The sequence below is a fragment of the Acipenser ruthenus genome, chromosome 25 (assembly GCF_902713425.1).
Source record: "Acipenser ruthenus chromosome 25, fAciRut3.2 maternal haplotype, whole genome shotgun sequence".
Taxonomy (NCBI): domain Eukaryota; kingdom Metazoa; phylum Chordata; class Actinopteri; order Acipenseriformes; family Acipenseridae; genus Acipenser; species Acipenser ruthenus.
In genome coordinates this window covers 16,190,466-16,303,970 of record NC_081213.1, presented here as the reverse complement: position 1 = coordinate 16,303,970, position 113,505 = coordinate 16,190,466, and the positions used below count along the sequence as shown (strand labels likewise).

The 113,505-nt window shown below is 39.4% G+C and overlaps 5 protein-coding genes across 11 annotated transcripts; 3 read left to right on the top strand and 2 right to left on the bottom strand.

Annotated features, from left to right (window-relative positions):
• The first annotated feature begins 861 nt into the window (after positions 1-861).
• LOC117413710 (uncharacterized) lies at positions 862-12,557 on the top strand. The gene is made up of 3 exons (XM_058999417.1): positions 862-1,018; positions 9,451-9,567; positions 10,018-12,557. Exon 3 carries the CDS (start codon positions 10,025-10,027, stop codon positions 11,210-11,212), a length of 1,188 nt encoding a protein of 395 aa, XP_058855400.1. The 5' UTR covers positions 862-1,018; positions 9,451-9,567; positions 10,018-10,024; the 3' UTR covers positions 11,213-12,557.
• Positions 12,558-12,590: 33 nt separating this feature from the next.
• LOC117413707 (methyl-CpG-binding domain protein 4-like) lies at positions 12,591-19,263 on the bottom strand. Of its 3 annotated transcripts, none has more exons than XM_058999564.1 (8): positions 19,199-19,263; positions 18,107-18,340; positions 16,760-17,568; positions 15,935-16,012; positions 15,712-15,846; positions 15,208-15,357; positions 14,028-14,131; positions 12,591-12,697 (listed from the first exon to the last, which is right to left on the bottom strand). In XM_058999564.1, exons 2-8 carry the CDS (start codon positions 18,319-18,321, stop codon positions 12,623-12,625), a joined length of 1,566 nt encoding a protein of 521 aa, XP_058855547.1. In that variant the 5' UTR covers positions 18,322-18,340; positions 19,199-19,263; the 3' UTR covers positions 12,591-12,622. The 3 variants fall into 3 exon arrangements, with proteins under 3 accessions (XP_058855547.1, XP_058855548.1, XP_058855549.1); XM_058999565.1 differs by lacking the exon at positions 19,199-19,263 and adding an exon at positions 19,119-19,198; XM_058999566.1 differs by lacking the exon at positions 14,028-14,131 and having other exon boundaries at positions 12,604-12,697.
• LOC117413620 (intraflagellar transport protein 122 homolog) lies at positions 19,245-44,170 on the top strand. Of its 3 annotated transcripts, XM_058999562.1 has the most exons (30): positions 19,245-19,426; positions 20,037-20,103; positions 20,194-20,278; positions 20,366-20,444; positions 20,955-21,031; positions 21,186-21,252; positions 21,692-21,838; positions 21,984-22,151; positions 22,530-22,605; positions 23,271-23,462; positions 23,773-23,911; positions 24,255-24,457; positions 24,613-24,750; positions 25,294-25,458; positions 26,569-26,766; positions 27,341-27,481; positions 28,559-28,612; positions 29,476-29,637; positions 30,605-30,771; positions 32,012-32,183; positions 33,088-33,190; positions 33,559-33,699; positions 34,698-34,795; positions 35,186-35,286; positions 36,413-36,578; positions 38,370-38,481; positions 40,424-40,552; positions 41,504-41,580; positions 42,005-42,169; positions 42,842-44,170. In XM_058999562.1, exons 1-30 carry the CDS (start codon positions 19,368-19,370, stop codon positions 42,926-42,928), a joined length of 3,735 nt encoding a protein of 1,244 aa, XP_058855545.1. In that variant the 5' UTR covers positions 19,245-19,367; the 3' UTR covers positions 42,929-44,170. The 3 variants fall into 3 exon arrangements, 2 of the variants coding, with proteins under 2 accessions (XP_058855545.1, XP_058855544.1); XM_058999561.1 differs by lacking the exon at positions 21,984-22,151 and having other exon boundaries at positions 19,247-19,426; positions 42,842-44,168; XR_009308828.1 differs by lacking the exons at positions 21,984-22,151; positions 38,370-38,481; positions 42,842-44,170 and having other exon boundaries at positions 42,005-42,066.
• Positions 44,171-48,894: 4,724 nt separating this feature from the next.
• LOC117413742 (protein B4-like) lies at positions 48,895-54,201 on the top strand. Of its 2 annotated transcripts, none has more exons than XM_059000375.1 (5): positions 48,895-49,028; positions 49,245-49,513; positions 51,795-51,936; positions 52,441-52,499; positions 53,820-54,201. In XM_059000375.1, the coding sequence occupies exons 1-5, from the start codon at positions 48,953-48,955 to the stop codon at positions 54,114-54,116; spliced, it is 843 nt and encodes a 280-aa protein (XP_058856358.1). In that variant the 5' UTR covers positions 48,895-48,952; the 3' UTR covers positions 54,117-54,201. The 2 variants fall into 2 exon arrangements, with proteins under 2 accessions (XP_058856358.1, XP_033878934.3); XM_034023043.3 differs by having other exon boundaries at positions 48,896-49,028; positions 49,245-49,504.
• A 1,116-nt stretch (positions 54,202-55,317) lies between these two features.
• On the bottom strand, positions 55,318-105,762 carry LOC117414168 (plexin-D1). 2 transcript variants are annotated; one of them, XM_059000132.1, is made up of 36 exons: positions 104,421-105,762; positions 100,993-101,169; positions 99,542-99,673; positions 98,990-99,090; positions 98,141-98,276; positions 97,863-98,043; positions 96,678-96,786; positions 94,064-94,160; positions 93,483-93,587; positions 92,393-92,482; positions 90,899-90,992; positions 90,416-90,573; positions 87,953-88,098; positions 86,968-87,067; positions 84,731-84,870; positions 83,166-83,345; positions 82,123-82,213; positions 81,171-81,437; positions 78,441-78,590; positions 71,391-71,505; positions 70,989-71,096; positions 69,645-69,757; positions 69,390-69,494; positions 68,809-68,939; positions 66,971-67,169; positions 66,040-66,186; positions 64,363-64,519; positions 63,773-63,876; positions 62,799-62,862; positions 62,196-62,230; positions 61,487-61,591; positions 60,357-60,520; positions 60,018-60,165; positions 57,965-58,105; positions 57,548-57,622; positions 55,318-56,645 (listed from the first exon to the last, which is right to left on the bottom strand). In XM_059000132.1, exons 1-36 carry the CDS (start codon positions 105,636-105,638, stop codon positions 56,529-56,531), a joined length of 5,700 nt encoding a protein of 1,899 aa, XP_058856115.1. In that variant the 5' UTR covers positions 105,639-105,762; the 3' UTR covers positions 55,318-56,528. The 2 variants fall into 2 exon arrangements, with proteins under 2 accessions (XP_058856115.1, XP_058856116.1); XM_059000133.1 differs by having other exon boundaries at positions 69,390-69,491.
• Positions 105,763-113,505: the final 7,743 nt, after the last annotated feature.

Genomic DNA, 113,505 nt, shown 5'->3' with positions numbered 1-113,505 from the left:
CAGACTGTATGTAAACACAGGGAAATTGGGGAATAATAGAATGGGGAAAAAGTGGATCGCCGTCTAAAATTTAAAGGGGAGGTTCCATTGCTTCTAAGGTTTATGCCTACTAGTACTGCATCTGGGGAATTAGTAGATTGAGCCCAGGGGATAAATTGATCGGATGTATTAACTAAAAATAAATGAATTTGTCGTGGTGTGTTTGTTACATTAACATGTAAGCACTGGCAGTACTGTAAGGATAGGTATGCGAGCGATTATCAAAAAGTTAAAACAGGCAAGACTTTCAGTCATCAACAAAATTGAGCTCCAAGAAACGGAGATCCTCGCAACTACTATTAAGTAATTTTTAAATACATGTTGCTTAATAAAAATAAAAAAAAAAACACTAGAGTGTAGATTTAATCAATGGGGAGAAAACTGAAATCACTGAAATATTTTAACTAAGAGTATTTAGTTGGCCCCTACATTTTTATTTGGCGACCAAATTTTAAAATCTAGGAGCCAGATGCCCCTAAGGATTTTGGCCAACTTTGAGCCCTGGTTCTGTTTGGAAGGTCCCGTACCCGGGACCTATAGCGATTCACAGCCAGCTCACTTGTAAGGAGCGTATATCGGGCTTATGTCTGTGAGTTCCAGTAATTACCTTTAGCGCCTAAATGTGTGTATGATTATGAATGTGTCTATGTGCTACGCTTGTTTAAAGTGTCATTTGGACATAAGTAGCACACAAGTTACTTGGATAGTGGTTATGAAACCTGTATCCCTGATACAATATATAGATTGATAGAGTATGTCAAGCAAGCTTTACAAACAATTGCACGCACAATAACCATATATAATTTACTAGGATAGAAAAAAGCGTGCACCTTCAGAAAGAGGCATATGCAGTAGCTGGAAAGCCCCTGCCTTCAGCGCCAAATACTCCTTTGCCTTGCATCAATGCATGGAATCAGTTTCACTTTCAGTGCCACAGCAAACGCCCTGCAAACAGGATCTCTAGCTTTCTGTGCTTAAGGTGAGTGCCGTATTAGCTGTTTTGTATCTGTTTAAATAGATGAGTTTGTTTAAATAATGCCCGTGTACATCATTTCATATTAAAAGTCGCCCGTTACCACATCAGGCAACAATAACATGCATGAAGATTATCTGAAAGGATCCTTCTTTGGGCAGTGAGCAATCTACGATTCAAACGAGTTATAATGTTAGGCATGGAGTATAATAAGACTCAAAATTAAATAGTTCATTTGTTAATTAATTTGTCCATTCATAAGTTAATTTGTTAATTAATTGGTCAACTCATAAGTTAATTAGTAAATATTTTTTTAATTTATAAATTAATTCTTACATTTCTAAATTAATTTGTAAATTAATTTGTCAATTCTTAAGTTAAATCGTACTGAGCTGTTTGCCAATTGAACTTTCAATTTCCCACAGGCACACAAACAGTAGTTGGAACAAACGTAATGTGTAGCGCTCGAGAGGGACTTTCCAGGACTTCCCAGAAGTGTACTGCGGTCTGTTGAAACTGTTACCGCCCCTGCCTTTAGCGCCTAATAAAGAGACTCCGTTGCCTTGCATTTAATGCATGCAATCAGTTTCACTTTCAGGCTGTATGGACCTGCAAATTTCCAATCAACCAGACGAACTTCCCTGCAAACCTCCCAACAAACAGACACACTTCCAGCTGTGCAGGAATGAAGGTCAAAGTTTGCACATGTGCAGTACGCTATCTGAATAAGTTTTCTGAAAAGTGTGTTTACATGATACACATTTGGTTCGTTTTCAGAATTGAATCGGAAATTTCTAGGTGCTGTTTTCCGAAAACTGACCTAAGGAATATTCCGATACGTTTTCCGAAAACTGTGTTTACATGACTTTTGATATCGGAATTAGTTTTAGGAAAACTTAGTTTTCCGAAAAATATCGGAATTCTTATGCTCATGTAAACGCGCTGATTGTTATTCCGTATCAGTTTCTAAGTGAAATCGCAGATATTTGACAACGAGTGAAACTTTTATTAAGAATGCTTTCCAGTATTCATTTATAGACTATACATTACAATGTTACAACAGTACATAATAAATTACTGTAATAAATGTTCTGCAATTAACAACATATTTTAATACTGTTTCAGAGCTGTTGTTATTCAAACATTCAAAATTCTAAAAGGTATTGACAATGTCGACCCAAGGGACTTTTTTTTTTAAATTTTTTTTTTATTTAGTTGTTGCCAATTAGTTTTTATTATTTTCTCCCCAATTTGAAATGCCCAATTATTTTTAGGCTCAGCTCACGGCTACCACCCCTCCGCTGACTCGGCAGGGGCGAAGATGAACACACGCTGTCCTCCGAAGCGTGTGCCGTCAGCCGCCCGCTTCTTTACACTCTGCAGATTCACCGTGCAGCCGCCTCAGAGCTACAGTGTCGGAGGACAACGCAGCTCTGGGCAGCTTACAGGCAAGCCCGCAGGCGCCCGGCCAGACTACAGGGGTCGCTGGTGCGCGGTGAGCCGAGGACCCCCTGGCCGACCTAACCCTCCCTCCCCCCGGGCGACGCTCGGCCAATTGAGCGCCGCCCCCTGGGAGCTCCCTTCCACGGTCGACTGTGGAATAGCCTGGATTCAAACTTGCGACATCCAGGCTATAGAGCGCATCCTGCACTCTAGCGAGTGCTTTTACTGGATGCGCCACTCAGGAGCCCCCCAAGGGACTTTTTCAACCTGAAAAAAGAAACAAGGACCAGGTGTCACAAATGGAGATTAGATAAAGGGGCATTCAGAACAGAAAACAGGAGGCACTTTTTTACACAGAGAATTGTGAGGGTCTGGAACCAACTCCCCAGTAATGTTGTTGAAGCTGACACCCTGGGATCCTTCAAGAAGCTGCTTGATGAGATTCTGGGATCAATAAGCTACTAACAACCAAACGAGCAAGATGGGCCATATGGCCTCCTGTCGTTTGTAAACTTTCTTATGTTCTTATTTGTTTATAAATCATTTTTATCACTCAGGAAATCTGGTAACCCTAAAATGACTGAAATGTATTATATATTAGTTGTCTTATATAAAGTGTATATATATATATATATATATATATATATATATATATATATATATATATATATATATATATATATATATATTGTGAGACAGCAGGGAGGGGGTTAATTCCTCCCTCTAGGAAAACATGTGCGGAAGGCACATTTTTGGTTTGTTAATTGTTTTGTTTAATTGTTTAATTGTTTTATTGTTTAATCAGTACCTGCACCTGGCTATTATTGAAAATTAGAGCCAGGTGCAGGGTTTAAAAGGAGAGCAGTCAGTCTGCTCTGGGCGGCTGCTGAAGAGGGCAGAAGCCCGACTGTGCTGGTGTGGGCACAGCTGTAATTAAAAGAAAAAGGTAGTGTGAAGCCTTTTTTGTGTGTTTTGTTTTGTTTGTTTTGTTTGTACAGGTAAACAGCTTAGCTGTCCTGTTTTAGTTTAGGTTCCTGTTCTGTTTAGTTATTGCTCAAAGAGAGCTAGGTGTTTGTTTTGTTTATTTTGTTTTTGTGTTTTCATTAAAAATAGCGCAACCGCGCTTTCAAAAATCCATTTCTGTGTTGGGTCGTGTTTTTAAAGGGGCAACGAACGGTGGTGAGTGTGATTCTTTCACAATATATATATATATATATAGTAACACAATTGCACCTCTCTACGGTTCGTTGCCTCTTTAAAACAGACCCAGGACTCAGAAAATGGATTTTTAACTGTGCTGACGTGCTACTTTTAATAAACAAACAAAACAGAACACAAAATAAACACCTAGCTCTTTTCTGAGCAATAAGTAAACACACAGGTCTGTAACCTAACTATAAACAGGACAGCTGAGCTGTTTACCTGTGACAAAACAAAACACTCAAACAAAACCACACCGGTTTACACTACCTTTTTGCCTTGCTGAAACAGTATGTTTATAACTTGTTTATAGCATTGATAAGTGGCTAAAGTTTTTCCAGTGTGGCAAAACAATGTTACGTTACTTTAGCCACAGTGGCAAACTAAATGAAAGTCTTAGAGGGAACGTAGTTCTGGTATAATAATAAATATCTGCAGTGGTGTTGGTTGTTATAGAGCTGTGTATCAGGGGCGTACCCAGGATCAAGCCTCACCCTTCAACAGGGGGGGGATGTGCTAATAAAGTTCAGTGAAGTTTAATCTCATCTCTGTGTCGCATACATTACACACACCAAACTAAAGCACATGCTGTCACAACCAACCCATTGAAGAGTATTGAGAGCTTGAAACAAGTATTTTAAGCAAATCAATTTCTCACATAAAGGAATAAACTTTTTTCACAAGATTATTATTACTTTTTGTCCGTTACGCAAACTGAAAACACAGCGTAGCGGCCTGATTACAGCGTCATTTTTCCAGGTAACAACGCAACGGCCCGTAACTCTCAACAGCGCCGGCGAGAACCCTGCTTTAATGCTGCCGCGCCTTCCATTTGCTTTACTGCGCTTGCGTGATCCACTTTTTCCCCGGTCTACTAAATCCCTACGACAAATGTATTTTTAAAAACACCAGAAGCTTTCCAGTTTAATTCACATCCATGTCATACACTTATAAACAATGTAATAGCTACAAAAATGACCCACCAGCGCCAAAACATTATTGAAGAGGACCATACCAAAGAGAATACCTTGTCAGGTGAATGGATTGAGAGAAGCACTCCAGTCAGTTGTTGCTTAAACATATTTATGTCTCTGTGGCGGAGTGTCCCGCCCCTATATATTTATTTATTATAATTTGTATTTTTGTTTGCGGCACGGTTAAAAGCGCCGCGTATTTGTTATTGTTTTTATATTTAAAAACCTCGTGAGGATGCGTGGCTGATCAGCTACTGATTATTTAACTAGCTGACAGTCACGCATCCTTACTAAACTCGTGTAGACTGTGACCGAGGGGTAATAAGATAATTAACAGCTAGTTAACCCCTCGGCCAGAATATAAGAAACTGCAGCTGTCCGTGCTCGGGGTTGAGTGTACAGAGGAGAGTACGGGGAGTGGAGAGAGCGAGGCGAATAAGAGAAACAACTGCTAAGTATCGTGCTGGGGTAAAACCAGCACACTTATTTGTTTATTTCTATTTGTTTGGCCAACGCGCCTTTTTGTTTTGTGTTTTGTTGTTTGTTTGAGTTAATAAATACGCATTCAGCTTCACCCGCCCATCCACTGTTTTGGTTCTATTACTTCCTGGTCCGTGACATCACCACACCTCACCACTGCAAGCCATCCTGCCACATATGGTGTCCTGCGTGGGACAAACAACCCCTCCAGGAGCCGGACCAGGAAAAGGACGTTTTTTTTTGTTTTTTTCAAAAAGTGTTTTTTTGTGTGTGTTTTGGGAAAAAAAAAATGCAACCGCAGCAACAGCAGGAGGATGGCTGGGAGGTTTATATTGTGCCCAGAAGGGGGGAGCGCGAGCATCCAGCGCCCAGAAGGGGGGAGCGCGAGCATCCAGCGCCCAGAAGGGGGGAGCGCGAGCATCCAGCGCCCAGAAGGGGGAGCGTGAGCATCCAGCGCCCAGAAGGGGGGAGCGCGAGCATCCAGCGCCCAGAAGGGGGGAGCGCGTGCATCCAGCGCCCAGAAGTGGGGAGCGCGTGCATCCAGCGCCCAGAAGGGGGAGCGTGAGCATCCAGCGCCCAGAAGGGGGGAGCGCGAGCATCCAGCGCCCAGAAGGGGGGAGCGCGTGCATCCAGCACCCAGAAGGGGGGAGCGCGTGCATCCAGCGCCCAGAAGGGGGGAGCGTGAGCATCCAGCGCCCAGAAGGGGGGAGCGCGTGCATCCAGCACCCAGAAGGGGGGAGCGCGTGCATCCAGCGCCCAGAAGGGGGGAGCGCGTGCATCCAGCGCCCAGAGGGGGGGAGCCCGTGTATCCAGCACCCAGAGGGGGGGAGCCCGTGCATCCAGCGCCCAGAGGGGGGGAGCCCGTGCATCTAGCGCCCAGAAGGGGGGATCCCGTGCATCCAGCGCCCAGAGGGGGGAGCGCGAGCATCCAGCGCCCAGAAGGGGGGAGCGCGAGCATCCAGCGCCCAGAAGGGGGGAGCGCGAGCATCCAGCGCCCAGAAGGGGGGAGCGCGAGCATCCAGCGCCCAGAAGGGGGGAGCGCGTGCATCCAGCACCCAGAAGGGGGGAGCGCGTGCATCCAGCGCCCAGAAGGGGGGAGCGCGTGCATCCAGTTCTCAGAAGGGGGGAGCGCGTGCATCCAGCACCCAGAAGGGGGGAGCGCGTGCATCCAGCGCCCAGAAGGGGGGAGCGCGTGCATCCAGTTCTCAGAAGGGGGGAGCGCGTGTATCCAGTGCCCAGAGGGGGGGAGCGCGAGCATCCAGCGCCCAGAGGGGGGAGCGCGAGCATCCAGCGCCCAGAAGGGGGGAGCGCGAGCATCCAGCGCCCAGAAGGGGGGAGCGCGTGCATCCAACGCCCAGAGGGGGGGAGCCCGTGCATCCAGCGCCCAGAGGGGGGGAGCCCGTGCATCTAGCGCCCAGAGGGGGGGAGCCCGTGCATCTAGCGCCCAGAAGGGGGGATCCCGTGCATCCAGCGCCCAGAGGGGGGAGCCTGTGCATCCAGCGCCCAGAGGGGGGGAGCCTGTGCATCCAGCCCCCTAGAAGGGGGGAGCCCGTGCATCCAGCGCCCAGGCCTCCAGCAGCAGAGGAAGAATACCTGCTGCCTCTGTCTCCACCACCTCCACCGCTTCCACCAGCAGGAGCAGAGCAGCAGGAGCTGCCTCTGCCTCCGCCACCTCCACCGCCAAGAGCAGAGCAGCAGGAGCTGCCTCTGCCTCCGCCACCTCCACCAGCAGATGGTGAATGCCTGCTGGTTCCGCCTCAGCCACCGTGGCAGGACTGTTTGCCCCTCCCACCTCCACCAGCAGACGGTGAATACCTGCTGGTGGAAGCGGTGGAGGTGGCGGTGAATACCTGCTGGTTACGTCTCAAGCGCCATGGGAGCACTGCTTGCCTCTCCCACCTCCACCAGCAGAGGGTGAATACCTGCTGGTTCCGCCTCAACCGCCGTGGGAGGACTGCTTGCCCCTCCCACCACCACCAGCAGAGGGTGAATACCTGCTGGTTCCATCTCCACCTCCACCAGCAGAGGGTGAATACCTGCTGGTTCCACCTCTACCGTCATGGGAAAGATTGCTCCTGCCCTGCCTCGCTCTGCCCAAGGATGCCTGTCTCGCACTGCCCAAGGATGCCTGCCCTGCATCGCCTGGGGCTGCCTGTTGCTCCGCATCGCCTGGAGAGCCACCAGTTACAGGGTACGAGGGAGAAGTGGAGCTCCCGCTGCCGCCTCCATGGCCAAGGGCTCCCCTCCCGAGTTCGCCTCCCGAGGGTCCGCTGCTGCTGCAGTCGCCTCCTGAGGGTCCGCTGCTGCCACCGTCACCTGCCGAGGGTTCGCAGCTGCTGCCGTCGTCTCCCGAGGGTCCTGTTTTGCCTGTGGTCGCTACCAGTCCTGCCATGCGGCAGGAAATACTGTGGCTGGAGCCCCATGAAGGGGAGCTGCCGGCCACGAAGAAGGGGGGGAGGTCAGGAGACCAGCTCCCCCAGCCGCACTTTCGCGGCAGAAAATACTGTGGCTGGAGCCCCATGAAGGGGAGCTGCCGGCCATGAAGAAGGAGGGGGGAGGTCAGGAGACCAGCTCCCCCCGCAGCAATTTCGCTGCAGGAGAACGGGTGGCTGGAGCCCCACGGAGGGGAGCTGCCAGCCATGAAGAAGGGGGGGCACCAAAATTTCCTTGGCCAGAGGAGTCGGCCTGTGCGCATTCCAGGGGGTTACGGCTGTTTGGGTGGGAGGAGGACATCCCACCGTGGCCGCCACCTTTGGCCCGTTGCTGCCTCTGTTCCTGGGCCGGGACTGCTAGCCGGGACTTTGGGGACTAAGGGGGGAGGTGGCTGAAAAGGCCATGTGTGCTGCGCATAAGGGGGGGCATGTGTGGCAGAGTGTCCCGCCCCTATATATTTATTTATTATTATTTGTATTTTTGTTTGCGGCGCAGTTAAAAGTGCCGCGTATTTGTTATTGTTTTTATATTTAAAAACCTCGTGAGGGTGCGTGGCTGATCAGCTACTGATTATTTAACTAGCTGACAGTCATGCATCCTTACTAAACTCGTGCAGACTGTGGCCGAGGGGTAATAAGATAATTAACAGCTAGTCAACCCCTCGGCCAGAATATAAGCACCTGCAGCTGTCCGTGCTCGGGGTTGAGTGTACAGAGGAGAGTACGGGGAGTGGAGAGAGCGAGGAGAATAAGAGAAACAACTGCTAAGTATCGTGCTGGGGTATAACCAGCACGCTTATTAGTTTATTTCTATTTGTTTGGCCAACGTGCCTTTTTGTTTTGTGTTTTGTTGTTTGTTTGAGTTAATAAATACGCTGAGTGCAGTAGCATTCAGCTTCACCCGCCCATCCACTGTTTTGGTTCTATTACTTCCTGGTTCGTGACATCACCACACCTCACCACTGCAAGCCATCCTGTCACAGTCTCACTGAATTTGATTGCAGATGTTCTTTTGTGTCACAAGAGGCAATTTAGTTACTTGGACGTGTCCATTGTAGTTACTGGGACAAACCTACTTCAAATGAGGTTTGACAATAGTACAGCAGGAAAGGACTAATGCTCCCAGCACATCCTGTCCTGCCTTAGTGCCTTGCACATTATTATTATTATTATTATTATTATTATTATTATTATTATTATTATTATTATTTATTTCTTAGCAGACGCCCTTATCCAGGGTGACTTACAATCGTAAGCAAATACATTTCAAGTGTTACAGTACAAGTAATAATACAATAATAGCAAGATAAATACAATGACATGACATGCACACATGCAGTCTTATTTTCCCTGCAAGCCTCTAGTGGAGTCCCTATGAAGGTGAGTAGTTAAAAGTGGGCGGGGCAGGGGGCATTCTTATGGGACTTGTTGTTTTTGAAATATTTAGTAGCCCATGTTCAATGTTAATTGTAGCAGTTATTAAATGGATCCCTTATGGCTTGCATGAGTTTGAAATGTCGTTTGTGGGTAGGCACTCAAACTCCTAACTGAACATTGCAGCATGTTTCTGGAAACCTCAGTGGGTGCATTTCCACTACAGAAAACAGTTCACAAGGGATACATTACACGGATTATAGGCAATTAATTTTGACAGGTGTTCTACCTTTACAGTGTTGACTTATTTATCAGTCCGTGCCACAACATACACTCATGCAATGTGGTTCCGTAAGTAGTTTCCTCAGGTTTTAAGTTTACTGGTGGGAAAAAAGGAAGAAATATTTTATTTTGAACAATACAGTCACATTGTGGTACTGCACAGCATAAACCTGTTACCTTATATAACAGAAGCAGTGCTGCCATGAGATAGTTTGCCAAGGGTGAACTAAATGAAGACTATTTTCTGTTTTAGGAAACAAAGGAAGTGTTCCTGAGTGCCTCTGAATATCCATATAGGATTGACTCTGGAAAACCACTGGGGGACTGGTTAAATGCATTGTCTGTACAATTGTTTATTCAGTAACTAAAGGTGAGTATTTATATTCCTCTTGAGTACAAAGTCTGACCCTATGAAAAGAGTAAAACAAATGTAACATTATGAAACTAGCAACTCGGGAAATGGAGATGGTGTTATTTACATACTTGCTTCAAAATATGTCCCTTTAGGATTTCTAGATTCATGGCCTTATAGGGGCTGTCTTCCTAATAGTCTCCTTCCAGTTTAATGACTGGATGTGACACCCAGAAGTTGGGGTTGCAATAAGCCCAAATTGGTACAGCCCATGTTTTACCAAATGCTAATTACACACACGTCTTCAGTACAGTAAATTAGGTTTTGCAATCATTTGAAATCTGCTTTTAATAAGTATGTTTTAAAAAGATGAGAACTTGAATGGGTTTCAAAAGCTGATTTCATGTATATTAGTTTCACATTGAGGAGTTTGTATATGAAGCTGATTTCATGTACATTCTGTTTTAGCCAGAAGATGGATGCCATTCCAGTATTTTCTCAGCTTAAATCATTTGTGCAGTGGGCTTCGGGGGACAGTAAAGGGGCTGAAGAGACACAAACTAATTTTTTGAAGCTCTGCCCGGTGGTATCCCAGGGCACATCAGCAGTTCAGGCGATCATGGGCGATGAAAAAGGTGCCAGAGAAACACAGATTGAGTTCCTGAAAGGTGTAAATGGCATGGTGGATTCTGTGCCAGTTGTTGGACATGTAAAAGGTACAGTCCATTACATATGTGGTGACAAGGAAGGTGGTGATAATGCTATGAAAGCTGCATCCCATACTACAGGTGTCATTGGGGGAGGGGTAGGGGGTTTTCTGATCGGTGGTCCAGTGGGAGCAGCAGTATTAGGAGCAGCGGGGGGAGTATTAATGGACGAAGTTATTACTGTAGGTGAGATTGCTGTAAACGGCGAAAAAGCCAAGCCATATGGCTTTGTTGATAATGTAGTCCGCATTGTGAAGGACCCAAAGAATGGAGGCAACTATGTAGACCTGATTGGTGCTACAGTTCTTGATGGTGCGGCAGGATATGCAGCTGGGCAAGGGATAGGAAAAGGAATTGAGTACAAATTAGATAAAAGAAGGCTTGCAAAAACTGTTGGAAAAGATGCTGCTAAACAAATCATAGATGCTGGAGACACAATGCGTGATATTCATTCCAAGAATAATATAAAAAATAACAAGCCTCATGTGTTAACAAAAGTCAAAGACCTTGAAACGGGCAAGACTTTTGAAGGTCATAATAAACAAATACGCCAGGCTATTAAGAACAAGAACCACATGACAAATGGACCATCAGAATTACAAAAGAGAGTGCCTGATGCCAGTAAGGTAATGAACAGGAATCCTACTGCATGTGCAGAGCACCAGGCCTATAATGGTTTATACGCAGAACGTCCTGATGCTTCACCTCATGAAATAAGAGGTGTGAGTGTCAAAATGGACAGTAAATTAAAAAGGCCAGTTATCACTGAACGTTGTAGTAATTGCAAGGAATTTTCTCCTGCTATGGGGTCAGTTCCTACTGATCTCTTGCATGAAACAGCTGTTCCAATAAGAGTGAGCTTTGGCGAAGCATCCCTCATGACTGCTGCAGGAGTAGGTGTCCATGCTTTGACTAAGGAATTGCCTAATTTAAAATCACTTCATAAAACGTTCTAAATTCATAAAGTACAAGGTATAACAAGAAATTACTAATACCGAATGTGGTTGCTGTCCCCCATTTTCACATCGAAATGACAGCTCACCTGTGTTCCCCGCGTATGAGCTTGAGATATCCAGCCAGTCACCTGATTTCACCTGGTAAACTTCAGCAAACGAACCCAGGAGTATGTCACGTCCAGTTGTAACCTTGGGAGTCCTTGCCATCAGCCCCCAGCCAAGATCAGCAGCTTATAGTCCTTTTAGTTTAAAGTGTATTGTGTGATTATCCCAGGTTAGTAATGTAATCCCCCATGATGGGGATATAGTGGAGGCGGTCGCATCTACTGTATGTCAACTGTAAGTTACGCTTAACAGATCTCTCCATATATCTGGAAAACAGCTGATCCAGTTGTCATGCAACATCAAATGATCAGATTATGGGAATATAGGAGGCTGTCTGTCTGTCCGTATATCAGTCCATCTGTGTGTCACACTCATAATCACTTTCCTTCATTCCTTATACTACTTTGTACATACAGTTGATATATGTCTTGGTCATCAACTTTTTCATCATACCAATAGCTCTAATGTTGAGCGGGGGATGCATGTTAATGGCATACTTGTTTGTAAAGCGAACTAGAATACTTAAGGACAGCTGTCTGAAGCTGAAAAACATTATGCATGTGTGCTTACCTGCATGTTTATCAATATATCTTAATTAATTAATAGACTGGCCTGGTCTCCATGACAACATAGATAACATGAGGCCCTAAAGTGAATCACAAATTCTCAAGCAACTGGTCTTCTTGTTTGTTATTGGAAGTAACTGACATGAGTGCATGTTTGTAAAAAGGTCTCAAAGTCAGAGACAGGGGCCACTGTGTGTTTGGACAACATGTCTCAGACAAAAGAAAAGAAGAGCAGTGAATAACAACTGACAAGACCTGCTCTGGGAGAAATGCATAATTAAGAGTGCTGAATAAACTAATTAAATTAACCCATTACACGTTGACTTATTATCTTTATGTATCTAAACACCAGCTCTCCCTACAGAAGTAGCACTTTCATTTTATTTAAGTTAGTTAATAATAATACTAATAATGGTTATTATTGGGTATGAATAATTGATCCTATATCCCTCACCATGGTTAGAGACTTAACAGAACCACAACTTTTTATTGTCAGTTTACGTAAAAAACAAAACAAAAAAATAATATATACATCTCACACATATAAAATCGACATGTTTCTTTGCAAATGTAAAATATAATCCTGATTTATAAAAACATAAATAAAATCATCAAATATACAGATGTAACACTTCAATAACTGATAACTGATATATATATATATATATATATATATATATATATATATATATATATATATATATATATATATATATATATACAAAGAGAGTTTTCACAGTTAGATTCCCAGCTTGTCTTGATTTTCCCACAGCCAGGCATGGTATTTGTTTAATTTGTGGTCTTGAGGGTCAACCTAAAAAAACCAAACAAATGTCTTATAGGAGGCTGTGTGGTCCAGTGGTTAGAAACAGGCTTGTAACCAGGAGGTCCCCGGTTCAAATCCCAGCTCAGCCACTGACTCACTGTGTGACCCTGAGCAAGTCACTTAACCTCCTTGTGCTCCGTCTTTCGGGTGAGACGTAATTGTAAGTGACTCTGCAGCTGACGCATAGTTCACACACCCTAGTCTCTGTAAGTCTCCTTGGATAAAGGTGTCTGCCAATAAACAAATACTAATAATACTACACTGATTACTGTCTTCATGGGCAAGGAAAGAACCTGCAGATTTAAAGGGGATTTACAGTTTGTAGTTGAAAATAACATTTCTGAAATGTGTTCTTGTTTTGACTCATTAAAGCTATCCACATGTCCTCACTGCTGTGCTCCAGCTCCCTGCCGTGTTGCACTGAGCTCTCATGCAGAGACGTTGCAGTGTGACAGAAACAAAGGCTGCACTATAGAACAGCCAGCAACAAGATTTGTATTTCACTCTTAAAATCTGAACTGTGACCAAACCAACTTGTTTCATATAATCTAGTTGACATAGTTAACCTGAACCAATACTTCAAGTGCAGTAGAGAAACCAGGACCCAGAGGGAGACCCTTCTTCACACAGAGTGGTGAGGGTTTGGAATGGGCAGAATCACTGGGATCCTTTCAGACCCCACTTGACAAAGTTCTGAGATCAATCAGCTGCTAGGAACCGGACAAGCTAAATGGGTCAAAATGGCCTCCTCTCATTTGTAAATGTTCTTATGAAGTCAGCCAGTGCAAGCCCTGAATCAGATTTTTTTTTCTGCACATTTTCACTATGTGAGGATCCAGGGCTTTACTATTTTCACATCTCACAACTTCAGGGGCTCTGAGAAGAAGATGCAAGCCGCTCTTGGCAGCGAGCAAGGCCTCCTAAAGGGCTGCACACACACGGACTGAAAACATAAGGGGCGTGTCATCATAACAGGGACATCTCATTTACTCCACAACCCCTTCGCACTTTTTCAAAGCTTGGTAACATAATACAGTAAACGTCCATTGAGAAAAAAAAAAAAAAAAAAGCAAATCACATTATGTTAAAACATCGCTCGAATGACCAAAACAGCACACATTTAAAGCTAAAATACAAGAGTGAAGCAGAATATGACCCGATTCATTCCAAATCCTATTTCTAACATTGCTGATTTTTTTTGTTGTAAATGCCCCTTTATTTAGGTATCTGTCTTATCTTATCCTTTCATTCTAACGTTGCTGTTTTTGTACATATGAAATGTGTTGTATGATGAAACCCATTGGTTAACGTTACTAACCTGCCTCCATTCATTGACGCAGAATATCCTATAGGAATCATTTCCATATTTTCCAATGCCATGCAATTCAATGGGATACTTCCACTGCTTAGTCAGGTATTCATCTGTAATGCACAGCACATTTACAGATTTACCTGACAGCATCTTTCCACAAGCGCTCCGGGGGCCTCTGAAGAACGAGGCTTTCTTGAGAACATCAAGGTATCCGAACTTATCAAAATGTAAGGTAAATACTTTTACTGATGATGACACTGGCCAAAGCATGTGTCTTTCTGACTTAGTTTCTTAAAGGCTGGTTTCACAAAACCCCATTAGCCCTAATCTGGACTATCTTACCTTAAAAGAATATTAGATAATTCCAAGGTAAATAAATAATGATTACAGGGATGGAAATAAGACTCCTATTGCACAAGCGCAGATGTTTCTTATTAAATTCAAAGTAAAACCAGGAATGGATCAAACTGCTATGGAATGGGACTCTTCTTTCCATCCCTGAACTAGCATTGATTATTGTCAGCCAAAACAACTAATCAATCATTTTGGTTTATTTATTATTGCTTAAAAATTGATCATTAAGATTACTGGTGGAACATTACAGCTCTGTATTAAAGTACATGAATTGGAGATTATGAGTTTTGAGTTCCATTCAAAACAGGCGTTAGGCACTGTTCATTCCTCAAATTATCTGGATTCAGACAGTCCCTTAGGTCCAAGTTTTGTCTAAAGTGAGTGCTCAAAAAAATCTAAAAAAGAGTTAGTAATGTTCAGCCAATCAGAAGCATCCAGCAAAAAGGTTAGTTTCACAGGTACACAATAGAACTACAAGACACCGAGTACACAAACATCCCTCTTTACTGATACTGAAAGCATGTTAGACAGTTTGCAGTTCAAACATTTTAAGCACACCAAACTTGCGTCCTAGACGTTTGGCTTTATTAGCTTAAATGGGACTTAATGTTTTTTGTACTTTAAAGATTTAAAGCATGGATGCGAAACTTGTGTACAATGTGAAAGCAAGTTAAGACACAGATTACATTTACACTCAAGTTTCATCTTAACACCAAATAACAGAACCTGAAATGTGACTCCTAAGAGTTTGTCTGTGAAAATGCTATTGAAGATTACAAAGGGTAGGTAATCAAGCACGTCAGTGATGTAAGGATATCTATAAACGCACTACCTGAAAATTTCACCATCGCTTTAGCTCTCAGTTCATTCAGACCCAGAGGCTTCAGCAGCTCTGCTATCTCTGTCCAGTCGGTGCTACGAGTGACTTCAGGGGATGGGTAGCGATCAAGGAACTGCCACAGAACTGGGATTGCCATCTTACCTGAAATAACAAAGCAACAAATACAAATATGAACCCTTTGAAGTAATCTACAGCTGTGGTCAAACGTTTTGCATCACCTTATAGAATTAACACATTTTGCTTAATAAAGTCAAACCTGCTGAACAGTGTTACGTTAACATATTGAATTACACATATTTAATGAAAAACTGACAAAAATTTGAAACATGAAATACTGTATTACTATTATGCCTTCCGGCAGACTTTTGGGATATCATTTTGTAGTTTCTTTGATTACATGATGTTAAATAAAAGATTAAAATTATAGTTTATTTTTTTAAAACCACAGCTGTAGCCACACTGATGCCCAAAGAACTGATGCATTATATGTATTACCGCTGGTTTTATTGAGGAAAATGGTGGCAATCAGAAGTTTCCAAGGATCATGGAAAAGCGTTTCTTGTACCAGATTAAATGGAGAGCGAGGCGGGGTCCATTTCCTGAAAGCTTTACGCCTGGGTGGGCTTGGAGCTAAACAAAAAGAAAAAACACTTGACTCAGAAAAACCCCTTTATAAACTGAAGGTCCATTTCGAGGAATCTCTTTACGGTCATATTACCTTCTTTGGTGGATTTGCTGCAGAAGTAGAGGCTTGTCTTCCGTCTCTCTATTTGTGTTTTCAGACTAAACTCCCCTGCTGAAGAACAGAAAGTGACTCGATCTATTACATGCATATAAAGTGGAACGTACTGCTCCAAAGATTCTTTGGAAAACATGTCAATACAGCCTGGGCCCAAATGACATTTCTGGACTTAATAATTGGCATTCATAAAAATGTTCTTTTCTGTTGCATTGTACTTGAAATCTGACTACAGGAAACCTGGCTTTATTGTGGTTCTGTGGGTCAGCCTGTCCTGTTTTAACAGACACCTCCACACTAAAAGGGATCTGTGTTACTGAAGGAGGACATCTTTAGATCTCAAGTTATGTCATTCATCCCACAGAACCAATCTAAAAGCCAAGATGCCCTGATGCAACTGAAGGAGCTGTGAATTAGTAAATGGAAAATCTTCATCCAGTATTTCTATAACAACTAGTTTCACAGATCCCGATTAGCCCTAATTTTGAGCCCCTTGCGGAAGAGAAACCTTCACGCAGGCGTGGCTGTTTGTTATATTGTTGGCTTATGAACGGCTATCATGCATTTTGTCTTGCTCAACCCGGGTCAAAGCGTGTCGACCCACATCCTGAGATGGGTCGTTGCGACCAGGGTCAACCCCGGTACGACCCAGGTACGTGGTTTCACACTAAGCGGGATTGTGACCCGGCTATGAGTGCCAGTGTGCAAGGGGCAAGTATTACCTGAAATGGCTCACACTGCTGTATTTCCAGCTTATCAAAAATAGATGGATGGGCTTTAAACATGACTACATTTTCTATTTACCTTGTTGTGGTCTCACCAATGTAAACCTCTCCGATGAACCCCCCTTCTCCCCGTGTTGGGGCACGAAACCAGCTTGATCTGACCCTGGCTCAGTGGAGATCTCCTCAGGCTGAGTGATATCGGCAGGCTGAGTGATATCGCCAGGCTTCACTTTTAAAGGCTCTGCCTGACTCACTGGGGAGTCTGCATTGGACTGGATTTCATTCGAGTACAATGATTTTAACAATGTCCCGTTTAAAAGCCCTTCCCCCTTTTCTGATTCTTTCAGAAGTTTTTCTTTTTTGATGCCTCTGGAGTAGCTTGTTCTCCTCATCACCCCAGCTTCACCACCATGGACCACCTTCTTCTCCTGCTGCGTGGCTGAGATTTTCCTTGCCGTCTTTCTCAGCCCCCCACCTGAACCTGTCCTGCCCTGTCTTCCCCTTAGCTTCCTTGCAGGAGTTTCTTTTGCCGCAGAGTGTCCACGTTTAGTCTTTGTGCACAAGTTTACATCAGCTCCGCTTTCAGGAAAAACCTCATAGCCTTCCACGCAAGCCAGAGAGAACGCAGAAGCCAGTTCACTGAAAACACAACTTTCAGACCCTCCCTCCGTTACACACAGGGCGACTTCTTTGGTTTCCACAGCAATGTCACATTGAACTTTCAAGTCTTTATTAGAAGATTTGCTATCTTTTCTTGCAGGGTTTGGTAAGGCATTACTCCTCCCAGGTACGGTGAAATCAAAATCTGCTGCTGTTAGTTTAACCTCTTGAATGCTTTGAAGATAGACCTGAAGTGCAGCCCTGGATCTGAACTTCTTTCCTTGTGGACTAATGGAAATAAAACATTCATTTTACAAAATTTGAACTGACCACTGCAGTAAAGCAGTAACAGACGTCCTGGAAGCCATGGCTTGCTAACAGAGATTTCTTTAACCTAGAGCAGTATCAGATATGCTTGTATCACATGTGCTACTTTAAAAGCTGCACATTTGAGGCTAATGACAAAATGGGCAAGATTAATGGAATCATTTTGTTCTAGTTACTATAACTATGACTCCTGACTATAGCGTTATAAAGGGGGAGCACTTTAACTGGTACTAGCTTACTCCAATGAAAACAGCAGAGCAGTAAACTAATCAGAAATACTGATATGTATACCTAAACATGTTTCTACATATTCTTCAGTACAAGACAATAAAAGCATTTTAATTAGTTAGCCTGGAAATCTTTCTGTAAAACACCATGGGCTTAACGTATTTATAAAAATCCAATGCTTGCTCATCAGTGCTTGTCCATTTTCCAGTACCTGATTGATCCCATAACTTTATCAACACTGCTTGAGTCTCCCCATGACTTTGCAGCCTACCTGATCATGTAAGCATCATACTTTCCTGCAGTTTTGCCAGACTTCCTCTGCCTCACCACCTTAACCCATCCCAGAGGGACTTCAGGGCAGCGGTCAGCTTCTCCACTGGAGGACTTGCTGTGCCCCACTTCATGTCCAGGATCTGAATTCACAGTCTTCCCTTCCTGTGTTTCAGTTTTAAGGCAACCATCTGTTTTTTCTTTAACCTGGATCATTCTTTACTCTGCGCTAGAACTGCACAATACATGCAAAGCACAATGGTTAGTACTATACATACAAGGGGAGAGGGGGGGGGGGCAAAATCCTATCTCACCCATTAGGAACTTGGCATAGGTCCCTTATTTTGATCTCTGAGTTTCCAGCCGGACTAGGAACCCACCTGTACATTACACCACTACATCTGCAAATAATTCCACAGCGTATGTATAAAACAAGCTATATAACTCTATTAAATCATATCTGTCGTTTTGGTTTTAAACAAGCATGGGGGGCCGGTGTTTTTAATCAAATGAAAAAAAATGTTAATAACGCTTTCTGATTCCACAGTGCATACAAGCAAGAAACTAAATTGTAAATGCACGTGTATTTTACTTTCGTACATATTGTAATCTCTTCCTTAAGCAAAGTCACAAATAATTGCACTGCTAATGAGGTTGGTGTCTGCCCTAGCTGCTGTACACAAGTTTTTTTTTTCTTTCTGCTGCACAAAATGGATTCGCTAATTCTTACACACGTTACCGCACTAACTGATGTGCAAGTAGGTCGTCACAATAAAGACAGAGATAATCTAAAATATAATAATTCCAGCCAACTATGACATGTGATTCTGTATTTCACCATAGCAAGTACTGTACGGTTTGTTTTTTCATATAAGTATTGTGTGCACTGTTATCTGTTTTGCAATCATTTCTAATTTCTCACGTGGCTATGCCACTCTGCAGCCATTGTGCACCATCATTAACCGTTTTGGGAAACAAACCAGGAATCAGTACTTTGCCGAACTATTTCTTACAGTAGGTACGATATTATCGGTAACTTCGGTCTTGGTCCAGTCTGCTTGTATATAAACATTGCTGTTATACGCATGCTCACCGCAGTCCGTAAGTTTGACACAAGCAGTTCCCCGAATTGCGCATGACACTACCCGAAAAGCCTGTTGCGCATGCTCCCTGTGGTTTTAGACTGTGGTATGTAAATACGGTATCGAGACAGCTGGAGAGTGCCAACAGGGTATAGTTATTATATAATTTACTCATCCAAAATGAGGTCTGTGCCTACCTGGATAGATAAAGTCCACGACAGAGACAAAGTAGAGCAATGGTAAGGCGAATGCTCATGACTGTTGTTTGTAGTTTCATCGTAAACAGGCCTGGTGCTATTTTTGTTGCTATCGTCGATCGTTGATCGTGGCTAGCAACGGTGGTTACCATGTAAACTATCTGTGTATGGGCTGCACTATAGATAAACAGTGAAACACACATTACAAAAAACAACAAAAAATACGTTGTTTATTTGTTTATAAACTGTAAACTGTAAATCTGAGGTGAATGTTTAGAATAAACGCCACTTCTGTGGAATATTTGTATTAGAATAAGTGACAGATTTGTTTAAAACTTACGAAGTTCTTTGTCGCCATTCCAGTCTTGTTAAGAACATTTAGAATGTATTTGTGTATCTGCATTAAGAATATGCCATCAGCTTAACATAAAATTAACCCAGTCGCTTAAGTTTTCATTATGAACAACTCGATAATGCGTTCTATTTATAATTTGACTTATTTAGTTCTAAAAAGACGAATTTCTATACAAACGTTTTTAATAAAATCTGATTACATACACATGAACAATCAATAAAACAAAACATTATTTATACATGAGCTGGGGAAAGTGCAATCACACAAAGTGATCTGTAATTTCTTCATTTTTCACAGCGTGAATGACCTAGCGTTCAAGCCTGATGGAACACAGCTAATTGTTGCTGCTGGAAACCGAGTTTTGGTATGTTCTCTTCAAAACACTCACTTCAAATGAAGTGACACTGAATGTATTTAAACGCGGTGGAGTTGGCTTTAAATTTTTTTTTTCTAGGTTTACGACACATCAGACGGAACCCTTATTCAGCCACTAAAGGGGCATAAAGAAACAGTATATTGTGTGGATTATGCCAAAGATGGTGAGTTTTAGTTTATAGCTAGTCTGAACATACTGTAACCGTTGTAGACCTCGGTTTGGTGATGTCGCTGATTTCTGTTTTGTTTAGGGAAGCGTTTTGCCTCAGGATCAGCTGACAAGAGCATCATTATATGGACATCTAAACTGGAAGGCATTTTGAGATACACGTGTGTAGAAAATCTAAGCTTGTTCTTGCCTGTGTGATATGAAGAATAAATCAGTTTTCAATCACATTGATACTTTGTGAACCAAATCTTAGAATTAAACCCAATGTTTAATCCGTAAAACAAAATTACATTCCTTATAAAACTATCATAATTAGTAAATAGTTAATTAGGCGTGGTGTTAACAGAAAACAAGATGGTTCTTCATTGAAATGCAAATAACGTACTCATGAATAAACACATAAACAACTCAGGAATATTGTGTTTGTCTTCCCTCACTGATTCATTTTCACTGAGTTACAAACTTAGAACCATAGTGCACCCTGTCTTTATTCATTTAGCTAGTACTAGAGAGCAGTGCTTTATTAAATTATTTTAATGGTAGCTTTATTATTAAATGCTTTTTTCAACATGCATTCTAAAAAATCTTATTTTGATACAGAGGATTTATATTGTTTCGTTACCAGGTGATGTAATAAGTTAACATGGTTTTTGTTTTCATTTCCCTCATAGACATAATGATTCAATTCAGTGTATTGCATATAACCCTGTTACACACCTGCTGGCATCATGCTCCTCCAGTGACTTTGGTAGGTTTAGCTTTCTTCCAGTAAATTGTGCAGTGTGGCTGGATAGTGTGTGTGTTATGTAGGTTACCTGAGACCTTCTAGATAACACATTGTGTTATTCACATAGTGTGGGAATTCAGTACATAAATAAGAACCTAGTAAACTTATTTTCCAGGTTTATGGAAACCAGAAAAGAAATCAGTCGCCAAGCACAAAATCAACAGTAAAATCACCTGCTGTGGGTAAGGCAAAAATATCTCCCTTTATACTGTACCATCAGTGTTGCTAGATCTATTACAAGAACCTGAGCTTGGGATTTCATAATTCTGCTTACCACTGCATCTTCGTAGCTCATGTCATGTTGGTAATGTGGGGACCACGGTGTGGTCTTACCTGTGCATTGTACAGCCTCTTCATTTGTACTCCCCACTCTATACCCAAGTATTGGGTTTCATTTTTGATTGCTTCCCCACACTGTCTGGTTGCTGACAGCGATGAATCTATTACACCAGCAAAGTATTTCTCTCGGTGGCTGTGCTTTAACTCTATACCACCCATTGGGTATTTGGATTGTATGTTTTTGTGACCGACATGTTACTTCGCTTGTGATAGTCCTCTGGGCCATTAGCCTAGTTTTGTCACCAAAGTCATCTTTTAAAAAAATGTTCTTTGCTTTTCTAGGTGGACCAACGATGGGCAGTACCTTGCTATCGGCATGATGAATGGAGTTGTGAGCATCAGGAATAAGAACGGAGAGGAGAAGGTGAAAATCGAACGCCCTGGAGGTGCTCTGTCCCCCATCTGGTCTATTGCCTGGAACCCATCAAAGTATGTAGGAAAAACGCCCATCTACAACCGCTTTAACATATTCTCAAGTAATTTAGGACCTGGTTGGAAAAAAATATATCTGGATGAGAGCTTATGTGAAATAGTCCAGATTTGTAGATTTCCTAGCAGTAGTTGGTCCTTGCAGTAGGTGGAGGAACCTATGGATGAGTAGTGCAGATGATGAAGATATGCTGGCGGAGGGCAGTAGTCAGGAGATCCCTTGCTTGTGGGGCAGCACGTACTCCAGTCAGGGCAGTGAGGAGGACTGTGAGGAGCAGGAGGAGGAGGAAGAGAGCATTGACAAAAGCAATCTGTAATTGCAGGTTACTGAGGTAGGGAAGTCGACAGCCAGAGTTACAGTCGCTGGTGTTTTGTCATGTTGCTTTGGATTACTCTCCAGTTTGGCCTGAGAGCATATTTTTAATACTATGCAAAAGGAACTGTAGATGAGTCCAAGGGTTGTGATAATGTTAGGATTCTAACACGGAACCTGTTGCTTCTTCTAACTTCCCATGTTTTTTTCCTGTAGTGTTAACAAACCATCAAATTGAACTTCTGACCCGTATCAATGCTAGATTACACCTGAGCAATCTTAGAGTAGTGCTGGTTTAAATATGAATCTATTCTTTTAATCCAACTTCTGCAGATTGATGGCTATGTTAAAAGATTTAAACTGATTTAATTCATGCAGAGATGAACACAATGACATCCTGGCAGTGGCAGACTGGGGGCAGAAGCTGTCGTTCTACCAGCTTAGTGGAAAACAGGTACATGTTAAACTACTGAATAAATCAAGCAGGCATCCGTGATAGCGTGTATCTTTTTCATGTTATTTTCCAGTGGTTGGATATCGTTTTATTCCCATCTCATGTCTTTCTTATGTTGCCCCTCACCAGCGCTTCCTTAATTCAGAGGATTCGATTAATCAGGCTCTTTCTATGCCTTGTGACTATAAATCAATACTGAGTGAAGCTATCCCTGAGCTATTAATATTGACACCATTTCACACGATTAGTCCATTTAGAGGAATGGAAGTCAGATTATCAGTTAACTGATAAAGATAATGGACGTTTGATACCTTATGTCTTGTCTTCACAGAAACCACACAAATGTTTTACCATTAAAAAAATAAAAAAACCTAAAATCCTATAGAAAATACCACCCTATATTGGATGGGTCCAAATCTGTTTGCACTAGCTTGCACCATTTTCTCTGTTCTGCAAAGGTATTTCATAGGAACTGCATACACACACACACACCTAATTTCAAGGACTAAGTGTTTCACCATACTTTTTTCTTGCTAGTTCTGTTACATTAGCACTTTTTCATTTTACAAGGGTGCAAATTAAGCGTTTTAAGTGTTTTAAGGCTTTGTGAAAATGTCCCTTAGTGTTTTCTGTTGTGTGAAGCAAATTTGTTTTTTAAATTTCAGATCGGAAAAGACAGACCTCTGAATTATGACCCGTGCTGCGTCAGCTACTTCTCGAAAGGGGAATATGTTGTGATGGGCGGCTCAGATAATCAGGTTTCGCTTTACACCAAAGACGGGGTTCGTCTCGGTACCATTGGAGAACAGAATTCCTGGGTCTGGTCATGTAAGGTGAAACCAGACTCTAGCTACGTGGTAGGTGATACATGCTTCTAGAACATAGAGATTTTTTTATTGGTTATTTGAGACCTATGTAACAAGTGGAAGTGCACAGTGTATTTGTTTAGTTATAGTAAGAGTGATGGTAGTTAGAATTGAGCAGACCCCATACACTTACACATACAGAATCTAAGGTTATTTAACAGTTACAAGTTATAACAAATATTGTGAGTGAATACCGCTTCCTGCATCATGATGTAAATTGGAAGCATCTATGTTTATTAAAAATATGAAAATGAATATATTAAAAACTGAACTTAATGAAAATGTTACCTCTTTTTTACAGGTGGTAGGCTGCCAGGACGGGACCCTTGCTTTTTACCAGCTGGTCTTTAGTACTGTCCATGGGCTGTATAAAGACCGCTATGCCTATAGGGACAGCATGACAGATGTCATTGTCCAGCATCTCATCACTGAACAGAAGGGTGGGTGAATATGTTTTCTGCAGACTTTTATTTTACTCCTACAGGGTTTTTCAGAATCCATGCAAACTTACTAAAATGTTGCAAAAATAACATGATAACCAATGAATATGGTAAAGTTTCAAAGTCTAATAACTGTAAAATAGGGAAGCAAAATCCTAAATCTATTAAACGTAGATTGGCTGCCTTAGTTATGAGTCACAGAATGCATTCAAACATTTCCTTTTCAATTCCACTACTTTTGGCTAAGGGGAACATGACACTGCATCTGAATGAATATTGATGCAGGGGGTTAGAACATTTAACCGTTTGCTCACGAGAAGTTTATTTGTTGAATCTTTTTCAGTGAGAATCAAATGCAGAGAACTGGTAAAGAAAATTGCTATCTACAAAAACAGACTGGCAATCCAGCTACCAGAGAAAATCCTGATTTATGAACTGTATTCCGATGACTCTGCAGACATGCATTACCGCGTGAAAGAGAAAATCTGCAAGAAATTTGAGTGCAACCTACTGGTTGTGTGTTCACGGCATATCATCTTGTGCCAGGTTAGTGGAATTCACTGTAGGCAACATGGCATCGCCCCCAAAAACATGTATTGCTAAACTGAAGGCATTCCAGTCTACATGAAAGCTAAACCGTGAGCTCTTCATGGGATAAACACATTTAGACTGTAACCCATCTTCATGCTCTTTTTTAACAGGAAAAAAGACTGCAATGTTTGTCCTTTAACAGTGTAAAAGAGAAGGAGTGGCTTATGGAGTCATTGATTCGGTACATAAAGGTGATTGGTGGATCTCCTGGAAGGGAAGGACTTCTGGTTGGCTTGAAGAATGGCGCGGTAAGTATCTACATTAACGATTTATATAAGGTCATAGTGGAAGATAGGAAATATTTAACACCTGCATTAAATATGATGACCAAGACACAGGGCTGAAAAATGTTCTCCTATAAATGGACTTTGTAGTTTCATAACAGGAGCTTGCATACCGGTGCTGGCATGCAAGTATAAAAAAAAAAAAACATCTAGTCAGTCAGTCTGTGAGAAAATAGGTTGTTTAATATCCAATTACCAATGTTATGCAAAAATATATCAGGAATTAGTGATACAGGCTTGTCATCTGCTTAATGTTAGTTTACAGTTTGGGATTTTCTGAAGACATTAAAAAAAGACTTCTAATCAAATCGTTTGTCATTTAATATGTTTCTTTTAGTATTTCGAAGTACTGTACTATTATTCTTGTTTAACGCTTTTCCCTACAGAAAATGGTAAAAGGGAATTGCAAAAAAAAAAAAATCAAGAATCAAGCCCTTATAGTAACCTCATCTAAAACAATTTGAGATGGTTTTGACTGATCTTCTTTGTGTGTCTAAATGTATTTAGATTCTGAAGATATTTGTGGACAACCCCTTTGCGATCACCCTGCTGAAGCAGGCAACCTCAGTGCGCTGCCTGGACATGAGCTCCTCGCGCAGCAAGCTGGCTGTGGTGGACGAGCACAACACCTGCCTTGTGTATGACATCCACACCAAGGAGCTGCTCTTCCAGGTGCAGTTTAACCTCATGAAGCTGGCTCAGCCAGCCTGGCACCTTTTACAGTCACAGAAACGTGTCTCATTAGTAAAGGATTCCTCTGCAAGCAAGTGATTAGAAACCAAATAGTTCCAATGTCAAGTGATTCCAGAAGTCAGGGTAACTGTACGTGAAAGCTAATCTCTAAATTCTGGATCCCAGTGATTTAGCACCAACAACGTGGCTTGGCAACCCATTCCATGCACTCCTTTTCTATCTTAGTATACATCAGTTAATAAAGAACCACCCCAGCTCAATGAACTTATTGATGAATCTTGATAAGCACATTCCATAGGGGCTTTATTGAGATTCTGGTGACATATGGAGGCGTCTTGCATTTTTGCATGTACATACTGTGGATGAAGGTCTGCTTTTTCATGAAACAGTTTCTAAATTTGTATTTAACAGCCATGTTGCTGACTTTGCCTTTATGATCCCCCGCAGGCGGTGAAATCTCCTGCTAAGTACATACAGCACACTACACAGATTTATCCATATATCTGAAACAACACTTATCCAAATGTCAAGAAACTTGGTATTCACATTATTTAAGATTATTAACAATATAAGATTCAGAAGATACAGGGGGGGTCTGTCTGCCAGTAAGTCTATCCATGTGAATGTCATATTGTTGCATATATCTGGAGAACCACTTCTCCAATTTATGACTCATTTTTAACATTATTTCGCATATTCATATTCTTATTCTACATACTGTTGATGTCATAGTCATAAGCTTTTTCATTGTACTGATAGCTTGAATTTTGTAATCTACAGCCGAGGCAGGGGGTGTATGTTATCCATCCTGTTATCTAATTATACAGTATAATAGATAACATTGAGCTCCTTATGGGATATTGATCTCTGTGTGTTTCTTCAAGAATTGAGTTTAAACATATTTGGAATGTAACCCATCTGCATTATCTGTTTTTCCAGGAAGAGTGTTTGTCATTTAACAGAGAGGGAGAAGTATACTATACTGATGGCTCTAGTTTGTTTTATTTACAGCCGTGGTGGGGTGCGTGTGGGATCCGTCCTATGATAACGAGCAAGCTTTGACAGTTGTTTCACTTGCTTTTCCCGCAGGAACCGAATGCGAACAGCGTGGCATGGAATACCCAGTGTGAGGACATGCTGTGTTTCTCAGGCAACGGATACCTCAACATCAAAGCCAGTAACTTTCCAGTTCACCAGCAGAAACTCCAGGGCTTCGTGGTGGGGTACAATGGCTCCAAGATCTTCTGCTTGCATGTCTATGCAATGTCAGCAGTAGAGGTTCCCCAGGTAATGAACACCAATGATAGTTCTCATGGAGAAAACAAACAGGACTGAATATCCAAGATAAAGGGCCGCTTGAGTTAACAGTGAACATCCTAATGGACAGAATGTATTATATTGCTTAAGATGCCTGACTGTAGGCTTGGTCACGCTAATGGGAACAATTAGTGGACTGGTATTTTCAACTGAGTTTTGCTTTGCTTATTTTAACTATTTAAATACGCTGTTCAGACAGATTTTTTGAAGTGTTAGTTAGGTGGATATAGATGTTGTGTGTTATTTAAGAAACCGTAGTATTAAATGCTTTTCGAAATTGGAGCAGGACTGGAATGGGGCATGGTTTTAACTTAAAAAATGATTATAAAAGTAAAAAAAGAAAGCATACCAAGGATGACTTATTTATCTGGCTGACAGATGTATGTGTTACTTTGCAAACAATAGTAACTAACAGTATATATCCATTAGAACAATCTAATATGAACACATTAAAAACTTATGCTTCAGAAAAGTCAAAAACTTATGCTTCAAAAACTTCAAAAACTTATGCTAACATACCTAAATGTGTTTCCCTCGCCACCAGTCTGCTCCCATGTACCAGTACCTGGAGAGAAAAATGTATAAAGAAGCCTATCAGATAGCTTGTCTAGGAGTGACTGACAATGACTGGAGAGAACTGGCAATGGAGGCCCTGGAAGGACTGGATTTCGAAACTGCAAAGAAGGTACCCCTGAAACACTGCAGTGTCATCAGCCTGTCCATAGACTTCTACGCCTCAATTCAAGAGTCAACTTCTTTTTTAAGCATCATTTATTGTGCAGGAAGGTGTTACTCTAGTCCACCACTAGATGGCATGCAATACCCAATGTTTATATTGTTAAACTGAAGTGTGTAAAATTCAACTTTGAAATTTCACTTCATAGCAATGGGGGTTACATGTGATGCAACACCTACCCTGTTTACTCACTTTTGATTGATATAACGAGGGATCTGTCAAGTGAAGGAGTCATACATTGACTACTGTATAATATTTTAACCTTATTTGAGGTCATGGCTAGTTTATCTAATATTCTACACACTAATACAGTAGTTGGTCATTTTCTATTCTAAAATGTATCATAGAAAAGGACGTGGGATTCAGCTATTAAACTGTTACAGACCCCCCTGCAAGGTTTACAATAAACACATCACGTTACCTTTGCTGTGTCTCGCGTTGTCCGTATCACAGCATTATATTTTTAAACATATTGCCGAAATTGCATATTGCATATTGCATAAATCAACTGGGCAATACGTTTTTTTAATATTTACTTGGGTGTGTTCGCCAAGAGAAAAATGAATTCTTCCAAGGATTGCAGTGTATCCAGATCACGCTCCCCCTGCAACAATGCTGGTTTTCTGTTCCCCCTATAAGCCACTCATTTCACTCGTTGCAGGAGGGAGCGTGAACTGGATACACTGCAATGTTTCTAAGATAAAATCCCTTTCACCTGGCGAATGTTCCCTGATAAAAGTTTTTTTTAAAGTATTGACCTTGTTTATTTACCTATGATGTGTAAATAAAGAAATAACCAAACTATCTGGAATATCTTAAAAACAATTGCTGTGATCTGGACAACTTAAATTAATAAATTAATGTACTTCTTGTAAACACATCGGGGGGTTCTGTAACACTTTCAGTATCTGCTGCTTAGCCACCAATTGTGTATTGGAAGTATATGAATTAGAATTTCTTAATGCATTTTTAATACAAATCTTCAACCAACTGACCGCTTTTCCACATTTTTAATTTTTTTAACAGGCGTTTATCCGAATTCGCGATCTCCGCTACCTGGAGCTTATCAACAGTATTGAGGTGAGGGTTTCAGAAACGACAAGAAGGGTGTTTGCCTAACATGACATATCACACCAATGCACGCTTTCAAATGATTTTGCTTATTGATCTATTCATTGTATTTCTGTCCCATACATGCATACATACAATAAAATGTATGAAAACGGTATGTGCAAGCATGCATACTTATAAATCAGATCTGATTGATTATGTCTCATGAATATATAAACGTTCCATGCACATCTCAAAATCATTATTATGTAAGATGTAGGATTTTTTTTATGAGAGTGTTTTTGATGGGCATTCTGGCAACCTTGGCTGGGCAGATATGAGCATTTACTGGATTATTATGAAAATGCAGCTCTAATTACTACAGTATTGTAGTATGTATGGGTCCCCCAATCTTTTTGACAGCAATAGGAGATCAGCAACTAGCAGGGCCCTGTTGTACTGGATCAGGATCGGGTCTTTACTTTCCTTCTTTGAAGTCTTGTCCACATGATCCTAAGTGTAGAAATGGACTCTGTGTTGAATGTCTATCATCCGTTACACTGACTCACTGCCAGGTTCTTAATCCTGCTCAGGAGCTGCAGGGAAAACTTCCCTGTAATTTTTTTTTTTTTTACAAATGAAACCAAACACACTTCACAATTAAGGGGAAGCCAACCTAATTAGCTAACTATCTTCACATATGACTTAACGCAAATGAACCACAGCTTTCTAAACATTTGTTCTTTCAGTCATATGTGAAAAGCAAATGAACCGATCCATCCTCCTGTAAAGTTGGTTCTAAATGAACTTCGTTTGGGCTGTTTGGAAACAAACCACATGTGAAAGAGCAGACTGTGATTATTTCCTTCTTTTGCCTTTTTTTTATTCCTCAGGAGAGGAAGAAACGTGGAGAGACCAACAATGAACTGTTCCTGGCAGATGTGTCTGCCTACCAGGGGAAATTTCACGAGGCAGCAAAACTCTACAAGAAGACCGGCAATGACCCTCAAGCTCTCAACATGTACACAGATCTGCGCATGTTTGAATATGCCAAGGTGACTTGTTTTACTGTTAGGAGGAATTACATGTAGTGAGATTCAGTCTGGATTGAAATATATTTAGGTTACATGTATTTGTTAACTTTTGATTCAAGATTATATTCATTTCTTGGGAAGAGGTTGATCTTTATTGGTGTAAAGGCAGTGCTGGCACATACAAAGGGTTCTTATAATCTCATCAGAATTGCACAGTACCTAAAAGGTTACAATATTTGTATAATATCAGATGTTTAGCAGATTGTAGCCAAATGCAGTCTTAGAAGACAGATGAACGTATGTACGGATCAGTGCATGAGGGTCCAAGCATCATAGCCTTTAAAAAAAAAAAAATGTACAGAAAAAACATTTATAATCCTACCAGTCTGTGAAATCAGCAATTACTGTACCATGTGCTGCTCAGTTAATTCAAGAATACACATCCAGTATTCCGTTTGGCATGCATCCCTTCATCTAGATTATGGAACAGTAATATGTTTCTGTTTGTCTACATCCAGCCCTTGACTTTGATCATAATTGTGCTTGCAGTATTGATTCAGTGGTTAGGGTTTGTTTGATTTAATTATTGCCCAAAGGATCAGTGGTCCTTTACGTCTAAAAAATAAAATCCTACTGAGTGGTTAATTATAGAGAGCCATCACTGCATCAAGAAGCATGACAAATGCTGCTTTACTGTTTGTTTGAACCTCATGTAAGTCTGCAGTTTATCAAGACAATGTATGGTGTAAGCAGAGATGAACAACAATCCTGCCTTTTTTCCTACAGTATGTACATATAGTTGGGCTTTTGTTTGGTGAGTTGCTTTAAATGTGGGCAGACATTTTTAAAGCATATCCAACTATTTTGTCCAGTGACTTGTTTACAAAACACACTGTTGCCTTGTTCATATTTAGCAACATTACTTCATGCTTTGTTCCTTAGCCAAAGGAAGCACTAATAAAGAGGCGTTTGTGTCCAACATTCTCAGGATTTCCTCGCCTCTGGTGACCCCAAGGACACCAAGATGCTGATTACCAAACAAGCGGACTGGGCTCAGAACATCAACGAGCCCAAAGCAGCGGCAGAGATGTATCTTTCAGCTGGGGAGCACATGAAGGCCATAGAAATCATCGGGGATAATGGCTGGGTAGATATGTAAGTGAAAGACGGAGTTAACCCTTTAACTCCCAGCGCTGAGTATATCCATCTCTGGTGTGTTGAAATCACTTGGATCCTTTAAGACCCAACTTGACAAAGTTCTGAGATCAGTCAGCTACTAGGAACTGGACGAGTGTAGATGGGCCGAATGGCCTCCTCTGTAAATGTTCTTGTGTTCTGTGCTGCCTTTGTGTTTTTTAGTGTGTCTAGAGTGTGCAGTTGACTAACTCGCCAGCATCTCATGTCTGACTCCAGTCACAGTTGAAATGAGTTTCTCAACATTCCACATCACAAAACCAGCATGCAGTTTGGCACACGTTTCTGCTCTGTTTGGGTCTGCATTGAGAAACGCTAGCAGAACTATGAGACACACCATTCACAAAATTCAGGGCACTTTAGGGGGTGCCAGCAGATTTTAATAATACTGTAGCTGCTAAAACAAATTGGTAAATGTGTTACTATATTTAAATGGCCAATTTTCACATGAACAAAGATAATTTGGGAATTGCTATGCAGTGCACAAAGATTTGGCATTGATTGAAAGTAGGACATTTTACATTTTTCATAACACATGGTTAGCAAGTCTACAGTCAGTACTATTTTAGTGTGCAAGGGCCCTCCACTAATGTTCACTATTTCAGGTTGTTTGTGGTGTTTTTCTCCTTTCTGCTAATGATGGTTTAATGGTTTAGCTGTGCAGTTACAGAAATACTATGTCAATGCTTGTGAGTCTCAAAGGGTTTTCTTTTGTAATCTGTTCACACATTGATTAGGCATTGTTGCGTTCTGATTCATTACATGATTGGGTTATCCTTTCCTTTATTGCTTACATCAATGTAAACGCGCTTTGTTCTACAAGTGCTCTGCAAAAACAGATCATTTGATAAGACTGCAGTCATTTTAGGCTTTTTGTAGAGTAAACAGTCTTTTTTTAACTGCACAGCTGCACCAGTGGATACATATATCCAGTCTGTGCCAGCTGGCATGAAAATGCATCTCAGCCTGACTATTCCCACTGTTTTCTAGTTAGGGATTTTGATACATAGCCAATTTAGTCATGGGAAAGGGGGCTGTGTGTACAGATATGGATAACAAGGATTGCATTTCAGTCATTCTTAAACAGATACTCAGTGTCTGAGATGGTTTTAATCATTAAAATCTGGACTAGGGTCATCCAGCACAGATGAATCTTCTTTTACTGTGGGATGAAAAGAGATCATTCCTGTTTTCATTGTAGTTTAATTGATCAAGCACGGAAACTGGACAAGGCAGAGCGGGAACCCTTGTCAAAGTGTGCCGCCTTCTTCAAGAAACTGCAGCACCATGGGTATGCTGCAGAGATCTACATGAAGATGGGAGACCTCAAATCTCTAGTCCTTCTGCACGTGGAAACAAATCACTGGGATGAGGTAAGAATCCCTGCTCTCTCTCAGGACAATCACAGTTCCTTTTGCAACTCACTGTGTCCCTGGTGTTCAATCTGTCATAATGCAATAAGACCCCAAGCAATTACCTAGGATAAAGAACTGACAAAACCTGCCTGCAATCCAAGACATTCCTTTAATTTTAAATGACTTGAACATATCTGATTGTAATGAAACTTGGTATTCATTAGCAAAGTTGATTAGAATCCTGGAGACTAATAGTCATAACTTTGGTTTTAAGATTGGTAGGGCTATTGAAGGCTACATCAACAGGTTGCCTCCGTTAATACACTGACAAACTGGCTGAAACTGGCTTTTAATAGTTTGGAATCTGAATCTAATTTTGAAGTTCTGGATGATACTGTACCTTAATATCATGAAACTGTGTTGGAACCTAAGAAATTCAATGCCAAACCTGTCGAATAGAAGTGTTTCTTAATGTCTACAAAAAGTCTAAAGCCACTGCAGTCTTATCGAATAATCTGAAAAGCACTTGTACCACATAATGTTTGCAACAAAAAGTTACATTAATGTAAGCAATCACGGTAAGCATAACCCGATCAAGCAAAGAATCGGAACAGAACAATCAATTAATCTATAACTTCGTACTTTAATAACCAATGTGAAAATAGATCACTAGCATGATTTTAGGATTAGAAAAACGTACCCAATAATGAAGACATTGAGAGACTCCTAGTTGAAACACTGAACCTTTTTAGTTTCTCTTAGTATTAATACATTTCTAAATGTTGGTTGTTTTTTTTTTGTTTTTTTTTAGCATGTAATGAATGTTCTTCAGGATAAACCCGTTTGCAGGGTAAATGCATGTTGCTTACATAGATAGGGTTACCAGATTTCCCTAATCATTGTGCTCTCTGGTTTTGGCCAGGCCTTTGAAATTTTAGAGAAGCACCCCCAGTTCAAAGACGATGTGTATGTACCGTATGCACAGTGGCTGGCGGAGAACGACCGCTTTGAAGAAGCACAGAAAGGTACGTTCAACACAGTTTTTATTATGTTATGAAAGAAACATGCAGTGAAGTGGCCATTTGAAACCTTTTGTACAGATACTCAATTAAGTCACAGCTGTATTTACTGGCTCTCTCTAGCACAGATTGCCAACAGAGCTGAATTGTGCCCATGTGTGTGTGTTGACCACTGTTAGGGCCATCAAACACATTTCACTGACCTGAGCCAGATTCAAACTCGGTGAAAATCTGTTCTTGATATGCATACAATCAAACAAAAGTATCCAATTAATGTAAGCTAATCTTAAAAGCCAGTTAGCTTACATGGGTAAGGACTGCAGGGATTGTGTAATGCTTGTATTTTGTGTTGCTGATTGTCTTTTGCTCTGCAGCGTTCCACCAGGCTGGTAGGCAGGGCGAGGCAGTGAAGGTACTTGAGCAGCTCACTCACAACGCTGTTGTGGAAAGCAGGTTTAATGATGCAGCTTATTACTATTGGATGCTGTCAATGCAGTGTCTGGATATAGCAAGGGGTAAGAGCGCTTTAATGTACAGTAACAAAACGGTATCTCAACCAGCCCTTTGCAGTCAGTGTTTTATTTTGCCTTTTACATTTTTGTTGTATGTCCCCCCCCCCCGTGTTCTACCGTTGCTGGCAGCATCACATGGTTTTTCATTTGTTTACTTAAATAAATACTGTGGCCCTGAGCGGCATTGTCAACTGCAACCGTGTCTCTCTGCCTGGCTGTCAGCTGATAACACCCCCCCCTCTATTGCAACAGCTTTTATGTAAAACAAAAAAAAAAACCTGTTGACGTTACAGAACTAGCAAGAAACAACTAAGGTTTTAAATTAACCCCCTGAATTATTTATTAGAAGCTTTTTAGCAATGCCTTAGTTAACACGTGGGCAGTGCTATTTGAATATGAAACTATGTGTCCTAGGGGTGAGTCAGAGGACTCAAATACTTTAAACTAATTGTAGCTCCATTGTAGCTCCTTAAATTATCTCTGCAATGCACATCCATTCATTATGTAGGTGACCCAGAAGTCACTGCTGAGGTGAAATGACCCAGGAAGTGCAAACAGATAACTAGTGAATATGGCATAGAAACTGAGAACTTCCTTTAACATACAGTAGTACCAGTTATCATGTTTTAAAATAAAAACACCTGTGCCCAGGGCACACTGAGATGGTATTTCCTTGAGGAGGAAGTGGTTTTACACACAAATAATGATTTGAGAGAGTTCAAAATGTCAATCAGGCCCCGTTGCTGCCACACAAGTTTTAAATACCCTCAGCATGTATTTTTAGTAGTTTCATGTATTGCATCCAGTTACTCTTGCCAGCTTGATTACAAAAGGAAATCAAAACAGTAGCCTAAATCACGCACAAACATTCAAGCACTCAAAAAAAGCGCTTGAGTACTCATGTATTTTTGTCAAAATTCCCAATGTGTCGTCATTTAAACCACATTTCTGATGACGTTCGAGAAAGCTTATTCAAATCTTTGTCTCGTACATCTTTACAGAAAACGAAGAGAAGAAAGATGAAATGTTAGAGAAATTTCACAAGTTCCAGCACCTGGCAGAACTATACCACGTTTACCACTCCATCCAGAGATACACGGTGAGATAACAAATGATGCACATCCCACTTCTGAGCATCTTAGGAAACTGTGGTGACATCATGGGGAATAAGGGACTGTACATTTGAAGACTGGGCTACTGCTGTGTTATCTGACATATATTTAGAGGACTGCTTATCCAGTTGTGATGAGACTTGCTAAGGGCATTCTTTAGCTTCAGAATGAAAAAAGTTATGAGAGTATCAGGAATATGGAGGCGTCTCTGTATGTCATTCACCTCATCGCTGCCATTTTCTATTTGCACCAATGTGCATGTTGCTGACCTACTTGTTTCCTCAGAAGGACTTCTCAGACAGGGAATAATGTCTGATTCACACGAGTGAGGCTCCTCAAGCTGTTTTGTTTCTAAAAGTCAATGTTTAATGTTTTAGGATGAACCCTTCAGTTCCCATCTACCAGAAACACTCTTCAACATCTCCAGATTCTTACTGCACAACCTTACCAAGGATGTACCACTGGGGATCTCCAAAGTGTATCCTTTTAAAACACTGCTCCTGCTTTATGTGGGTTGATGAATAAAGCCAGTAATCTGCACATTTTATATAAAGAATGAGCTATGATAGTGAAAGACACAATTCACTTCAACATGCGCTTGGCATATATACATATATTTCTTTTGTTGATATTTCTTGTGAATTGTGTTTCTCAGGTCTGGGCTGTGTGTACTTGTTAATATGGAAATCAATCTCCTTATATATATATATATATATATATATATAATGAAAGTAGAGTTTCTACGGCAGTGCAAAAGTTAAAAACTTTTTCAGCCAAACTTAAAGTTTAGATGGTTTAGTTTCTGTAGAGACATTCATGGTCGCACTCTTGTCATCTTGCTTCTAAGGGATTCATTATTTAACTCCTGCCGTTTTATTTTCTTCAAAAAATATCTTTATTAATTTAAAAGCATGAATATAAAAACAAACAAACAACGTGTTTCGACACTACCGTGTCTTCACCAGGTTCACATTAATTGTGAATTGAAAGTTGACTTTACATTTATACCAATTATGTTAACAATTAGTTAAATATCTTATGTCTGTGTCAATTAAATAATTCATTTAATCAATAAACACTGATTGCATCTAAAACAATTTCAAATCTAAAATATCAATCATAACAGATTTTACAAATAGGCAAGCTTATTCAAAAGTGGTGAACTTTTGCATTGCCGTAGAGACTCTACTTTCATTACATGTAATTACCTTATACTGGTCAGCACCTCGTCAATATCAAGCATTGTAGTGTACAAATGACCTATATATTGCAGAATGTTGGGGTGTGTAAATGGTGACGGTTGGATAGGAGACGTTCCACTGTATTTTCGTTATATTAATTTCAATAAGGAATGCAAAGCATTATTAACATTCCCCTCCTCCCTCCCGGTGACCCGGTTTATCACCAATTACAAGTGTAAATGGTATGCGAGGTATTTCAAGTTTTTGCACATTTCCATCACTAGAAGCAATAAGCAGATTGAACATGACTTGTTAGGACTGCGACCTGCAGGAAAATGAAAAGACATCAATTTGCCACAGAACATATTTATTACCCAACATTTATAAAACACCTGAACAGTGATGCTCCTTAATAAAGACCAGAAATACTCTGTATGCTTTGGCTAAACAGAGCAAAGCCCTGGGAGCGTATAAGCTGGCAAGGCATGCCTATGAGAAGCTGCAGGGCCACCGGATCCCAGCCCGCTTCCAGGAGTCCTTGGAGCTGGGCAGCCTGACTGCGCGCTCCAAACCCTTCCATGACAGTGAGGTGAGGAGTCACCCTCTCCTGGGGAAGCCACACATTCACTGGGGCTTTTGCCAACAGGGCTCTGCAGGTGTGATTGTGATCGAGTGATTGTTGCTAATCGGTTCTACACAAATCTGTAATTGCACTGGAAACACACATTTCTGATGTTTTATATCAAATAACTAAAAATAATGAATATTAATTCAGACATATGTATGGATCGATGAAAGAAATACATGCTCCAATGCTTTACTACAGATTGCCACACGCAATGAAGAGAAACATATTTTTCTAAAAAGATGTTCAGCTAATAAATGATATACAGGTGTTGATTCGTGTTTTAGAGAGGGGGTATAGATAGCGTTTAGTTAAAAGAGATTAAATAGTCCTTCATACAAATTAATAAAGTCTGACATACTAATATAACTATTTTAATAGTTTTGTTGGCAATTGATACTAATTCCAGATGCCAGATTTACAGTGTAAACACATGCAAGAACAATCACCATTGCTTTCCTCTGTTTTCACCAATGGCTAATGGCAGCATGTTTTGAAATGAAGCCAACTAAAATGTTTCTAAACCCAAACTAAAACTGTGAGCAAAACTGAAAAACCACTAACAGAGGCTTAATTATGAGTAATGGTTATTTGGCAGTCCATAATAAGGCAGTCTTCCTGAATATTATGAAGGAACTTTCTAGTACATGTTGGGTTTCCAACCCTGCCCTGATCTATGGAGATTTCAGATACAGTTACAAACCAGCATTTTGTATAATCCGGCATCATTTGGATGACCAGTGAAAGTGGGTTAAACTGTAGTTGCTCAATAACATATCAATGTATTTTTCACTTCTGAAACCTTGAATTGAACTTGCAATGGTTAGTTCTGCACTAACTTGCAATCAGTTCTTCAAAATGATAAAGTTGTTTGTTTGGCCCAGTTCCTGCTAAATGAAAATCAACACGGCACTACCACACTGTGCTTTAAATGAAATATCCTGTTTTGACTCTCATATCCTGTTGTCTCAGCATAATGAGCCCTACATTTAGAATCCAAAGCAGAGACACAACCTACCTTTTACTTGTGTTGTTACAGTGTATATCCAAACTATTTTACTGTAGTTCAAATGATATTGTTATAGGTTGTAACAATGGTCTCACAAAGCTTTCACTCCTGTGTTATTTAAAGAATATTTTTTCAGTCTTCTAATCAATAAAATCAAGTCTGATATTCCTGTTCTGATGGTGTCAGTAAAGAACAGTTTCGTACGGTAAATATCAAACTGAATTTTGTTCATGAAAACAGACATCATTTTATAAATAAGTCATGAGTTAAAGCTAGAGTAGAGCCAGTGTTTCCAATCAATGGTTGATCTGAGTGGTTCATTTTTTATATTTTAATATTCAAGTTCAGGTGGAGCATTGTGGTTGTCAGATTCTCTTTGAATATAGACCGGAATAACACAGGCTAGATCACGAAACTGTCTGTTTAGATTAAAGCGCCTGCCCTATCTAGGGATTCAAGTTTAAATTGCTGTCGATATGCTGTAACCAAGCACAATGTCTGTTCAGTAGATTCTGCTGGCTCTTCCAGCTATGCACACACTGTGTGGATCTAGCCTGTGATGCATATTTCTATAGTGAAAGACAATCTGACAACTAGAGCTGGAAAGCTTGAGAATTCAAGTCAAAGTAACACAGAGTATATTAAAAATGATATACCGATGGTATAGTATTTGAGTAATTTGAAACTACTACATTTTTGATCATTTCTTTACTCTGTTTTGGCATAATATAAGCTTTCTTTAATAGGAGCTTGTACCAATGTGCTATAGATGCTCTACTAACAACCCGCTGCTAAATAATCAAGGGAATGTGTGCATTAACTGCAGACAGCCTTTCATCTTCTCAGCCTCGTCCTATGGTGAGTTTTGTGTGCCCTACTCAATATTTAAACTTCTGTTCATACCAACGTTTCCCTGTCCTTGAAGCAATAGCTGTATCCTGTTCAACTGAGTCCTTGTTCTGTAATTGATCCGTGTCCCTGTGAAGTCACATATTCATCGACATGACATCCACAAATCATCAAATAAGTCAAAATCTTCAGGTTGTATGGACAACCTGCATATGACTGCAGTTGATCAATTGTCATATGTGTGGAGTGCTGTGATATATTAGAAAAAAATACATCTATTAAGGAATACCCATTTTGCTATTTTTAACAAGCCCACTCTCATGGAGCGCCATTCAGAGTCTATGCACCTGCATATGTTTTTGTACCCTGAAAACTCCGCAGACATACTGATCTATTGCATAATTTGCATTTACAAGGCTTAATGACATCTTTGAAGAGATCTGTGATCTGTTCACACAAATGGAGTTTTAATTGCAACCCAATTGAGACTGGTCTTGAATATATAATGCTGATTTATAAAATATCAAGGGTAATCAACTAGAAAATAACTGAATCTTAGTTTCCAGAATCCAAGGCTGTTGAACAGGCCAGATATATTTCAAAAGCAGTACATCTTGTTACTACAGAATGCCCTTCAGTGTTTTATAAGAAACGTATTTTGCTGTGTGCTGAGATTTTTTTTTTTTTTTTTTTTTTAACATAATCCTGATAGTTGTGATATTTTTATTCACACATCATGTGCCATTAATTGGAATACACTTTACTCTGCAGCGTTCGCCAGGAGTGGGAGAATTTATCTTAGGAGTGTCATAGTGTATCTAGCTCCCTGCTGAAAAAGCAGGTGCTCGGATTGAAATGAATGGGGTGTTGTTGAACGGAAATTAACAAGCATGGTCTGGATACACCATGATGCTTATTAGATACATTCTCATTCTCTTGAGTAACACTTGAGAAATGTATTCCCCTAGTTAAACATATGTTTAAAAATATAAAGCCGTTGTATGGATAACTACAGATAGAGTAAAGCGTTTCTTGTAAACACTGAAGCCCCACTGACTAGCTTACCCTAGAACTGTCAACCAGCATTGTTTCCAAAGTACACTAAAATACAGCCAGTGGATCTCCTCAAGGCAATTAGTAACAAAGGGCTTATGTGTTGCTGCTTAATATAGCTCCTCTCTCATTCATTTCTTCTAAATTACTGAAGCTTAAAATAGAATCCTGCTGTTGTTGATTTGAAATGAGAAACCCCCCCAAAAAAGAACCACTTTTTATATATTTACGGACAACTCCACATTTCAGTGCAAGGACTGAGTCTTTAGATGGTAACAGCCTGTCAGCAGTTCACAAAGAGAGCCTTTCCTTAGTGGCTGAACCTAACTTACTTCATAATGAGGGAACTGTGACAAGCCAGGCATAGACACAAGCAAGTGCTGCAAGCCCTGTCCCCACATACTGTATACACGCTCTGAACCCATAACACTTCCCAGCAGAACAGTCATCCCACATACCCACGCTATGAACCCATAACACTTCCCAGCAGAACAGCCTTATTATAAAACCATGGTCACTTATTTTGAGTCATTTTCTGTTAATAAAGTTTCGAAACTAAAAAGGAGAATTACATTTTGTGCGTTAAGTAGCACAACTTAATAGGACCAAACAGACCAGTCATTTCAGCTGAAGTGCAAAAGAAACTTTAGAAAGGGATGTGGTGAGTACTCTAAAATGATTCAAAATCTGCTCACCAAGCTTTTTAAAATACCGCCTTAAGTCTGTGCTTTATAACCTGTAGCCCATGCTGCTGTTTCATATGGAAATAGCTGCTTGGACTACAAACCAAGGAAGACTGTGTGACAGTCACCCACCACTGCTGTAAGTTCCTAAAAGAAACAAGTGACAAGTGTTTGTAGTTTTTTATTAACTCCTGTTCCCCGCTGTGTTTTTTCAGAGGTGCTGCCTCTTGTGCAGTTCTACCTGGAAGAGGGCATCTCTGATGAAGAGGCGGTGGCTCTCATTGACCTGGAGGCACCCAGGGCTGAGAAGAAGGGTGACAAATGGCTGGAGATGAACAATGATGGTATGACTTCACTTTGCAGTGTAGAGAACAGCCATACCCTAGCAAGACAATAGATCCTGTTAAAGTGTTTTCTAAGAGGAATAAAACAATGCTAACAGTATGAAACTAGTAAGAAACCATTATTTTATTAGTCAGAACATTTCCTTACAACTTAATAGTGCCCTTTAGCTCATTATTATTAACTGAGAGTGTGAACAGCACCTGGTAACATTCTGTATATATAGCCCCTTTCACACTGCCATTCCTACCTGGGTTCTGGCTAACTGGGTCATACCCGGGTTGACCCGGGTCAGAGCGACCCACCTCAGGATGTGTGTAGACATGTTTTAACCCGGGGTGAGCGAGACAAAATGCATGACAGCCGTTCGTGATGACACAATAACAAACAGCCACGCCTGCGTGAAGGTTTCACTTCCACAAGGAACATTTCTGTTTATTCTGTTTAACCATATTTTTGTTGATTGAGACACACCATGAGCCAGACTGCAGCAGGGATGAAGAAACATTTGCTGTAATGAACATTTGGGCCGACGGTTCAATCCAGAGAAGCTTGAATGGAAGCGTCTGTAATAAGCTGCTTCCAGGGCATTGATACACGCATAATTTGCTTGCATCTGTCACCCAGGTCAACCCTGCTTTATCGAAAGCAGCGAGAAATCGCTTGGTCGACCCGCATGACACCGGGTCCTGACCCGGGTAGAGCATGCTAGTGTGAAAGGGGCTTAAGATGTTGTGGCTTAAAGAGATAAAGAAAAAAAATCTTATGTTGAGATCACCTGATAATTAGGGTGAATGGCCTCCTCTCGTTCATACATTTTCTAATGTTCTTATTTCAATTAGGTTATTTTGCAGTATAATTATCTCAGGATGTCGACAATTCAGCATGTCCTCATTGAGCCGCTGTAGAGATGTGTTTATGATATCTTCATATCTTCTTTAATCCTGAAACAGAATCCCAAACTTTGAGATTGGAGGAGAGCGTAGATGACACTGAAGAAGATCCATTCACTGCAAAGCTAAGTTTTGAGGTAAAAAACCAAAAAAAAAAAACTCAACGTTAAATATGTCTCTAATCTTTCAAAATGTTATTGATGATTGCAAAATAGTAATTACTGCTGTCTTTTTACTTTCACCGTTTACCAGTAATATAAGTGTTTTGTGGATATTTTTCGTGCATAAACCTGTACTAGAACCTATGGTTGCCTTCAGTCAGCCAGCAGCCTATTGACATTGTTACTACAGTAATGTCCACTTCAGTCAGATTTTATTTTGCAAGCATCTAGACAGAAAACAACAAGGCTTACAGTATGCACATTTTGACTTGTACAGTTTTGTCATAGTTACTAATACAGAGGAAGTTCTTTCTATGGTTTGTGTATCAGATATTAATCGGTGTATTGTAAAACTGTGATTGATGAGAGAACCATTGGGATGATCCTTTTCTTCACCCAGCAAGGGGGCTCTGAGTTTGTTCCTGTGGTTGTGAACAAGTCCGTCCTGCGGTCCATGAGCAGGAGAGACGTTCTCATCAAGCGCTGGCCAAAGCCTTTGCAATGGCAGTACTACAGATCCCTTCTTCCTGATGTCTCTATCACCATGTGCCCCTCATGCTTTCAGGTAGGTTCAGACAAGGTGTATGTCATATAAGTACACATTATCTTGAATTAAATACAGAGACCTATTTTCAGCTAAGCTGACATAGGTACAGAAAATAGAAAAATGGACATGCTGGTGCATAGACTTTGGCAGGGCAGATCAGAAAAGCTGTGAGATATTGTGAGTGGGGAAAGACCATGATGATGTCTTTAGAACCGTGAATCGTATCCCCTGATAGGGATGCACTTGTACACCCGTCTGTATGTCACACTTGTTTTATGTCAAGAGAACTGCTTATCAAATTGTGATGAAACTAGCAAAATACATTAATTGACTTGTTGAGTGGATCTTGTGTTTGAGCAAGAACAGAACCAGTGATATGCACTTATATTTATCTCCTTCTGATATCTGCCTTTGATAGGGTTTGAATCTGATGCCACTTGCTATGACGATAATATACAGATACACAATGGGATTTGAGCAAGATTGAGTTTCATTATACAGTGTGAATGCATTTGTTTTTCTCTCTGAAAATAGGTTAGCACACTTTTTGGTTGTAGAGCCTTCAATAATGGCATAAAGAATGGATCACCCACACTTACTTAGGATCTTGAAGGATGTACAGCCACAATTTTGACTTTCTTTTCAGTTGCATGCAACCCACTTTGTCCCTGTAATTCATTTCTTCCACAGATGTTCCACAGTGAAGACTACGAACTGCTAGTACTGCAGCACAACTGCTGCCCATACTGTCGTAGACCAATAGATGAGTCTACCTGAAGAGGGGACAAGACGTTCTGCAGCCTCCTGCATAATAAACCACACTGACTGTTTCCTGTACACTGCTTTAATCTACAGAACACTACACAATAGAGGGCAAGAATCGCAACTGAATGCATATAGAACACAAATATATTATTTATTTCTGAATTCCAAAGTCAACTCCAATTCATAGTAAATTTTCATGAATATGTACAGCCGTATTTCAGCCCTAATTCAAATATTGTAAAGAATGGCCTTGATTCATACCAGTTTTTTTGTTTTTGTTATTGTGTAGCTTAACACACACATGTTAGTTTGTAACATGTTCTTAAATACCTTTTCTCAGGTAACTATAAAAGAATGTCACTGTATATCAAAGCCACCAAATGAAATCCAGCAGCAGTTTGAATGTGGTACCTAAAATAACAATGATTGTGATGCCAGAACATAGGACTCTTATTTTAAAGACTGTCAAAGAGACAAAAAGTCCTATACAAATGATACAGCATTTACATTCCCCTGTGTCATATGGTTAAAAGTTATATTTCTTTTGCTGCAAGAAACAAATTGTGAAAATTGCTGTTCAGATAACTCATAAATATGTTTTTTTCCTGATGGAAGTAGTTTTGTTAGAGTAAAATGTGTAATATAATTTATAAACAGATTGTTCAGGTCTGGTTAACCTGCTACTAGTGTAACTATGTTCTTGTATTATAATAATATTACACAGCAAACTGTTTTTCATTTGTTGGGCTTTTTTAATAGATTGTTGAATTTAAACGTTATGAAACAACATCATAATATATTGTATTATTGGTTTCACAACCTTGATTAATACTACTCTTGGACTACCTTTCCTAAATTAACATTAGGTAGTCTAAGATTACCCCAGTCTGTGTTTCATACACATTATGTTAATAAATTAGTTTAATATATATTATCTGAATACAAACGGTTTCATACATTTGTAAATGTATATCTTATAAGAATATTGTAAAATGTGCCTATTTTTCTAGCAATCAAAAGTAAACCGTGTTTTGAGAGTGCATTGTTCAAGTCATTGCTTTTAAGGTGAAGTATTTTGTAATCTGTAAATATGGAATGTATACTGCTTTTTAATAAAATAAACTATTTATCGGCTGTAAATCTGTGTCTTAAAAGACCCTGCAGCAAGACTGTCAGTAATGTATACTCTAAAGCCTTGCTGTTCCTTGTTAAATTCTGGGTAATAGAAAATGTGCTTTTATAAAACAAAAGAATGACTCTTGACGGCTGGTTGGCACAGGCCATTTTCTAACTGTTCCTTGGCAATTCAAATGTTCTATTTCACACAAATATTTTCAAACTAAAGCAAGAAGTTAAAAAAAAAAAAATAGTGTTATGCAATATTTCAGGAATAACAATGAAACTGCTGTTTGAGAACTGGTCATGATTTTTAAACAACAAATGTGAAACCACTCGATCATCTTCCTGTTTTCTGTGAACCCTTGATGTCCTCTTTATCACAGCAAGTGTAAAAGATCTGGTGATTAAGTGTGGCTGTGGCTCTCTTTCTATTGGGATTGATCAGTGCACTGTTAGCCTTGAGCTTTCCTGGGGGGTCCAGAAGACGTCTAGAGCACCAAGCATACATTCAATCACCTTATTATTATTATTATTATTATTTATTTCTTAGCAGACGCCCTTATCCAGGGCATCTTACAATTGCTACAAGATATCACAGTATTTTTACATACAATTACCCATTTATACAGTTGGGTTTTTACTGGAGCAATCTAGGTAAAGTACCTTGCTCAAGGGTACAGCAGCAGTGTCCCCTACCAGGGATTGAACCCACAACCCTCCGGTCAAGAGTCCAGAGCCCTAACCACTACTCCACACTGCTCACATATAGAGAGAAGGCTGTAAACAGAATGGCTCCTCCATGACGGGGGTGCATTTAACCCAGGCATTCATGGGATTTATTTGAAATATACATCACATTAATGTCCTGACTGATGGTTTACAAAAATAAATATTCTGACATTTAAAAGTTATAAAACTTTACATCAAAATATACTAGTGGTTGGTTTCACTGACCACCCATTTAATACTAATCTTAGACCACCTTTCCTAAAGTAAAAGTAGACAGTCCAAGCTTACTGTCAGTCAGGCTGTGTGTTTTATAAAGTATATCATATTTTATATTAAATTAGTAGAAGATACTAAACTGGATCCCAAGAGAGATACAGCGAACCAAGAAGAAGACTTCCAGTAAGATGGCAAGATGAAATTAGGAAAGATGAGGGACGCAGCAGACAGGCTTTTGTGGAAGAATCTTGGGAAGGCCTTTATTATGTTAAACACTACTGTGTTAAGCCTGTAACTGTAGCAATAACTTCTACTTGTATACAAAAGCCAGTTTTAAAAAGCGTGTGAAAATACTGATTTACAACAAGAAAATCCATGACTTTACATTCGGTAGATACATTTGTATAAATAAAAAAAAAAATAGTTTTGGTGTAATATGGTGCTGTCTGCTTAACATACTGAACTTGAGTACTGATACAGGTTAGCTTCATAAGCTTTACACAGGTTATTGTACATTCACAAACCATAGAAGCAGCTTTTTAATTTTTTGACTATCCTGAGTAAATGATAATTACCTGGAAAACAGAAATTAATTATTTTTACTGATTTTTTTATTTATTTTTTATTTTTAAATAAACATGGTTAAATTCCCAGGAAATGTTGCATAACATAAAAACTGAACATGAAGGGTTTTAAATATATCCATGCAATTTAGTACGTGTTAATTGCAGATGCTGATTTCAAAGTGATTTCTTTGTCTTAAGTCACGACTGCTTTAATTGAAGATGCTCTGACACATTTCCATTTGTGCGTAATGATTATTTCTGGTATTTTATTATTATGTCTCAATCCTAAAATTCTAGGTTATGCAAAACTTTTGGACTTAGCTGTACACTCTCTTCTTGGTAACTGTGTAATTCCCTATACTATATCTTTTTTTGCTGAACCATGCATGTGAAGAACTGTGCAGGATGTAGAGCAGTCAGTTAGTTTGAAAATAGATATTTAAGTGTCCCAGCACTATTAGTTATATTCTGTCATTATGCATATGTGTATTTTGTAACATCACGGCACATTGAAAAAAATCAGAACACTGAAGACAATGGAAAAGACTAAGTTTCTATTTAGTACAGTGCTGAATAATGTAAGGAAAAAAAAAAAATCCAATAGGTCTTTGACTGCCTAAACTACAGTGAATATACTGTGGTGGTCTGTGCCCTGGAAGTATGTTTTGGCTGTCAACAAACTGTCTCAACAAGAAATATACAGCACTCCATGAAAGCCTTCAGTAAATTTATAGGAATATACATATACTTTATGAATACCGCCCATTTCTACCATTTAAAAAAAAAAAAAATTCCATGCATTCTTTACAGATTAACAATGAGTCACAAAAAAGTAGTTTAGCACAAGGAAGTATAGCACAGTTGTACTTGTGCAGTATATTAGTGACTGAATACTGTACAAACACAGGCTCAAAAACAGTAAGAAAATGCCAAGCGGTCAGGCAAATAAATGGATACCCCCTGAATAAGGTTTTGTTCTTGTAGCACAGTGTAGAGGTAAGATTTCAGTTTACAGTCACACAAGCAATAATGACAGCACACAGCATAGCATCCCATATTTTTACTTTATTTCCTCTTTCCTCTTGTATGTGGAGTCCCCCTACATAGTCACAAGACTGGGAGACTTCATGATAAATACACTAAACCGGAGCCTGCTTCTCAATGAGTGGGCATCTCAGCACAGGTGCTGTGGAGAGCCGTCACACAGGCACATAGAAAAACTTTCAAGACTCATGAAATGCCATTGCCTCTGGGGAGCCTGACCTTGGTAACAGGAAAACGGGGTCCACTCTTCCCTTCACAACACCATACAGTACCACAGTTCCTAAGAAATCACAGTATTTCTAATTTTTAGTGGTAAAGTCTGTGATTACTCAATCAGTGACTGACATGCCTTTATACATGTTAGCTCAGATCATCGTCAAGTTTCAATTCCTCAAAATACTTTCTATGAAAAAAAATTAACATTTATGTGTACAAAAGTGTTTGTGCAAGAAGATTCACTGAATCTGAGTCTTGCCAACTGCTTTAAAACCAGCAAGTTGGCTTAAAGGTTCCTGTGTGTGTCTCAGCATGACCACCCTGTGCCACCTTCTGCAGGAATGCACTCAGAGGGCAGCGCCACTGCTGTATCCAGCAAGACCAATTATTCTTTTGTTTCCTCCATCCATATACACTCCTCTAAATCTGCCTGTACCCGGCTTTGAGCTGCTCTGAGCTTGAACCACAGTGCCAACAGCCTTCCTTATTCCATTCAAATCATGTGAGTAAGTGGGGCGAGCAGAATTGAAAAGTATCTCATAGCCAGTTATAGGCATATTTTGAGAAAAACAATTGTACTGAAAAAAATATATATTGGCGCAACAGAAAATGATGGCAAACACCATGAAATAAAAGCAATGTAAAATGGCATTAGCGGCGACTTAGTTTTATATTACCGGTAACAGTATTGTCTCAGATGACATCATCCCATGCTTTCTGTCCTAAGGACCTGAATTAAAAGTGTCTCTAATGGATCCTTGTCGTACTTCTGTCTTTTTAAGTGGAACCAGCTACCTCTGGAACAGTGTGAATTGTATAAGAATTTTAAAAGAATGTGTTCATTGGAAATGCTGGATCACTGCTAATGTTGTTGTAGTCTGCTGTGTTGCAGGATGTTTGAAAATGTTGTGCTACCTCAGGCACACAAATAGAGGAAATGAGGTCTTGATCTAAATGAGTAGTAATTATTCTGGTTCATTACCTAAATTAAAACTTTCTTATGACATGTACATTAATTACACAATACAACTTTAATTGCCCAAAGACTTTCTATATCTACAGATTTTGGGGTCTATTAAATTGATCTACTTACTGCTGTCAGTTAAATCATGAAAGTAATGGAACTTTGAGGAAACCATCTCTGTGAGTCTCTTAAGTGCATTTTTGTCTTTAAAAGTTTGGTCCATACATTGAAAAGGTTGTGGTACTGGATACAGTATTAAAGGAATGATAGCTAACAAAATAATTTCATAACTCTTACAGATTATGGAATTCCATATACAGTATTATATATGTCTCGAATGTGCAGTTTTGAAAGAAACACATTATAGTAAACTTGCATTTTGATTTTAAAATATGATATCTGGTTCTACACTAGGTCAAATAAACCAGTTCTTTCAGTGTTATAAAGCATTGTAAATGTGATAAAGCATAGGTAAGCAATGCAAAGCCATGAGAGGTACGGTTAAGCATATTAAAAAGCATGGCAAACCATGGTGAACTATGGTAAATGCATAGCATAACCATGGGAAAACTAATAAACTTTTATACAGCTATAAAAAAAACAGTAGCTTGGACTTCTGTGCTTTGTACTTTAGCATTAAATCTGGCCTTCGTGGTATAAATGTGCCTCTATGAAGACATTGAGAAAGACTTCTAGTCAAAACGTTTCAATATTTTATTTTAATATTAAAAGACACCAATCCAACTAGTTATCATTTGGTGTAAAATGGAACCCTATTTGAAAAAAACTATCATGCTATTATTATTATTATTATTATTATTATTATTATTATTATTATTATTATTATTATTATTATTATTATTATTATTATTATTATTTACCCTGGTCATCACTAGCATGTATGCTGTGCGAGAAAATAAAATACATGTTGTCATAAACATGTTGTCATAAACTTGTGCTGGTGATTTACAATCATACTTTTCCAATACCGCTGCTGAAATAAAACTGTACAAAAACATCTATTAAAAAATATGTAATTTAATTGCATCGCTGACCTCACACCCCGTAACGCGAAACGGTGATTGGGTAAAACAAAGTAGCTGCCGTATAAAGTGTAGGTGCAGCAGCTGCTTATCCCCGTTTGTCACGTGTTTATTTATTGCACAAAAAATAAAATAAATAATGCCACCCAAAAAATCTGCAGCTACGACATCTGTTGCAGACGAATCCCCTCCAAAAAAAGAAGCAAAATCAACAGGTAAGACCATGTATTCGCTAACTTTGTCGGTTAAATTGTTTTAAGTCATACGCCGCCGTACGGGTGGCAATTTTGTTACAAACGTGCCATTTGTTTGTTAAAAATAGTTTTGGTAAACGAGTCGCTTAGTTTTACATAATTTGCTCCATTTTTGTTAACTTACAACATTAAGTTTATGACAGTGTAGTTTATCGTATTTATTGTATTTGTTTTAAGAAAACAAATCATCAGCGGAGCCCAAAGTCTCAGCACACCCTCCAACCCTTGAGATGGTAACCGAAGCCCTTAAGGAGCTGGACACCCGAAAAGGCACGTCAGTCCCAGCTATTCGTAGCTACATACTGGCAAAGTACCCCACTGTGGACCCTGCGAGGCTCAAACCCCTGCTGAGAAACGCCCTCACCAAAGGAATCGACAACGGAACCTTGGCCAGGCCTATAAACTCCATTGCTACTGGAGCGACTGGGAGGTTTAAGGTAAGTAAGGTATGTATGTAACGTTCCAAGACTTTATTATACATGGCTGCAGAGGGCGAAGTGGGACACTACCTCCCCTTGACTTCCCCTATATGTTAAATGTGTGTTCCTTTTTAAGACTACATTCTTCCAGTCTAGCTTTCAGTGTGCATCCCTGCTTTATCAAAGTAAACCTTTCCAGTTTACTGTCTTCAGAGGTAGTTTAAGTGGGGTTTTTTGTACTTTTTTGAGATCTGGTTGCTAATACTCAATGCTGTACAGTAAGCCTACTCCAGTTTCTTAATTACAGCAACAGGGAGCTATATTTATGCTGTTGAAAAACAAATTAAACGATTAAATTTTTTCCCGAGAAACAGTATCTCTTATGCATGTAATTGATTCAGAGGTTTAAGGGCTCCTTGGTGAGTCCTGGCACCTGACAAAACAACATTGTTTTTAGAACAAGCCCTGGATCAGTTGTGAACAGTTTGTATTCAAAGTGGGGAGGTGTTGGGGAAAGTTTGTATCTATCTGTCCAAAATCTGAGGCTACAATTTGGGTTGACTGAATTGGATGTTGTTTAACATGTAAGGGTGTGGGTTAACCATACAATTTTAAGTTGAAAGACAACGTACCTAAACGGGTTGGAAATTAATTACAAAATAGTTAATGATGTCTATTGTACTTTTATTTTTTAAAAATGTGATTATGCATCAGAAAGCCTATAAGTGACATGTGTGTCAGGGATGGAAGACCATTGCCTAGTAGTTTGATCCATTGCTGGTTTTACTGAGTAAGACACACCTGAGTTATCTAATAAACTGAGGCTAATCAAGCTCATAGTAAAACATGGAATAGGTAAAAACTGCTTTGCAATAGGAGTCTTATTTCTACCCATATATTTGCTTACAGGCAACTAGTATTATTTCACAAAGCAAGTACAATGTGGACCTTGAGTCTAACACACTTCCCTCAGGTCATGTATCCAAAGATGTTAAATGTGGTGAGCATAATACGAAAGCAAATGGTTTTTTTAATATTTTTTTTTTAATCAGTTTATATGTGTCTAGCAATCTGTCCTAGGTAACTCCCTTAACCCATTTTGGACATTATGACCTGACCTGCAATTTAAATTTCACACAAGACGCAGTCCCAAAATTGTGTGTTTATATCTATCGCAAAGCAACTAAAATACTAATGAAGAGATTTTTTTTTTTTTTCCCTAAAGTGCCAATAGTGGGCCATGGTGCCAAATGCAGCTCAACAGGTGGTCCTCGGGTAAAGTTTTGGAACCCCTGCACTAACTAACAGCATTTTCACCAACTACATTTATTTTAAATCGCTTAAGTGTTTGAATCGCAACTGTTTGGTCACTCTTCTGAGCCAGTGATATTATAGTACATAAAATCTATCTTGAGCTACAGTAGACATTAATTGTAGGAAACATGCTGGCTGTCAAGAGTGCAGAGCATAAAGCCATGGGGTTTGTGAACTACATGTGATTGGACATTGTGTGTGTATAAAAAATATATATATTAATTGAACTTGTACAGTAGTGTGCAAGTTTTACAACACCCCATTGCTTCTGTTTTGATTTGTCGTGCCTATGAAACCAACCAAAATGTTCAAAATAGCCTAACTTACTGATTTAATTTAACTCATGACTTTAATAGACCACACATACAATTTTAAAGTGGTCAGAAAAAGGACCACATGACCACAAATGGTAAAATGCATGAGACTTTTTAGAAGTTGTTCAAGATGCCTAATTTTAAAGCACAAAGCGGTGTAATATTTTTACACGAGTGCCTATTTCTATATCGCTGATTACTGACAATGTAAATTCTCACACCCTCCAGTTTATGTAGGTGTATTATTACTATCAAGGGTGACTTATAATTGTATTGTTACAAGATATCACATTATTTTTTTACACCATTATTTTTATATAAAATTACCCATTTATACAGTTGGGTTTTTACTGGAGCAGTCTAGGTAAAGTACCTTGCTCAAGGGTACAGCAGCAGTGTCCCCACCGGGATTTTTGGATTTTGTTGCACAAGAAAGTCCCTCTTGCTACAAAAGGTTTTTCCTAAGATTCTTTGAGTTCTAGAAATGATAAATTTCCTTGGTATGTTAACTTTTGACCAACTGTATATGACCAATCTTGAGGCATTCCAATAGATTTGCACACTACTGTACAAGGTCAGATATGTGCCCATAGAGAATGGACAGCAATCGCTTGCAAAACTGTTTTAAGCTGTAGTGCACCATAGTCCTAGCATCTTATTAAATCCATTGTGATCTGCAGCTTGCTGTCAAGAAGGTGATTAAGAAAAACAAGGAAGCCAAGGCCGAGGAAAACGCAGACCCGAATGTTCAGGAAGCTCCCAAGTCTGATAAGACAGCCCCAAAGAAAACCAAACCAAAAGCAGCAAAAATCAAGGATGCAGGTGAGCAGGCAACATGGAATAGTGATTTTAACATGTCTATTGCTGTGAATAAACCAGATTGTCCATTCATCATGGATGCTAATGTATGTGTGGGTTTACTAACATGGCATTTTAAACAAATGCCACTTGTTGTAGCTGCTGTCCTAAAATAGTTTGTCCTTGTAACTATCTCCTGAGTAAAATTGTGAAGAGCAATGCTCTTGTGTGCAGTAGAATGCGTTTTATTTGGAAGTTATTTATGCATACGTTTTTGAAGTCACTTCTGTTTATGAAATAATACAAACATGGGCATGTTCGTTTCTATTCTGCATAATTTGAAGGCCTTAAATTAAAACACCACTATTAAATAAAAGGGGAAATAAATGCTTAACCTTGTGTACAGTGTGAATTGGATGCTGGACATATTTCCCTTTTATTTTAATTATTTGTATTGGCATTATCCATTATCTGTAAGTCTATGCTTCCATTCCTCCGTGCAGAGAATAAGTTGCACTTCCCTTTCAGACACTAAGGAAGAGAAGGCAGAACCTGCTGTGAAGAAGGCCAAAGACAAGAATTCAGGGGTGAGGGGAAACTTGATATTTTAATCCCGCTGCCTGACGCAACCTCTTGAGATGCAGGGTCCAGGGCATGACTAATGAGCATATAAAATTGTTCTGTAACTTTACATGAAAGGGCTGGTGCTGTGATTGACTGCACAAGGTGCCCTGTGGAATACAGTGTGGCTGTTCAGCTTCATGCAAAGATGATTTATTTAAAATAAGCTTTTGCCTTTCGTTGTGGTACAAGTCTTCAGTATTCTGGGTCTCTACTCAATAGGTGCCCCTGCAATTGATCAGCAACTAAACTATTGCCAAGGTATTGCTGTCTGTCGAATTCCACTGCCTTTCGCAAACACCTATGTTAAACTTTAGATTTGTACCTGCATGTAGAGCACTGCTTATCAAATTGTGATGAAGCTTGCGAAGGATGCTCTTTTGTGAAGTTCTAGTTGCATATGGAAGTGTCTGAATGTCAAACTTGCATGTTCCTTGATTTGTCGGATTTATTAACCAAAGGAAATCCTGTTTTGCAGTGAAGCTTAACCCGATTTACCCTTCTGCCATGTTTGCCCATCATAAAGGCAATGCTGTTTTTACAGTGGGTTAATATTTTTCCAGCTAGCACTTGCCTATCCATTTAGAACACAACATCTTCAGACCATTTTTATGGTGTAACTATTAATTGTGATGAATAGTGCTACTTTCTGTACGTGAAATCGTACTGCAGTAGAGGTGTGTGACATGCATGTCACAAATACAAGAAATGGGCTGCCTTGTAATGCTGAGGCAGAAACACTTGGATCTTTAAGACCCGACTTTACTAAGTTCTTGGATGAATTGGCTACTAGCAACTGGACGAGCATTGATGGGCCTAATTGCCTCTTATTCATAAAGTTGGTTGTACAGGGTGATTAGAAAGTAAGTTTACCACATCAACGCACCATGCTTTCTAATCGCCCTGTATGTAGGCTTTGTAGCGCGATACAAGACCAAAAGCACAACATAGATTATTGTAGTTCACAGACTGCTGCTTGAATGAAGTGTGTTGTATAGTTGGTATGAATTCATGCTGTTTATCACTTGATTGGTCTTACACCAAAGTAGTCCAACATTAACATGTTAATTTGATCTTCTTATACAAGTAGACAATTGCATGTCTTGTGACAATTGCTATATCGCGACCTGCATATTCATACTACTCGTATTGTGGTATTAGTCTATTGTTACACTCCTAATTACAATTAACAGGCTTCATAAACACATGCAGTGTATAAAGATTGTTTCTTTTTGAAGATTTTCATTTTGGTGGTTTGACAACTAACTTTTTCATTTTTATTCCAGGACTTAAAAGAAACTAAAGAAGCTAAACCCAAAGCAAAGAAGGAGGAGAAGGCCCCACCCAAGGAGACTGCTTCCAAGGTGCCCCCAGCCAAGAAGCCTAAGGCAGGGAAGAAGGAACAGAGTCCTGCTGAAGCGGTGCCTGAGCCCAAACCCAAGAAAGAGCGGGCCACCAAGCCCAAGGCAGCTGTGAAGGAGGAGAGTGCGGACGAAGGGAAGGGGGACAGTGGAGAGGAGCTGCCGGCAGCACCACCAAAAAATACCAACAAGCGTGCAAAGAAAGGAAAAGTAGCGGAATAGTTAAAATCAAGATGTGTAGATTTATTTGTTTTTTTATTGTGCAATCATACATATATGGTATTTCAATAAAGTTTATTAATTAGGATTTGTGTTTTTATGCTCCATTCCCATCGGCAAAAATGCAACTTCTAGAAACCATGCTCTAGCTATAACCAAGATATGCAGTTAACACTTTCCAAGAAGCAAAGCCTGCTACTTGTCAAAGTGTGAACCAGCTTTGGGCAGCACGCTGTCTGCTGTAGGGAAGCGTGTGTTTGCAAGCAGTGAGTGGGCTGGCATTCTTATTAACTTTCTCCAAATGTAATATGGTTCTGTTCCCCCCCCCCCCCCCCCCCTTTTTAATACATTTATGTTTTGCATTGCACACCAGTGCAAATGAGGAGTCATGTACTGTGTGGGCAGTTTCTTTTGGTTCAAACCACAATTCTTCCTGATATTGCTTCAACCACATTTCCATTTAAAGTCAGCAAGCTGCTATTTCTAAATTCATGAACTTCAATTATACCCACTGTTATAATGTGTTCACAATATCTATGAGCTTTCAATCTTAACTGGAGCACAGGCATTTTAACTTGTTTTGTTCTCAATCTGCTGCTAATGGAAATGAACTAATGCAAGTTGGAGATGGAAATGTGCTGTATTGACGCCAATCCAGTATTGCCTGAAATGTAGTCCCTGTTTATTTTAAGGCCTTCCTAAGTTTAAAATAATTAAATTTACTGGGTTTGCTTTCAACAGATTGAACATTTAGCACAGTCTAGACGGCTGGTAAAGGAGTCCAACGTAAAGAATGCTTGGAGAAATCTGTACCACTTGGAGCTTGTCAGTATATTGCACTATTAGAATGTGGGGTGGAATCTTATCTAAAGCTGCCTGCAAGTTATATTGCTGATCCAACAACTATCTGGGGCTGAATTCAAAACAACCACTGATAACCAGCCTTGCACAAGTATCAAATAGCCGAGGTTATCGCTTTATTCAAAGCAATGTGGCTCAGAGAGATCCAATGAATGCAGTATAGAGTGTGAGAAACTAGGCTGATCGTGCTTTGGGTGCTCTCTGAATAATGAGGTGCAACGGTGTACAAGGTTGGTGTAGGAGGCGCCCTGTATTGAGCTGTGGTTGCTTAAGAAAACTGTTCAATAAATGCACCTAATTACAACAAACCATAAAAAATTGTATTAAGAAAACAAACTCAGTGTTTTAAATAAAGTAGATTACTTTATTGCAATTACACTAGATTGTGCCACCATGTGGGAGATACGGTTTGCTCAATCAAAATCCAATTGAGACAACTTGGAGAATCTGTTCCCTTTAACTCAGAAGACCAGCATCTGATTAGGCAGAATATAGGTTCAGTATTACACAAGTTTTTTTTTTTTCTTTCTGTAATGCATATGGAAAATGAATTCAAGTTCGAGCTACAGGAAATGTCTCCATTATTATGCGTGCTGTGAGCTTCATCTCCCAACATGATTTACATATATCTATAAAAAAGTTACAAAACACCATAAATATTGCTATGAACATCTATATTACAAATACAGTGCATTGTCAGGCTTGTTTAAATGAAGTTGTAAAGGGCAGTGTCTGTTCTGCTGGTACTTCAAATGGCTGTGGGTTCATACAGTGGTGCCCACCACACCCCAACATGCATAGAGATGAATAGGCACTGCATTGAAATGTAAAGAGTAAGCGCTACACATCCCCACGTGTTGTTACAACTGCTCCAATAACGTACCTTTCTTTTCATTGTTAACATCCTGACAACTTTTTACACTTACAACTTTAAAGTCTTTCAAAGCGTTTTTCAAAATGCCCACTCTTGTATACTGATAGGATTATTGCCCACATTGTCAAACAGGTAACACAGCAATAACGATCCATGATGTGGTACGGAACAGAAAAGCCACATCGCTCTTCCTGCAGTGATTCAGAGGACAGATCTCAAACCCCCAGTGCATTAGAGCGGACATTTTAAAGTTACAAGTGTAAAAAGTTGTTAGGATGTTAACAATGAAAAAAAATGACAGCTACGCTATTTAAACAGTTGGAGCAACACGTGGGGATGCATGACGCTATATTTTTCGGAACCCCACTACTTACTCTTTAATATCAGTTCATTCTCTTCACATTTTCCGACTTATTTTAAGCATTAACACAGAAAAAGGACTGCCATGGATTTAGCAGGAACAGTTTCATGTTCTCTGGTAAATGAGAGTCATGTCTTAACAGAGTACGGCTCCCAGCCCTGCAGGAAGCCTTTCAGTTCACCATCATTTAAACACACACGGTAGCATTTAGTTTGTCTCTTTATTTACAGGAGCAATGTGCTTGTTTCTCTTCCCATTTCGAAGGGAGTATTGGAGGGTAAACTCCTCTTCAGGTGCACTTGGAAGTCTCAGTCCTGCCTCAAGCTTCACTGCTACATTCATAAATGTTATCCTCCACCAGCGCTATCACCTGCTGGAACTTGTGCTGGAGCTGCGTCCGTTTGGTTGTGGGGTTGGCTTCCAGTGCACTCACAACCTACCACAGAAATTAAAAGAAAAAATATATCAATTTTTTTTTATTTTACACAATGGTGTAGGCTATGTCCTGGGTCTGAGAAGCTGAGCCAAAATCTTAAATCTTAAAATATTAAAAGGCTTTTTTTATGAAACACAAACTTCAGAAACCGCCACCCAATGATATGAAAAAAGCCTTCACAGGCTTTTCTACAAACGACATCATGTGTATGAACACAAGGACCATCAACACCACACTTAGTTCAGAGAATTCTGTATAAGAGCCATGGATGTTCTTTAAAATGAATAAAATCAAGGAAAACAGTTCAGCGAGGTGTTAAAATAAGTTAAAGAAAGCATCCTTCACCATTGAGGTAAAGCTTAAAAGAAAACTCAAGTAGACCAATGTTTTGGCTCGTGTACTCATTAAAACGTGGTGCTTTTATTACATGAGTCAGGGAGGGGTGCTATGAGAGCTAGGTGTAAAACACATCCATCATTAGGATCAGTTTGGTGTGTGCCTGACATACAATGTATGTTGTGTTTTGAAGGTATGGATTTATTACCACTCATCAAGGAAAACAGTCCTATGGAGTGGCACTCTTTATAGAGCTGGTATAGTGCATTTGCCATCATTTTTAACAGTTCAAGATTTGGTTACTGTTGGGTATTGACTACAGGCTGTGACATGAACAATGTAAAACAGAAGATTTAACGCTTTCTTATCAGGAAAAAGGAAATAGCACTACTAGTTCCTGATTCCTTATTAAACCCAAATAATAAACAACGCGTATCTCTGTATTGCTTACTCAAGCTGAATGGGGAATTGTGTTTTCAGTAACAGTTTAGGTTTGTAGAAACGAAACTAAAACTAGGCAGATCTACAGATAAAGAAGAAATTGAGAAGAATTGATAACATCGCACCTGTGTCTGGTATCTCTTGGCATACTTGTAGATTTCAGCCAAAGCTGAATTAGTGTTGAACTCGTTTCTGTATTTCTGCAACAAAGAATACGGTATTAATTCAATCCAGAGGTACCTTCATAAGCATCATTAACACATCTTTTGTTCAAAAGTGCATGGGTTCCAACAAACCTACTAGGTATTTTTTATTGTGTGTGTTAATGGAAGGTCACATGTGGTATTACTATTAAAATGTGTTATTGCTGCTTTAGGTATTACTGGAGTTAACACTTTGAGTTTGTTCCCCTTTCCAAGTCATTCAGACTGTTAGGATCCTGGATATCCTTCGTTTCCTTAAAAAAATCACGGAGGTCAGACAGGAGCTCCCCTTTTCAAACGCACCCATTGTTCCTAATTGCTGATTAGTTTGCATCTTACCCTAGACTCCTCTGCTAAATGTGCATTCATTTCCTGTTCACTTAGTGGCATCATTTCCTGGATCTGTTGGTAATACCGCTGGACTGTTTTCTTGTACTCTGGGATCTCTTTAGCATAGAGCAGCTTGTTAGTAGGGGAGTCCTGAAATCAGACACAGACATGTGTTAGGATAGCAGAGTACACTGAACCATCAGAAAGATGCCCAAGCTTACCCCTTCAAAATGTTAACAGGCTGAAGCCAACGTCTTTTCTTCAATCAGAAAGCTCCTTCTGCCCTACAGCAGCATGCATACAGAATATAAAGTAGTTGAGTGCTTTGCGTACAGACAACATAGCAGTTTGCGTTGTGTGTACACAGTTACGTGCTTGTGGTAGCATTCCTTGGATTTTGATATTAAAACAAGATGGCATGCATTGTGCACTATTGACTGTATGAGAGCACCAACAGCCTCCAAAACAGCTAGACTTTGAGAACATGGTCTGTAATAGATGTATTTACACACACACCTAAAACACTATCACAAAAAATGAAAGGGAGGACCGTCTATTTCCTACAACAAGTAATCAACAATCGTGGGAAAGCAAAGTAACTTCAACCAATTTAGCAATTCACAACTGTCCTAGATACAATACCATTCTCTGTTCTTTTGTTATTGCAAGCAGTATTCAAATTTGGAAAAGTGGAACATGGTTTATTTCCAGTAAAACAAGCTAAATGTTTTTTGTTTTTTTTATCCAATATTGCTTCCTTGACCAAACAGCGTTTTTTCCAGCTCTCTTTCCTCAGGAAGCTCTCTTATCAATACAGTAAGCCCTTCCAGTCTAATGAGGTTCTGTTATATCTGTTTGAGGGTCCAGAGCAGTGCAGTGCACGTACTGATAACCAAACCTTCCTTCCTTCTGAGCACTACATATCCTCAACATTTTCCATCTGTTAAATGACCCTGAGGTGGCCTTTTTTTTTTTTTTACGAGCTTTGAGATAACAATTGTTCCGACTGGAAACTGCCTAAAAGGCCAAGTAGAATTTGGCCCTTTCCTCCCCAGTTATTAATCCTTAAATTCCATGTTGACCCACCCATTCTGTTGCATCCTGTTATTACTGCACCCTGGCATTCCCAAACGAAAGGAGGCATTAATGTATATAAATAATGTTTAGAGCTGTCCGACTCAAATGTGCTATTTATTTAGTTGTATTTAGTTCTGCTTCTCAGTAATAGTTGTTCCTATAATACTTACCTGGGAAAGATGCAGTGGCTGAAGGTAATGGCTACACTTTATTTTCAGAGCTTAAAAAAACAAGTGCACTATTTTAATTCGTAACTACTACATAAAAGCATTTTTTTTGTTGGTATTCTTTTTTTTTTAATAATCTCATACTTTTAGGTAGCGTTGAAACCATCTATGGACAAAAGCATTGAAACCCAGCTTAAAGATAAAACAGATATATTGTAAGTTCTTGCACACTATTAAATTATAAGTAGGCTATATCGATTTACAGTACCTGTATGCATAAAACAAGTAAGTTGTTGAATTTTTATTGTATTTAACATTTTCCTTCACAAAATAAAAATGCTTAAACAGCCTTTTTAATCATCTGTTTGATGATCTCCGAAATAAATGAAAATATCACTCAGCAGCAATATAAAAGAACGACTTTGCCCTCACAAGTGTGCACGTTCAGCAAACAATGTGTGGTCTTTTAATTCAAGTTAGTCAAGTTCTAATCGTAATAAGCCACCCAGGGGTGTGTTTTGTTGCCAGTAATCCCACTTCAATGCACAAAGCCATGGTATAATCATCAATACAGCACACCCTGCTGTGGGCTACTTCTTAAATAAAACCTGAGAGAATGTTCTCACTTGAATAAATATAATGTTAAATGCTACGCATGTTAAACTTGTCAATGGTTCTCCACTTGTAGTAAAAGCAATGAATCCGCCCACTTCATTGGTTTGAACACTACTTATATTGATACTCGAATGCAATTACCTGCAAAAAATGAACAAGGATGGGGAGATAGCTAACAGCTACAGCAGTTTGAAAGCCCTTACCTTTCCCAGCTGCAGATCTGAGATTGAACACGCGTCTATAAAAGCCTGAGCTATGACGGACAGGCATGCGTCCATGTGATCCGTCTTGTCAATGTCAAACACAAACTGGGGGTTCTTCAGGATGTTCACCCAGAAGCGCAGAGGTAAACTAAAAACAAAACGAAACATTCAATTATTCATACAGTCCACTGCCTATACAAAGGAAGTAAACACCACAGTACAGGTATCATAGCCAAGCAGAAGCTGTGACACATGCCTAGCTGATAATTCTCAATGCAATGATACAATCGCTTATACCTGCAAACATTTGAGCAAGCATTTCTAGATAGAGGATCTCACCTATTAGTCTTCCAGATGTGTAAAGTATCAGGGTCTGTGATTCCCCTCTTGTCGGCCTGCTCCTCAAGAAAATCAAAGAAATATTTCACAGCAAAGGGAGGCTTGTCTTCAGGGATGCTGAGGATAGCTTGAAACAGGTCATCCAAGAACTTCTGGAGGGTCCCCTGTAACACAATATGCTTCAGCATGAGGAGCTGGCACAGAGAACGCCTGAGCTGCAGCACATATCACCTGGGAATGTGGTTTTCATTTGCAGTGAACTAAACTGGATCATTTAAGAAAATCGGAAATTTGATTGACAAAACCAAGACCTGCAATAAACAGATCATTTCTCAAACATAAAAGTTAACACTTAAACTAATTTAAAAGGTGCTACACATTTATTAAGTACCAGTACTGTTACATAATGTGCTCAGATTAATTTAAGTGGAATTCATTGTGAAAAACATGAAAGCAGCAGTTAAATAAGGAAGTAGTTCTACTCTCTATGGTACAATATTATCAACATCCTATAGATATGTATATATTTTTTCTGATACAGCTATGTTAAAACATACAATATGCCACTCTGAGAATACAGCACTGTTGTCCATGTTCAGAGTGTAGTTTCACCCGTAAAGCAAAGCAATAGTTCTGGCTGGGAACTAACTTTAACCTCAGATTAAGTCATGTAAACATCAAGCATTTTTTTAGGAGCTTCCAAGACCAGATTAAATCCTTAATCCTTAGTCAAATAGCTAGAATCTTATTTATCGCTTGATAAACAATACATCCAATGATTGGCAAGGAAAGGATTTATATCTTACCTCAATCCATTACGTCTCGCTGTGCACCAGAGTTCACCTCCTCCTCCCCAGCATTCACATGCTTTTCTGGCTTCGCTAACTGGGAGGGCAGCTATTCTGCCACCCTGCCCATGGCTTCCCTAGTTCAGACTCTCCACTTATCTACAAGCTAATTTATGGGCAGGGGTTCCTCGAAAGGCGAGGATGTAGTGAAAAATATGTTTTATGTTTTAATGTGGTAGTGTTGCCTAGTCTGTTTTAATAATCTATCGCATGAGTTTCCTGCATCCATGGTTTCTTATATCTATGGTTGCATGACTTGTGTATTAGTCTGCGGGTCTGTACCTTGGTGGAGAGCAGCCGTGTCAGGTAGATCTCTGGAAGAACCTTCTTCCTGTGGCTCTGCCGATGGGATTTCTTGTTCTCCATCAGTTCATCATTTGGAAGAACCTGATTAGAAAATGAAACAGTAAACACTAAAGGACACCTGTGTGTAACTTTGCACAGTAATTATGCAGTCTCCTTTCTCTTGGTTACACTGCACATTTACCATAGTTTTACCATGGGTTCTATGTTTTTAAATACACTTTACCATAACTCTACAATGCGTACCTATGCTTTAGAACTGCAATGCTTTTACTATGGTCAACGTTTACAAGGCAAAAGGACACAATTGTCACATTGGCTTTTGGGCTTAAATTACACAGCAGTGTGCAAATGTATCAGAACACCCCGTTGCTTCTGTGTTTTGATGTGTTGTGCCTATGAAATCAAACCACTGTAACTGAACATTTTGGAAAATTGTCCAAATAGACAAATTAACTGAAGCACAAAGTGGTCAAACATTCTCACACAAGTGCCTATTAATTCTATATCACTGATTACTGACCGAAAATCTAGGTATATAAAGGATATAAATTACAAATCTTGAGGTGTTCTAATACACTTGCACACTACTGTAGATATATATATAAAATGGAAAATCAAATTAGGAGTAGCAACAGTCCATCTTTGGAATTGTACATACACTTGTGAGAGATTAGCTTGAACTTACCAAATGGAAATATTTTTCTGTGTCCAGGTCTTTGACTGCAAAATAAAAACTACAATAATTATAAAGAGGGTATGCAATAAAAATGACATGACCTAAAATGAAGAGAAGAAAAACTACTCACAAAGATAATCCTGTGATACCAGGACGGGATGGATCATATCACACTAACCATTTACATCAGAGTTCAAATCACAAACAGAGAACTGAATGTATTGCTAGAGATTAAGCATTAAAACTGATGCGTTTAAATTCACTGTTTACAACAACTGCTAAATATAAGTCTTATTGCCATCCAGGCATTAACTTAGTGTATTAGCCATCCTCCATTACTACTAAACACTGAGACATAACCGAATAGTCTTAATCAAGCCACTGACATGTTTGTCATTGAATGTATCAAGTGTTTTAGTATTTCTAAATATGAATCATCCTCCACTTATTCTGTAGCAAGGTTACAGCTTGGCGACTGTCTCACACTGTCCACAGACCCTCTCTGCTCCTCATGCCAACCCAAGTTAGTTGCTAGCAATATGTTTCCTTCCCAATCGCTTTAGTGTATCTTTAGGATCCTTCACCACACAATCCCCTCAATGGATACAGTACCTCTTCCCAGGGTGTTGTCCCGCTTGTCTTTTAGGCTGATGGCAAGAGACGCTTCCTCAGGAACCTGGGGGTGTGAAAATGGACTGCAACCATTAGTGGGAACTTGAATTACAAAACCCAATTAATAACTCTGCTCAGGCATAACCGTATTCCCAAAGGATCTCAATCTGTAAACAAGGCCCAATAGAGACCATAGCAGCTATAAACCAAAACAAATAAGCTTCTATGACACATATTTAGTCAAAATGTTTGTCAAATTATTTTATACGTTCCCTTCAGTATCAATAAATATACCACCAGTGTCATGTGACTGTTGTTAAATTTAATTTAATTACAGTGTATTGTTAAAATGAAATTACTTAGCAAGTCTAAAGAGACATTAGCAATTATTTGCAGAGAATTAAAGGAATTGAAGCTGTATTTATTATATAAGTCTCAACTGTACAGACACATGGTTTAGCAAACATGTATTTTTATTTAAAAAAAAATGATATCTGATGGTACTATTCTAGGTTAAAGAAATCTCTGTTTGTAAGCCATGCTTTTAGCCTATCTTTCACTTCCTGGGTCTTTTCACCTGGAGGGTGAGATTAACCCCACACCTTCTCTTTCTTCCTTTTCTGACAATAACACATCAGTCACTGCCTCTGATGACTGACACATTTTCAGCCAGTAACATGCTTTGATTTCTGCTCGGAGGTAAGGCAGAAAGAACAACAGGATAAGGAATTAACAGACTTCCTGGAAAGCAAAGCAAGCATAGTGCATTAAGTGTAGTACCAGATAATCTGTTTTAACATGAAAATACGTGTTTCTTTCAAAACTGCACATTTGATACCTACTGTACCTACGGAGATTGAAGTGCAAAATGTGTTAAGATTATTACATTATTATGCGATCTCCATTGAAGTAAATGGGTTGCACTGGTCAATAAAGCTCAGATATCTGAAGGAGTCAGGGAAAGCGAATCCCACCTTGTAATGAAGCACTGTGTTCAGTTTCTTTCTCCCGTCCTCCATAAGCGTGGTGTCATCCAGATCCCGAAGAATACGGCTGTCATTGCTGGAAGCAAACCACTCTGAAAACAATAGAAACAAGGGTATTTATTATCAGGGAAGGCTTGAATATAGTAGCGTTATAAAGTCAGTTTGTCACTTAGCGACCCTGCGGTTTTGGAACTAAAAACCTCACCCCACAGAACACTGAACACATGGATGAACCAAAGGAGGGTCCGCAAGGGTCTAGGACACCACAACAAACAGAAAGCCGCATTTTCACAGTGACACGTGACTATTCAACTGTTCTCAATGGATCTAAACACTGTAAATTCAACAAGCCAAAAATAGATTCGGCATTTTACAATTTACAAAAGAGACACAGATTTAGTTTATTTCAATGTCCCCTTCTTTTCATGAGTAAAACAATGGCGATATTAAGACACGCCACTGTTTAGAACAACAGCCAAGTTTTAAAGTTTCTTATTATGTAGAAATGGTAAATGTTCTGCTCTTCAGAGCTCTGTTTTGTGCCACTGGAAACCAGTAGCAGTGCTATGGATTCTTACCTAGGTCTAAATCCTCTGCTCGCGGCCACTGCGAGAAGGGAAGGTTCTTGTAAAAAGCCTCCAGGATTTTCTCTTTGACTTGACAGATGGTGTCTGTGTTCATGACCCTGACTGTCAGGGAGTCCATGCCACAGCCTTGGAATGACACATTAATGTTCTGTCCGAAAGCAAAAACAGCAACGTTATTTACACACTGCGCCATTTATTAATGGCTATTTTTGTTACCTTACATTGATGGCTTTCTAAAGTTTCACGATGTTTAAGAATCTGGGGTGGGAGGTAGGGACAAAATAGGCTTTATTATTTCATTGTTGGACTAAAGCACAGTGTGACCAGTTTATTTCATGTGGCTTTGTTTTTATATGTACTTGTGTGGTTTATTATAGATATAGTAAATTTTCTGCCTGTATTTAATACCATATATTTAAAATATAATCCTTCGGCAAAAAAAAACCAACACTTTTTAATTATATTGTATTACCTCTACTGTTGCTGTTGTGTGAAACTACAGTGCAAGCTTTGGCCACTTTAATAACCAAGATACACAAAAATAAAAAATAAAAAACTGACCCATGGATAATGTATTCACCAAGCCTAATTATTTAAAGACTAGTCTGTTGTGATTAATTAAACACAGTTTGATGCTGAAGAAACTGTTTTAGACAACTGAAAGCCTCATTAACAGTTTTGTGAATACCATTTGTATATAATCCATCAAAACAGGCTTAAAAATACAGTGACACATGATTAAACACTGTACCATTAATGTCATCTAAAACAAAACATTACCAGTTGGTTACTAGCATATTTAAATGGTAGAAATTATAATGACTGGACAGCAATGTAGCCTTTGCTATAAGTTTTTTTTTTGTCCCAGACTTTTTTCTGAAGAATTGAGATGATGTTACCAGCAATGCCAAATTCACACCATAGCCACATAAGTTAACACCTCTAGTCTGCATATTTCTAACCTGCATAGCTGTGATATCAACACGAACGTGCATTTCACATGTTTATATCTAACTGCTGTGAAAAGAAAGACACCTTGCAAAAATACCCTGAGAACAGGGGAATTCAAGCCAAGAGGTTATATTCAGTATATCCTATTATTAGTTTTATACAGACTAAATAAGTACAACTTTAAATGATAAACCAAATAAATGTGCACAATTTTATGATGATCTTGCATTGATGTTTTGTTATTCACAGTATATTGATACATTGTGGGCCACTGTACATTAATACAGCACCTGACAATCGTGACATGCAATATAAATTGCATATAAATTGTGTATGTGGTGTTGAAGGCAGACCTTGAGGCATGATTGGCAGATCTACTTGCCTGCTGCCAGGGGTGTTGAAAGCAGTAATGACATTTAATTAATTTGCAGTCATTTTGCAGTTTCCCGTGTTTTCCCATGGTTTTTACCCTACTCTTCAGTCAACAGTCTGCTATGCTTTTCTACCACAATAAGGGTTTCCCGGACCTTCTACCCCTTCCCCTAGTATTCCTTTATCTACCTGATTTGGATTGTTCAAGGCTGTTTGCATGAATAACTGTGCAGTTAATTGTGAGAGGATGTCTTCATTTCTTCACTGGAACCCAATGGGGAATAATATTTTAGTTCATGCATTTGAAGTCACACCACATGACAAGATGTGAACACAGGCTCTCACCACGGGCTTGGCTTCAATGTTCTCACGCAGAAGCCACTCTTCATTGAGGGTGTACCTGGCCTTCCCAGTGAGGACGTCAATGGATCCCTTATTGATCTGCTGCCTGATGGCACACAGCAGCAAGAAGAAGGGCTCTCCCACCTTCTCCTAGAACAAAATACACACAGCCAGTTTACTCTGGAGCCTGGGAATGTGCATTGCATGTTATAAACAGTACAAGCAGCAACTCCAAGGAAATCCATTCCAGCACTGTACTCACCATCAGAAACACTGTTCCAATAATACTAAACAGGTCTATAATAGAAATCACAGACCTTTCAGCCTCGGTTCAGCCTTGGTCCATTCACTTCTAATCTTCCCTATATTACCCACGTACACATAATGGACCACTGAATTACACAAGGCAGTGTACTGTACTAAGCAAATCCAGGTGTAGTATCTCCCAGTAGTGTATTTTTAACTTTACACAAGCACAGTGAAATATCAGCATATTTTCCACATTATTGCAACATCAGAACTGCTATAACAATACAGTTCCACGCACAAATCACAGAGCAATATTTACCAAAAAAATAAAAATAAATAACTGAAACTAAATGCTAATCAGAATACAAATTGGAAACAAGTTATCAACAAACTGTTTTTTTTAAAAAAAAAAACATTTAGTAAAGCATACAAAATGCACATTAGGGGAAGTTTATAATTATGTAAAAACACACATTATTAAGCACAAAATAAAAATAAGTTAGTTATTCTTAAGTGGTTTGTTTCTAGCGTCTTCTCAGGGGTATTTGCACTGAAGTTGATGAATGTGGATGCTGGTACAGAAAACTCATAGTGGCTGTATTGGGAACACTGTGCAAGAGGTACTGAGGGAGGAATTTGTATTACAATTACACTGCCACTTATTATTGTAGTGTGAAAAGCTCACCTTGAGGTAGCTGTACATGCAGATGGACATCCAGTTGGTAAGCATCTTCTCCACCACTGACTCGGTCCTCCTTAGCATCAGCTTGGGGTTCTTGGAGGCGGACGCGTCGATCAGATCCACCAGGAGGTCCTTCATGATGCTGGTGTAATACTCCAGCTTCTCATGGAGTGCAATAGTGAGGAGGGAAGCTATGTTACACCTGGGGGGTCAGAGGGAGACTCGATTTACAAACGCAGCTCCACTTCCCAGCAAGCAACGTCTGCATTGACGTCCTTGTTCCTTAGAGTGCTGTGTCCAGTTCTGGTCACCACAGTGCCACGAGTACATTGTGCCCCTAGAGAGAATCCAACAAAGGGCAACCAGACTAATCCCAGGCTTAAAGGAATGAGCTCTGACCACAGGCTGAAAGAGACGATTTGTTTTAGCTCAGAAAAAAAAGGATTTCGGGGGACATGATTGAAGTATTTTAAACCTTAAAAGGAGTTGACAAAATGAACCGTAACTAATACTAAGTGCAGAACAGAGACCAGGATCAGAGCACACAGGTGAAAACTTAGTGGAGATAGAACAGAGGGAGGGAGACAGAGTGGTGAGAGTATGGCATTCACACAGAGAGTGGTGAGAGTATGGCATTCACACAGAGAGTGGTGAGAGTATGGAATTCACACAGAGAGTGGTGAGAGTGTGGCATTCACACAGAGAGTGGTGAGAGTATGGCATTCACACAGAGAGTGGTGAGAGTATGGCATTCACACCGAGAGTGGTGATAGTATGGCATTCACACAGAGAGTGGTGAGAGTATGGCATTCACACAGAGAGTGGTGAGAGTATGGAATTCACACAGAGAGTGGTGAGAGTATGGAATTCACACAGAGAGTGGTCAGAGTATGGAACGCGCTACCTAGTCATGTCGTTGAAGCTGAATCACTTGGATCCTTTAAGACCCAACTGGATACCGTTTTGAAATCAATCCGCTACTAGGAACCGAAACAAGCCTACAGTAGTTGGGTCAAATGGCCTCCTCTCGTTTGTTCTTATAATAAAAAGTGTCAACTTAAAAGAGGAATTTGCTTCCTTTAAATTCTAAAATCCAGTTTGCCAACACAGCTGTCAAGTTTGCTTTCCCTACCTCATGGAAATGCTTGTTAATCATTTTCTACATAAACTGTAGGTTTAATACAAAAATAAGTAGCAACTGATTTACCAGAAGTGCAGCGTTTTCAAGGCAGATATTCAAAATGTAACCAAGGCACATGTAACCAAGGCACAGGTTGTGGACCCGCATTAACTTAACATATACTGTACATTACCACCAGTGCTGGAGAAGTTACTTTTAAAACATAATGTGTTACAGTTATCAGTTACAGTAACTTATTACATTAAAAAACATGTAACTAGTTACAGTTACAAATAGTTACTTCTCAGGGGTGGTCAACTCCTGTTGTGACTCAGGACTCGACTGCGTCTTGTCTGTGCCCAGCCTTATTTTGCGAGTATTCGTTTCCAGTCGCTGGACCCACCTCCACACTTGGTTTATTGAAAGGAGTCACCCATCACTACGTGTAAGGTTTGATCTGCACAGCTGAAGCGCTTTCTGACTTCCACATTATGCATTAGCTGTCTTTTTTTTAAATGCAATTATATGTGACTACGTTATTTGCTCACGTAAAATGTCATCCGTTTCCACATTTTGTTACCTGTCTGAAAAAGAACCCTTCTAGTGACAAGCTACTGAAAAATGTAATCAGATTACAGTAATGTCTTACATGTAATGTGTGACTCCCCAACACTCCCTATCACTCAATTCACCACTGTTCAGAAATGTCATATTGAGTTACCTGTCTCTTACAGCAAAATCCTTCTGTTGTTCTAGTGCATGGACAAAGGTGACGAGAAAGTGCTTGTTGTTGAGCAGTGTGGAGAACAAGGCAATTCCTTCCTCCATGTTGGGTTTGACTGGGCTGGAAGACTAGAACAGTGAAAATTGGGTTTTTACACTGATCAATGGAAAAGAAATGAATGACACATTTTACTTATTTTTACAAGCCCCAAACATTGCTTCCTGGCTCCTCCCAAATCAACACCATTCCAGAAGAGTCTGTACCCAACTAATGGGAGGAGGCTGTGTGGTCCAGTGGTTAAAGAAAAGGGCTTGTAACCAGGAGGTCCGTCTTTCGGGTGAGACGTAATTGTAAGTGACTCTGCAGCTGATGCATAGTTCACACACCCTAGTCTCTGTAAGCTTGCAAACACAAATATGCAAGCTATTTTAACACTCTGAATAGTTTGGACACACGTGCATATCCTACAGTTTAACAGCTCAGACCCATGCCTATAGAATTAAACAATGCATATGCAGGTGCTCTTAGTGATTCTATTTTAAACCCTGATGAGTGTCTGTGTTTGTGCAGCAGCCTACCTTCCAGTCCTGCAGGAGCGGGTGGGTTTCCTGTGGTGTCACAGCAGCCTGAGGGTGGTTTTGGTAGATGGGTTGCACAAAGCTTCTCTCGTAGTCAGAGCACTGCTAAGAGCACAACACACAGACAGCTTTCACATTCAGTACATTGCAACTATGTGTCTGACTTTAGTTTTCAAAGCTGTTTGGGGAGTAGAGTTTTTGATTACATGCCCAGCATTGTTTCTCTTCAGTCTCTTTTTTAAATGTAATACCCACCTTGGGAAAGAAAGTGCGGGTAACAAAGTGCTTGTACTCCAAGAACGGGATGCCCTGACTGCTGTTCAGCTCTTTGGTGAGGTCTGTCATGTCAGTCTGCAGCTCTGCAAAACCTACAGTCCAGTCAGAAACAACATATTACGCTTTACACTGAAATGGATAACGTATTTACAGTACACACAAACAATTCTAATGTGCTAGCCAGAGAAATGCATTTGTACAACAATTCAACAAAGCATTTATTTTGCTAGAGGGAAAATACATTCACCAGTATTTTTAATTTGGAAAGAAACTTCACAAATCTTTAAGTGCTGGTAAAACCTGACCAATCTGATCACAAGCGTCAGCAGCACATCCTGTGCTCCATAAGCTTTGAAACTGTATTACTCCCCCGCTTCCTTAAAACTGTTCTAGACAAAGCAATCCGTCTTCCGTTGAAACAGTGATTGCATGAAAATGAAGCTTTTCTTTTTAGTGTTTCACTTAAAGAGCAACTTGGTATGGGTATGAAACAGCAGTTATCTTAATTTGTGTATTCTTCTGGTTGCTAAGATTTATTTTGTATAATTTTTGTTTCAGTTACCACATCCTGGGGACTCAGAAGTTTAACTCACTCCACTTGTCTCAATAGAACTTACAGAATCACGTCCGACTTCCAAGTACATCAGTTACATCACAGTGGACCTATTCAATTGTTCCCCTGAAACATTTAGCCCCTAGTGTAAGTAAGGAACACCCCAAGTTCTATCTGACATTTCTTACTGAAATATCCATGTTGTTCATACGGCACCATTTTTTTTTATCATTCCCAATTGTTTTGATATTATTCACACATCATAAGTAAATCAACTACATCATTACTTTTTTTCAACTTTCACTTGGGAACGTTCAGCAGGAGAAAGATCTTTTTCTTCCAACAGTGCTGCTGTTTTGATTGAAATGAGTGAGGTATTGTGGGAACAGAAAACCAGCATTGTTGCAGGAGGGAGAGAGATTTGGATACACCGCGATCCTAGGAAGATCGTTTATTTTCTCCTGGTGAACACTGCCTACAGTAAATGCTGAGAAATGTATTGCCCAATTGAGTTGGCAATATGTTTCAAAATATAACGCTGTAATACAGACAACATGGGACACAGCATGTGTCTACGGGACGAGTGTTGCAGAGGGACAAATTCATGGTTACACTTTGAGCTACCAGATAGATGTATGTGGAGGATAGACATGATTGTATGAGATATATTGAGTCCACAGTGGGGTTAAAAAGTCACCAGAATGCGATGACATACACAGACAATGATGCAAAACATTCTGGAACCTGTGCTGAATCTCAAGAGTTCTTACCTTTGCGGATTTCGTCACGAATCTGAGATTCCATCTCTTCCATTTGAAGTAAGGTCTTCTGCCAGTATCGTTCTGCTCTGCGACTTTTAGTACAAAAGACCCCCAAGGCTAAAAAATAACAAAAATAAAGAGGAATAACTTGGGAATTCAATAATCCTACAATTGAAGCTGCATTTTTTTCAAGCACTGGAGATATTCCAGTTGCGTACTGTTTGAACTATAGACCAAGGTTCAATATCCTCCACAGAATGTCAGAATCATGTCAAACATCTAAGATGCAGAAAGGTACCTCCATTTGAGACCCATTTGAGACAAGTTTATGACACATAATACAGAGAGGTAGTCCATGGAACACCCAGTTAGCCTAAGTCTTATCATGGTCTCAGGATATTGCTCACTTACCCACTGTACAGACCAGTAGTAATATGCTGCATACAACTATGGACACAATGATAGCCATCTCGTTGCCTCCCAGATGCACCCTGGCGATCTCCTCTTTGAAATTCCCAACCTGCACCTAAATGACACAAGAGAATGTTCCTTTAAAGAAAAAGTCGCTCTCATCCTACTGTTGGGTGGTTTGCAAGAAGCTAAGGATGGACAAAGATTTGGTTCATGGATAAACAGCACAATATGAATAATGGTAAATCAATAAGTTTACTTAAATGTAATTATTTACTGTATTCTTTATTTTGCTCTTATTTGAATTTGATCTAATTTTCTACTGATTTTACTGTACTTTATAAACTGCTCTTATCTGTAATGTGACATTTTGTAATATGATATTGTGTAATGTGATATTTTGCAATGTGATACTTTGTACTGTGATATTTTGTAACAACTGTAAGTAGCCCAGGATAAGGGTGTCTGATAATAAATAAATACTAATGATAATACTAATAAGTACAAAAATGGTGAACGCTCCCCAGAGTAAATGCTGAGAAATGTATTGCCCAAGATTTATGACCAAACAATTCAACTGAGTTAGTAATATGTTTAAAAATATAACGCTGAGATACTGACAACATGGGACACAGCAAATGTCAAACAATGTGTTTGTTCTATGCTATGTAATATTAGTAGGTGTTTTGCCCTTTCTGCATCCCCCAGGACAGGGTGTGGCAGTATAAATAGGGTTTGGCTTCCTACAGTATTCCACTGTGTGAAATAATTCCAGTCACCCAACTGAAAAGAAAAAGATGGTGAACTGATTTTCTTAAATAAACAACATTCTAGTTCATGAACATAAACTACAGAGGTCACTGGCTTGACTCCTGTAAAGTCAACTAAAGATAACAAACACTAAACGCATATTTCATTTACATGAAACCGTGCTTGTTTTCATGAAGCCGATATCATTGGTTTTATGCACTAAATCAAGGGCCTAAAACTAAACTGGTTAATTTATCATGAAAACCACTTTGTTGAAATATTTGTCTATTTCACACTCTTTTTAAATTAAGATTAAGGACTACTTTCTTAAATCACTTAACTCCAACCTGACCCAGAAGTTACCGAGCCAGAAATAAAGAACTCACACAGTTTTTTTCTTATGTATGTTTATAAGAGTTTGGTGGCTTCCTCTAATCACGTTGAGAGTGTATTTCTCGTATACTCTTTGTTGTGTCGGGTTTGTTATACAAACATTTACAATTCATTTTAGTATTGTAATTTGATGATTTGAAGTACATAGTTTGGATAATCTAGTCTTTTGAATGGATGAGTTTTTAATGTAGAACATACATTTTTGTCAGTACTCATTTTTTTATATCATGTTAATGTAATTTCTCCAGATAGAGGACCTGTGAGAAACCTCTATTGTGTGATGCTTTAATGGTATCAAAATTGTAAGCAGATTATAAATGCAAAATTCTCTTTAGGTCAAGAATACATTATTGTTATTATTATTATTATTATTATTATTATTATTATTATTATTATTATTATACATGGAGAATGATAATTTCAGTGTTTTACAGTCTTATTATACATGGTGGTGACGCGAGACCCGTGTATAATAAAATTGAATGTGAATAATAAGGTTGATGATAAAACTGCTAACCTCAATTTTTAAAAGCATATTCTACCTCCAGTACATAAACATGTCAATACCACAGCAAACAATACCTGCAGATTTTAAGTTTTATCTGCGGAAGACAGGGAGGAATCCGTCGAATAGCAGAATAACACAAGCACTCTTAGAAAAACTGCCGTGATAGATTTTTGTGGCTTCGGACAAATATCCCCTGCTTTAATCATATGATGTTCTTTTGAAACGCAGGTTCTGTCTTGTTAAATACCTGATCTTAAAAGGCTCTGTCTTGTCTGCGACCTTTTCAGTCTATCCCAGCTTCCTCTATTGCTCTTATCATCACCTCATTCTTTATGAACCCTTTCTATACAAACCCCTTTGTTTCCAGTCTGTGATTTTCCTGCTGCTCACTTTCTCCACTCTGCTCTTTTCAGTTATGCTTCAGGTTCTGCACTCCCCACTCGTTCTATTCTTTGTGTTGAATGGCTTCACCACCGTGATCACTGGTCACAGCTTTGACAGTCTCTTTTGTTCGGTTTGGATTTCACTTTCACTAAAGCGTGACTGTTTTTTCTCAGAGAGAGCTGCGGGAATCTTGTTCTACATTCTATTATCTTTTATCTGCTCAACTGACTTGCCGATTTGCAAACTGGAGCCACAGGTGTGCTCAATATCCTCAATGGTTTCCATTTTAAAGAGTCAGCTGTCTCTTTTTTTTAAAATTGGGGGGCATCTCTGTATTTGTTCATTCCCAGTGCTTCAGTCACATTTGCCAAGCATTTTTTTAACCCTATTTTCTCCCCAATTTAGATGTCTAATTCACCTCCCTCACTGCAGCAATTCCCCACACAGCTCAGGTGAACTGAAGGTCAGTGGGCGTCCACCGATCCCGTGACCAAGCCAACTGCCTCTTTACACCCAGGAGCTATGCAGCACATGTCAGCGAGCTGCTAACCACTGGAGGACAAAGGCCAGCCCTGCAGATGTCCGCTTCTTTTTTGCCTCCTTCTGGAATCCCCAGTGAAGACAGAGAACTTTGCTCAGCCAAGTTGCTCCCCTGCGCTCCCCTAACTGTATGACTGACGCGACCGTGCTTTTACCAGATGAGTCACTCGGGGACTCCTTGCTGTACAATTGTATACGTTTCTTTAACCCTTTCAGGACCAAGCATTTTTCAGTGGGATGCTCCCCCAGGACCAGGCTGTAGTTGACTCTCTTCCTATAAAAATCCACAAAGAATCTATTTTTTACAGTAGCATCTTGGAAATTGTGTCCTTTTTTTCAGAACACTCTGAGGAACATTTTAAAGAACTTCAGAAACCATAAAAAAATCGCTTTTTTTCAACACAATATTTTGTTATTTATTTATTTATTTATTTTAAAGTTATGTATATTTTATTATGAATTCTGCTTAGAGATACATGTATAAAAACGCATTATTCTATGACCCGAGGGACCTTACAATACTACCTGAAAGTTTTGTTGAAAAATATTGATGTTTGGGCAAATTACAAGACATTGTTTCACCTTAGTGCATAATAGTACACGTTTATTCTCAGGGCTTTTATAAGCAATAATGGACACTACTCTTATAAATATTTATAAATATAATAAAATAAAATAAAAACGTACCTGACACATTTAGTTCATGAAATAGTATATGCTTATATCCACTCCTTTCAAAATGAAGTGCTTTTTTTTATCGTGTTTACACAATCACGTTCCTAGAAGCCCATTTCAGTATGATCGTGTTAACACAATCCCGGTCCTTAAAGGGTTAGATATTACGATAAGATTTCTATTCTACTTATGGGAAAATTTTACTGTCTGTGTAAAATTCCAAACGCAATCACTGGAGTTTTTCAATAGCTCTAAACACTGCCTGACTTTAAACACTGCCACCATCTGAATACATCAGGTGTCTCTAACATAATTCTACAGACAAAAATGCACTAAACTACTCATATTAAATATGTTGGTATTCATAACCTTGGTACGTACTGTTTAGATACATTGAATAGATCCCATCACTTCAATTGTATTTAAGTTAACTTAATAACAGACAGCAAGTTTAAACTGCAAACATCAGAAGATAACAACACAAATAAAACCTCTACACCCTGTACTCTACTAGTACCTGTCTTCTTTATCCAAGAACAAAGAAGAATCAGGGTGGACATGATTGAAGACTTACAGATCTTAAAAGGACTTGACAAAGGTAACCCTGACCAAAACTTTAAGCACAGCACAGAAACCATGACCAGAAGTTCAGATAGTTCAATTAGGACAGAGGGAAGGAGACGCTTCTTCACACAGAGAGTGGTGAGGGTGTGGAATGCGCTACCTAGTCATGTTGTTGAGGCAGAATCGCTGGGATCCTTTAAGACCCAACTTGACATAACATAACTGGAAATGAATACAAGATACAGACTAAAACAAAAAAGTTCCTGTACTATGGATATTGGCACTGTGGGGAGAAAAATCGCTGGAGTATCACAGAGGCCAAAGACACACACACATTCCAGTCATAACTTCTCCCGAGAAAGCGTTTTATCAAGGATGTTAAACAGCAGACTGACAGAAAAATGAAAGCAAAGCAGGGCAGACTAGTCTGTGCTATTAAAAACCTTGCAATGGTCAGCATTGTTTTTGCGATGGTCAGCATTGGTACTTTCCAATGTTCTCAGGTGGTCAGGTTGGTTAAAAGAAAGCATTTCAAGAATATAAAGCTTGCTAAGTTTTTAGGCAGGAAATCTACAGTACAAGTGTCTGGTATATTCATTGGTTACTCTACAAGCATATTACTGGCAAGTTCCCATTAACCTATAAGGTCTATAAACCTATTTCACAAACTCAGTTTTGCTGTGCGTTACCACCTCACTCCCTAACCACCACCACGTCACCCCCAGCCTCGTCCTGAGGGGGGGGGGGGGTATACGATGCTCCTCTGCCTCATCATTTTTGTTCACCGGGATGAACACGTCGTATAGATTTATTATTTTATTGTTTGTTTTTTAGCAGGCGGCACCGGGATGCTCTGAAGGATGAGGCTGTGCTCCAACTATTTTTATTCTACTTTTTTTTTCACCCATTGTTGAGTTCAATGTTTTGGGAAATCTGTAAGATGTTGTATTATAATAAAGGTGGTTATTTAACGCTGACTAAAAAGCCAGTGGTCATGAGCAAATCAGCAGGGAGGGTTGTGTTTCAATGAAGCACATGTGTACTGTTCAACAATCAGTATCTTAAGTCACATCAGTGGCTCAAGCCAAGATAAACAAGAGAAAACTGTTTACCCCCCACCCCTTAATAATGTCAGTTACAGAACTGCTCAGTGTTTGAAATCTGCCACGTTTGGGTTTATAAGCGAGTAGGATGGGTCAGTTAGTCCTTATTGTATCTTGTTTATTTTGTGTATCACATATTGACTTTCTCTTTTATTGTAGAAATGACCCATACAATAGAGGCTGATCATTTTTTAAACCTTGTCCTTTTACTAGCTCTGTAAGATTTAAAAAATAAAAATGGTTGATCCCTTATTTTGTATGTTGTGGTCAGATATTGCTAGCGTTACTTCACAAGCCCACTGCTTTCCTTTAATCAGTCTGCAGCACAGAGATCACAATCAGTGATTTCCATGCAGTCTGACTGCTTGTGACCAGGAAACCATGCTTCTGTTTCTATTTGTTTGTGAAAAGGGGGTCCTTGATGAAAAGCGCTGGACAGACAGCACTCAGAGCAGGAACCCTCCATTTAGAAGTGGGTCAGAAATCCACCCTGTCAGTAATGGGCCCAGTATGGCTTTTCTACATAACAATATTTATACAACTCAGGGACTGAAAACAGTGTAACAGTAGATATTTCAACAAGCTGTTTTACACCCCGTGCTGTTACACTGCCCACATTGTGCAAGGAGACTTCTCTTAACCTTAGCTGTTTCATCTTCAGACAGGCTGTGGCTTCTTTGAACAACAAACTGAGAGCACCAAGGCTGCCTCTCTGGAGTGTTGGTATTAATACGCAGTGTGTCCTTTGAAATATATTGTATTTGTTAATGAAAAGCTGGAATTGCAGTTACTTCCTTCTTCGTGTAAATATATTTGAACACCCTGTTGATTTTCATATGGAAAAACTGCTAACTCAGACTGGAGCTGCTCAATTGTGTCTCATTATTCTGCGTTAGCATTTTTCCCATATCAAGCTTAATATGGCGCGCTATTTGCTATACCCTTATCTTAAAAAACTCAAACATAAATTGGGAGGTGCAGTATATACAGCAAGAAGAAACTATGTCAAGTTCAGTGTACAAGTGTAGACACTCCTTAGAGTTTATCTCAGAGTTAGAATCTATGTGTAAAATTGTTTTATTTTTATTTTATGAAAAGGAGGATGGGGCTGCAGGTGATGACTTATAAACTTGTAATTTTTGTATACAACTGTAAGTCGCCCTGGGTAAGGGTGTCTTCTAAGAAATAAATAATAATAATAATAATAATAATAATAATAATAATAATAATAATAATAATAATAATAATAATAATAAACAGGTCCTAAATCTATCCAAATATAATAAAAAAAAAGCATAATAAACAACAACAGCTTATCTTATTAAAATATTCCACTGTTCCTTATGCACATAATAACACAACGAATAATATCAACAAATATCAAACAAAATGCTCATTACTTCCTACAGTACTAGCAAACACCTCTTCAGAATCTCTGCAGTCTGCTGGGTCACCATGCTGCCACTGACACAGTAACCCCCCTGCCTGCAGTCTGCTGGGTCACCATGCTGCTACTGACACAGTAACCCCCCTGCCTGCAGTCTGCTGGGTCACCATGCTGCCACTGACACAGTAACCCCCCTGCCTGCAGTCTGCTGGGTCACCATGCTGCCACTGACACAGTAACCCCCCTGCCTGCAGTCTGCTGGGTCACCATGCTGCCACTGACACAGTAACCCCCCTGCCTGCAGTCTGCTGGGTCACCATGCTGCCACTGACACAGTAACCCCCCTGCCTGCAGTCTGCTGGGTCACCATGCTGCCACTGACACAGTAACCCCCCTGCCTGCAGTCTGCTGGGTCACCATGCTGCCACTGACACAGTAACCCCCCTGCCTGCAGTCTGCTGGGTCACCATGCTGCTACTGACACAGTAACCCCCCTGCCTGCAGTCTGCTGGGTCACCATGCTGCCACTGACACAGTAACCCCCCTGCCTGCAGTCTGCTGGGTCACCATGCTGCTACTGACAAAGTAACCCCCCTGCCTGCAGTCTGCTGGGTCACCATGCTGCCACTGACACAGTAACCCCCCTGCCTGCAGTCTGCTGGGTCACCATGCTGCCACTGACACAGTAACCCCCCTGCCTGCAGTCTGCTGGGTCACCATGCTGCCACTGGCACAGTAACACTCACTATGACAGGAAGCTGCCTCTCGGTGGAGCTCAAGGATCCGTTGATGGTGCAGTGGAAGACCTTCTCGTTGTTGAAGCTGATCTCACAGGGGATAGAGCCGATCATTACTTTGTATTCCTCTGGTCTCAGATCCAAACAGTTTCTTGCTTTCTGGTGAAGTAGAAATGATGAGCATATCAATATTCCAGCCCCAGTGCTGGGGAGTAACGCATTACATGTAACGCATTACTGTAATCTGATTACCTTTTTCAGTAACTTGTAACTGTAATGGATTGCTTTTCAGACAGGTAATGCATAACATGGAAACCAGAAAAGTGCTTCAACAGGTCTCATATCATTTCACCAGAACATTGTGTCAGAGGAGAGAACTAGTGGGTTTGATAGTTGGATCTTAAAATAATATTTTGAGCTGCAGCCTGATCAAACCAAAACAGGCCCGAACATCATCACTGCTTTCAATCTGATCACTCAAGTCATTCTAGTAGGTTGATTTGTATGAAGCCAGTTCTAGGACAGACAGCAGACCTGAGCCCTGTCTTTCTCTCTGACTGGCAACATGGTTATTTTATACCTAGTTCATGATGCCGGACCAACATACCCTGCATCTTTATCTTCTTTAAATGTCATTTTACATTATGTTTTAATTTTTACCTTACTATTATAAGCGTTTGCCAATTCTAAGTGGTTCTAGGTTCTGTTGCTTCAACAGAGTTAGCGTTATCATTTTTTCTGTAAATTTGCCTTTGCGTGGCTTTGAACTCACCTGGAGAGCCTCCCTTTTAGCAGAGAGGTCACAGTGTCACATGATTTGAACGGAATGAGGAAGAATGAAGACCAGACTGATTTAGTAAAATGATAATAAAGCAACGGAACTCAAGAACCTCTAAGAAGCATTGCAAACACCATCACAATGAAAGGAAAAGCACACATGCAATTTAAATGACACATGAAGCGACTCTTATATTTAACACAAGTCACCACATGCGGTAGAAACACAACTACTAGAAAATGTGGTGTATTATTAATTCATGGGTAAACTGAAGAGCACACATTTTATAATTCCAATACCACATCAGAGATCTAGCTGGCTGTACAGTTGGTCAATGTAAACCAGGTGTGATCCAAGAGAAATGTGCTAACCTTAGCATGTGGCACACTTCAGATGTTTATCCTGTTGCTTCCCCTGTTTACTGGTTTAGCTCCTGGCTCTGTTCCATTCCAGGATACATATGCCCTCCGCCTTTGTTACTGAACATTTCCTCAAAGCTTTTTATTTTTTACAAAAACATATCCTTTTCAACCCAACAAGGCAATACTGCTTCTACACTGTCTCGGATTGTGTTAGGATGAAAATATTTACAGGACAAAACAAATGGAATATGTCTATGTAAGCATTTCTGCTAACATGGAATTTCACCACAAGTTTAACCACAAGCTGAATTAAACTGAAGACTGTGGCTATTTTTTGAACAGACACAGAATACACAAAATAACTGAGGTCAGCTTATACTCCATATAGAGAACTGTGGTCTTTTTAGTGGTCTCTATACTGTCAGTTTTAACCGTGTTCACAGATCTTGTGGCACGATTAACACAGCGAGTACTTCTGTTGCTGTAATATGCTGACCATGATTTGGCAGCAGTGTGGAGTAGTGGTTAGGGCTCTGGACTCTTGACCGGAGGGTCGTGGGTTCAATCCCAGGTGGGGGGACACTGCTGCTGTACCCTTGAGCGAGGTAGATTGCTCCAGTAAAAACCCAACTGTATAAATGGGTAATTGTATGTAAAAATGATGTGATATCTTGTAACAATTGTAAGTCGCCCTGGATAAGGGCATCTGCTAAGAAATAAATAATAATAATAATAAAAATAAACTAGACATGCAATCAATATGTTATTTTTTTTGTTCTTTCTATGCTTTCAATGCAGTTATAAAGTTATCTGCACAGTAATGTTTACTCCTTTCTCTATTTACAGCAATCTGAGATTTAACATGTTCGTAATAATAATACATCTTTAGAAGCCTGGTCAGTAGGGTGCACTGTAGATTTTGCCTCCTCAGCACACGGGGGAACCCTTGGCGGCGCTCCCTGTGGAATCACTAATGAAGATCGTTCACTTCTCCCAGCCAGGAAGAGAAGCTATGCTCTCTGACTGTGTGGCTCGGTATGACCCTGCACACCACACAGACTTGCCTTTACCAGGTGAGCCAGAAATGAATATTCTCTGTGATATACCAGGATAATTGTGTCTCATTAAAACAATATATAACAGTCAGCAAATACTACATTGCTGCTCAAAAAAACAGCAGCATATTACAATTGCTTTGAGAACCCATTAGCAACACCTTATCAAACAGGGGTCAAACTTCTAGTACAGCCAGGGTTACCAGAATCCACTAAAGACAATGATAGAGACTAAAATGTTTGTTGGACAGTGGCTTTTAATACTTAGTTACCAGAACCTAGCACGAAAGTAAGGTTCAATAATCTCCTCCTTTAGTTATTAGTACATAAAACAGACCATAAACCACGTCATGTTGAGATTCATTGCAGTTTTGAAAGAGGGAGTTGTGTGGGCAGGATAATCCCCTGACACAGACCTGACAGAATCTCAGAACTCCAGGCCTAGGGATTCCCCAACCCCTGTAGATGAGGTGGGTGTTGGGTCCTTACGTCATCTTGTATGTATCTTCAAACAAAGAGCTAGTGACTTGGAAGAAAACCTCACCATAATGACCAGAGTCAGGGGTTCCCCGTGATGGTGCTTGATCCACCTCTCCTTATTGGCGATGTAGAAGTGTGGGTCCTCGCAGTAATGCATGTAGAAGCTGCCAGTGTGCGACTCGTCATCGTAGTCAGGCAGACTGTGGACGGCCGAGCCGTCTCCCATGTACAGGACCCCGTTGATGTAAAACTTCACCGGCTGCTCCTCAGTATTGTTAGAGGCTGCTGGGGAGGGGCACGTGATAACGGTAGGACTCTGAACTGCACAGATCTGAAAAGGAAGAGCATAATATGATTAACAAACCGCTAATTTACTCAACAGTGTGGAAAACGAGAAAAGTTATCTTAACTAGGTTATCTAAATTCAATATTTTACAAGGAATGCCTAAAAAGTCAAGCACAGAAGAAAACCATACCCAGTACAGTATTTATTATAGACATGACATTATAAAATATTCCAGACAGTTTTTGCTGCAACTGCAAGTCCATGAATGAAAGCATTTTGCAGATTTTAAATGTAACTTGGATCTAACTTTAGCTTCTGAAGTGCCAGTTTCAGTGATTAATAAATCATTGTTACTACTTTACTCTCTTGGAATGCAGAAAAGAACCTTAAATTATCTCTCTGGTAGAATTGTTCTGCTCTTTCTCTCATTGATTTGTAAAGCTATTAGTTTGTATCAATATAAAACTCACTGTCAACCAGCAAGCAAAACATCTAACAGCATCATAAAGAAAAAGAACCAAAAAAAAAAAAAAAAGTTGCTCTATTAGATTATTTAGTTTGGACGCCTGCTGTTATGAAGGGGAACAGAAAGTATTAAATTATATTGATTTTAACATGGAATAAAAATGTTGCTTTGGTTGAACTTGGACCCTAGTGTAACTAGCAGACATTTACACATTCACTAATGAAGTTGTGATTGTGATCCACTGTTAATATGACAAACACTTACTGTTGGTTCTTTGCCGATCCTTAAAACCACCATGGAGATGTTCTGGATCAGATTGAACTCCTGCCCCTTCAAAGTGAGTACCCTTCCTCCACTGAAAAAACAAAACAATACAACATCTAAAACTTTGACTAATCCCAGGGTTTAAAGGACTGAGCTATGAACGCAGGCTGGCAGAATGGAATATATTCAGCCTAGAACAAAGAATTATGGGGGCCATGATTGAAGTCTTTAAAATCTTAAAAGGAGTTGACAGAGTTAACTGCACACAATACTTTAAGCACAGCACAGAAACCAGGACTGGAGGACACAGTGGAAAATTAAGTGGAGACATACTTAGGACAGAGAAAAGGACCCTTCTTTACACAGAGAGTGGTGAGGGGATGGAATTAATTGAATTGTATTCTTACTTTGGCCCACGTGAAAGTCTGCATAAAGCCACACCACCACACTGACCCCCAATTAAAATAATTTTAGCTAACAAAATAATTTCATAAACCTGATATAAACTTTACCTGTTTTTGCAGTTCATTTAGCTAAATAGGTCTCAAATGTGCAGTTTCGGAATAAACCATGTATTTTCATTTTAAAACATAATATTCTGGTTAAAGGAAGCTCTCAGTTTCTATGCCTTATTCTCAGGTTATCTGTTTGCACTTCCTGGGTCATTTCACCTCGGCAGTGCCTCCTGGTGCAAAGCATGTTACTGGCTGAAAGTCAGTCAGTCAATGCAGAAAGCAGCTGGTTGGTTAATGTCAAGAAGAAGCCATTAAAGGGGTGGGAACAATTTCAACCTCTAGGTGGAACAACCAACCAAGTGCAACACAAACTGAAAGCATGGCTTGCAAACAGAGATATTTTTAACCTTGTGTAGTACCAGATATCAAGTTTTAAATTAAAAATTAAAGTTTACCATAAGATGTGTTTCTTTCAAACCTGGGCATTTGAGACTTATATAGGGAATGGCAGTGCACAGCCTGTAAGAGCTATGGCATTTTTTTTGTTAGCTACAATCACTGTAAGATGAAGATTCTACTTTCAAATACCTGACGTGGCTTGTTTTCGGACTGATCTCAGATATGACTGGGTTTTCCATGTACGTATACATGGTGCTGTTGCTGCTGCTGGGACAGGGGTTGCCCTCAAACTGGACGCACACCTGCACAGTTTCTGCCTTGGGAAGCAGCGCTGCTGGCATGGTGCATTTAATTGTGTCCTGTGTGCGTCTGCAGGAGGAAAAAAAAAGCAATCTGCATTGGGCATCATTAGAATAAGTACAGATCTCAGCTAGTCTGGCTTTGTTCCATGTGGAGCTTGAATAATATATTTTTGAGTTATATAGAAGTTTACATTTTTTTTCAGATATTTAAAATATAGGTTTATGATATGTCATGTAAAGCTATATATTTAATATATAAACCATAAGTAAAAATCCATATTTAAAATAGATTTTCTTTCCCTATGGTAATGATCTACCCTTTGTTTTATGCTGATGGCACAGAATCGTATATATCAGGTCACAATCAATAACTAATATTATCTAAGACCATGATGATTTTTCAAACTTACCAAATTGGTTACAGAATAACCAACTAATACATATTTGGTAGCAAACAAAAACATTATCAGAACAAATTGATATTATTACCATCGCTGGTCCTTTTTAAATCTCACTTGCTTATTGAGGAACTGTGGCAGGGCAAAAGCCTTGCTGGTATAAGGTGTGTGTGTGTGGGGAGAAACACATGGGAATGTGGCTGGAGCTGTAAATTGAATAAGTGATGATTAATTATGCTTCAGTCACAGGTGTATAAAAAGGGTGATCACAGGTGTTCATGTTAGAATTAATGTTGGTGATAGAGGTGAAGGTGCTGTGCTGTGCTGTGCTGTGCTGTGCTGTGCTGTGCTGTGCTGTGCTGTGCCGTGCTGTGCCGTGCCGTGCTGTGCCGTGCCGTGCGGTGCGGTGCACTGCGGTGCTGTGTTATGCAAGTGAGTTTTTGTGTAGACGTTTTGTTTTGGTCGTTGTGCCGTTTGTTTTGTTAATGTGTTTTGTTTGTTTAGTGTTTGTATTTGTAAATAAAGTGTGCATTAGCACTTAAACCTGCAGCTTCTGTGTTATGAGTCTCTCTCCCTGCCGATAACATCCTGGCTGTGACGCTACCCTGTCACATGAACACTATGATGTGCACTGGCTGATTAGTTAATAAGAAACATATTGCATTTCTAATGTATAGTAACTGTGGGTGAGATGCAACGTTTATGTGCGTATGCCCTGTCTCTCTGTGTACAACTTTACCATTGGTCCTATCTTTGTTTTTAACTTTGATTTGAGACATAAATATTTTTTTCCAGTTAAAAGCGTTAAAAATATATACTATTGCTTCCTGGTAATCACTTCCTGGAACCTAATCACTTCCTGTACCATTCAGCAGAAGACATTACTTAATACCAGGAAGCAGCATTCACTTGATATTATATTAGACATAGCAGCACATCCTGAAGTATAAAGCACATACTGTGTTTTTGACCTCACCAACGGCTACCTATGTTTTATTACTGAGGCTGGCTTTCTTCCTCACTGTTTTTACTCGGATGGCAGGCTGGTACTTACAGAAGACTGGTACACTCTTTAGTCCCGTTGACCAGGACTCGTATCCTTGATCCCACATCCAGGTTCTTGCCACTGATGATCACCTTTGTTCCTCCAGCTTTGGGACCAAAGTTTGGCTCAATGGAAGTCACCTCTGGGTTCTAAAGGACAGGCTGCAGATTAATACCAGCATGCATTTAAAACCAGTTAAGCATCTAGAATACCTTCACAAATGTAGTATATTTTGTCCCGATTTGAACACGGTCTTCAACACCCACGTTCCTTCTGTCCAGTTGATATTTGATTTGACATCCGAATAATCTAAACCAGACAAATCTCAAATATCCAATGGCTCTTGATTTTTTTTTATTATGTTTTAACGATATTTGATATCTATTTAAAAAATGCTAAGGAGAAATTAAAACCAAATATTCAAAGAAATAAGTGAAAAAGGCAGACTGTGACGAGGAGAATCAGGTCGGTACAATCATAACACACTTATGATGTGACTTGCCTGGACGGGTTATTCAGCCATGTGAACATTGAAACTCAAAGAGATAATTGAGTTTCATTATGCAGTATGAAAATAGAAAAACTCCTTTGGTCTGATTTTTAGCCTTTCTCACAGATCCAGTAACCACTGGGTAATCATCACTGTATAATCAAATGGCAGTGAGCGAAATACTGAATCTCAAACATCACATCGTCCATGTGGGGACTGAAATGTGCCTTTTTGGACTGGAGCCCTTGGGAGTTCACTCTGTGGATCAGTGGTTCACACATGTGCCATTGTGCACCAGATCTTGTATTTATATAACTAAATTGCAGGATTTGTTAATTAAAATGATCCGGTACCAGCAAGCTGATCAAACAGGTTCCTGCTAGATCTACCATGAACAGGCTGCAGGTGGGTCTGTAGATGACTGTAGGTCTGTAGCCTACCTGCTGAAGGACATTAAGGCCACATTAGAGGGAAAACTCTTTACCAATAGAGAAGTATTAGCCTGTTTGCTCACATAGTTGGTGGCCCCCCTTAACAAGGTTGTGGAATTGTTTAGCAATGCTGAACAAAGCACCCTGCAAAAACCTTCACAGAGCTTTTTGCTGACAATTGCAAATAAGGAAGGCTGCTGGCTTCTGCAGCAGCAAGGCAGAAGGTTAAAAAACAAGCACACTACTTTGGACTGAATTACTCTGGTCAACACTAGGGAGATCCTGACAGTCTGAGCTGCTGCAGACAGTCAAAGCCAGTCTGGCCCTGGAAAAGCCTGGACTTGTTACCAATCTGGTACCTTTCACCAGCATGAGCTACACCTCTCCAACCCAACTGTGATTAACAGAAAGCAGGCCTTGGTGAAATGCAGGGTCTCCAAGGACAGGACACATCCTTGGGGGCAGTGAAGCTATTGTCTGCGTAGCAGTTCATGCACGGTTTCCCTTTATTGTGGCAGATGTTTCCTGAAGAGGAATAACTTTCGGAGGTTTGGGTATGGAGTTTCACAACATATTTCCTTTTGGACTCCAACCAGTCGTTTTATGAAATATGTTGGCTCTGCTTTGTTAACCTGCTGTTAAAGAGCTGTCTGAGATGTTTAGGAATATTACAGTTATGTAAAACATGGTCTGTTTTATCGTTGTACTGCAGTTTCATTTTAAGCTTAAGTGGGTGGATATTCCTATGCTAAGGTTAGGCAGCAACAGCCTGAGCAGAATATAATTTTGCTAAAGATTTCTAGCACACTGGACACACAAACTCAGGCGCACTATTGGACTGTATATAATTCTCTAGATCTAGATCAAGGAAGGGCATTTGGTGTCCTGGGGGGAGGGCCCGCCAGACCATTTTATGTGGCCCACCAACAGTTAACAGATTATTTATTATGTCATGATATATTTTATTTTTCAAGCATAATTCTTATATGGTACTCCAAATCTAAAGTGCCTTTTTCAATGTGGATGATTGATCCAGGGGCACTTATGGTTTTACACTGTTAATACACAGTTACATGCTGTTTTGCATTATGTAGTCCAAAATACATGTATAGCTCACCAAAGGTTTTATGGCTTTTGTTGCCCATCCCTGATCTAGATAATAAAGCCTCATTGAAACACTCCTTAATAAAAATAACTCAAAGGGACAGATTTATTAAGGTCTTTAACCCAAAACGCATTTTAAGTAACAAAACATACAGTACAACTCAAACGGTTAGTTCATAACAGGTAATGCAACAACATTCAGAAACAACCACAAGACTCACCAAGTAAGAAAATGTCTCCCTCGACTTCCCTTCTGTACCCACGATCACAGAAACCACGTCAGAGAACATCGCTGGAGCTTTCTCGGTCTCACAGACAATTCTGCAGAGAAACAACAAGAAAACAAAACATGGTACATGTCATCCACAAGTATATTTATTATTTTATTTATTTATTTCTTAGCAGACGCCCTTATCCAGGGCGACTTACAATTGTTACAACATATCACATTATACATTATTTCACATTATACAGATATCACATTATTTTTACATACAATTACCCATTTATACAGTTGGGTTTTTACTGGAGCAATCTAGGTAAAGTACCTTGCTCAAGGGTACAACAGCAGTGTCCCCCACTGGGGATTGAACCCACGACCCTCTGGTCAAGAGTCCAGAGCCCTAACCACTACTCCACACTACTCCACACTATATCAGTAGTGTCCTATATCCTGTATAGTTATACACACAGTGGAGGAAAGAGCTATATAGGTGTTTACTGTACAACATTATCAGTAAAATAAAAACACAATTGCACTTTTAAATTTCTTTGTGAGGAGGTTTCAGTTATAACATCATGACATCGCAGCCTTGTGGAATAGGGCAAAGCAGGAGCGTATGTCCTAGCAGCAAACACTGCATTGGCCAAATGGTCAACAAGCTTCACTTACAGTGTACATAAACTAAGAGTAAAACCACATAATCTAGAACCCCCACAAGATGAATATCCTATTCAACTGTTTCATCACATATTATATTTATTCCAACAACAGAGATAATAATGTGGTCTAAAATGAAAGGGTCTGGTTTACAGGGAGAATGTACACAGTGACCACCACAACCAAGCTTCTGCCACCGTGCTGTTTGTAACAACCACATTTCTTTTTTAAAAGATCCCCAGGACAGTACCACATGCAAACAAAAACATCCTGCTCATTTTGGCGAATTTATCTGACTTCCAGCTGTCCCGGCAGCACTCACTTACACTTCTGAAACAATGTATCTGTCTTGGAGCGGCCTGCAGCCCACACCTCTGATGGAGACTGTGATGTCACTGAATCTGCGGCCCAGGTTCCTTCCTTGTATTGTGAGCAGGGTTCCCCCCTCCAATGGGCCACTCAGGGGATCAATCTGGAAATAAACACACACAGGCACTGACAGGAAACCCGGCGAAAGAAGCAGGTCAGGGCAAAAACCAGCGTCAGAGCCCAGCTGCAGCAGCCATACGAGCACAACTTTGTAGTTTCAGCTCCTACTTGTAACATGGAAAAGTAGATTACCATGACCTACATCCACTGTAGGTCCATGTGTGATGCACAGACTGTCGAACGAGCAGGCCGAAAGACAAGTTCCTCCATATGTCCCCAGATTCTCAATAACATGAGCATTGGATAAGCAGCTGGCTGATAGAAAAAGCAGTGTGATGGGGTACACCCCACCCCTGTGTGTATTTTGTTATTTTGAATTGTATTTGTTGTATTATGATTTAGAGGCATTGTTTAGTGTGTAAAAACACAATGTTTTATTGTTCATTATTTTACAGCATGGATGGGGTTAAAATTCCCCATCCATGCTAAAACTTGTGCAGAATGTGACCGCTTCCAGATTGATTTATTTATTACTAATCTGGAGATGGTCACATGTATATAAACCCGCAGCTTTGGCTGATTGAGGTTAGTGTGTTCAGAGGCGGAACGAGAGACGTGAGTCGTGAGAGAAATCAACGTGAAACTAAAAGAGGCAATTGTTACCTGTGCTAGCTGTAGACGAGCACGATACTTGTTTGGTTCTGTGTCTGTTTGCCTGTTTGTTTTGGCCACTGTGCCGTTTGTTTTGTGAAGTGTTTTATCTTGTTTAAACCTTTTGATATATAATAAACCGGCGCAACAGCGCATTCACTCACAAAACTGTTGTCTGTCTACTTCCTGGCCTGATGTCACCACAAGCCACCCTGTTCACATATGACAAAGTGTAAAAGAGCATAGGCAAAGGTATGATAAATCAAACCACGGTACACAAGTATAACCATGGGAAGAGCATGGTAAAACTGCAAAATTACAGTGCAAGAGCAGTTAAAACTTATATTTACTATAAGGTTGAACTGCTCATAGTCAAACTCGCTCTTACTTATAATTTACTGTATTCTTTATTTTGATCTTACTTGAATTTGATCTTATTGTACTTCCATAACTGCTTGTATCTGTACTATGATATGCTGTGATATTTTATAATGTGATAACTTGTAATGTGACATTTTGTAATGCGATACTTTGTACTGTGATATTTTGTAACAATTGTAAGTCGCCCTGGATAAGGACGTCTGCTAAGAAATAAATGATAATAACAGTAAAGACTGACAGACTACAGTACTGGGTAGTGTATTCTAGGCCTGTTACTGCAGTTTATATATCGTTCCAATTAGTGCTTTATCTACAGGAAGTATTTATCACGGCTGATTAGGTTTCATTTTAACCATACTTCCCTTTGGGGCACTGCTGCTAACAAAGGTGTCAACAGCAAAAGCAATGTTGCCATGGAGGAGTTTATCTTTCAATCATATCGATGAAAATGCCTGTTTCTGGGCCAAAAAGTCACACTTTAGTGGGCGCAACCAACGTAAAGTAGAAATCAAGAGAGGTTATGCAGAGGTTGTATAATGCCCTGGAGACCACGTTCAGAATTCTGGGTTGAATTTTGGTTTCCAAGGGCTTGTGGCTTTTGAGAGTTCAGACAGCAACTAGACTAATCCTAGGGCTTAAAGGGTATGTCTTTTGATGGGAGGTTGAGGTAACCGAACCCATTTAGCCTAGAAAATAGAAGGGTTAGGAAAGATTTGATCAAGGTTTTTAAAATCAAATCCAGTGACGATTTCAGACTTCATGACCAAATGACACTTTTGGAAGTTGAGATTTAGGACAGAGGACAGGAGGCCCTTTTCAACACAAATGTGGTGGGTGTCTGGAATGGGATAATAATTGAGATCCTTCAAGAGCTGTCTGGAATGAATTTGATTTTAAGAGCTGGAAGGTGGGCCAAATGTAATTAACGACACAAATAATTACATTGTAATTTTCAAATACCTGTAAGAATTCTTATTTTTTTTTTAATTGACATTTTCAACAGATCAAATAATTAAATCTACTAGAGAATATGAGGAGTCAATGATTACATACACTTTTCAAGAATGAGGAAACCAAAGACAGAATTCTAAGTGCTGAATCAGGGTAATTAGCTTGAAGCCCTAACCTTAACACAAACCATATCCATACCCCCACCTATATCTATATAGATATACATTTCCAAAAAAAAAAAACATTATCTATAGCCCTTATCATATTTCAACCTTATTCTTATGCCATAAACAGATCTCAGTAGTGGAGCAACAGAACAATTGTAAAGAAATAGCATGAAACTGTTTCATGTTGAGCTGCAGTGTATGCTGGCTTACCTTTCTTATTTCTGGAGCGGAGCAGGACTCCTGCACTGCCTTGCACTCGCTTCTCATCCTGCAGCTGTTCTCGCACCAGACACAGCGGTGGCCCCAGTCCTCTCTCCCCCAGCACTGGGAGCAGTCTGTGCTGCCCGACATGCAGTTATACACCTCCACTGAACAACACAAGAGGCAACAAGTCACTCTCTGTACTCTCCCACACAACACAGCACAGGAAGGAAAGTCTGTCTATGTTCAAAACAACACTGAGACATATCCATGAAACACAAATGAACCTAGCAGCTCCTTTTTGTGTACATTTAAAAGAAGACGGTATTTTCTGATGCTAAACAGTTAAACAAGACAGGTGATATCTCTTGTAGACAACTTTAACTTCCGTCTAGGAAACTCGGGTTTTTAAAGCGCACTTCAGTAACTACCAGATCATTTTTTGGGTGGCTTCCAGTTAAATCGATATTTGCCTGCATAAAAGATACAAACCTGTCATTGGTATAGGACTGTCAATGAATTTATCTGGGTGTTCTTTCAATCTCAGGTGGACCGGGATTTGCTGACTATTTTCAGTTGTATAGAGCTGCAGAAAAAAACAAAACAATTACATAAGAACATCCGAACATAAGAAAATGTACAAACGAGAAGAGGCCATGCGGTTCATGCAAGCTTGTCTGGTTCCTAGTAGCTGATTAATCTCAAAACTTTGTCAAGTTGGGTCTTAAAGGATCCAAGTGATTCTGCTTCAACAACATGACTAGATATCCCATTCCATACCCTCACCACTCTCTGTGTGAAGAAGTGTCTCCTTCCCTATGTCCTATGTCAATCTCCACTTCATTTCCAACTGTGTCCTTTGGTCTTGGCTTCAGTGCTTAAAGTATTGCTTAGGGTTAACTATGTCAACGCCTTTTAAGATGTTAAAGACTTCAATGATGACACCCCTAATTTTTCTTTGTTCTGAGTCAGTTGGGAGAAGTTTAGTCCATATATTCAGGGTAAAAAAAAAATAGACACACCTGCCAGTTGATACAGTATGGGTGTGAGGCATATATAGAGATATTTCAAATGGTTTCTCTAAACCCTACAGTTAAGTAAAGAACACTTTAACATATAGTCAGAGTTCGACTCTGTTACTTTTAGCAAAAGACTATATTTAAAGATATTAATATGCAAGGTTATTTGCAAAGACTTTATATTAAACAGCCGTGTCTATCAAGTAAACATGTGTTTGAAGACAAACATTGGAAGTATTACAGATTTCTCACAGCATGTTTGTTTGAATTTCCACGTTTATACTTGTATAAATGAAGCCAGAAGTTGCCCAGATGTAAGTTAGGAAACACAGCACGGTGTATTCAAATGATCTAAAGAGTCAGATCTTCAAGTAATTGCAGCTAACAAGATAGTTTCTCCACGATGCACATCCATGCCTTACATTGGTCTCAAACATGCACTTATGAAAGAAATACATGTTTTAACAAACATGTATTTTCATTGTTCGCAGGCCATGCTTCCTGGGTTACTGCACCAGGAGAGTGGAACTGTTCCCATCCCTTCACTTTTAATAATAACCAATCAGCTGGGTCTGCTTTCAGACACTTCCTGTGCTTCTTTTATTTCGGAGTATGTTCCAAAGCCTTCCTTTATCCAACCAATCACAGCCTGAACTAGACTCTAAAACTCTTACTTCTCTGCATGTATACAGAAGTGTACGAGGGACATGCGTCTCCGCTGTGCATTACGCAGGGGATAAGGAGATAGTAGGAAAAATGAAAACAGAGAAGCCGATGCAACACATAAAGAGTAAAGAGTTTATTTAGCATGGCAGGATTCCTTTATGTTTAGTCACCATATCTGGCTGCAGATACAAAACCACAACAACAGTAATAATCTGATAAGTTCTGATTCATTTCTGTGGGAATGGATATTTTGACTCAATTGGACAGATGTGAAACTCAATTGTTGGAATAATATACTCACCTTTACACTGTGGCAGATAATGGTGATTGGGTCAGCCCAGCTTACTTCAGAAAACTGATCATTTCCAAAGCAACATTGTAAACCTGTACCCTAGCAAAAAAATAAAAAGAGCTACATTATCAGCCAGTGTTTTAAGTTGCAGGAAATCGCCTATATTTGTACATTTATTGGTGCTGTAATTTTACAGTTTAAGTTTTTTTTCGATTGAGTGTCCCTTACCATGTTGTTTACCAGGCACTGTAGTGTACTACACTTTGCTATGCATTTACCAGAGTAAACTTAGGGAAATCTGATAAACCTCAAATATAACAATTACATTTTTTCATTGTTTTTTACAAAGCATAAGCATGTGATTTACAAATTTACCTCTATTTTTGGAAAGGAGAAAAACACACGTTCATTTTACAAGACTAGAACTAAGCAACTGGCTTGTCTGTCAGCTTTGTAGCATCATGTGGAGTTTTCTTATTGCTTAAATAGTTGTTTAAAAAGTATGGAGTAAATATGGTCATGATCTCTTCTAATATTACATTTGTCTACTAAATTTTCAAAATCACAATTTTTCCATGCACCTGGATTTGCAACCAATCTACTGTATGCCTTTGACCAAAATTGTATTGTGTGTATGCAGATTAATAAATATGTTGATACTCTACCTACAAATAACTAGACAGCGTTACTTAAAGGGGTGTCAACACTCAACTAGCCAGCCTGCTCGTATGTTATAGATTATGGGAGTGAGAAGAAACAGCGGGTTTTGCTATTGCCTGCACAGCTTTAAATAGGTTTTTGACAGATGTGAAACTTTTGACTCAAGATAGGAAACCATGATGAGTTCCATCCCACAGCACAGTAGAAGCTGTAGAAACGGATCCTGTGCTAGTCCTGCTTGCAGGGTGAATTACAATGTAAATAACTGTGCAGTTATAAAAGATTTTGGTGACACATTTTCTTATTTTGAGGACCTAGATCTATAACTCTGGCAAGAGAAATTAAGATGTTCAGTGGAGCAGTTTACACTTTAGTTATTTGTGAAAGACTGTAATAAGTAGTGCAGGTCTGTTGAGTTGAGAGCTGTGTTGTACAGTACCTGCAAGGTCTCTGTGTTGGCCAGTGAGAAGATGATATCTTGAGTGGTGCCAGTTGCTATTGGATCCAGAGTAGCAGGTATGAGTTTTGGACAGGATGCAGAATCCTGTTCGGGGAAAAAAGAGACTAGTTCACTTGTGTTTTTAATTTTATGCAGTATTAGTAATACAATTAATTAAATCATGAGGGATTGTAAATATGTCAGATGCGTTGCAGTCTTATTGCAAAGTTGTGTCCGAAATACATTCTTATTTCTTCAATAAAACACACAGGCCCGGCTATCAGTATGCCTCCAACCAGGGACCAGCATGTATTTAAAAACAAAGAGAGAAACACCTTGGAATCACGCTGTGTTTCCAAAAAAAGCTCCTAGGTTGAAATAGTGTCAGTGGCTCAGAAGCTAGCATGTGTGTCACTGGACCACTAAGCTTTGTCTGAAACTTTCTCTTCAGAAAATGTGTTTGTGAGCTGACCAAAGCCATGTGAAGACATAAATGTATTGTGAATATCCATAAACTCAGTTGACTTCAGTCAAGAAGCAGCATTAGGGAACTATCACTCTACTTTATAACAATGTCTTACCTCAAGCAAGTCCTTAGAGTCCAAATTACTAGAGACACAGGCAAAGGTCTTCACATTCCAGTAACATTTCCACTTTGTATTCAGACAGCTAGTACATCTGAAACACCAGAAAAGCCTTTATTACCAACAGACTTGCACAGAGATTTGTAATTTATGGTAAAGCAGCTTTCTGCAGGCTAAGTGGCAATACAGAAGCTGGTTACTGACTACTATATGAATTTCTCCTACTGCACAGACAAGTCGCTAGTGACTAGCAATTGCAAAGGTTTGCCATTTTCTTTTTGGTGTGAAGTCAAAGCAATGGATAAAATGCCAGTAAAAATGGTAAGTACAGAGACAAATATTTCATAAAGCCACCCCCTAGGAGTACAAGTACAGCAGTCTCCTTGGCTTCTCTTAAAGGATGAAATTAACATATACTTGTCAGTACCCGTTATAACCATTCACATGCTCATACTGTTTTACTGCAGTACAGAGATTTTATTTTCATCGCTCACTTGGCTAAACCAACTAGTTTCATATAAGAACATAAGGAAAATTACAAACTAATCTAATCACGTCCGGTTCCTGCTAGCTCAGGGGTCCCCAGACTTTCTTGGCTCAAGGCCCCCATGACATTAGCCATCCTGTCTACGAACCCCCACCCAATGAATCCATACAAATGGAGTACCTTGCTTTCATTGTAAACAACATTCTACCTTTCTCTTAAAAATAAAGATTGAATTCACAGCTGCTTTGCTGTAAAAGGACGTTTCAACTTGGAACGCTTGAGGCACTCAAGACAGCAATTTCAAGCAGATCAAACACTTTGTTTAATCAAGGCCATCTTTCTTTGTAGTGCAAGCAAATCCAAACTGGATATACTGAGTGTTTTTTAAAATATGATTTCATGATTTCGGCTTTCATTATGTTCAGTGTCATTTCTCAGACATTTGAAAAACTGCTCCTAATTACTGTACTCAGTTGTACACTGACTGCCAATGCAGCATAAACCTGCATGTAAAGATAAGCCCAAGCAAAACAAATTGCATGTGTTACGGTCCCCGGCCCCCAGTTTGGGAGCCCCTGTATTAGCTGATTGATCTCAAAGCTTTATCAAGTTGGGTCAACGGATCCAGACAATATACATAGTGCCATTCTCACAAATTCAACCTGAAACAGGCCCTGTATCAAAACTTTTTAAATGTTTTCCATTTGACTAGACAGTGATCCATAAAGCATTGTTGTATTTTTTTGTAAAGAGACTGTTAAATAAAATTGTCACAGGATGTTCTGTATAGTTTTTTTTTTTTTTTCCCGAAAACCCTTACCATCTTCACACATTGCACTTTTATAATGCCAGTTATAAAAAAAGTTTAAAAAGTGTAAAACAAAAACATCTGGTTTTCAAACACGTATAACAAGCTCATTTGCATCAGCAGTTAAGAGTTTTAAACTTGACTTCGTTGAAAAGAGTCAGAATCCATGACAGCAGGTCATCACACAACACTGGCCCTTACACAAACAGCAGCACACAACCACAGATACACAGCTATAGAGGAGGAGGAGTAAGACATTGAAATACTGCCGATAATCGAGTGTCATCGTCCTCATTTGAGGACAGGCTACTTTGTCATTTCTGCATTTTTAACTGGCACCTACCCGTTATTTTTATTTTCTCTTTAACTATATTGTTATGATAACTTACTCTAATTTTGTTAACCGTAAAAGTCAAGTCTAAATGTAACGTATCAAATAATATTGATATAGCTTATGCTCTGACAGTTGTCTATACAGAATGAGCAATACATTACAATACACTACCTGTGCATTGCTTAGTAGCTTTAAACTTACCACACACTAACTTTTATAAATACAGGCCCAAGTAGCAGACTTTTGATATTTTAGCAAGAATGCAGTCTCAGAAACAAACTGAAGCAGGGGACACAGTGGAGAGATTAGAAGCAGACTTTCCAGATGTAAAGGGGTTACGTGGGCAGCCTCTGTGCAAACTGGTACAAATTCTTCTTGCAGATTTATTTGTAGCTGACATATTTAGTTTCCTTTTCCCGCTTTAATTCCAACAATCACAGTTTAACACTGACATGTAAGCAATTTTACATTTCACACCTTTGCACAAGCGACAGCTGATGGAAGGGGAATACACATTTGCACAGTTATATAAAAAAAGGAAATAAAACACAGTAATAAAATACGGTACCTCATCTTTTTCAAAGTACATCTGATTTTCACATTGAATAGCAGCCTATCTGAATCTCATTGGGGGTGTTTGCAGCAATTTTATTATCACACTTCTAATCAGAGATATTGCCACTGATGTGTAAAATGAGGCCCAATGTAGCACAGAGACTTCAGCTATCAGCGTGAGACAAATATGTTAAGCATTGCTGCTGAGTATGTATCTGGCCTGTGGTTACTTTCCAAGTTTTCAGATTGCCATAGAAACATCTATATTCTATTGGGCACAGTCTGTAAACCCATGTAAATCAATACAGAAATGTTTTTGAAAAATGCAACAGTAAAAAAAAGTTGGGATACCAAAGCAGTGACTTCTAGCATTTGGCAATTTAGCATGAAACAACAACAACTTTGAATGCGATTCAGTTTTACTTACGCTGTTTTTGCATTAAATATTCCAGTCCTCTCACAGTCATAAATAGTGACATTTCCCCATACAATGCTCATGCCATTGACCTTGATGGTAGTGCGGATGGTTACGTGATCTGTCAAGAAACAAAATAGATAACAGGAGAATAAGGACAGGTACACCTAACACTCAAATGAGAATAAAAATCTACAGTAAGACTGTAAACATGTTCCTCATGAATGGTGAGGGACCGATAGTCTGACTGCTGTTGACAGTACAGGCACTGCTTTGTGAACTTCCTCACAAAGCTACAGCAATAAACTCCCATACTAGTCTAAAGGACCACACCTGCTATTCAGTCCTGGCTCACTTTGTTACAGAAACACTGTCCTGTTAAGCCACAATGGTTTTGGAAGAGGACTGCTGACCATTGAGAACTGTGTGAAGACCACCAAATTCATTTTCAGATGGATTTGAGGGGAAAGCCCTGGGCATTGGCCCACTGCACCATCATGGTAGCAAGTTTTACAGCAGGGTGCAGTCACACGCTAGGGCACTGGCCAAGATGGGACTAGCCCACAGTCTAAAGAAAGGGCCTCACTGGCTCAGAAGATTTTCAAATGCTATATTTTTCTTTAACCACTGAAAACAAGCAGGCACCAGTCTATTTCTATCTACCAGATCAAAGCAGCCAAGATCCAAGACTTGGTTTGTTCATTATTTGTTCACACAATCCTTTGTAGCTAAGAAAGGAAGGTGTTTGTGGCTGTGTTTATAAATCATTATTGTGTCATTACTACATCTAAGATATGCTAATGCTTTAAGAATACTGCCCCATGATTGCTCCAAAGCTTTCACTCATCATGTGCTACATGACTGATGCCACTTCGCATTAGGTTTTATTTCAGGTCAGAACTAGAGTGAATATACTGAAGTGATTATGAAGGTTAGGGTTAAACAGTATATTACATTTAAACTGTGCCTCACAGCCACTTGGCCAAGGTGAATGGGGCTATTGTTTACAGTATATGGGGAGGCCACAACAAAGGTAGCCACCTGGGCTATATTGATAGGTGGCATGTGTGTTGGACACTGACACACCTCTCAAACTTAAGTTTGCTAACTTAATTAAAACCAAGCAAAGGCAATGCTCGCTCTTCTAATAGAAAGTAAATCTAGAGACACAAATATGACTTCCTGTTGGAGACATACCTTGACCCGGTGGGAATTCTGGGTACTTCTCCTTCGGTAAAAATGGGCAGGAGTGAATTTGTGACGGTGCTGAATCAATTCCATATACTGTGGCCTCTGTAGAAACCCCATTTCCATAATCACACTCCACCTTTGTTCTGTTGAGGTCAGGGACGCTACCATTGATCAAAATCCCTACAACCTTAAAGAAGACAAAGATACTGGGTTGAGTTCACTTATACAAGACACATCATGTCCAAGATACATGGAGGCTGAAAGTGGAGCTTATGGAATAGTACCGGAACTTTGAAGTTAGAAGCCAAGTTGATTTCTGAAGGTGTAATAGTCATAGACGGACACATGTCGATCCCTTCACTCAGGCTAATCCAGAAATGTGGTTGCTTCCAGTCTGTACATTCTCTTTGCAGAGAACACCTGAAACATGTAACAGATTGAAGTTTTAAAACCATTCAAGTTAGTCTTGCCAAAACTTTCAACTCAGCACAGAAAGCAGAATGAGAGGACACAGTTGGAAATTAAGTGGAGACAGACTGAGGGTAGGAAACACTTTTTTTTTTTACGGAATGGGCTGATTCCGAATCACTGAGTCATTTTTCGTTGTACCAAAGCAATTGCATTTCTATCAGATTACATGTACTTTGTTCTCATTTAAAGATTCTTGTAATGTTGTTTATTTATTTATTTAATAATTAAAAGGCATGAGATGCAGTTAAAAATGAAAGTATAACATGTTGAAGCAACTTCCCTTTCTGACTATGGTATTCTCTGGCACCTAACACAGCAGACTATGGAAGTCAGCAGGTCAGTAAAGCTTCTAAAAATAAAATGAGTAAGAAGTCTGGGCTTTTAACCACTCTATTGGGAATTCACCCTGACAGTGCATAATGTGTAAGCTAGGCATGTGTTTTTGAATAGTGTTATTGTAGCTGACACAAGCTGGTGCTGAGAATCTGATTCATTCCCTTGCGAACAATCTTTTAACCCTTAACGCTGGATGTAACTAGGAAGCCCATTCTACACCCCCACCGCTCTCTGTGTGAAGACGTGTTTCCTTCCCGATGTTCTGACTCTTAGTATATGATACAATCTATTCATTTTTTTACCACTTAGTGTAAGAAGGTTTGTACCTGCTCTCCAGGGTACACCATCCACAGTACGCATCCACAGCTCCTAGACACTGATTGCAGGTTTTGTACTGATCACACTTTGCTACCTTAACACGGATCATCTGAAAACCAGCAGAGGCTTATTAATGAAACCAGAAAACCATTAGCAAGCAGTGAATCAAGAAACCTCCCTCACATTCAAAAACTATTGAGGCAGTGAGATTTTACACAAAAAACCTTATTAAAAATGATTGAATTACTAATTTAACTTCATGAAATACAGTATACATCCATATTGTTTATTTACAATGCACCCATTTGGTATTCTTTTTAACAAATTTTCATTGAGCTTTAAAACATGACTGAAAAAATAAGGGTGTTGAGCTTTGTGTTACAGCAGCGCATGCTTATTCTGAACCCTACCCTAATAAATACAAGTTCACAGTTACATTTTACAGCGCAGCTTATAATGAATTCATAGTGCATGACTAACTTACTGCATCCCTTCCCATCTGTAAGTCACCGTAAGTAATACATTCCACAATGCATCCACTAAGTCTGACAGTATCTTACCTGATGTGATGTCATCAGGTATAGGTAGTTGTTATCACTGGGGTCAAAACTCATAATGTGATGGACGGATTCCCGAGAAGCCACGCGGATTGCTTTCTGGCTTCCCAAGGTCAGGTTTTTAAGAAGGTTGAGCTGTAATAAAAATACAGGTGCACTTTCATTGTATTACCTGGGCTGTCCAAACTGTTTGACACAAACAGGTCACATTAGTCACAGCAGTACAGTGAAGAGCCATATAACCGGAAAGAACCTAGGGTGCCATACTAGAATATATTTCCCAACATGTTGTTACATGTTTAACTCTGCTCTATAACCCGTATTTAGCAATGACAAATACTGCACAAGGTTTACAGTGTTTGTTGTCTTTGATTTAATGGCTTTAATATGTTTAGAAGTGTTTCACTCGTTGCTGTGTCAGGGGTCAGGTCTGTCATACAAATAGTGCAAGAGATTGAAATTCACTCAATTAGAGGTAGCCACCAAACTCTGGTATTAAGCTGATATTAACGTATTGAATCTGTTTATTTAGAACCTGTTGTGGTTTAAACGTGTATTTCCTAACAACTGACCACCTCTTTCTTTTCCCTTTCAGTATGATTGCCAAGGTCTATCTGAAAGATAAGAGGAAAACACACAACCGCTCTGCGTTTGCAAAAAAAGCCATGCAGAACTTATACCGAGTGCTTTACAATACTACATCTTATAGAAATGATCTGGCTATGGGCCACAACTTTTAAAGCTGATTCCCACACTCTATTATATGGAACTGGGAAGTACCAATTATCCAAGGAGAAGAAGAAGAAGAAGAAGAAGAAGAAGAAGAAGAAGAAGAAGAAGAAGAAGAAGAAGAAGAAGAAGAAGAAGAAGAACTCTACATTGATAAAAAAAGAATGTACTAAACCAAACAGTTGAAGTAACAACAAAGCTAACATGCTAAATGGTATATCTTGAGTTTATAGTTTAAACGTTTATCGGATGGCGACAAGTTTAATAGAACTAAACAAATCTTCAGACGCTTGGTCTGGATCTGATGCGTTCTTATTTTCATTTCAATCATCACATCCTGGTGACTTTTCAAAATTCAGAACTGTACCGCATCCCTGTGGCCCCAAAAGAGCTTCGAAACATCTCTTCTCTCAAAGTTCAGCTGGTATATCAGAGTGCAACCATTAACCTGACCCCTGTAGCACTCTGCCCCTAATGATGTAAGGAATGTGTTTGATACTGTATCTACTGGGGGCAGAGTGTTGTAGGGGGACAGGTTACTAGGTTGCAGGTGTGCTTTACAATTCACACACCGCCCATTCATGATTGTGACACCCCTTTATACTTGTACCATGCATATAAATTAGGTTTTTATATTTTTGTCCAACAACATTAGAAGTCCTTTAGTTAACGGAAAGCAATGCCTTCATTTTAGTAGTAAAATATACTTTTAACAACTGGTATACCTTTTGCAGCCTCCCAGTGGCTGTGCCCAGGAATACAATGGTGTGGTCATTGACGCTGGCAACCGCGACAGCGGTCAGCCCAGATGACTCGAACACTGGACTGGCCTTCAGGGGGTTCCGGAGAGCCAGAGGGTGTTGCAGGTGAGCGGCCCCACAATCCAGGTGCTCCGACTGCAACTACAGAACAGACCAAGCAAACATGAGTCACGTGCACCCACTAGGAAGCAAGCAAAAGAGTGTTGCTTTTCAAACCTTTTTTAAAAAAAAAAATGTTTCTTCTGTTTTGTTGCATTCAACAGAGGGCAAACATGGCCCCCACTTTTGTATTCATGTTGCTACTCGTTCCTATGCAATAAAAATGGGGGGGGGGGCAAGTTTTGCCCCAGTTTTTTCTTGTTTTTTTTATTAGGTTTTTACTGGGCCCCTTTTTTTTTGTACTTGGCCCCTATTTATATGGCTGGTCCCTTTTATTTTAACTTGGCCATTTTATACATGTGAAATGTTTTTGGTTTTACTGGAGAAAACCTATTGAGATGGAACAACTCATTTGCAAATATATCCTTGGGAGACCAACAGTAAACTGCTCTAGCAAAAAATCTATACATGCCTAGGTTGTGTGGATCACAAGTTAAATGAGTTTAGTGGCGAACACACCTGTGCAGACTATGAGCTGTCTGTTCAAGCCAGATTTGATATCTTGCCCATTGTGATTGAAACTTGGAACTTGGCGATACAGCTTTTATATATTATAAAACAGATACCAGGGATGAGGGGCAGCCCATTTAGACAAAAGCGCTTGCTACATATCACAGGTTCTGTGGCGTTTTTTTTTTACCCAATAATATCATGCCATCAGTTTCATTCTCAACAAAGAAATTGTTTATTTGGCAATGCAAAGTGTCTGTTAACTAGTTATTATCCTGTTATGCAATCTCAGATTTCAATACCCATATGATGGTTTGCTTCCTAGCTATGTCTTAAAATATCAATGCATGGACAGTCACTAAAACAAAACAAAGCTGATTAAAGGAAAAAAAGTCAGTCTGGGAGTTCTACTCTTTGATGTGTGTAGGAAGTCTTATCTAGCATGTTCCAAAAGCTGTTTCAGCAAGCAATAATAACACAAAGACCTCGGTCAAGTTCTGACTCTGGGTTTACAAATTGCTGGTCTAAACCCGACCAGGTGAATCAGCAGTGCTGGATTAAAGGAAATGTGTTTTCACTGTAAAAATCCCTTCTCATCACAACCTACCATAGACATAATAATGCAGCTGTGCATAAAGCTTTGTTTCCACAGCTGAGACGAATTACAATGTATTACAACAAGCACAATATTCATTTTTACAGGTTTCCATGACAACGTATCTATCACATAAAATAAATGAGCACATTAACATATGCATGTGAATGAATCGCTATCATTAAACAAACTGTTGGCTAGGAAATGTTTCAAGTGCTTGCTAATCACTAAGCAACATCTTGTTTTTTTTATAGAAACATACTTCTTCAATACATACAATACATACTTACTACTGCACAGTGAACTGTTCAAAATACTACAACATGAATGTACTAGTATTGTTATTTGATCACTGATAGGAAAACATACCCAATGTATAGAAGTTGTTAATATTATTGCTGAAGTTAAATAATGTAAGTTTCTGTTTTCTTCCTCTAACTTGTTGCCTTAAATAGTGTTTACCTTGTGATGGCTAAACAGAAGCATGTATGATCATCGTGCATTTGCATTTGGAACGTAGTTAGAAATGTTTTTTTCAAAGTCTGTTGTTATCAGTTAAACAGTCTACATTTTGTGAATACCGAGTTTTTTTTTCGTTTAGAAAAGCAGACTTACAAATGAGTCTTCATATAACTCGTTAAAGCTTGAATGCATCCCACTGCCCACTGTTTTCGTACAGTTAACGGGTTTGCAGCTTCCTTTAGATGCATGTGTCACTAACGCACTCTTTTAGTCATTGCACTTCATATCATAAGCCCTTTAGCAAGACGCTTTTTTAAAAACATAAAACTGATACATGACTGGTAAGTGGTAATCCTCCCAAAACATATGCTTTAGCATACTATTGTCATGAATAACCAAAATAAGTTAAAATAGTAGATGCATTTGCTTATTATTTTATTGCGAGTGGTTTGTCGTTTGCAATGTATAGATGTGTTGTAACTGTGGTTGCTCTGAGGCTATATTATCCGATTCTGCAGTACTGTATCACTCGTGCCTGGAAGTTCTGCATACCTCGAAGCTGATCTTACAGACTCACTGCACATCTGTCTGCGGTTGTGTGCTGCGGCCGGTCTCTTGGGAGAGTCTCGTTCCTTTTCTCATGGTTTGGCTATCGACTTGTAATGCCACTGGCACCGTTTCAACAAGGTTAATTTTTGTGAATCGGGCAAACAATGTTTCTGTTAATATGATGCACCGTTGTGCCACTATTATATTCTACTTTCCCCATTTTAAAATTATTATTTTATTGAATTGTCAATTATTACGCTGCTGACGTAACTAATAACACTGGCAGCGGTGTAACAAGTACTAACTTTTGGAATAGCTATAGGCCTACCGATTACCATAGAGGGTAATTAAAGACTCATACAAAGGTTTAGAAAGAGATGCTTAACTATTACCCTGGATAGACGTGCACGTGTAGTTGGTGTAACAACTTATTTTAATTGCAATTGAAAAAGTCATCCTGGATTCAATAAATCGAATTCCTATAGGTTTTTTTTTTATAGGTGACCTCAACACAGAGTAAGACAGTAATGGTTCGCCTTCTGTGCGATCTAGCGTTAGCCGACTTGCTTGACATTCCACTTTGTTTAGATTCCCCAAAGGTAGTTTTAGCTTTAGGTACGTAAGACCCCTCCCCACTGAATCCATGATTTACTCCCATATTCCAGCTCCAATTATATATATATATATATATATATATATATATATATATATATATATATATATATATATATATATATATATATATATATATATATATTAAGCGGTGTTATTGTTATAGTCAGAACATTTTACAGGAAACGTATTTCGGGTATTTTCAGCGTTTGCTCGAAATATATAAACCTTACTAAAATGTAAAAGCCAAGGGAAACTACACTTGTATAACAAATGTGCCTCTAGTGACAGAACATTGCAGAATAAACTGTAGTTCCCACAACCTTATTACGGCTTTGGCACAACCTCGTGATCTCTGAGGATGTTTGTTTTCTGGAAATAATGATTCATATTTCTTAAACTGTCACACACAATAGACTGACACACACAATAGACCATTAAAAGCAGAATGACTTAATAAGGTGTTGCTGACACATAACAGACCACACAAGTTAAGTGAACATATCACATAAAAAAAAAAGAAATGTAGAAAACGAAGTAGTGCTAATTCATTTGATTTACCTACCACAATACTTTTCTTGACGCAGCCAGCTCCAGTCCCTTGAATTACACTATCCAGCACCGACACGTCTCCAGAATTCGTCTCGCTTAAACAGGTTTTCCGGGCATTCCTAATCGAACTTTCAATATCTGAAAACTGAAATACGCACAGTGCCGATTTTTTATTGGATTTTTCAAAAACTCCAAACAAGAGGTCTCGTTCTTCTAAGTAGCTAGAAAGATATACCCTAGCAGAGAAAACAGAAAGCAGTCTGTTGAAAACGCTGCCGTCAGAACCACACTGAAGACCCATTTGGATGTAAGACTCGGTAAGCTTTTTACACTCTTTACGTTTGGTTTTGTTGTCCAGACAAATCCTCGCCAATATGCTATTGGGCTGGCTCTCCTTCTCCCCTAAGTTGGCATCGTTGTTCATCGCGATATAAGAATATGTCTTCTGAATGAAAGCCTGAACAAAACTCAGTTTGTTCTTGGGTTTGACTTCTTGCTTAATCTTAAACACGTTGTCTTCCGATGGATTTATATCATAGGTGAAAAGCCTCGACAGCTCATTGACGTTTAGGGACCTGATAGCTATCTCAGGTGTGTTTTCAAACCTCAAGTCCTCCTTGCTGTGGTTCTTGGGGAAGAACGCCGTGCCCACCCCGGTATAAGTCGCCCCAACCAGAAGCCGAGTGTTACCCCCAGAGCTCCTGAGGATGAGCCCGACTGTTGAAGCATTGGGGTGGTTGGCAGCAATATTAAGCATGCTTGGAAAAACTGTCACCTTGTGGTCTCCCTGTGGGGGGAATTCAACAGCGATTTCGGAAACGTTCTCCAGCTTTCTTAGCTCACAGAAACCCTGGTAAACCGAACCACATACTACAACCACGTGCTGGTCCCGGTCGAGCTGCAGCAGCTTGTTATAGTTGTCGGTCAGAACTTTAGGGTGCTCGCACGAAGCATGGGGCAGCTGCGGCGCATGGCACAGCATATTGTCCAAAACAGGTCCCGTTTTCTCCTCAATCTCCAGGCTCAAATTACCGTCCAGTTGATAAATCCTGTTCACGCTCGCCAGGTACACTTTGTTGGAAACTTCATTCACTGCAAAGTTGTTGGTCGGGTCTGCAGATTTGAATATCTGCTGAACTTCAAGTCCGCTGACATAGTGGTGCTTGCTGTTAATAAAGACAACCAAAAACACTTCCCAAAGAAGAAGCTGAACTCTTTCAGAAGGAGGCATTATTCCTTCTTGTTACAAGCAGCGGGGAATGCAATGAAGAGTGCATTGAGAAGAAAATGTGTTGTTCTCACTAGTATAATCCAAGAGGAAACCTGTTTCCTGCTGTTACATACGCCTAAACGAAAAGTGACGTGATTAAGAGAGTCGTGCTTCCTTTTTCTTAGGCAGCAGAAACCGTTTTGCTACTGATAATGCTTATCGTCAGATCAGAACACAATCCTTCCAGAGAAGACATTCGTAGCTCTAGCGCCCCTTGTTCAAAATCAAGACTGAGGTTGTTGTTGTTCTTGTTGTTCTTGTTGTCATAAGCTTATGAAGATAATAATACTATCTGGATCGACAGAACAATTGATGGTTTACTTTGATACTTTTACCAACACATAGAATAAGCAATGTAATCAGGTCTGAACTCACATTCATTTAAACAATATGAGTTCAATTCCACGCTTATAAATATACAAACCGTAATCAATTTGGAGTGTGGAATATATAAAGGATATTTGTAAAGGTTACTATACAAATAAATACAGTAGGTGTTGATGTGGCAACAAACAAAATCACTTAAAAAATGCATTTATAGTAAATAAAATAACTGACACTTGTCAGTCCCAGATTTGACATGCCTACATTACCCCACATTCCTGTTTATATATATATATATATATATATATATATATATATATATATATATATATATATATATATATATATATATATATATATATATATATATATCCAATTGAATTCACAGGAACATTTACTTTCAGGTTTCAAGTCCACGCAGTTTGGCGATATCATAAAATGTGTGCTTATATATGATTAGTTCATTTATTGCGTATGTTTAATTATTGTTTACTTCATTTCGACTCAGATGAGTCAAGCATGTTCATATGCATTTATATTTGAATTACAGACTTCATTACAAAAATGTTTTAAAATATCCAGACGTGTATAAAGGTTATGCAGAGTAGAACTGAACACACAAACGATGTGTTATCGACGCTAAAATAAATCGCATTTACAATACAAGTTGTATACTGTCGTTTTGATAGGCTTTCTGCCTTGGGAAAAACAAATCATTAAAATTCAAGCTCAAACAAGGGTGATGTAGCCGGTTGTGTTATAAATAGAACATATATCGTTTATCTGTTATAACTTATAACATATATATATATATATATATATATATATATATATATATATATATATATATATATATATATATATAAATTTTGAAGAAACGTGTAACTGTAATGGTTCCTTTGTTCGTTTCTCTGACATGTATCGCATTTAGCTTATTATAATATGATATTATAACAATATGTTTTCCAGAGCTTTTAGTTTTACTTTATTGTCTGTTTTATAAAGCTCGTGATCAGGCATTGAGCGCAAGAACGAAACGCAGCGTAATATCTTTCATACAGGAAACTCACGACACATGATCTAGCCTATCACTTGAGAATTGATTCTTATCTTCAAGAAGCCCGTCTATTTTACTCAGCAGTTGAGAGACCTGCTCCCGTGTTCATTTAAAACACTTTTCTTTGGGGGGGGGGGGGGGGGGATAATTTTCTGCAACGCAAATTTATTTTGGAACACTTTTCAAATACATTTTGATTAGTGCCGCCTTATTATGCTCTGCGTCATAATGGATGTCCCTCGGGCGATGTAGCTGTGCTGACTGATAAAACATGCCGATTTAAAAGATTTTCAGGATAATGATATCCGATAGACATGCGACTTCTTAAAAAGCCAACAGCAGCCCAGATGCCCAGACACCACATAACAAGCTTATCATGTATGTACACCACATAATTGAATCAATGACACACACGCGGGGGAGATTACAGAGTTGATAAACACAAACTGATTGAACACACATTGTGTTCGGTTTTGCGCTTAAGGGTATTATGCATTTATCAGATATTCTGTAATGAATCAGGTGCCCCTAATAATGTTAATAATTACGGCCACGATGACGTGTTTCCGCTGCTGCTGCTATGCTGAGCTTAGTGTGTATTTGTTTTCATATTTTATGGTAATTCTAAGGCTGTATTTGTTTGTTATTTATTTTGTTTATTTGGTGTTGCTATACTTCTACTACAGTGCTACAACTATTACTACTGGAGGTGGACACACCTTGTTCACACAAAGGTTAAACACAGAAATGGAGCAAATTCATTTGGTGTAAAGACTAAACACATCATGCTTGACATGTCCCAGATACAAGACCTATATAACAAACTAGACTTCAAAGCACCTTAACACTGTATTCAAAGTTCAATATTCAGAATGATTGCAGACATCAATGAATCAGCTATGAAGATAGGATTACAAATCTATGAAGCCTCGCACAAAGAAGAATCAGGAGAGACAGTAAAGTGCAGCACAGAATCCATGACCTGAGGACACAGTTGGAAGTGAAGTGGAGATAGTCTTCAGACAGGGGAAGGAGACACTTCTTCACACACAGAGTGGTGAGGGTATGGGATGGGCTACCTAGTCATGTTGTTGAAGCAGAATCTGTGTAGTCTTTTAAGATCCAACTTGACAAAGTTCTGAGATCAATCATATACTAGGAACCGGACTAACACTGATGGGCTGAATGGCTTCTTCTCATTCATACATGTTCTTATGTCCTTATGTTCATAAATCATAAAAAGGAAAGTGGATGGTTTGGTCAGAATATACAGTACCAACAAGAGATGAAGTTCTGAAATGAAACAGTATTCAACAGTGGACACTTAGAATTCCATACTTGTGCTGTATTTGCCCTTTTCTTGAGAGGAAGAAACCCGCTCCTTCTCTTCCCTAGCCCCTCTGTGGTGGAACCAGCTACCAGAGAACTTCAGGACTGCTCCGTCTCTCACTGCCTTCTGCCACCTCCTCAAGACCCACCTGTATACACTGCGCTTGTAGATCTCCACTATGCAGTGGACTTGCCTGACCTTGCAATCTTGCATTGTAACCATGTACTGCCCTGTAATACCTGGAAGTCACCTTGGATAAAGGCATCTGCCAAATAAATAAATAAATAAATAAATAAATAAATAAATAAATAAATAAATAATAATAAGAAAAGGAAGCTTCATGTTGGGTTTAGTTTCGTCCCTACAGAGTCCTTGGGCAAACAGTAAGTGCTGAATTGGCTAGAGGGTTAGAATGGGAAATAAGGTAGGGATAAGTTCACATCATCACTCTGCAGCGACCTCTAGTGGTTAGGCCAGGTGGAGACTTCCCAGGCATATCTCCAGGGTTCAGTAACATGCTTTGCATAGGTGTGGCTGGTGAAAAGAGGCAATTAGTGTGACAGCAGAGTTCACCTATGTGTTGCAGCAGTGAGGGGACATCAGGATTACTCATTTCAAAATGAGTAGACAAATGGGGGTAAAATGAATACAAAAATATAAAATACATATTGCTTAAATATAGGACTAGAAAGGAAACGCTAACTTAAAGATAACTACTTTTCGCAACAAATAGAAATACCACGGACACATCCTGACAGCAACATCCTATCCTTGAGGCTCAGTGCTGCATTAGCCTGGCAGATAAACAGGAAAGAGAGTTCTTGTGTGTTTTTGTTGGCTTGTGCTCTTTTGCTTTTAATCAGGCACTGTGGTGGGGCAGGAAGGTGCAATAGTCTGAATTCTAACTCTGCACAGCAGACAGTGCTCAGAGATGAAGAAACCCCACTTTTCAGTGTATACTGCGATATGAAATATTCCTAAATTACCTGATATTTTATTTTTTTTATATCCTGATGGACCAAAAATACAACTCTTTGACTTCAGCTGAGTTTCTTTACGGCAATTAGATGAGAAAGAAACAAATCTGTCATTCACAAAAAAGGAAGCATTTTTCAAACCTCGAATTTGGTCATTTGGATATTTGTCCAGCAGGAGGCAGACGGCTGACCTTCTAAGTTAGTCTAATTGCACACACACCTTCTAAATTGTATAAATTGTTTATCTGCAAAGGCCTGCTAGGGATGGCACAGTTGTGACCTGAGTGCAGCATATCCAGATGGCCCCTATTGCCTTTTTCTCATATATTATTTCCAATTTCCATTTATTATTAACTCAGATTGGTCATGCACTTTACCCAGCTTCTGGTACCAATTGTGGCAGGGTCAAATAATAAAGACCAGACGTGACATCAGGTTCAGAAAAAGTACAAACTTTGTTTTTAGGATAGAGATTCTGGAACAGTGTATACGGTTGAAGGACTGCAGGTTCTTGCACACTGTATTTAAGCAAGATGAATCACCACTGAGTTGCAATACCGTATATTCAAAATATAGGTGCAATCCTGTGCAGAAATGCATGAGAAACATTTAAGTAATAAATACAATAAGAAAACAATCATGATAATAGGGATGAAAATGCAAAAGTGCCTGCCTGGATAGGCTGCATTCAGGACACAACTATGTCGTCCCTAGCAATTTAGATGGGGTGTGTGCACTCTAAGGTCATCAGTCTGCCTCCTGCTGGACAAATATCCAAATGACCAAATTCTATCTGGCGACACATATATAAAAAAACTGCTTGCAAATATACCGTATCTTTAAAAAAAAAAAAAAAGAGGTACCAGATTCCAAAGTAGCCATATAATACGTCACACACACACACACGCACACACACACACACACACACAGTCCCTCCCAAAAAAGAAGAAATATGAATATGAAGCCTTATTTATTCATATTAATATTAATATTAATATTTTGTTTACAGGTCTTTGCAAATAGCAAGAAACGAGTTAGAATTTGTTACAAAGCCCCTGCCATGTACAGTATCCAGTTCATGCCCCTCCTGCAACTATGCTGGTCCTCTGATATAAATGAGTGGTGTATTGTGAGAACAGAAAACCAGCATTGTTGCAGGAGGGAGCGTGATCTGGATACACTGCGATCCTAAGAAGACACTTTATTTTCTTCTGGCGACTGCTCCCTAATAAATGTTTTAAAAGAGTCAGCATTATGTTTAAAAATACAACGCTGTGATACAGACAACAAATAAGCATATAAACTTTGCTTTAACTGGCCTGGCATGTATCTAAGTTTTTAAACACTATAGCATCGTGCTGGTGTAAACAGAACAAGGATTGAGCACTTATACTCTATAGATTAATATTTCATTCTTATTCAGAGGCAGTCCTGAGAGGTTTTTTTTTGTGTGGAAACCTTGTGCTTGGCCTATAACAACTTACAAAAGTGCAAGCATACAGTATATCACAGTATCCCTCAGCTGTCGTCTCTTTATCTCAAAGGGAACAAGCGCATGAGTCCTCAATGTCTTGCTCCCAGGCCCCCTCAGCCTGTGCTGTCCGGTGGAGTAACTGACACTGTTTTGAGAAACAACAGAGGAAAGTGCAAGATAAACAGACACTTTATACTGCAGCGGTTCCCTTGGGAGATTGTGGCAGGTTGCCACTTTGGACTTTAATAGATTTATAATAATTTTAATTTGAAATAGCAGCAGTGTACCGTCTGGAAATAGGAAGCGGAATAGTGTTTCAAAAAGTACATTCGCGTGCCAGTTTGGACTGCTTGTCTAGTTTTTAAGAAGCACCAAAGAGAGCCTGTGAGGGAATTGTACTGGTATATATTTTTGACGTATTAACCTTTATTTAACCTGGAAGTCCGGCTGAGACTAAAATCTCTTACAAGGAGACTTGGATACGTGTTGTGATATGGGGAGAGTAATGCATCAACCAGGCTAATGCAGGTAAATTCTACCGGCAACTACTAGGAGCAGCTGTCAGCACTAAATCATAAAGAAATGTGAAATGAACAGAAAGCATTTGCTGAGAGGTTTCTGTGTTTTAATAAAGCAGCCCAGCTTCCCTGTATCATCCTGTAGAAGCTGCTTCATTTTCAGTAAGTACTTCTTCTCACCTCTCCATTCTTGTATGTAAGGAGATTATTATTTATTTTTTATTATTATTTCCAGTACTTAAAGATTTTTTGGCTATCAGAACTGAGGTGGCAGTGTTTTGTAAGAATAATCTCTCCTTTTTTTTTTTTTAATTTGGAATCACCAATTATTTTTCCGATTTTCTCTCCAATTTGAAATGCCCAATTATTTTTATTTCAACCCGGTCCATCGCTGCCACCTCCGCGCTGACTCGGGAGAGATGAAGATGTGTGCTTTCACCACTGTGTGAAGAAGTGTCCCCTTCCTTCACGCCTGCGTCTATCTCCATTTCCAATTGTGTGTTCTGGTTTCTGTGCTGCACTTATAGTATTGGTTCGAGTTACTGTTGATTCAGTTCTGCCAGCTTATCTTCATAGCTCAGTCCTTTAAGCCCTGGGGTTAGTTGTAAACTTAAACAACGATCATTTATATTAATATATACAATATATACAGCATTCACTATATTATTAATAATTATAAAAAAACATTAGCTGAAACAAGAGCATGGCCCTGTATATCAGTTTCATAGTCTCAACTCTTGACCAATATTTCAAGTCTATTATTTTACCCTTATTAACATTATTAATGAATCTTTAGTTAGTTTTTTTTACATTACTTCAGGGTGTGCACATATTTTAAATATAATGCTATAGATAAACTACTGCATACTGGTATGTGAGCTGAAGTGATTAAATTTGAAGTGGTATTGAAGAGATTAGCAACCAGGAAGCAGCTACTACTCATCTAGAAATTGTCTTTGAAATATTGCTAGTGCTAATAAGATGTAATAAATGGAAATTCCAAATCTTGGTTAGCATTCCTTTAAAGTGAGATCCATTATGCAGTTGCCTCCTATTAGCATATCTTTAATTGATGAATGCAAGTAGCTATGCATTTAATGTGTTGCCTTTTAAGGCTACATCAAAGCCCTCTTCTCAAGTTCACTAACTAGCTACAATGAGAAATGTCATACAAATGTAGAATTAAACCACACAGTTTGAATTCATTTTGAATGCTGTTCACTGAACAGCACATGCTATCCACTCTATAAAACACTCCATTGTAGAATATGTAGTATTTCTCAATGTAGACTTCTAGTCTAGTGTTTGTCAAAGAGTATTTTAGTATTACCGAACATTAGAGGCTGAGAATTTATTGTAATAAATACTGGAGATTATCAGCAAACTATTAAGATAGTGTGTTTAAGAACCCAAGGTTAAGGAAGCACTCAGATGATTTGTATAAATCAGAATACAGTTATGATATATAGCTTTGAGGCAAAGGAAAACAATTAAATGGTGTTGTATATATTTTAGATTAAGTGTGGACAGGTTGGGGCATTGCATTGAGATGCCATCTAAGTTCCACCCTAAGGCTTTGGAGATGGACAGGTCAAGGGACATATGTTCAGAAAACCAGTACCTGACAACTGAGCATTGGTGAATAGGAGCACTGTCTCTTTGGTTGTACAAATCTACATTATTTACATCAAGGAATTATTTAAAAAGGGCAGTACTGCTTTCTCATCAGGGCTATTTCTCTGTTCAAAAACAGCACAAGTTTCAAGATGTGCTGTTTCTGTTACAATTGACCTCTGGGATCACTGAAACAGTTTGCTTTACCCGAATGCACTTCATTCAAGCTCACAGATCTGTACGCAACACCCAGATAACGTTATTTCATTACAAGACCTAACAAGATCACTGGGATTTTGACAGAGTCAAGATGTGCAGCCCAAGGTTATGGAGCTGCCAGACCTTCACAGACCTGCAGCTGCAGCCCAACTGGTACCAGTGTTTCTGGTACCTGTCTGGACTAGTCATTGTTTCCAAGCCTAATGGGAGCACTTACAGATTAGTTGTAGCTAGTATCTTACCAGTATCAAAAAGGGTTACTTTACACATTTGTGAATCCGGGTCCTGTAAAGGGTATTACCAGCCTTTTATCAA

Coding starts and splice junctions, on each gene's coding strand:
- LOC117413710 (XM_058999417.1), top strand. CDS start 10,025: ATGGATGCCATTCCAGTATTTTCTCAGCTTAAATCATTTGTGCAGTGG.
- LOC117413707 (XM_058999564.1), bottom strand. CDS start 18,321: ATGATCCAGGTTAAAGAAAAAACAGATGGTTGCCTTAAAACTGAAACA. Junction 15,847..15,934: donor CAGCAAATCCACCAAAGAAG/GTAATATGACCG, acceptor CTTTTTGTTTAG/CTCCAAGCCCACCCAGGCGT. Junction 12,698..14,027: donor GCGTCAATGAATGGAGGCAG/GTTAGTAACGTT, acceptor TGGTTTTTTTAG/GTTGACCCTCAAGACCACAA.
- LOC117413742 (XM_059000375.1), top strand. CDS start 48,953: ATGCCACCCAAAAAATCTGCAGCTACGACATCTGTTGCAGACGAATCC. Junction 49,029..49,244: donor AAAAGAAGCAAAATCAACAG/GTAAGACCATGT, acceptor ATTTGTTTTAAG/AAAACAAATCATCAGCGGAG. Junction 52,500..53,819: donor CCAAAGACAAGAATTCAGGG/GTGAGGGGAAAC, acceptor TTTTTATTCCAG/GACTTAAAAGAAACTAAAGA.
- LOC117413620 (XM_058999562.1), top strand. CDS start 19,368: ATGAGGTCTGTGCCTACCTGGATAGATAAAGTCCACGACAGAGACAAA. Junction 21,032..21,185: donor ATGCTCCTCCAGTGACTTTG/GTAGGTTTAGCT, acceptor CTTATTTTCCAG/GTTTATGGAAACCAGAAAAG. Junction 40,553..41,503: donor GCTGGAGATGAACAATGATG/GTATGACTTCAC, acceptor ATCCTGAAACAG/AATCCCAAACTTTGAGATTG.
- LOC117414168 (XM_059000132.1), bottom strand. CDS start 105,638: ATGCCTCCTTCTGAAAGAGTTCAGCTTCTTCTTTGGGAAGTGTTTTTG. Junction 96,787..97,862: donor AGAATTCCCACCGGGTCAAG/GTATGTCTCCAA, acceptor GTTTCTTGACAG/ATCACGTAACCATCCGCACT. Junction 83,346..84,730: donor AAAGAGTGTACCAGTCTTCT/GTAAGTACCAGC, acceptor TTCCTCCTGCAG/ACGCACACAGGACACAATTA.